Source organism: Marmota flaviventris, chromosome 4, assembly GCF_047511675.1.
Source record: "Marmota flaviventris isolate mMarFla1 chromosome 4, mMarFla1.hap1, whole genome shotgun sequence".
Taxonomy (NCBI): domain Eukaryota; kingdom Metazoa; phylum Chordata; class Mammalia; order Rodentia; family Sciuridae; genus Marmota; species Marmota flaviventris.
This window is the reverse complement of record NC_092501.1, coordinates 126,058,648-126,180,543: the sequence shown is the minus strand read 5'-3', so window position 1 is coordinate 126,180,543 and position 121,896 is coordinate 126,058,648. Positions and strand designations below refer to the sequence as shown.

Here is a 121,896-nt window from a genome sequence, read left to right as displayed (position 1 = left end):
ACGGTCAAATTACTATGTTCTGAATTCATATAAAGTTGTCCCCTGTGTGCATGTGCCACCAACTTAAAAAACAGTTGACTTGTTTTCTTTTGCTTTTGACTTTCGGGAATTCCTTCTTTTTTTTATAATTTTATAAAATAACTTAAATGTGTTGAAGTCAAACTAATCAAGCCAGATTCAGAAAATTTAGCTTCATTTCTTTATACTCTATACCCTTCTCTCCTCTAGGTTAACTTTTTAAAAAACTTTTTATGTATTCTTCCTTTTAAAAACAACTCCTTAAATAAATACATACTTCTAATTCTAAAGTATTTTCATGTTATTAATACTACCCTTCATGTTTCTTTTTTCAGACACCGATATACATGGAATTCATTTCAGTATTTGAAGTCCAGTATTCGTAGATAATGGTTATTTCTATGGCTAATGGTTACCATTATGTAAATGTATGTAGTTTATTAAACCAGTCCTCCATGCAGAGATAATCTGGTGGTTTCTACTCTTTAACTAATGATTTATTTATCCCTATTCTTTTATTTTAGTCTCTTACAAATAGTATTGCAACAAATAGTTTTATGCATGTGTCTTTCTGAATTTTTTTCCACATAATTTTATGGCTACAATTTACTCCATGTTGTGGATTGTTTAAAAATGAAAAGTATCAATTTGACAGAAAAAAGATATTATCTTGTTTGAATTTTTATTTCTTTGATTTCTAGTTCTATTGAGTATTTTTCACTTGCTTATTAATCTTTATTTTAAAACCTCTTTTTTGAAGTATGAGATACAAAAAGCTATACATATTTAATGTGTACAAGTGGATTCTGGAAAATTCCTAGAGGTATTTTCATCTGTGGATGGTTGTTAAATTGATGTTTCTATTGGATCAGAAGGTGAGGACTGGGACTTCTGATTCTGCCTTCTTGGTAACTTTGCATTCTGCTTGTTCATCTTTTTATTTCTTCCATGTGCTCTGTCTGTATCTTTTGTCAACTTTTTTCTATGTAACTTTAATTCTTTCAAGTGCAAAGAGAAGAGTTATTTATTAGGAATGGAAATTTTTGTCACTGTTCCTGTAAAATATCTCTAATTGTTTCTTTTCTTTTCAATTTTATTTGTTAGAAATCATTTTGACAAAGTTTAATGTTTTATATAATCAGGTTTTTCCCTTTATGATTACTTCAGTAGATTTAAAAAAATCTTTAGGAAGTACTTCACCATTTCAAAATTCATGACAAGTTCATCCACATGTTACTTTATTATTACCAAGGACATATATCTTTCATACAGACAACTCAGTCTGATAGATTTCCATGAATTGGACAAAGTTATTGCACTAGTTGGCTAGGGCTGCTATAACAAAGTGCCACAACCCAGGCAGCTGGAACAACAGAAAATTAGCCTCACACTTCTGGAGGCTAGAGGTCTAATATCCAAGCGTCAGCTGGACTAGTTCTCCCTGAGGGTTATGAGGGAGATTGTGTTCCATGCTTCTTTTTCTGATCATATTTGGCATTCCTTACTTATAGACATATCACCCCAATCTGTGCCTCAGGATGTGGAATATCAAGAAGTTATTTATTGCTGGTGGAAATACAAAATGGTGCAACTTTCTTGGAATACAGTTTGGTGGTTTCTTATAGAACTAAATATACTCTTACCATGCAATCCTGCAATGTGGCTCCCTGGTATATAACCAGAGGTGCTGGAAACATGTCCACACAAAGACCTGAACATGGATGTTTACAGCAGCTTAATTCATAATTACCAAAACTTGGAAGCAACCAGGATGTCCTTCAGTTGGAGAATGGATAAACTGTGGTACATCCAGAAAAAAAGAATATTAATCAACACTAAAAACAAATGAGCTATCAAGTCCTGAAAAGACACAGAGAGACCTGGATGCACATTATTAAGTGAAAAGACCACTCAAAAAGGTTATATAACACATAGTCCTAACTATGACATCTGGAAAAGGCAGAACTATGGGGATGGTAAAAAGGCCCATGGCTGTCAGGGATTTGAGGAGAAGGAGCAAAGAATAAAGGGCACAGAAGATTTTTAGAGCAGTGAAACCCTCCTGGGCGATTCTACAATGGTAGGTATTTGCCATTATAAGTCTGTGCATACCCATAGTATATCCAGCGTACTGTGCACCCTGATGTAAACTGTGGACTCTGGATTAGGATGATACCCAGTGGAAGTTTACCAATTACAACCAATGCACTGCAGTGCTGGGGGGAGGATGTTGACAGTGTGGGGAGCTATGCATGTGCTGGGGCAGGGGGCACACGGGAACTCACTGTGCCTTCCTCTCAATTTGAGAGAATCTAATATTTATCTGAAAATAATATTTAATAAAATTTTAAACATACAAGGAGCACTGATTTCTATATCTTAAACAAACATGAGATTATCAATCAAATAATAGACCTTTGATCTATTTGATGGTTTCCTTACTTTCCTTATAATCATTTTATTTAAAATAGATTTGAAAAGAAACAAAACTAGATGACAGCAAAAAAAGCTTCACCCTCAGGGGACTTATTCTAGAGGGTGACAAAAGCAATAAACAAATGAACAAAAAAAATTAAATGTAAACAAAACAAACAAACAAAATATCCATTCTATAAAGAATATAAAAGAGGAAGTTTGAACCTTTCTGAATTATGAAGTGTGTCTTTAAGGAATCCATGGGAGTCTGTGTTCACTTTTTTTTTTTTTTAAAGACAATAAAAACACACCAAAATGGTCTCCTGCTGAATTGCTGAAAGCTTTTTCCAGAAAATATAAACTTCAGAAAGCAAATTCTAATAGTGTAGACCAACAACCTTTATTTACAACCATGTAATAAATGGGTCCAGGAACTCATATTCTATAAAAACAGCACATTGAAAAGGGTCTAATCAATTTGAACACTGTCATCTAGTTTTATGCCAGAACAATTATTTTTAAAAGCACAATTTTTCAATTTTATTTGGTGTTGAGCTTGTCCCTTAAAATATGGGTTTGGTTTTAAATTTAGGTTAAAATTAACCTGGGCTCTATTCCCATGTCATTAAACATATGCATATTTTTCTTCCTATATTTTAATCTGTTTTAGTTTATTGCCTGACCAAGAAACACCCAGATATTTCAGCATATGCTTTTTTTTGGAGGGGGAGGGGATACTAGGGATTAAATTTAGGTGCGCTCAGCCACTGAGCCATGTCCCCAGCCCTTTTAAAAATATTTTATTTAGAGACAGGGTCTCGCTGAGTTGCTTAGTGCCTCGCTGTTGTGAGGTTGGCTTTGAACTCGTGGTTCTCTTACCTCAGCCTCCCGGATCAGCATATGCTGTTGATGCTTTGCAACCTGAGCACTGTAGTGGGGCAGAGTGAGAGTCATTCAGGAAGGAGTAATGAGCTTACACTCAATGGCTGCAATTCACTAATGAGACTGATTGTGCCCCAGGCAGCACTGGATTTGGTCTGACTGCTCCATAGAGAAATAGCCAAGAAGTGGGAAAATATAATACACCTGGCTTTAGTTACAAAGACCACATACACTATCAGAGCTCATCCCTAGAAACTCTAATGTACTCTCTATGTACTGCTTGGGAGACCTTCTTTAAGAACCACCTGGTGGCCTGGTCCCACCAGCCCATTTGGGGAGAGCAAGGTGAGTTTGTGTCACAGTGTGAGCACCCAAATGCTCTCTGCCTGCTCCAGCACAGAAACAGTGCTACTAGCATTCCCCAAGCAAGTAAGTGATGTGGTGTGTGTGTTCTTAATCTCCATTTTAATGTCTCCAACCAGCTAGTGGTTAATTAGCAATTTGCTGCCCACCAATATGCAAATGAATGACAAGCAAAGGGTCTCTGCCTCTGTAATTATTTTGCTGATTTACAAGCCACTTTCTTCTCTGTGTAGGTTTTTCTGTGTGTGCATTCATGCATCAGGGATTTCATTATTTTTAGAAGTGTACTCTGTGCATTTTTATGCTTTAATAAAAAAGATTTCAGTAATTACAGTGTTTTGAAAAAAATGTCTATATATACACATATTTTCCCCCCTCGGCTCCAAATGAGTTTGTCAGTTTTTTTTTTTTTTTTAAATATATAAAAAGTGGAGAGTTAGATTTATCAAGGGGCTGTAATCCAAATTGCAGAGAGTCAGAGGCGCAAGATTGAAAGATACACATCTCTGCTGCTGCCAAATCCTTATCTGAAATCGGAGTCTTGTAATATTTGATTTTCTCCCAAGCAGCTTTGGTGAGTAGAGCCACGATCTGCGTTATCCATCTGCCTACTTTGGAGCAGGGTGTTTTACTATTTGGCGGTTTAAACGCTTTACATTTTTTTTTTTTTTGGCCAGGGCATTAAGAAAGGCTCTCATGTTAAATTAAGTCAATTAATAAATGGAGACACATTAAGCAATCAATTTTGTCAGCCTATCTCCCCAGCATTATGTATGGTTGGCTGTAATCACAAGATAAATGCAATGTGCTGATCTATGGTAATGTTCAATAATACATTCTCCGCCAGGCTCAATTCATCAGGGAGTTTCGGTAGGGGAGGCATTTGTTATTGGCTGTCTCTGCACCTCAAGGATAACATTTCTGTCCTTTTGATTGGCTGCCCCACTGCTGCAAGATTCTAACCGTCTTATTTTGATGATGAATATGAAGGCACGCTAAGCCGGGCTGGAGCGGAGTGTCTCAGAGGCTGCGCTCCTTCCAGAGCCCAAGGACTCACAGCTCCCTCCTCTGCCTTCCTGTGCCAACAACCCCCCAAAAGTTGTGATGCTTTTCTTTACCCAGTGCTTTGGGGCTGTGTTAGATCTCATTCACCTCCGGTTTCAGCACTACAAAGCCAAACGGGTTTTCTCTGCTGCTGGGCAACTTGTCTGCGTTGTCAATCCCACGCACAACCTAAAGGTGAGTCGCTGTCTCGCAGCATTGTGCATGCATTCTGCTCGGGACTCGTCCCTCCTCTCGGCGGCCGCGGTGAGCCTCCAGCATGCCCGAGCCCCTTCCAAATACCGGTTCGCGGGTGCTGGGACCCTGTAGTCGTCGGAGGTGATTGCCTGGGCTCATTCTCGCTCTCTAGCTGGCTTGGTGCTCTTGCCGACGGTGTGCTGTTTCCCTAAAACACTGGAGCAATGATCTAGTGTCTTCCCCACGCCTGCAACAGGAGCAGGATTGGGGGGTGGGGGGGGGGGTGGATGAAGGTGGTGGAGAGAGTATGTGTGTGGAGCAGGGCGTGGGTGGGTGGGGGGTGTACCCACCACTCTTTCAAATGTTTGTGGGCAAGTGCTCAGAAGATAGGATTTGAAAAGTTACCCAGATCGCTGTCTGTCCCATGTGCTGGGAAAGGCAGTTAAGTACAGGGATTTTGGAAGCCCCTGCTGGCTAGGGGGCTACAGATCCATCAAAAAGTACCTGCAGGACTGAGCAGCCCCGAGACAGGGAATTGGTGAGGGGGCTCCTTCTGCAAAGTATTGGCCCTTGTCCTTGGACTTGGTGTGTTCTTGCCAGCTAGATGGACACCTTTCTCCTGAGTACAGGAGGAGGGGGAGGAGGGCTTTGCTTCAGTTGTGTAATAATGAAACCAGCTTGGAGCCTTGGCTGCCTGAAGCTCTGCTGGCAGCTGGGTGCTGAGCTGCTGGTGGCTGCCTGGCTACTCCTCTGACGTCCTTGCCTCTGCATGTGTGCCTTCTGTCAAGGCCCTTTAAGAGAGAGTCAAAACATGGGCTCTAGAAGGATCACTATAATCACAGCCAGGGCTGAGGGGGAAATGAATGAAGAGCCACTGGCCAGGGGTGATGGAGAGGAGGGGGGAAAAATGGGGTGAGGCATGGTGGGAGGACTCAGCTGAACTCCCCACATGAGAAACTCTGAGCCACTTTGGCTCTGTCCTGAAGTAAAAGGTGGGACTCTTTCTTTGAGAGTTGCTTTTGGGTGCTCCCCACTGTACTGGAGGATTGAGGGCAGGGGGAGGGGCCAGTCTGTAGCAGGAATGCTGGACAGTGTGCACAGGACAGATCTGTCCTTCTGACCACTGCTGCTGGGTAGAGTGTTGGATGTTGCCTGTCACTTTATGAACTCTCACCTGGCAGCTGTCCTTAGCTGCCACCCTACAAGCCTGTGCTGATCATCCCTCCAAACCCCATTCCTGGAAGTCCCTAGGAAGGACAGCTGCCTGGAGAGCCTGAGGCCACATGCCAAGGCCAGCCCCAAGTAAAGGAGCCATGGACTGCACTGGAACCAGCACACTTGATCCGACCTTAGGAACCGACTTCCTGGGACCTTAGCTGTGACTAATACCATCTCACTCAATGTTTCCTGCTCTCTCTCCCTCTCTCCCTCTGGGTCTGGCTCATGCGCGCTCTCTCTCTTTCCTCTCATTCCTTTCTTCCTTTATAGCTTAGTTTTATAAATGAGAACTCTTTACCAGTCATCCCTGACAAAGCAAGTGTATAGCATGCATATTAAAATATAATTCTGAATTCCATTTTATGGTCGCTTTTGAGACCACATTCGAACTCCCATTATTTTGTCACTTTACATTAGTTAGTTCCCTGTGGCAAGAAATTTTGTTTACTCCTGTTTTGCATTTTAATACCTTTAAAAATTGTTCACGAGACTTAGCATTTCTGAGGTTTGAATTTATATGGTTCATTGACCGCAGCTGATGATGGAGGAGAGAGGGGTGCGGAGGTCTTGGTGTGGGGTGAGGGGAAGCCATCTGTGGATATTTTGGGGTGATATCTGCTTGGATATTGACACTTATTCCTGCTGCAAAACCCAGGGGTTCAGAGTCAGGGCTGGAAACCTTGAGTTAACTCTAACCAGCTGTGTGACCTTGAATGACTGAACCTCTCTGAGACTCCCCTTCATCACCTTCAACAGGAGCATAGGAATAATGCTCCACAGCATTGTGAGGCTGCCAAGAGTTATGAGGGGCAAATGTGCTTTGTAATACTCTCCTTTAAGAAAAAATATGTTTTTGCATATAATTTGTAGGAACTTCAAAAGTTGTCACTTGGAGCCTTCAGGCAACTTGGAAATCCTATAAACAGGAACATAAAAATAGGTGACATATGCTTTGAGGGGCTATTTTGCATGGCTCACTTTTTCACATACACTCTCATTTGATTTTTCATTTCCCATTAAAAAAAAATCCACCTAGGGAGTTTGCTTATAAAAGAATCACCACTGGTTGGGGCGGGGGGAAGCATGTGGAGTGTAAGAATGCTGTCAGGCTTGGGGCACAGCATAGAGCTCAATGGGGTCTCCATAAGCACCCCATGCTCATCCAGGATCTGGGTGGCCCAGCAGTTAAGTTTACCTACTCCTCACAGCTGAGGCCTAACAGTCATTTGCAGAGTTTGTAAAGGAACAACCCTCTAGAAGTATCACCGCCCCACTGCTTAGATTAAAGAGTGCACAAAGGCTGACAAAAAGGTTCTCTTTGTAAACGTTAATTTCCATAAATAGACCACAGGAGTATGCCTTCAATGTAATAAGCTGTGATCTACCTAAATAAATAAATATCCCTCTTTCTTAAAGGTGGGGGGGAGAGAGAAGGAACAAACTGTGGCAATATAACCCAGAATAGCTATTGATCTGTGGTGCTTCCCCACACTTTGTATGACAGGCTGGAACATGAAATTGTGACCAAGGACAGAGAGACTGCAACCTTGTTTTCAATTTTGTATGTAGCTACAAAGAAGTCTGGGAAGCCTGCATTTTTCTTTGTGGAAGTACTTTTACACTCTTTATCTTTGTCTGGGTTTTCCTGGGAATTCTCACAACATCCAAGAACCTGAGGCAAATGCTGGGTTATCATCCAAATTCACTTACTGAGAAGAGTAACTTGTGTATTTACTATGCTTTTATAGGTCACCTTCATTCTCAATCATATTATGGTGATTACTCAGTAACCTGGGATTCCTTCAAGCCTCATGCCTCTTCTTTTAAGTGGAAGGCAGAGCCTTCCTGGGGCCTGCAGATACCATGGTTAGAGCCATTACACCACTAAGCCTACCCTAATTAAAAGGGTCCTTTGGAGTAAGTGGCATTGTGCTAGAGAGACTTCAGCTCTAAGAGAATGCCAGGCAATACAGCGAATAAGATTGTGTCCCTGTGTCTGTCTCTGTCTGTAGGGATGATTCTTGCAAAGATAAGGGTTTCAAATGATACCCCCACTTTTCCTTCCCGCTTCATGAGAGACGGCCCCCAAGGAGCCAGCTTTCTTGGCTCCATGCCCTCTGCTTCCCAGGTCACAGAGTTATTGCAATGCGGCGAAAAAGCTGCAGGCGGCGCTCTTGAGGCTGCCGCGCCTGGGTCTGATTCAGCATTCCTTCCTTCCGCGCGTCCTTTGCTTGTTTCCGACCCAAGAAGCCTTTCTCCCCTGGCTCCTCTCCCGTTGGCACTGGCTGCCCTGCGCAGCACTGCCTTCTGCCCCGCCTACAGACGGGTAGTACCCTTTGAGGGTGGGCGGGATGGCCAGTTCCTGCAGCCAGGTTTCCCCCAGGGAAGGGTCTGCAGCCGCAGCCAGAGCCCTTCTGCGGTCAGGCTTCAGCACTCCTCCAGCGGACAGTGACTGAGAAGAGAGGTCTGTGCGACTTCCTCCTTTTAACCACAGGCTTTGAAAACAAGTTCCTGAAAAAAAGAAATGCTTTCTGCAAAAATACCCAAAATGCAAAATGCTTTTTGGCAAACTTCCAAAAGGCCCTCTCTGATACCTCCACGCAGTGCCCTCCTCTGCGTCCTGACCTGGGAACATAAGTCTTCCCACCTCCCTGGGAGGGGAGGCTATTCCTGCCTCCAGCCAGCCAGATCCCTGCTGCTCTTGTCTGTGGTAACCCATTAACCTTGGGCTTACAGACAGAAACACGGAATGGGACAATGATGGGTTTAAGTGCCTGGCAGATTTGAGACCTCTAACTGGGGCATTTCAGTACCATTCCTGTGGTATCCCTGTGCCTTTCATTCTAAGACGAGCCTAGGGGGGAAAATGTATTCTGAGTGGTGGAGCCGGGGAGGGAAGAGGAGGTGATCCTCCAAGGGGAGAAACAGGAGAGATGTGAGATGTGTGGCAAAGCCAAACATCACCTCTAACTGTTTATTGGGGTAATCTTTGGAAATCCCTTGCTGCCCCGGGGCTTTGCTAACTGCCTGACACAGCACAGCAGGGAGCAGCAGGGATGTGAGCTGAAGACCTGAGTAAAACCTGAGCTTTGTTTTTAGAGATTTAGAAATGGCCTTTGGAGCGTGCAGTGTGAATACCTATTGTAAAGCAGTTAAGGGTTTCTGACAGGATTGTTTAAGAGCTGGGCTGTGGGTTACCCAGTTCTTATTTATTCACACAGCCACCTCTGAGGGCTCTGTTCCCAGTCCTCTGACCAATTTCCCCATCTTCTTTCTCTGCCTAGACTGGAGCCACCTCCTGCTCATTAGCACTTGACAGGGGTTGGGGAAAGGTAAGCGAGGGAGTGGGTAGAGGCTGGTGGTCTGCACTCTCTGAGCTTTATCCTAGAGGCTGTCTGCAGCCTCTTCCAGCCCCTTGGTATTGTATGACACTCTACTCGATGGGCACGGAGCAGTCGAGCAGCTTTTCTGGTTAATGGTGATTGCAAATGAGGCTCCCAAGTCACATAATAGGAGGCCCAGAGCCCTGAGCAGTAATTTGGTTAGCTGTGTGCTAGTGATTGAGTTGCAGGGAAGGCTGAAGCAGGTGACTTGCAGAGGGGAGCAGATTACCTCTGTACTGCGCTTACCCAGCAGCCCCCAAGCAAATTCTGTGGTATCCCTTAACCATGGTCCCTCCATCTATAGAGACTATTTGGGAAAATTAGAAAACTGAGACTGAGCTCTTTCTTTGAAATCCACAGAGAGGTCAGAGTTATTTGAATGGCATCCCTGGGATAAGACACAATATTTTTTGAGGAATTAACAATATGGAGAAAGGGCACAGGGGCGCACACCTATAATCTCAGTGACTCGGGAGCTGAGGCAGGAGGGTCATAAGTATAAGGCCAGCCTCAGCAACTTAGTGAGGCCCTAAGCAACTTAGGGAGAGCCTGTCTCAATAAATAAATAGGGCTGGGGTGTGGTTCAGTGGTTAAGCACCCCTGGGTTCAATCCTGGTATAAAAGAAATTATAAGGGAAAAATGTAACTCTCGGTAAAGGTATTTTACCCTTAAAAAGTCAGCTTCACTCGATCAGCTCTGCTCCCCAAGGGATCAGTGAACCTGTTTAGATGCGAAATTACTCAGAAGAGGGGTCAACCTGGAGAATGGAGACCCACCTTACCATGGGGTCTATGGCTCAGGAAATGTCAGTAGAATGTCAAAGCTGGGAGATTAAACCTTATTTTATAATCAAGGACGCTACTTATGTTGGTTTCCTGTGGCTGCTGTAACAAATTGCCACAAACTGGGCAGCTTAAAAACACAGTAAAGTACAGAAATTCATTGTCTGTCTCACAGTCCTGGAGACCAGGCACTGGCAGGGCCAGACTCCCTCAGAACTAGGGCAGAATCCCTTTGAAGGCTCCATGCACCCCTTGGCTTGTGGCTACATCCCTCCTATCTCTGCCTCCATGATCACACGCCTCCTTCTCTTCTCTGTGTTGTCTCCTCTGTGTGTTTATCTTTTGAGGACCCAGGTGACTGCACTTTGGGCCTGCCTGGATAACACCGGATGAGCTTCCCCTCCCAATCCTTAGTTTATTCATACCTTTGACAATATGATAGTCACTCTTTTGGTGTATAAGATAATATTCACAGGTTTGAGGAATTAGGATGTGGACATACCTTTGAAGACTACCATTTGACCTCCTGCATGACTTTTGCAAAGTTTGCCTATTTAGGGACAGAAATTAGGTCTCCTATTGCCAAATCTGTATCACTAAACTGCTTCAAACTGCCCAAATTACCCAAGCTAAATGTCCCAGGAACACACTGTAGGGGCAGAAACTTGCTAGGGCTTCTTACTGTACCTTATCACCCCACTTGGGGCCAGCAGCCTGGCCTCATGGGCTGCATCACACACCCTACCGTCCCCTTTCACCAAACCCACATTTCTTAGCAAATCACAGCCTCTACATCCTCCTCCTCCTTTATTCCTCCATCCTTCTTCAAATTTTCTGTCCTTTTCTATTTCAAATTCCTTTTTTTGCCGGGTGGGGGGGTGGGGGGATGGGGGAGTGGGCGGTGAGGGTGGGGATCAGTACTGAAGATTGAATCCAGGGCCTTGTGCATGCTAGGCCTTGTGCATCCTCAGCCTCCTGAGTAGCTGGAATTATAGGCGTGTGTCACTGCACCTTTCTTCTTTTTCAAATTCATTTACAAATAATATAATTCATACACATGCATACATACCATATTTGAAAAATCAGATGCTAATAAGGTATAAGTAAAAGGGTAGAGCTTTATATTTTATCCTTGGTGCCTATGTTATAAGTCCACAAGATCAATATGGGGAGAAGGAGCGAATTGGGGGGGGGAATCATGAGCGCTGGGCGAGTGAGTTCAAATCCCAAATGTGCCACTTGCTGACACCTGGCCTTGAACTTAGCCTCTTAGAGGCTCCAGGTCCTCATCTATAAAGAAGAGAAAACGGGGCTGGGGATGTGGCTCAAGCAGTAGCGCACTCGCCTGGCATGTGCGGGGCGCTGGGTTCGATTCTCAGCACCACATAAAAAATAAAATAAAATAAAGATTATGTCCACCGAAAACTAAAAATAAATATTAAAAAAAAAAAAGAAGAGAAAACAATGTTCCCCTTCTCTGATGGCTAGGAGAATCGAAGGAGCTCACATCCGGCAAATGCCCATTGTGGAGGAGAGTCCCAGCAGCAGCTTCTGTCAACATGCTTATTAGAGTAACTGTGGCTCCCCACACCCCCAACCTGGCAGTCGCCCTTGGCCTTCCCTCTCTCTCTGCCAGGCAGTACTCACGATTTCTTTCTAGTATTTATTTGTAAATTGCCTTTAGCCTTGAAGGGAATTTTAATAAGATAATTTCTTGCCATATACAGACTTAATGTTTAGCTTCAAAGTGCTGAGCCCTATTGGGTTCTGAGTCTAGAAGTCCAGAGGGAGAGGAGCTGGGTCTTGGCAGGACATATGTGCCCACCATGGGACAGGGGTTGAGTGAGCAGGGTGCCCTGTCATTCACAGAGCCAGGAGCCGTGCAGTGCAGATAAATCTCCTTCTCCACCCATCCTGAAAACTTGCCCCTTATGACTTATTCATGGCTTCTTTCCATTAGCAGCAGCTGGAGGAAGCACACGGGTAGGCGGCTCTGGGAGGGGCATCTGACTCCAACCCCCAAACATGCACACTCACATGCACACTCACACTCTCGCACACACAAATGATGGCCACCCTGAGATGTCCACGTGGGTGGACCCTGAGTGGCCTCTGAATAGCAGTGATATTCAGGTCACAGGTGCTGATCCCAGTAGGTGGGATCAGTGCAATAGAAGGAAAAATGGAGATGAACAGGATCCTCCCCCCACCCACCTGTGACTGATCACTCCAGGCTCGGGAGAGAGGAGAGGGGACAGAGTAGTGCTGAGAAAGAAAGAGTAATGTTTCAGCTAAGTACGGGTTTGGGAGTCAGACAGATCTGAGTTTAAACTGAATCCTGCTTTTCTTTTCTTTTTTATTTATATGTGACAGTAGAATGTATTTTGACATATCATATATACATGGAGTATAAACTCCCATTCTTGCGGTTGTACATGATGTGGAGTTACACTGGCCATATATTCATATATGAACATAGGAAAGGTATGTCCGATTCATTCTACTATCTTTCCTATGTCCAGCTCCCCTTTTGTTCCCCTTTGGCTAACCCCCATCATGTTATTTTTATTTTTAAATTTTATCTAATAATATCTTTTAAATAATACATTTTAAATTTTATCTAATAATATCTTTAAAATTCTTTATTTTTAATTGACACAGCAAATGTACAAATATACAGGGTACAATATGATAATTCAACACAAGTACATAATCAAATCAGGGTAATCCGCATTTCTGCATCATTGAGCATTTATCATTCCTATGTGTCCAGAACCTTTGACATCTTTGACCTCCTTGAGTCTTGCTTCCTCACCTGTAAAAGGGTTGGTGTAGAGAATACCAACGTGCTCAGGACCTGGCACATTATAATTACTCCATCCACAGTAGTTACATTATCATTGCTATTGAGTCCACGTCCTCAGACATATTACCTGGTGCACAGGGTGTGACTCAGTTTGCCTAACTTGAAAGGGTGAGCAAACTTCCACTACTGGATGTTGGGAATGACTGGGCAGAGACAGAGGTAGAAGGTCCTACCTGTTGAGGGACCAAGTTTCAAACTATTGTGTGTTCAAGCAAAGAAAACCAGAATGATATTCTATGCAAGGTTTGAGTCTCATAAATGAGGCTCAAAGGGATAAGGTGACATGTCCAAAGTCACAGCTGGATGGGCTGCAGTAGGGCCAGTCCAACCCTCATGCTCTTGCTCTGCATTCAGCCACTGCTCTGCCTCTGCCACCACCCCATGAGGGGTGGGCGGCTTGGTTAAGGTCACTGACTCTGTGATGTGTCCCCACAGTGGTGCTGGACATTTTTCCAGAGGGCCCTCATTCTCAGGACGTGGATAAGGTATGACTCTGCTGGGCAGCTGTGGGGCAATAAAACTGCAAATATTCCTTGTGTCTCTAATGCTGGGTTATAATGAGGGCTAGGGACAAGACTCCGTGGGATGTCACCAGAGCCACACAGCTATAACCCCCAGACATAGCCTGATGGATCAAGTTCTACCAGCAAAGGTTACATTTTCATCTTGACCATGGGCCCAGTATGAAAGGACCATCAGAAAACAGGTCGGAAAGCAGCCTAGTGTTTTCAGCCAAAGAACAGGGTCTTTGTGGGTAATTTAGAATTGTGGTCTAACTGGAAATGTCAGTTGTACTTGAACAACGCTGTATCTCTTAATAATTTCTTAGACCTTTAATGTATTTTTAATCACGAATCCACAATGAGGCGGGAGCTGTGTGCTGCAGGGCTGCCTGCAGCTGCCTGCAGCGTTGGACTCCACAAGGAGAGAATGGCCTGAGAAAGGAGGGGCTGGCCTGGCAGGAGAGGAGGGCCCTCTGCAGAAGAGCTCTGCAAACCACAGCTGAGGAGGGAGGATGGGGATAGGTTGGCCTCAGAGATGGAACCAAATTCAGATCAATAATTGCAGATTTTACAAGAGACTGGTGAGCAAGCCCGGCCACCTCTGGCTTTGTAGCCAGACTTCATGGCGACCTCAGATCTGACTCACAGAACTTGGCCAAGATGTGCCGAGAAGTCTAAGGTTAGTAGCCACTCAGAACCTCTTCTGCCAGTTAGGATTATATTGTGGTTTTAACCTAGGCTGGGCCGGCTACACATCCTCAACCCTTCAGATGATAGTTTTCTACTGTCTCAGTTATGCACAGGATAATAACAATAACAACAATAGCAATCAGAAGTAGCTGCCATATATTGAAAGCGTGCTACATCCAGGAACTCTGTTAAATCTTATGCATCTGCCTCTGGGAAATAGTATTTTGTAAATTCATATCCTGGGCTTTAAAGCACTTCTTGACATGTCATCCCTAAGAGTTCACTTTTCACAACAAACAATGGGGCCAACTAACTGGATCCTAGGACTAATATTGGATATACTATTTTTCATTTTAAAATACTTAGCAGGGACCCCATCTCACTCATCCTTATGTATAAAACAGGCACAGATGCTGCAGCTCTTGGTGGTGATCCTGGGCTGGTTCTCTGTATTTCTGTAGGCTGCCCCAAGGAATTGAGCCCCTGTGGCCTGTAGCAGTGACTCTGTGCTCTTCCTCTGCTTGCTGGAATCACCTTATCTCAGGCTCTGCTTTAACCCAGATTAAGACTCTGTGTGTGTGTGTGTGTGTGTGTGTTACTGCATAACATTTATTGAGCACTTACTAAATGCCAAGCACTTCAATAAGTGATTTATTTGAATTTCTTTTTATTAAGAAAAGTCTCAAGATAATGCCCCAAGTGTATGCCATGAGGAAGCTGAGGCCCAGGCACCGAGAGACAAAGTGACTTGCCCAAGGCCCCATCCCATGCATGAAAAAGTCTACTGCATGCTTTCAACCTCTGTGTTATCTCCTTCTCTCTCTTTCCTGATTTCAGAATAGATTGTCTCGAAGCTTCTGCAAACAGCACAGTATTCCAAATTCAAGCTCTCTAGAAATGATGATTTGCTTAAATACCTTTAGGGACATCTTTGCCACAGCTTTACCTAAATTCCCAACTCAAAATTATCCTGTAGCAAAGGAAGTTTATGCTCCAGGACCTTTTTTTTTTTAAATGGGTTACCTGGTTTGACAGGTGGACAGCATGTCTGAAACTAAGACTGACCCCTGATCCGGGAGGCGTGGTTGCCTTGTCAACATCTGACTTGCTGTTCAGTGACATGGGAGCCAGGGACACATTAGAAATGCACCTGCTCTCTAAGCATTGGGATAACATTACCAAGATAACATTTCTCTTTTCTCTGAGGAAGAAACAAAGAAATAAAGAGATCTTTTTATACAAAAAGAAAAAGGCCCCTTTAAGAGAACATGGCTCTTCCCATGCAGCACCTATTCTGTAAGAGCCACAGGCCTTTGAAACATCCTTTCTCATTAGCAGCCACATTCTATTACTGAATCTTTTTTTCCCTGAAATCAAAGAACAAAATTTTAATGACCAGCTCTTACCTAATTTAGCTCAGCTTTTACCTTGGTTTCTGGTAAGGCCTTCCCCTAATATTCTACAAACATTTTTTCTTTGCAAAAGTGCCAGGAGAAGAACTGAGCTAAGAGGCGCCAGGGTGGGAGTGGGGAGGCCGTCCCAGGGGCAAGGAATGGGGCTGGCAGGCTGCTGCAGGGCTGTGCTGGAGGAAGGATGGTCAGTGCTCCTGCTCCCGTTAGTGGCTGGAGGAAAATGCTCAGGCAAGAGCCAAGCAGGGGAATCACCAGAAGATCGGCAGGACACACGCAGAAGCTACCGAGGGCTGCAGAAGGTTCTCAGGTGACACAGAAGTGGGAAGAATGACCAGGACACCTGAGGAAGGCGGCTGAGACCTGAGTGATATGCCTTCACTCCCCTGCGGGTCCCCCAGGGTGCCTGTTTATGACAGTACCCTTCAGGGTGGTGGCATGGGGCGAGAGGGCTGGCTCTGGCACCGTAAGGGCCAGACTGTCCCCCACCAGGGTCTTGCACAAGGCCTCCTTGTAGGCAGACGGGCTGCTGAGCACATCAAGAAGTTGTCTCCCTAAGACAAAGTGATACATCTGTTTATGGTAATTAAATAAATGCCAGTTGGACCCTTCTCAGCATGCTTACTGAAGGAAGAGCCAGAAACACCCTGCTCTCCACGAATCCGAGAGGGATTGGAAACAGAGAGGCGAGCTCCCAGGCACTTCCGCCCACTCTCGAAAGTACTTGGCCAAGGAAGTCTACTTCGGATCCCCAGGCAGAGCCGCCTTTGTGTCCTGGCTTAGTCAGTCTCCTGTGTCAAGTCACTCAGCCTCAGCCTCTCCATCTGCCAGACCAGAGGGTGACACTTGCTCTCAACCCCCCTCTAAGATGACCTTGATGTGCAGAGATGGGTATTCACAATTAGATTTATTTACATGCAGCTTTTCAAAAGAAGCCTCTCTTCAAAAGAAGCTTGAGATGGTCAGGAGTGATGGCACACACCTATAATCCCAGTGACTCAGGAGGCTGAGGCAGGAGGATCACATGATGGAGGCCAGCCTTAGCAATTTAGCCAGACTAAAAAGTCCCAGGGTCATAGCTCAGTAATACAGTGACCCTGGGTTCAAATCCCCACAGCCACAAAAAGAGAAAAATAAGGAGGAGGAGGAGGTGGAGGAAGAGGTTTGAAGAAATTTGTGACGAGGTGAATGAATTGGGAACAAAAGGGAAGTAAGCTAATTGCACAAGCTTAGCCCATTCATGGTGGACGAAAGAAATTTAGTAGAAAAGTGAAAACACATGGATGTATTCCAAACACCTCCACGTACTAGAAAGAACATGGACCTTAGACTCAGATGTGGCCTCAGATTTAGTTCTAATATGCAAAACTGTATGACCCTTGGCAAGTTACTTAACCACCTTGAGCTTCATTTTTCTTGTCTGTAACAAAATATATAACATGAAGTGAATGAAGGATTAATGAGATAAATATATATATGAAAGCACCTAGGCCACCGGCTAGCACATGATAGTGCTTTCATAAATGTTCATTCATCCCTCCATCCTCCCATCCCTTCTTCTTTCTTCCCTTCATTCTGATTTCATGTGGATTAAGGTAATCTCCAGGAAAACGTCTCACAATATTTGACTAATGAGGTCAGGAAGAATCTCTGGAGGATTAGGGTGTAGCTCAGACACTTCAAAAAAGAAGCTCTAGGAAGGAGAACATTTGAAATTATGAAAGGAAGGAAACCTTGCACTGTAAGCAAGGGACACATTTTCATTATAGGTGTGACTCAGTGAACCGATCCAAAGCCACCAGATGAGTCTCTTAAATTCTGAGTCTCATTTTTGTCATCTGAGTGTAGAATTAATATGATGGGTCCCCTTGTATGTCCCCAGATCTCCCAAAGACATCTGGGAGTAGAAAAGAGAATTCTGGGAAAAATTTCCCCCCCAACACAAGAACCTGGGAAGACCAGGAACAGACCAGGGGACACAAGTTCAGAAGATGTGGGATTCACACTGGACTCTCCAGAGGATGCTAGAACCTGCTGTTCCCCACACCCAGAGCAGGCACCAGGCCAGCAGACATCTGCGCATTTACCACTCACCAATTACAAAATAAGGACGATAAATCCAATTCTTTTTATTCTCTGAGATCATGTGGGTATGTCCAGGCAGATGGAATGTGGTATTTGCAAAGAGTTCTTGGGACTTCCAAGGCAGTATCCAGCAGCAGGAAATGGGGCCATAGCCACCAGATTAGAGACCAGGGCCAGATTTTTCCAGGCTCAGCCCATGCCCTCTCCTCCTCCATGAAGCCTGTCTTGATAACCTCTGGTCCCAGGAAAATCAAATGCCTCTCTTCTGACTCATGGATCCCTGGATTGCTAAGCGTAGCGCTCAGACTCTGCCCGTTCATTAGTTTATTTGTGCATCTGTGTTCATCTCAGATGCAGACTTCCTCAAGGGCCCTGTATTCCCAGGCCTAGCATAAATTAATGACCTGCACATAGTAGGTGCTTGCTAAATAATAATTAATAAATGGAGGCTCAGGACTTCATGAACAAGGCAGGCAAATGGGAGCCCTGAGCAGGAAGCTCAGGAGCAGGAGCCTGTGCCCCAGGTGTGTTCTAAGGCAGGAATGTGGTACCAGGAGGGCCTCCAGGTGCAAGGCCAGAGCCAGATGAGCAGTGAGACTTACTCCCAAGCCCAGATCCCTCCTGCCTGAGCATAGAGTTCAGTCTCTGCACTCGGACAGGGTGTGAGGTTGTGGATGAATAAACAATAGTCAACAGCAGTGTGATCACGAAGGCTGGACTTTGGAGACACACTACCTGGGATCACTGTGTGGCTTTGAACTTACAACAGAGCTTTTCTAGGTATGTGTAAGATGGGCATAACAATAGTACCCACCCATTAGCATCGCAACTAGGATTGAATGAGTTCATGTAATAAAGTGCTTAGAACAGTTCTTGGCCAAGAGTCAGCTCTGTATGGGTTTATTATTATCTGTTATCATTGCTATTGTTATTATCTTGCCAGATGTGAGGAGGGTCTTCAGTTGCCGTGCTTGGTCAAATGATCTGAAGACTGGTTCTCTCTCTACATTCTGAAGTTCACTTTTTAATGGCCGGGGGAAGAGGCCCTGTCACCATGGTGCCAAAGGTGGTCGGCAGGTTCTCTAATAAATGAGGGGCATTTGGGGCTTTATGGGTGGGGGGGATCAGTTTTTTCTGCCCTTCTAATCTTTCTTGTGGGCTCTCAGATCTCATGAGGACAAGAGAACATTAAAAGGACCCTTCAATTGTGAAAGCAAAGTTCTTTTTCACTTAGTTTTAAACACACTCACTTATAAAGCACAAACTATGTGCCAGACACACTGTTCTAATTTTGCATATTGCCTCATTTAATCGTCAAAATAACCCTCTGAAGTAAAGCTATTATTACCACCACTTCATAAATGAGGAACCTAAGGTACAGAGAGGGAAAGCAATATGTCCAAGGCTACAGAGCAGCGAGTGATAGGGCCAGGATCATGATCATTTAGGAGCTGCCTGTGTCTTCTACCCCTCCATCCTTCAGAAGGCCTACATTTGAGTAAATGCATGAGGAGGTGAGTGAGCCTCATGTAGCCCAGGGTGGGTTGGGCTGCTGGCTGTTCCCTGAGTGCCCTGCTTGAAACCTCCTGCCTCTCTTGCTGGAAGGAAGGGTAATCTCCTGGACCAACCCAGATTTACAGGGATGATTCTGAGCCTCCCAGTTTTGGACCTGAGCTCACTAAAAGCTGTCCAATAACCCGAGAATCCTCTGATACATGCTCCCTTTGGTTTTGGTCTCAAAATATGCTAAATCCTGATTTTCAGTGGGATTTGAGGCCCAGGAGAGTTTTCTCTCTCCCAGCAAGCAGAGGAAGCCCAGGAGCAGGCTACTTGATTATGGGGCCTTCACAATTGAATGGCATTTTCTTTCCCCTGATAGAGATAGATGCTGATAACTCAATGATGACAAAAACACTGTAAAGTGTCAACCGCAGCATGTTTAGTTACAAAAGCTAGGAATAATTGCTTCAGCCTTGCTGCTAAGAAAACCAGTTGTTGAGTCCAGGATAATTCTAGTAAGAAATTGGCATTCGGGGATTAATTGTTTAGAATGTAATGACTGCTACAATCCAAACTAATGAGAACAGAAGGCTGTTTCCAATTTGAATTTTGGAAGTGAAACAGGCTTTTCCAGGCTGACTGATCCAGAATGGAAGGGTGGCTATTGCTGGTTTTTGTTGTTGTTGTTTGTTTGTTTGTTCTTTGTTTTTGATCTCAGTGTTGGTTGGACAAAAAAATAAGAAAGCATTTTGCAACAGCAGCTTCTGAGACCGCTAGGTAAAAGTTTGTGCAAGGACCTCAGGAACATTCTTGATTGATTGCTAAAAGTCAGGTTCTGAGCGGCTTGGGGCCAACAAAGCTGCAGGTAGTCACCTTGCTGGGGAAGGAGCTGGCGACTCTGAGCATCAGTCAGATCCATCCCTGCACTTACATCTCTGACCTTCAGCAGGTTACCACTTGCTGGATCTGTTCCCTCCTATAAAAGTGGGGTGGATAGCAGCATGTGCCTTGCCAACCTCCATGGCTCATCCTGAGGATCAAATGAGGAAGTATCTGACAAAGTGCTCAGCAGTCTTCATCTCACAATATGGTAGAGGGGAACATTTGGAGAAATTCCCCCCTTTCTGGTTCTTAGCCTTGATTATTCTAAAAAGGACTCCTCATTTCTTTTCTCCCCCCCCCCCCCCCTCTTTTTCCTTTCTTGTAACTTCTTGCAAAGCTATGAGAGCCATGTGAAATAACTGTCATGGCAAACAGCAGTAGCTCAGTACCCAAAAGGACTCAGGGTGGTTTGCTGAGTCCAGATGTACAATAGCCTGAGAGCCCTACAAGGGACTTGACCTGTTCCAAAGGAGGTAGGGAAGTGGGCCTGAAGCTCTGCCCTTGCCAGGTCTTCAGAGAGCTGAAAGTGCTATGGATTGTGAACCATGGAGGAGACGTGGAAGAATAAAGATGGAGTAGCTCACTAGTTTACTGAGCACCTGCTATGAACATATATTTATATGTTGGGCTCCTACTATGGGGTGGTGGTGCTATAATGGAGAGACACTAGAGTCCTTGGAAGATACCCACGGTATCAGCATTCTCATGGGAAAAGTCCTAAATTCTTCTTTGTTTTCCTAATTCTTAACCTCCCATCTCCATCTCTATTTTCTAGCTGTTCATTGGTAATTAGATTCCCCTGAATTTTTTCAACCAAACAGAAGGTACACTCATTAAAGTCCCACCAAGACTTGAGAACTCTTCTGACATATACATCTCTATCTCTATATATCTGTATCTCTCAATATAGATAGAGATATAGATGTACATATGCTACATCCCCAACTCTCTCTCTCTCTGTCTCTCTCTTTCTCTGTGTATAATATATGCATGTATGACATACACAAAAATCCATAAGAGATATTTTGTATATCTCATATATACATAACTATGTACATGAAATTTATTAGCAAGTATGAGAGAAAAACCACCTCTTAGTTTTCTTTGAGGAAAAAAGATTATAGAAAGGGAAACAAGCAAGACTGTTTTACTTCAAATGAATTGCTGGGGATAATGTCAGAAGTGGAGTGAGCACTGGTCGCGAGAACGTTCCAGGATGTAGCAAGTTCCTGACGCTGTGATCTGGCTGGCAGTTGCTGGGGTTCGTGTGTGTTAAAATTCACCAAGCTGCACACTCGAGATTCATGCACTTCACGCACAGGCAGTTTTGGTGTCAGTCAGCTTGGGCTTGCCAGCTACCTGCCCTTGAGCAAGTTACTGATCCTTGGAAACCTCAATTTACTCTATTGCAAAGCAAGTGAGACCAACACATCTACCTCGCGGCTCTGTGGAGGCGCTGAAGGAGTTAGTATCCATCATTGGGAGTTCCACATTAACTACTATCAAATTAGCTCTGTAAGCTATTGCTTATTAAAATGCTTTGAAGTGGAAAAGGGGGGGGGATATTTCTTTTTGTGCACTTTTTCTAAATATTAAAAAATGAGTTAGTTCTGTCCAAAACTCTCCTCCCTTCTAACCACTCTATCAATACCACTCATTTCACAGACTGATTCCTTTTAAGCCACACTTGAGGATGGATGATGCCTCTTCTGCCTGGTAAATGGGTTTCTGCTTCCCCTTGGACATCATAATGCAACCAGAATTCAGTCCTCAAGGAGGCTAGAATTGCTGCTGAAAGTGGCCCACTGAAAAAGACTTTTGTAGCCAGATGCCGTGGTGCACACCTGTAATCCCAGTGCTTCAAGAGGCTGAGGTAGGAGGATCACAAGTTCAAGGTCAGCCTAGGCAATTTAGCAAGACCCTCTTTCAAAATAAAACATTAAAAGGAACTGGGGTTATAGCTCAGGGATAGGGTGCCACCTTGTTCAAAACCCAGTACCCCAAATAAAAAAGAAAAGTCTTTGTTGCTCCCATCATGGACCTTGCCTTCTGCCCTGAAAAGGGGTGAATCCTGGCTGCATTCGATTCCTTATGGTAATGTTCTGGCTCTAATCTAATTCCATATGGAGGCTGAGATGAGAGGAAATTTTGACTGCTCTTCTATTGGTAAATAGGGGTAGCAATTTTTGAACTTCAAAATCCTGAATATACCTTTTTTATCATACTGCTGTTAAATTATGCTATTCCCCGATGGAGAATAGGGGAAGTGGGCTTTGATGCAGATTCTCAGGAACCATTACGGGCATCATGAGGGGAAGATGAGCACAACTCTCAAAGAGCTTGACTACCACTATTTTAGACCAGGCCTAAGGCCCATGGACTTTGGCTATGAAGATGGACTCCTAACCTCACACAGTATTAGTCCATCATGGACAGACAGACACTCCAGGGGAGAGGAGCAGGAGAAGGAAGCTGTTCAGAGCAGGCCAGGTGCAGTGGGGAATGCCATGCCTCTATCTCATTTAGTCCTCCCCTGAATAGCAAAGGAATTAGTTATTCTTATTTTACAGATGAGGAAACTGAGGTTTAGAGAGGCTAAGACATGGCCCAAAGTCACAAAACCTGTAAGTGGGAACTGCACTGACTACATACTTTTTGGAGTGCAGTACAAAAGGAAAACATGGGGCCTCTAGTTAAAAATTAACAATTTCACAGTGACAGTAGCACATTACATCAAGAAGAGGGTCCTTGTCAGCTCAGGGACCCATGGGACCACACAGGTCGGATGTCTATAAAGCCACATCAAGTGCAGACAGTACCAAGAGCTGTGGAAGTAGAGGGAGGGAAGGACTCACGCTGGTTGGAAATACTGATAAAATGAAAGCTTTATATAGAAGTAGCAATGAATTAGGAGGAAAACGTCACTCGTTTTCCTATAGTCTGATCACAAGGCCACCCCGGTAACTGTTTTTACTGACATAATCAGGGCAAGCTGTAACCAGGAGCTTAGAAGTCTCCTGAGCCTATGGGATTAATGAGTCTGTCCTGAGAGTGAGCCACCTAGACTGATGCTGGGAAGAAATCCAGTTCTGGGTTTATTCTCTGCCATCTAGAACTTTCCCAATCCCTCTGAGGAATGTGACCAACTGGCTCAGAATTGACCTGTCTGTATAGTTTCATAGTCATTAAGAGTAAGATCAACTGTAAATAACAACATCAAGCAATGGTGGCTTGAACAACTAAAGGTATATTTTTCTTGCAAGACAGGCCACGAGTAAATGCTTTCTACCGTTATTAGCTCAGGTGCTCAAAATGTCAGTATGGGTCCCTCTGAGATTCTCTTGCTCTTTCCCTCAAATTATTACCATATGGTTACAATATACTTGCTGCAGCTCTAACCATTGTGACTGCACTCAAGACAAATACAAGGGGAAAGGATGATATAGTTCCCTTTAATGAAGAAACAAAAGCTTTCTCAGAATTCCCTCTTCCAAAACATAGCCTCTCAGTTCACACACAGAACTAGGTCACATGGCCACCAGAGCTGCCAAGATCTTCTGAGAGAACAAAGAACAGTGATTGGCTCAAACGTGGGAGTGGCCACTAAATTGCCATCAACCAAACTAAAGCATTGTTAACCACAAATAAAGGGAGGACAATTTACGCTGTTGGTTACTCTATAGACTACTCTAGTTCTTGTGTTCATCCCCATGGATCCCAAGGTCGTGGCTTGTCTGGGTTCAATTTGAGGGCATCTGTTACCCAAGAATTGTAGGAAGCTGGCATCCTCTGCATCACGTGGCCTGCTGGCCCCATGCCACTTCTCCCCTTCCTTTTAGGGTATTTATAACTCAAAGAGTTTAGGTCTCTCTAAATATGCCTTATCTTTGCTTCAGTTCTATAAACTCCTAAAGAGCAAATTTGTATTCAACTTGAAAAAATATATATTTAACAATGTCCATTGTGCTAGGAGTTGTGATTATGTGACTGCCATTAAACATGGTAAAAGCAGCAACATGGACGAGAGGCAAGCTGGGAAGATCAAGAAGGACTTGCAGAGAAGGCTACTTATTCATCCATCCCATCCATCCTTCCATCCACCCACCCACCCATCCATCCATCCACCATCTACCTATCATCTATCCATTCATCCATCCAAATAGTTATTTAGTACCCAATGTGTGGCCAGCACTGTCCTGGGCTTTGGAGATAAATTTGTAAAAGACAGAAACAGGTTCCTGATCTCATAGCATTTATTGTCCAGTCCAAGAAGGAACTGAAATAAATAAATAAATAAATAAATTTAAATGTTTTACCAAGAGTGAAAACAAGTAAGGTTCTACAGACTGGCTCATCCAGGAAACCCTTCTCTAGAACAGTGACACATTAGCTTGAATCTAAATGAAAAGAATTATCCAGGGACGAACCTAGCTGAGGCCCAGTGGGAAACACCTTCTAGGCACAGTCTAAGGAGAAATTAAGAAACAAAGACATGGGGTGAGTGTTGGGACCAGGGAAGGAAGACAGAGTCCTCTAGATGCTGTGGGACCTGGGTGGAGTCTACCAAGTTCTGGAGGAAAGCTGGATCTTGGAGGATGCAGCCAGGAAACACAGGAGCAGGGAGTAGAGTTGTCCACGGGACAGGGCAGGGCCAGACACAAAGATCTTTGAGAAGGAACCTTGCCTTGGATGCTTCTCAACTCCCTGGTGGGGAAGTGAGCAGGGAGAAGAGCTCATAGCAGCCAGGACATCCTGGAGGGAAGGTGGCGGGAGACCTGTTAGAGGTTGCAACAACATCCAGAAAAGAAAGGATTTGGGCCTACACCATAGAGAAAGTGGGACACACAGCTGAGTGAAAGAGAAATGGGAAGCAGAAGTGTAATTGAATTGTCATCTCTGGGTGCTTCCTTCCTGGGACCCGACCTATGACAGGTGTGCACTGATGCTCAGAAAAGCAGCAGAGGACAGAGTTGCAGCAGAGAAAGTGCTGCCTCCTAAGTCACCTCTTACTTAGGAATGTTCCCTAAAATATACTGACTTGTTCATTTTTTCTACCTTTAGCAGGAGAGGGAGATGGGAGAGGTGGGTCCCTGGAGGATGATTGTACAGAGAAGTAGAAGGGTCAGCTCAAATGGCCCCCAGGCTGGACTGGGAGCTGTGCTCCTGGATGGGCTGAAATTGATTTCCTTCCCCTCTATGGAGAGGAGTGTGGGGTGAAGCTGTGGCGTCGTGGTCGCCAACGCGTCTGCCAATAGGTCCCTGCTTTGTCTCTATAATCCACATTCCCATTTATTAACATGATGCTCCCAGAGTCGAGATAATGATTTAAAAGCTCTAATTTTGTTACATTCTGAAGCCTGACTGCCATCAAGGCTGATTGTAATGAGATTTGGGAAGGAGCCTGGCTCTTAGCTGGGGTCAATTCATCTTTGGGAGAAAGTGCTACCATCAAAACGCCCAGGAATTATTAGCACTTAGAGGAAAGCTGCAGAGACCTATTAATGCAAGATGTCTAGGGAGTCCTGAAGTGTGAGGTGCAATTATATTTCTTATTTATTTCCCCCAGCTTCATATTTAAGGGTGAAGAAAAGATGGGTAGGTAAGACCTCGTGAAGATCAATAAATATTTATTAAGCACCTATAATACTGTCACACCGCCTTCCCTCTGCATAATGTGTCACTTCACGAGCATGGACGCGTGAGCACATCATGTTGGTCCCTGTCGATTCTTAGCACAGCCCTGGAGATAGTAGAGGACAAACATTTTGTTTTGTTTTTATTTTTTGATAAATGAGGGCTCTGAGGCTCAAAGAGATTAAGTCCCTTTCTCTAATAAGTGGTAAAGCTGGATTTTAACCTGGATTTTTTTTTCAACTCTGGTGCATCATTTTTCTAAGGATATTCTTTATGTGCCAGCCTGATTGAGTCTGGGGCTTCAAACATACATGGTCTCTTTCCAACATTGTTTTTCAATCTGTGTGAATAATAGACTCATCTAGGAAGCTTTAAACAAAGACAAAATGCTGAAGTCTGGATCCCACCCTCTAGAGGTTCTGCTTTAATTAGATGAGATCGGGTTCAGATGCTTTGAGCTCGTAGAATCTAGGAGAGGGAAAAATTTCATGATAGGTCATGGAGTGGAATGTATCCTACCCCACTTTGGTCATTCTTTGCTCTTATTTTTGCTATCAATAAAACAATGCTTTATTGATAGCCACAGCAGATAGGTCCCCTGCCTGCAACAGGGCCTCATCACAGTAAGTCTTTCCAACAGCCCTTTGATGCAGGGAACATGATTGACACTTATAGAAAGAACCTCATATGGCACAGAGGGACAAAGGGCTTGGAACAAACAGGAACTGACTTCAAACCAAGTTTGGCCAGTTACTACTCATGTGATTTTGAAACTTAAGTTCACTTAAACCTCTAAGTCTAAATTGTATGTAAAATGGGATGTAAAAATTCCCCTAAGTTATTAGCATTGTGAAGACCAAAGAGCTGAAACACATAGTTAAGCTTTGTAGAACTTACTATAGAGATTATTATGATTATTTATTTATTTATTTTTTCGTACCAAGAATTGATCCCAGTGGTGCTTAAACACTGAGCCATATCCTCAGTCTATTTTTGATTTTGAGACAGGGTCTTGCTAAGTTGCTTAGGGCCTCCCTAAAGTTGCTCAGTTTGGCCTTGAACTTGTGATCCTCCTGCCTCAGCCTCCAGAGCCACTGGGATTACAGGGTACACCACTACACCCAGCTACTATGGAGAGTACTAAAAATGTGATTTAAATGGTACCACAGAGGTGAGAGCTGGTAGGTAATTTGCCCAAGGTCACAGTCACAGCTCAGGCCTTTGATCCACACCCTCACGATTCCACTGGATTGAACAATTGGATTCATACTTTCACAAAGCATTTAATGCTGGCTCTAAAGAGGAAGGAAAGGCTTCCCAGTGTCTTGGGATAGCAAAAGTTGAGACCAAAATGCTTCCAGTGCTTGGGGAATCACAGAATAAATGGAGCTCTCAAGGGCTGAGAGTTTATGTTCGGGTACCTGGAGAATTTTCAAGCTGGAAGGCATATCCATTGTAGATTTCACGAAAGAAAAAGAAATTGGAAAAAAAACTCCAGAAGTGGAATGTGACTTAAGGTTTTAAAGTAGTAGCTATAAAAAGACCTGCCTGGGGAAATAGGGCAGACTTGCCTTGCCTATAGCAGTTCCAAGGATTAGCAGAAATAGTGGACAAGTGCTCTAAACACGAAGTGGCAGTTGTTGGCACCAGCTGCATATTAGAATCGCCTGGGGACTTCTCACAGGGCTCCGGCTGCAGGGGCTCTGATCCACACTCTGGGGTGTGCCAGGCAGTGGCTTTGGTAAAAGCTCCCCAGGCAGTTGAATTGAGCAACCAGAGTTAAGAGGCCACAATGGTTCAGCAACATGTAAATAATTATTTACTGTTCAAATCAACCCAGGACTATTGTGGAATGGGTGTCCTCCTTCTACTGAGGTATAAATAAGAGCCAGTAGCTTTAATCTCTAGCAGAAGGGACGGGTTTAACTGAAGGAGGAGCATTGTGTCCAACAGGGGATTAAGAGTCCCTAAATTGGTGGTGCATGCTTGTAATCCCAGCAACTCAGGAAGCAGAGGCAGGAAGATTGCAAGTTCAAAGCCAGCCTCAGCAAAAGTGAGGCTCTAAGCAACTCAGTGAGACACTGTCTCTAAACAACATACATAAAGTAGGGCTGGGGATGTGGCTCAGTGGTTGAGTGTCCCCAAGTTCAATCCCCAGTACCAAAAAATATAAAATAAAATTTAAAAAAAAATAGAAGAGTCCCCTAGTGTTTGTTTCTCTGTAGGGTGACCCAAGGAGAATAGACCTCTGTGGATGACTTGGTGGCCTCTGGACTTCATTTGCTCTTTAATAAAGGAAATAAAGAGAGCCTCATGGAGATATATCTAAGGCAGGGGCTGCAGGTTATGGGGGTTGGAGGAGGGGTACCAGAACACAGCAACTTTAAAATCTGCTTCAGAATGAGGATGAGGCTCTGACTGTGTACCCAGCTTCCATGCAGTAAACAGCTGTCATCTATACTGAGGATATCCACTGTTGGAAAAGGAACATCCCTGCCCTCCACATGTATATATGCACGTTTTCAAAATAAAAAATTAGAAATATAAACAATTAAAATCACCGAACATCCTACTGCCCAGAGGTGATCATTATTAATATCATTTTTTGCTTTTTTCCTACTCTGTATTGTTTATTTGATAATGAAAACTGTAGCTCACTTATTCAGAGTATTGATCACTCTTGAGTAATAATTTGGAGCTGAGATGAAATCAGAAAAGATTCAAATTCAAATGCAGTTTATTTAGCTGCAAAATAAGTACTCTTAGCTCAGTCTGTTTTCAAATGGTAATATGCTGCCTACTATACTTGGAAATGAATGATTACTGGGGAGATATGTTCACCTCTAAGAAAATTATATCAGAGCTGAAGAACAAGTCCCAAAATCACATACCAGAAAGACTGCGATTTTTGTGCTCATTATTCCTGAATTATGGAAGCAGGATATTATGCAGGTCTGAGTTGAGACCCGGTGTCTTTAGAAAAGTGTCAAATCTCAGCAACTGGTCAGATCTCAGGGCTAGTGCTGGGGAGCTGGGACCCATGACTCCAGAAGCCTAGTTTCTGGGTACACATGTCACTTGCAGCAGGGGACATGTGACATAAGAGCAAAGGCATGTAGTCCCAGCTAGGAACACACAGATGTGAGCAATACCCGTGCTGGCCGCAGATGACCCTCATAAATCATGCCCAGCTGGTATCCAGTCCCTCATTTGTGCTCCACAAAAGGTGGTTGTGAAAGATAAGAACCAGAAATCAATTCGGCATGAGAAAAAGAACCTCCGGATAGTTCTCAGTGAACACTGGTTCTCATTTCTCCCTACTCCATTGCTGGGCAACAAACCATCTCTTCACTGCCTTTCTGTCTCACACTCATTGATTATCAACTCGATAATTGAGAACAGTTATTAGTATTTTCCTGGGGGGGATGCACATCTATGTGATGATAATAATTAAGAGGAGCACAGAATCATTTGCATAATATTTGCTCATAATTAGCACCTTTTTGTAGTTAATTAGGACAATGTTTAAAATTCTTCCTGGTGATTTTCCACCTTGAAGTCTGATTCTTGTTATGGCATCAACATTTTTCAACTGTGTCAGATACTGTACTAGGTCTTGGGCCAATATGATCCAGGCCTTTAAGAAACTGATGATTTCATTGTGGGGACAAAGTTTCAGATAAATATAACATACTCTGATGCAGCTATTAGTACAGCCATGTGTCCCTTAACAAAATATAGAGCTATGTTCTGAAAGATGCATTGCTAGGTGATTTCATTATGTGACCATCATAGTATATGTTCACGCAGACCTAGATGGAACAGGTAAGTCACTCAGTGTGATCTCTTGATGCATCAAGAGACTTGGCAAACAAGAAATATGAGGCTGCTGCCAGCAGAACACAGCATGCAATTTACAGTAAACTTGTTTTTATAAGTAGAAGGAGAATACTTTAACAATAATAAATAGTATGGAAGTACATAAACCAGTAACACTGTCATCTATGATCATTGTTGGGTATTTTGTGCAGTACATAGTTAAATGTGCTGTATTTTCCTATGTTACCATAGCTACTGCATCACTAGGTGATAGCAAGTTTTCAGCTTCAGTATAACCCTGGGGGACCACTGTCCTGCAAACGTGTATGTAATGGGCCTTTGATTTAAATGCTACATGGGCAAAATGTACCTATACTAGTGGCCCTAGGGCTGATGTGTATCGAAGTGCTACAGATTGGGCTGGGGTTGTGGCTCAGTGGTAGAACGCTTGCCTAACATGTGTGAGGCACTGAATTTGATTCTCAGCACCCCATAAAAGTAAATAAATAAAGGTTCATCAACAACTAAAAAACATTTTTAAATACTACAAATTAAGACACTAAACAGAAATGTATTAGGGTTCTGGAGGCTAGTGGTCTGTAATCAAGGTGACAGCAGGGTTAGTTCCCTTTAAGGGCTGTGAGGGAAAGTCTGTCCATGCCGCTCTCCCAGCTTCTGGTGGCCTCAGAGTTCTCAGCTGATAGATGGCATTCTCCCTCTGTCCTCACATCACCTTCCTATGCATGTGTGTCTGTCCCTGTGTCTGAATTTTCCTATTCTGTAAGGTCACCAGTCCTATTGGATTTAGGCCCACCCAGTTGTCTTCATGTACAATGGATCATTGGCAAGGACCCTGTCTCCAAGTAGGGTTACAACCAGGGGGTTAGGACCTGAACACCTTTTGGGGGATATAATCCATCCCATAATGGCATGTATCGTATGTACAAAGTGCAGAGGGGAAAACAGAGAGCTTGGTAAGAAAGTCTGGGGAGGAGGGGAGGAGAGAACATTCTAGGAAGAGGAAACATTAAATGCAGAGGACCAGTGGAAGGATCAGCCTCCTAGACAAGGGGAAAGGCCGGGACTCAACAGAAACGGCCCAGCCGCCGACTGGCTCCCTGCTAGTCCAGTCCATTCTATGGGGTCAATATCAGAGTATCTCAGACTGGGTAAGTGATAAAGCAAAGAGGTTTGGGCCCATAGGTCCAAGGACTTCTCACTGGCAGAATTCCAGAGTGGCGCAGGGCATCACATATTAGAGACAAGGAGTCTGAGACCCAGCCAAACTACCTTTTATAGCAGATCCTTTCTCTAAATAACCCATCAAAAAAAAAAAAAAAAAAAAGCTATCAATCTACTAATCTCATGAATTGATCAATTCATTCAGAGAGCTGAGTGAGCTCCAATCACCATTTAAAAGCCCCACCTCTTCATATTTCACAAGGGGATTGTGTTTCAATGTGAGTTTTGGAGAGGACACACCATATTCGAACTGCAGCACCTGGTAAGGCTAACTAAGTTCCCTGGTAAAACTTGGAGCTCCGAGAGCCCCAGAACCTGAAGCAAAAGGGAGAGGGAAGCCCCAGGTAACCCAGAGATGCCTGCAGAAGCAGTTCAGGGCAGACAGGGGATGGATGTGGGAGCTTGGTAAAGGAGAGTGGGTGGTGGGAAGGGGGCTAGCACTCTGGAATTGCTGGCACTGCCACTCATTCCATTCCAGTCGTCTCACACTTCAGTTATAGATCAAGCTAAGAAACTCAAAACATACCCTCTTCTACCTTTTATAAGCACAGCCTTGTGACAACCTGGAAGACCAAGTTCAAATCACAATTCCTAGATTCTGAGTTGCTCCTCAGCAGATGTGGTTGTGTAAGGACAGCAAGACCCTTGCCCATAGCCCACCCTTCTCAGCCAACTCCTGGCTCCATACCACACCCTGGGAGACTCCCTAACATGGGGGTGAGCACCCCAGACCACATTTCAAATCTTCCTCCATCCCCTGAGTCAATACAGCCTCTTGACTGACTCCTGGTTCAGGGGCGGCACAGTGGGATATAACCCATCCTCAAGAGGTGCTATGGTTGAACGTGTCTTTCCAAATTCAAGTGTTGAAACTTAATGACCAATGGGATGGGATTAAGAGGCAGGACCTTTAAGAAGAAAATATGTGGTAAATGTCCCTCCTTTAGTGAAGGCCTTTATAAAAGAGGTTTCACCAATGACATGTGGCTCGCTTGCCCTTCTGTGGTGTGAGAATGTACCATGCACACCCCTCTGAGGGGTGCAGCCATCTCAGAAGCAGTGAGCAGCCCTCACCAGACCATTGAACCTGCAGGCACCATTATCTTGGACTTCTCAGCCTCTCGTGTTGAGATAAAATACATTTCTGTTCCTTATAGATTACTCAGTCTATGATATCACGATACGGCAGCACAAACGAACTAACACAGGAGGGTAGAGGCCCTGCCAGCTCTGGAAGTGGGTTTGGGGCTTTGGGAGCAAGGACTGGGTCTGTGGAGCAAGATCTAGAAGGTCACAGAGACCGTGCCCCTGAGGTGGACACAGTAAAGGCAGGCCAGAGCAGGTCCTCTGACGCGCAGGGTCTGTGACAACAGAGCAGCTGAAAAACTATTTCCATACTACATTGTTTCGTCACCCAGTTAATATGTTTCTCCTAAATCCCAGCTTTTTCTAATTCCTTTGTCTACTCCTCCAAAGTCTGACTTCCTCTTTGCAATAGATCTGTATATTTTTTAATGTGGAGTTACTGGTTTCTTGCAGAGGCCCTTGATGATCTTCTGAGTACCCCAGTGACCCCCGCTCTGCCTGCAGGCCATCTACCCCATCAGACCATCCACCCAGTCAGGCCCAACGGTGTGCAGCTCTCAGGCACACTGTGGCCTCCCACGTCTGTGAACTGGTGCACACTGTTCTTTTTTTCATACTCGAATGTTCTTCCCATCTTTTATTTGCTGGAAGTAAAGCCCAGTAGCAAATATGACCCAACAGAACCATCCAAGCAATGGCCTATGGGAGGTTTACTGGGCTGCCATGTTAAAACAACTGGTGCAAGCAGTCCCCGGAAAGTATGATGACCACAGAGGGCCACTGGGACCCATGGTCCTTTGACTTTCTACACTGGCCTTTCTAGCACAGGGATTCCTTGCTCCGTGTCTTTGAGGTCAAAAGCTGACCTGACAATGCAAATCATCGCGTCCTGATGCAGCAGGAGGAAGGAGGAAGGGCAAAGGCTAAAGGGCATGTGGCCTGAGGCTGCTGCCCATTAAAGAGCTTTCCAGAAATTTCACCCAGTGACCTCCACTCCATCTCCATGGCCACCCCCTCTGAATGGAAGACAGGGCCATGTAGTGTATAGCCCCACTCAGATCCCCAACTGACTCAGGCTGTCTTCTGGAGAAAGTGGGGAAAATGGATGCAGAGTGGTCACTGGCAGTGTCTGCTGTGTTGAATATTAACTTCTGGGTTCCCATCAGGGTTGGCATGAGGTCACTTCCTCCAAGAAGCCCTCCATGCCTTGCCCAGGCTCAGTCGTGTGCCCTTCAATTGCTCAGCGCCTTCCTCATGGTTCAGCCTTTAGCCAGCACCTTGTAGAGGTGGGGATTCTTGCCCATCTCTCCATTAGAGTATGAGCAGCTGGGGGACAAGGACTGTGTTTCATGAGCTCACATGTCCCTAGCACCCTAGTACATGTCCAGGATGCAAGATTGAAGCAATGAGGCCATAGGCCAAGGAATGCTGGCAGCCCCCAGAAGCTGGGAAAGGCCAGGAATGGAGTGTCCCCTAGAACCTCCAGAGGGAGTGCAGTCTGCCGGCACCTTGATTTTGGCCCAATGATACTGAAATCAGATTTCTGGCCTCCAGAAATGTGTGAGTATACATTTCTGTTGTTTTAAGCCACCAACCTTGTAAAAATTTGTTATAGTACCATAGGAAACAAATGCACTTAATTATCTCTTTAAGTCATTATCTAACCTAACTACATGCAAAAACATAGCAAATGCATATGTATGCGTGTCTTAATTTGGGTTCTCTCAGAAGTAGACCCTGAGATGAGGACATGAACGCAAATAGGTTACTTGGCAAGAGATTCCAGGAAATGTTGGTAGGGAAATGGGAACCTGAGACAGAGACATAAAGGAAGCCACATTAGGTACATGCACAAGAAGGTACCACTGTGAGCAACTGGGGTGAAGACACACACCTGAGACCCATGGGATGGACGTCAGGCATGCTTCAGAGTTGTCTCACCCCTGGGCATCCGGGGATTTCCCCAATTTCTGTCATCATTTGTCAGTACCTGTTCCTGGAGAGAGTTGTGGGAATTTGCTGAAGGAAGGCATTGGAGTGTTGGGGGATGGAGTCACCAGGGATACAGGTGGGAACCTGCAGCCTCCATTGAACATACCATCTCCTCACACATAGCAAACTGGAGCCCCTGGGTGAGTGGATGGGTGCCTAGCTCCAGCAGACCCAGATTCTATTCTCACTTCTAAAATGGGAGTAATGATGATATCCACTTCGTAGGACTATTGGGAGGAGCAAAAACACATATATAAATATAAACTTGTCACACATGTATACAATTGTCCATCAGTATCCCCCAAGAATTGGTTCCAAGACCCTCCTACAGATACCAAAATACCCATAAGCCCAAGTCTCTTACATAAAAATGATTTGTACTTTCATATAATCTATATATATTCTCCCATATACTTTAAATCATCTCTAGATTACGTAAAATACCTAATTCAATGTAAATGCTATGGAAATAGCCACAATATTGATTTTTGGAGAATAATGACAAGAATAAAAGTTCATATGTGTTTAGCATGACCAATTTTTTTTCAGTATTTTTGATTCATGATTGAATGTGGAAGCCACAGACATGGAGGGCCAACTACATACGTGTGCATGTGCTAACGTGCACTTACAAGGATCCAGATGCTCTTGTAAATGCTTTTGATAAATTAACTCACTTAATCCTTACCGTAATACTGAAAGGCCACTATTTTACTCATGAGGAAATTAAGTAGATAGTAGATAGTAAGTAGTAGCAATGGGATTCGGTGGCCTCCTTTGGATTCCTAGTCATTGCATAGTACTGCCCCTTTCCAATGAAATGACGTTGCCAGATCCAACAGAATAATTATCTGATTGGTAATAAGCACTCAGCATATTGTTGTTGCTGTCACCACTGTAACTGCTACTACCTGAAGGCACATGCGTTACAGTAGTACTCTCCCCCACAGCTGTTGCACTCTGAGCGTCACACTGGCTTGGCTGTCCCAGGGCAGGTGAGAAGCAGTTAAATGCTGCCTGTGTGAAGAGAAGCCCTCGCTGAACATCCCTGATGTCAGGGTGGGTGGAGCGCCGTGACATTCCACCTAGAGGAAGCATAATTATAGGCTGTGGCCTGCGAGGGCTGCTGTCGAGAGGGTTATGCTGACATTTACATTCGGATGAATGCCCTTCCTCAAGGGCTTTAAAACTCAGCTGTTCTAATTTATAACAGGATTTTTAAAAATAGATGCACATTATTTTCAGTCTACATGTTAGCCGAAATACACAGTGGGTTGTACGCACCTTTTCTTCTTTGGTTGGGATTTACCGTATTTCACCAAATAAATCATCCTTCATTGTCTTGATTTCAGTCCAATCCTTCTCGGTGGTCTTTGTGAACAGAGGAGAGGACCCCTAGAACAGGGTGACAGAGTGGCATGGGACAGAAACCCCAGTTAGACTGCTGTGGTGAATTCAGCTTGTCTGGTGTCCATCAAGGTGCAGGAGAGCCATGAAGCAGAGAAGGGCCTGACCTAGCTGCCCTGGTTTCAGTCCTGCCTCCAACTTCCAGTGTGAGCCAGGGAATGGCAGCTAAGCGTCCCTGTGCCTCAGTTCCCTCACCTCTAGAATGGGCTGATGATGCCTACCTAACTCATGGCTTTGCTGTGAGAATAAATGAGATTGTGCCTGAATGTGGGGTGTGGCTCCTGGCAAATACTGCATAAATGATATCTGTTCAGTTTTTTTTTTGTCTGTTTATTTGTCTGTTTATTTGTTTGTTTTGTCTTCCCACAAAGCCTTCTTGGCTCGTAGTGTGAACACTTGTCGTCATCAGGAAAAGCCAAACAGTGTGGCCTTTCCCGGGGGTGAGATGGAGCCATTTCAACCTGGAGTGCTTAGCCTTGTGCAGTGATTAGCCAGAGTTCTCCAGAGAACAGTCTGTAGGCAGGTGCAGTCAACTGCCCCTCTGCAGTTGAAGGCTGCAGTTCCAGAACCTCTGTGGATACTAAACTCCGAAGATGCCCAAGTCCCTCACTTAAAATGACATAGTATTTGCATAGAAACGACACACATCTTCCATGTACTTTAAATCATCTCCAAATTACTTACATACAATATGATGTTAATACTTAGTTGATATACTGTGGTATTGAGGAAATTAACGACAAGAAAATGTCTCTTTGTGTTCAATACAGTCACAAACATTGTTGTCCTGTAGTAACTACAGTTCTAGCCTATGGTTGGCTAGAGCCATGGATATGGAACTCACAGATATGGAGGACTGACTGGACATACGTACACATGTATACACACTCACGGTCATGGTCTGAATGCTGGTGTCCCCATAGATTCATATGTTGAGACCCAATTCACAGTGTGACAGTATTAAGATGTGGGTCTTGTAGAAAGTGATTAAGACAGGGGTGTTCTGCCCTCATGAATGGGATTCATGTTCTTAGGGATGGAAGGAAGTTGCCTGGCCCTAGTCTACTGATGTTTTGATCATGGAATTTCCAGACTACAGAATTATGAGAAAAGATGTCTGTGATTTATAAATTTCTTCATCTAAGATATTTTGTTATAGCAGCAGGAAGGAACTAAGACCCACACACATATACACATATATACTGTAAATATATATGAGGGAGAAGATTGATTGACTGACATTAAGAATTAGCTCATGCAGTTATGAAGGCTGGTCAGTTCAAATCTGTAAGGGGGCAGGGAGGGAGGGACACTGCAGACCCTGGAAAGAATTAATGCCACAGTTTGACTCTGAAGACAAGCTAGAGGTGGAATTCCCATTTCCTTGATGGACTTCAATCTGTCTGTCTTCTCTTGAGGTTTTCAACTGGCCCTCACCTTATAAAGGGTAATCTACTTCCGTCAAAGCCTACTGATTTAAATGCTTATCTCATCTAAGAATTATGTTCATAGCATCATTTAGATCAGTCTTTGAACAAATATCTGGTATGGTAGCCTAGCCAAGTTGACACATAAAATTCACCATCACTTCCAGGAAGTTGAAATGCCTCTTCCCAGAAAGAACCCACCATGATCAATTTTTTCATTTCTGCTGGATCTTTGGAGACAAACTTGTGACTCCCCCAGCATCCAAGGAGGCTCTGAACAGTGTGGGGTTGTGAGAAGGGACTGAGAATCTGGGTTAGAGAGAGATGAAGCCTATGCAGGTGGCATCACCTTTTTGCATGGGTTATCACTACTCCTTCAAGCCTGCTCCCCTTCCTTATCTTTGCTTATCCTCCTAGAAGTCTTCCTGATACCCCAAGATGGCATTGGTTTTTCTATTAAATGTCCCCTGGCACCCAGTGCCTGTCCCTTGATCTGGCACTTCTATATAATTGCCAGTTTACCTATCAATGAAGTGAACTATAGCTCCTTGGGGACTGTGCTCCAAAAACGCTTCTTGAACAGATGCATGAGAGTCATGGGTCACATGTCCGCATTTCTTCAAAATTCAGATATTGAAATCCTAACCTTCAGTGAGATGGGGCTTTGGGGGTGATAGGTAGGTAGGTTTGAATAAAAGCATGGGGATGGAGTCCTCATGGTGATATGGTGTCCTGAAAAGAAGAGAAACAGAGAAGATCTCTCTTTCCACCATGTGAAGATGCAGCAATGAGATGCCATCTGCAAACCAGGACGCAGGTCCTAACCAGACTCCATTCTGTCCACACCTTGATCTTAGAGTTCCAGTCACCAGAACTGTGTAAAATGAATGTCTGATGAGGACCCGACCCCAACAGCTCTGCCATCCTGACAGGAGCACAGAAGGCCCCCAGAGGCTTCCATGTGCTGGCTTCTTTCCCTTTCCTGGGAAGGGATGCCACCTCACATTTCCAGCCCAGGGGATACTCACAACCTCTATTTGCTATCTGCACTGGAGCCTGTAAAGACACCCCAGCCTTTCCCCAGCTGGGTTAATTCTTCCCGTGTGTGTCATCTGCAAGACTTTTGTGCCACAGGCACAGCAGAAAATCCTGGGAAATTTTCTGGTGGGAAAGAGGCTGTTTGGTTTCCACAGTCCAGGAAGCAAAATGAACGAGAAACCCAGGAAACAAATTTTCTGTTTGCTCCTCCTGGGTCTCAGGTCCCATCCTAACATTGAGTAAGAGTATCCTCCTCTGGTTGTCGTTGTTGTTGTTGGTGTGTGTGTGTGTGTGTGTGTGTACATATATATGAACCCCATATGCATCACAGGAAAGCACGGCATTAAGGCAGCTGTACCCCAGGCCCCTAGTGATTCCACGTCATGATGATGATCATTATAATCATTATAATGTTAGCCACCTGCTGCTCCCCAGTGAAAGTGAGGATTAATGGGATATCTTTAATATAGTGCCTCGAGTCTTTGGGAGAAAGCTCTTTAGCAGGCAGTATTTTTAGCCTCTTCCTGTTGGAAATTAAAAAAAAAAAAAAAGGATACACTAGGAATCGGGCCACATCTGTTCCCTGCCTGTCAAGTCCTAGCCTTGGGACCATGGGCCTGTCATGTAACCTCTCTGTTTCCTTGTCTAAATGGGCTCAGAGGGCTGTTCTGTCCTCTCTTGGGGTCTGGGTGAGAGCAAGATGAAATGTGAAAACCAGAAAGCTTGGTGTGTGCTCCCAAGCTTGGTCCTGCATTGCCAACCTCAGGCCAAGTGTCTGTATCGAAGAGCCTGGGGACCCCCTGGTAGCTCTTCCTCAGAATCCCTGGGTCTGCTCCCAGTGTGACTGGCTTGTTTCTTCCTCATGTTCATTGCTTCCTGGGGGTGCCCTTTTGGTGATGGCTTTAGGCTAGAAGGAATGTGTCAGGGAGAGTCCAGACAGCCCCTTCCCACCGGATTGCAGGACAGGGCCCCGCTCAGGCAGACCCCTTCTCATAACTGGAGCAGGCCAGAGGCTTTGTGGTTCCCCAGAGACAGAACGGCCTTCCCTTCACAAGACCGTTTCTCTAAATGACCTCAGATCCCTAGATCAACAGAGGTGATACATAGATGGAGTGGCCCTCAAAACCCAGAACAGCAAACTCCTAGCACTTGGAAAGAGAAATTGGAGGGATTAAGAGTGGAAGCCGTCACCTCCAGGCCTATGCCATGACTTCATTGCACCGGGATCCAAAAACGGCCTCCTGAGTTGCAAAGACATTGTCACCCTTTTTCATTTAGAAGTCGTTAAAAGTTCGTTTTCCGAACAGCCTATTCCCTATCAATGAAGCCTGATTACAGAGCTTTCAAAACCTAGTTAGGCTGAATACATTCATTTCTCTTGGGAAATGTTCTCTTTCCCCGCTGTGGCCTGAGTCCCAATTATCATCACCTTTCATCCCAACCAACCCGTCCTACCTTGTTAAGAAAAGAATCCTCATCACCACCAACAACAGCAACGCCAACCCTTGTGTCCCAGGTAGTGTCCTTGGGTTTTATATGAAGCTTTTTTAATTCTTGAAATCACCCTGTGACAGAAGTTCTACCTTTGTTCCAACTTTGCAGATGAAACCCAGAGAGGGTAAACACCTTTCCCCAGGTTGCACGGTGAATGAATGACTAACTAGGGACTCAAATCCAGCCTTCCATAACTCATTCTCTTAGCTTCTTCCTTATTTTGCCTCTCTCAGGTCTATTAGAACAATCTTTCAACCACATTTTCATGGAATCCAACAAATAGATGTGAGAATGCAAGCTGTATATGCTCTTTTTTTTCTATCTTGATTTCTGAAAAGTCCATACCAGGTCCTTTCTAGAAAGACACACTGTGAGCCAGAGGACCAGGGGAAGTTTACTTTTTTGTTTCTCCAGAGTTGTCAGTACCTGATTGGCAGCAACAAAAGAGCAAGATTTTATCTGTAGAATTTGTTCAAATTGATCATTTTTTGTAGAATATCAATTCTAGGCTCCCATTGGTTACATAGTATAGCAGCATATTATTTCTCTAAGGCTATGTCCCTGACTGCAAGCCCAGCAGTGGAAAAGCCAACCAGTCTCAGGCAAATGCACTGGGCTAAAATTCCAGTCCAAAATTGGTCCCTGTCTCAGCATTTTTTTTTTTTTTATCTCCCAGAGTGTGATTTGCTCTGATTCCAGGACACATCGATACCCCCATGCCTAAGTCACCCAACACCTGCTCTAGTTACAGAGTCTGAAAAATGCCTCCTGGATTTTAAGTATCCAGAGTGGTTTGCAGCGGCACTATATCAGCCAGTGGACACACACAAAAGTCAAGATATATGGAGGCTCCTGATACAAACAATTCCTCAGCCAGGCCTGGTGCTAAGCAGAAGCTCATCCATCCATTCAGCTGACTAGCCTGGTTGGAATGTCCAGGTAGGGCTGAGCATCCAGAGGAATCTCTCAGGGGACGGCAGAGAGCTCAGGGTCCAGGATCTTGGTTATGCTATTGTCTGAGCTCAGCTACCCTTGTTGAACTGTGCCTTTAGCTTTCTGCCCCAGCACTCTGGGATGGGGAGTGAGGGGTTCTGGGTCAGAGTTAACTTCAACAAGGAGCCCATGGCAAAGTGACAGTCCTCATCATGAACTGCTGAGGATTTTTTTTGTTTTCCTTTGTTTTACATCTACACTCAACTACATTATTTTAAACATAATGTTTTGGGTTTTTTTTTAAATTATTAAAGTAGTAATTGGTCTGTACAGACACTTGTGAAACATAGAAATACACTAAGAAAAAAATTGCCTAGAAGCGTTCCCAGAGTTAGTTACCGTTATCTGATGTTGTTGCATTCAATAATTTTTATTGCAATAAGTTTGATGATTTTTTATAAGTGTGTTCACATCATGCATGTACAGTTTTATCCTGATTTTTTTAAAAAGCAATTCATTATAAACATTTAGGGTCAGTGTAAAGGTAGGGCCTTGTTGGGTAAGCAGTTTGGGAATTTCAGCACAGTATTCCCTGATTTGAGTGATGGCCTCAGACTGGAAGATGGTCCAAATTACTGGTACCCTCAACTGAAACTTTCCTTATAGCAGCAAAGCAAGTGATTCTGCCTGTTATCAGGGGCCATCCCTCCATGAGACATAGCTTCTTGGTATCTAGTGGGCACACACAATTTATCTGGGGCATCTGTTGCAACGTCCAGATATTCTTATTTCATTATTCTGTGGACACAAAAAAGCACATCTAGTACTTGTAATGATTTCCAACCCATAGTCTATAAATTCTGGTGTAGCCATAAGTGTGGAGCAAAAATTATGGAGTCTATTTAAAGGTCTCAGTTCTATGGAGCCCCCAACATCCTCATTCCCCCCACCCTAACTCCCAGCAGCTCAGCCAATTACCTTAAGGCAGCAACTGCTAAAAGGTCAGAGGTTAGGCAAGGCAGCCCAGGATTTATGTCCACCTCAGGACTCATTGACCCACATCAGCTTCTTTTATGAGTTAGGACTGGGCAGGGATCATCAATATTGTTACAACAGGATTGGAAGCCCGCTCATTCCCATGTGAGTAATTGTGCCTAAAGCATAAACACTGGCCTCAGGGTCTCCTTACCCAATTCAGCTCTTTCAGATGTAAAATGGGTATAAATTCTAAACATATTCACAATTGAAGATGGGCAATAAAAGTAGCATTCTTTTCTCTAAAACAGAATTTAATATGTATTTTGAGTTCCCATTCCATCAAGAGTGGAAACAATCTTACCCAAATTGGAGATTCCCTACTTTTCCCAGAGTTGGATCCAAGTCTTGGAAGCCTATGAACAGATGATTGGCATATGCTTAGCAACTGGCTGTTTGAGAAAAAGGTATGCATGCATACATGTACATAAGTTATTATAAATTTTACTGATACAAAGGATGTGCAACACAATTTACTAATAATAATCAAATATATTATACTCTTTATTTTAAATTCCACATACCCACACTTCAATTAGGTTTGCTGAACTCTTGTATCCATAACCAACCTAGAGTTGCAATTCAATCATCATTTGACAAAATCAGACAGCAATGACTATCCAGGGCAGTAAAGAAGTCACCGATTGCCAATGAACACGTGTGACTTCAATATGTGTTGGTTGATATTCTCTTTTTAACAAAATGAAAGTGAAACATCAAAGATTCATGTCAACTTATCTTTATTACTGAAAAATATGATTTTTTTTACCGAATCAAATGACAGATTTAGAATATTTTCTCAAGTTTCTGTGCTATTCAACAACAACACATACAGCACACTTTTAAGTTTATTTTGCATTAATAACATTTTCCCTATCACTTTTTTTTTTCATTCTACTCAAGGTAATCAAAACAGAAAATCATGCCCTGATTTGTAGCAGTTGCCAATTTCCACGGTATAAATTCTCCTGCCATGGCTAACTCCAAGCTACCCATGTGACATCATTGAACATGAAATTGGGAGTCAATGCTTATTATTATTTAGTATTTCCACCATACAGATACAGATACAGGCTTACACATATGTAAAAAAATCTCAAGATCATATGTAATGGCAAAATGTAGCAAGCTGATTAAAAAGTGTAGCAAGCTGATTAAAAAGTAAAGAATATTGTGTATTTGCTGTATTCTTAACTTACAATTAATAAGTTATTTGACTAAATAAATTCATAATTTAATTGTAAGTCCACATCATTAATTTTAACGATTAATGGGTGTGTTTAGCAGTTGGACTCACAAAATCCCTGAACAATAGCTCTTATGAGCTGAAACAATACTGGGCATATGCATTGTCAATGGTTGGATTTGGTGGGCATTCTTTCTAGCTTTTGTCCATACTGACACCAACTCAGAGTGCCATCATCTCTAGTCATTGGTTCCCGCAGGTTAAGGATGTGTCCTGACTTAAACTTTATGCACTCTGAGTCTTCTCTAGGTCCCTAAGTTGTCTCCATTCACGTCTCTGTCACTCTCAATGCAGATTTTCAAGCTGGTGGGAGGGTAAGGAGATTCTCTTCTCTAATAATATTGATTGCTAATTCTACTCTGCTTCACCTACTGAATAGACTCATGCACATTTGCATCTATTTTTTGGACTCTGCTATTCTATCAATTTGCTTTTGTTTTTCATGTACCAGAACCATACTGTTTTAAATACTGTAGCTTTAGTCTATGTTTTACAGTTTGAATAGTCTCCTTCACTATTTTCCAATAACATTATGACTACATTTGTTTTTCATTTAACTTTTAAAATCTATTTAATTGAGTTTTTAAAATCTTTTGGTGTATTTATTATAATTTTATTAAATTTAGAGAATGTCAACATATTTATAGTGAACCATCCATTCTATTGAATAGGTTACACTTTTATTTACTCAATTTGTTCTTTGTGTTTATCAGTAGCATTTTAAACATTTTTTTTTCTTGTAGACTTCAGCTGTTTCCTATAAAATTTATCCCTAGGTATGTTTTTTTTTTAATTTGAATAACTAGTTTTTATTTAACTACATAAAATTATTGATTTATAGATATTAAATTTGTTCTCCATTGAATTCTTCCATATTTATAATAATTTTCTCAGGAGAGAATCTACTTGCTGAACAAATTCCTATGTCTTTCTTTTTCCTATCAGATTTCTTTGGTTACTTTTTGTAGAATGGTAAATTTAGTATAGTGAACATTCTTGATTTGTTCCAGATTTCAGTAATGCTTCCAGAATTTTCCCACTAAAAATGATGCCAGGCTACTTATTAAGGAAGTTTCTGTCTGATACTATCTTTTATAACACTTTTATAAGATATAATTCACATATCTTCTAAAGTGTGTAATTCAGTTTTTTTAGTGTATTCAGAGTTGTACAAACATCACCACTCTCTAATTGTGAAACATTTTCATCACTCCAGAAGAAACCCATATTCATTAGCAACTAATTTCATTCTTCCCTCATCCCAGCCCCTGTCAATCAATCTACTTTCTGTCTATATGGTTTTTTGTATTCTGGACATTTTATATACCATTGTAGGCTGTGTGACATTTTACTCAACAAACCACATTGTGCACATCAATGGTCCATAAAATCATGTAGCCTCATGATAGCATAGCATCTCAGTTAATCCAGGTGCCCTCTGTGATAATCTCACAATGGTAAAATTGCCTAGTGACGCATTTCTCAGAATATATCCGGTCATTAAGTGATTCAGGACAGTATATGGTCTTTTGTAACTGGCTTCTTTTACTTAGCATATTGTTTTTAAGGTTTATCCCTGTGGTTTCTAATAATACACTGCATTAATATTAATACTCAATGGTAATTCATCTCAATAATAAACTCACAAAATATAGAGCAGTTATATTTTAAAATGATATGTAAAATCATTCTATTTGTAAAATTTCCAACCACAGTTTACTGTTTAGGAACCATTCTGTTTTCAGTGTAGAGCCATCTGTATCTCTACAAAGGGGTTATAATGGGATAAAAGTATGCATTTTTTGCAACTGCTATTGCCTTAAATCTATCTTGTCTCACTCCACTTATTTGGCATTTTTTAATATATAAAAAAATCTGTTCATATCAAATTCCTCTCCACCCTCCTTAAAATCCTTGAGTGGCCCACCAAAGCCTTCATGTTAAGGCCTAAACTCCTGATCAGGACATACTTAGCTCAGTGGCCTGTTCTCTACCATTTCTTATCACTCCCTCCCACCTTGACCTTGAACTCATGGACCCAGGATTGGGAGCTATTTGTAGTTTTCAATAGTGCTGATTTGTATGGGTCCTTGCTTGATGTCTACCTGAATAACCTTTTCTTCCGCCTGCAACCTGCTCTTGGCCAAGACAATCCCATTCATCTTTGAAGGCCCAGCTCAGTTGGCACCTAATCTGTGAGATTTTTCTCTTTCTGCATCCACAGCCTGGCAGGCTTATGTCTACCATAGAACTGATCACATGTGTCTTATAGTTGTCTATTTTCCAGCCTACCCTCCCTTAGAAAGTATACTCCTTAGGGGACAGACATTGGGTCTTATTTATCATTTAATCACCAGGATCCCAGTTTCTGCCACATGGAAGGTGATGGATAAAGTGATGAATGAATGAATAAAATTAAATCCATACACTCCATCTTGAAGCATATCAGTAGATACTACTGGACAACTTGCTGTGTACCCACCAGTGACCTGAGAAAGACAATGTACAAAACGCAGCCCTCTCTTTTAAACTACTTAGAAGATAAGTCACTCTTTCTTTACACCCTACCAAGCAGGATTTATGGTCTTTGACTAATTCAATACAGACTCCTTGTTCTGCCTTCTTGAGCTTGTCTAATGCATATTAATTTGGGATGGCAACATGCTGAATGCAGATCTGGAAGTAGCGGAGGGGTTCATGAGCCACATCCTGGCCTCTGATCTTTTTTTTGGAATCCTGCATTACTGCACTGTACTGCGTTATCACTGTTTATCCCAAGACACAAGCTGTAGCTCTTAGACACAGCAAATGTGCTTCCCAGTCTGGTGCATGAATATCTGCGCTGGGAATTTGTTCCAATAAATCCAAAAGTTTTGCTCACTCTCTTTCTTCCCAGAGACCTTATCCCATAATCCAAAAGAAGGACTAACTCAATCGTTCCTTCTCTGCCTCAACCAACCTCACCCCATAATATCACCACCCTCAGCGTTAAGTCAGGGCCCCATAACTGGAAAAAAAAATTATTGTCATCCTGTCATTTTATTGAATTGTCTTACTCTGTTACAATTTTCTAGTCCATTCTTTTTTGTGGAATGTCACAATTTCTGTGAGAAACATTTGCCATGCCTGTTGCTTGTGTCTTCCCATGTGTGAGCATGGATTGGAGAGCCTCCATCCAAACTAAGTCTCCATCCAAACTAAGTATCTTCACCTGCGGCCTAGACCAGCGCCCTGACATAGGGAATGCCAGTTAGCAAAATTTCCCACCTGCTTGTATTTGAGATCACATAAGACCCTAGGTATGAAAACACTTTAAATTGGTGAAATGATGGTTTGAAGTAATAGTCTCTGACTAGAGAGGTGGCATAGAAGTAAATAATGTAATGAGTCATTAAATATAGGTTGAGCCTCAGCTCTGTACACGTTTCCATGGTGATTTTTAGTCACTAGGCCTATCGTCTTCAATGTATCCTGAGTATCACAGCCATGCATCTAGGATATGGAACCAATCAAAAGGGCCATAAAATCCCCCTCCAACCTTCCCCCCTTCCTATTGCTCCCAAAGTTCTCCGGGCAGATGGTACCCAACTTATGATTCCTTACCTGTACAGTGCTGTGAAAGCAAGACACGTTCAGTAGAACCTGTTCATTCAGTTTTGAAATCTGGTCTTTCTCTGGACTACCAACATGCAGGATGATGCTGGGCAGCAGCAGCAGCCACAGGTCCCAGGCAGCCCCAAGATCACGAGGGATTGAGTCCCCTACAGCGGACTCTGTGCTGAGCTATGATGTTTGGTAGGTGAGGTGTGTCAAATGAATTTTTTGACTTAGGATATTTTCAACTCATGATGGGTGTATCAGGGTGGAGTTCCATTGTGAATTAAGGAGCATCTATAACCTACCCACACCTTTTCTACTCTAAGAAAAACTTATTTCTCCTTGTTTTCCTGGGGTCTCCCCAGACCATGAAAGACCAGCTCCTTTCTGTGTTTGAGATGTTCTCCATCCATTGGAAGAGCTTTTCTCTCCTCCCAGATCTCTGCCATTGTTTCTGGCCCATTTCAAGAGTCAGGTTCTACAAGTCAAGCCATTTGATCCTGAAGAGAATGCAGGCTGCATTTCTCCATGCATTGGACATTACAGAAACAAATGGCATCACAGTCAGGAACAGGTGAGTTTCTGGTGGTCAAAATAACAATGTCAATAATAGTCTGTGTAGTGTCCAACATATTCCAGTCACTCTATAAGCATATGCTGATTGATAAGGACCTTGGGGGGAAATGACCCAGAACGTAACATCTAAATGGACCCAGGCAGTCTGTCCTTCCCTGGGGATAGTTGTCGAAGTGAGGCTCCATCCCTCTCTCCACCGTCAGTGTGGCTCCAGGAGAGGTCGCCCACAAAGACAGCAATGTTCTGTCTCATTACCGATTCTGTTCCCATGGAAGTCCTTGCCGGGGCCCTTAATTTCTTGTGTTAAAACAACAAACGAGGTGACCCCAGCACCATCTCTAATAGGTAGCACGGGTCAACAATTATTCATTTGTACTAGTGCTTTTCGCATGACGGGCTGAGATTAAAATTTGTCCTCTTCCTGGCAAGAGCTATAAATTAGTTTTATGCCACTGTTAAACCCAGAGGCAAAAAATAAAAAGGGGGAAGGGATTGGAAGTGGGGGAGGGCCAATGAGCACGGCCTGGCTGCCTCCAACAACAAAGCAAGCTCCTTTTTGGACCATGAGGACAAGGGAGGAGGGGGCAAAGGAGGTCAGTGAGATTGAGCCCAAGAGAAACTGACACAGTTCCTCTGAGACAAGACCATAGCTTCTTTGAGGATCTGAGTTAAATCTTATTCTTTTTTTAATCTTTATTTTGTTTATTTATTTTTATGTGGTGCTGAGGATGGAATCCAGGGCCTCGCACGCCCTAGGCGAGCGCTCTGCCACTGAGCCACAACCCCAGCCGCTTGGTTTTCTTTTTATGACTGATGTCTGGCAGGTTTTGCCAAATGAATGAAAAAATACACAATTGGATGCAAGCAGCAGTTGTGTTTCTGAGCCAGCTTTGAATAAAACCAATTATGCCACCTCCATATGAGTTCTCCGTGGCCAAAAGAGACACTGAAAGGAGAGCACTCATCTACATTTTTTGACATGTATTGTCCCACAAGCTATCAAGCAGGGGGAAAGTGGCTCATAAGGCTGTACATGCAACACTTAGGCATTTATGTCAACAAGGCACTAAAAAAAGTACACACTTAAATGTCAACCATGATACTGTCAGGATGGGGGCATCCAGAGGGTCTTCTATTCTCTTCTTTGCACAGTTCAGAATTTTCTAAAATTTTTGTGATGAGCATACATTATCTCCCGATCAGAAAAAAATTAAAATTAAATTTAAAAACCATCCACCCCGAGTTATCTGAGGTAGAAAAAGAGAAGGTTGATGTAGCTCATCAAGAGGATGCAGAAAATCACCCATGCTTGACTTTGGAATGTGTTACATACATTTTCTCCCTCAGAAGATTTATCTTCCTAATTATGCTTTGCTCTTTACTTAATATTAGGATTAGTTCTAAGTCCCTGAGCTCCCCTGCCAACTAATGAGCTAAGCTGAATGGGAGGAAGAATCAGCTCAGAAGGAAATGAAATATGAGCTGCAGATAATCCACACTGGGACAATTGAGTGTTGGTGACTGGCACAGAGAGGGACAGGAGGCACCCACACTCTGCCGTCAGACACTGCCACTAACCCCCAGGCCTTGGGAAGGACCCTTTTCTATTCTGTGCTCCAGTGTTCCTGTCTGCAAGCTGCTGTGGTAACAGTCTCCACTTCCTGGAGGGGTCAGCAGGCATCTGTGACCCTGGCCATCTATGACACTGGCCACGCGCTTAGCATGTAGGACTCAGCAGGGGTCAGCCTGGTCAGTGTGTGTTCCAGGCATGTCCTTCCGTGATTGGCATCATATGATTTTTTCCTCCCAACTGGATTGTACCCTTTAAAACCCATGTTAACATATTTGTCTTGTCATCCAGGAGGGAAGCAGGTATCAATCAAAGAAGCAACTGTCTAGGGAAATGAGAGGAGCCGCCCTTTTATTTACTAAGGAGTGAAGGAACCCATCACCCAGTTCTCCACGCATCCTTCTCACATGTGTCGCTGTCCCCCACCCCACTGGCCACTGCTGGATTCTCTTCTCCATGACTTCATTCCCTTTCTGAGTCAACACAGGGAAATTTAAGCTTCAACCTGAGGCCTACCCATACAGACCTGTGAAATTTAGACAGTGAATTACTGTTAAGTGCTTGGGCTCAGATCAAATGTCCTGGTAACACAGAGTTCCAGAAACGGGGACATTGTAGAGGCTTAGGTTCATCCTGACTCCTTGTCACGAGGCTGGTGCATTAGCAGAGCTGGACTGGAGACATGTCATTCCTGTTTTATGGAGGAAGGCTTGAGTGCCATTATCAACTTGCCCTCTGTCAGAAATAGTCTCCAATATGTGCATCATTGGAAGAATTTGGGGGCAGCAGTGGAATGGGGGGAGGGACAGAGGAGGAATAAAATCCTTCTGAATCCCTTCTCCTTTGTGCATAATTTATACACAGGTCAATTGTTTCTTTCAAGATGACTTAAGGCGGATCCTAGTCCCTTCTTCCTCTGCCATCTGGGGCAACCCAGCAAGGTTCTATCTTCTCCCCCTCCATTCCCACTGGGTCCAGCATTAAGAGAGGAGGGAGAAAGCAGAAAAGAGGAGACGGTCTGCACTCAGGATAAAAGATAAAGTTTGAACTATTCAATTTTGTTAAAGAGTTTATTTGACAGGACAGAGAATAAGACAGCTCCAAACCTAAAGTGGTTCAGGGCTCCTCTGGAGGTGGTAGAAGGATAAGCCTTTGCAGAGTAAATGCAGAAATGGAACAAAGAAATCCTGTGATGGGTTAAAGTTTGAACCATTGCCTTCTTTGAATGATTCCAGAGGGATGTCCAGGACTGTATTAAATAATGCCCAGGGGACCATCTGTGATTGGCTGAGCTTCAGTTTCATTTTGCTTATGTAGAAATCCAGGGTGTCAGAGCCACCTCGGTCTAAATGGCCTCCTATTTAATTATTATTATTTATTTATTTTATTTTATTGCTGCTAGAGATTGAACCCAGGGGTGCTTAACCACTGAGCCACATCCCCAGCCTCTTTTTTATTTATTTAGAGACAGGGTCTCACTGAGTTACTAAGTGCTTCACTGGCTTGCTGAGGCTGGCTTTGAACTCCTGATCCTCCTGCCCCAGCCTCCCGGTTGGTTGCTGAGATTATAGGCATGTGCCACTGTGCCCAGACTATTTAATTATTTTGACAGATCTCTACAAGAAACTGGGCAGGATACTACCCTAGCCATTCCACAAATATCTTCCTGACCTGAAAGCATTTTTTTCTCCCTCCTGGAAAAGTAAGCTCTCTGAGGAGAGGGACCATGTTGCTGTGTTCACACTTGCATCCCCTGTACCTCCCCCAGCATGTGCCAAATGCTCAATTCACGATTGATTGAATTCATTCATTCATTCATTCATTCATTCATTACATAACAGCAAAAGGGAGTGGAAATCAGTGGTCCCTGCAGAAAAGCATATGTGTATATACATTATTACTTAAAAGGAGGAGGCTGCTTCTAAATCCTGAATAAGAATACCCAATTAAACTAAATAGTAGGAAATTACAGGCAACCATAAAATATGGTGAATTTATTAATTAAAACTAAATTCTCTCCTAAAACATGACTCTAAATACTGTGTTAAGAACGATGACAAAGGAACTCCCCATTCTCTGCTTAAGAATTACAGCTGAGCTTCCCCTCCACCCCCCTGTGAAGTCTGCCTGCAGGACTGTGTGTGACTAACAAATCACAGTTATCTGCCCCAACAGGGCGGCCCTATTATCTCCATTGTGAAGGTAACAATGGAACCTGAGGGGACTTGGAGGTTGCTAAAGAATCAAAGACTTTGAGAGGAGGGTCTGAGGTCATTAAGAAGCTTCTATTTGATTCCCAAAGGAAACAGGGATGCCAGTCTGATGCTCAATGAACCAGCAAGAGTGAGTCCAGCCTCTAGCTCTTCAAAGTGTGGTCTGTGACCCCCGCAGCTTTGACATCCCTGGGAGCTGACCCAACCCTGCAGAACTAGAGTCTGCATGTTAATAAGATGCCCAGGTAATTCCTGTGCATGCAAACCCGGGGGAGATGGAAGACCCTTGGTTTAACTCACTCTCAGCAGAGTAGTGAAAGGAGAGTTTTGCTGTCTGTGAAACTGCTGGGAAAGTCACAGATGTATATAAGTGCAGGCCGCAAAGCCAGGGGCTTTGCATTGGTAGAACTTCCCATGTTCCCTCTCTTCTGTGACATTCCCTCGGATGGGGAGGAGCAGGGAGAGGAAGAGAGCCAGCCTCCCACGGTGGCCCAGGAGGTGACCCGAGCTGCAGGATTACACAGGCTGAAGCCACCCTTGCCTGCAGGAAGACTGAGCTAGAGACTGGAGACTTAATCTTCAATTCAGAGACTGGGTCAATTGGAGAGTTTTAGAGTGAGCACTCTCCAGTGGGGAAAATGTGACTAAAATTGAACCAATGCTGAAAGGTAGCCATGGTGAATTCTGGAAAGAAATACATTTATGGGGGCAATTGAATTGCCTTGAAGTAGAATAGGCTAATTATCTTAGCAACACTAATAAACTTGTTCCTTAGAGACACACGGTGACTGTAATAACTGAAAGATGAATATTAGATGAATGAATGGCTTGGCCGGTCTGTAACCTCCCAAGCCCAGGGGGCACCAATTCTCCCTTCTGCCTTCTCATGCCTCTCCCCCAAGCCTAAGAGTTTTTATTAAATATGTACCCAGCTACTGGCAAAGATTTAGAGTCAATAAAACACCTGCCCCCTCCTTGCTTATGGGGATTTACTTGGAGCCGACAGTGGGTTTTCGTGACTGTGCTGTCCCTCAGATTGGGGTGAGGGCGGTCACATCACAGAGAGGAATGGAGCCATTTGTTTGGAGAGGCATTTACTCAGTCAAGGGTGAGCCTGTCCCCCTGACAATCATGCTGAGGCCCTGGTTTCAGTGCTTAAGTCCTGTGTCTAAGAGTCTCAGAAACAAGTCTGCTGTCCCTAGGACCAAAGGCCAAGTTCTGTACCTCTCCAGGCATGCTGAGGACACCTTCAGTGCCTTTCCTCTGGGTTTCCAGGCCCTTTGTCTCCCTGGGACACAAAGGTCAGGAGCCTGCTTTTCTTACTCTCCCTTTTCCTATCTCTGGCATGATTCTTATCCTTATCCTCCAATCCCCTGAGCTGTTAGCATCAAGGGAAACCAGATGCAGCCTCCAGCAGACGGGCCAAAGGAGCGAATGAGAAGGTGAAAGAAAAGACCCTATAAGGTTCACAGCCCTGTGAGATGTGCCCAGTTATCAGTGACCTGGAGACAATGACCAGACACACCCATCCTCTTTCTCTCTCTCCTTCCATTACCATAGTCCTAAGGCCAGAGGCCTGGGGGTCCCCATAAATCAGGTCCAGCCACAACCCCAAAAGCCAAATGGAAAAACAATGGCAAAAGCAGGAAAGGAACTTTAATCCATATAGCTCTATTGGAAAGGCAAAGCGAGCTGGTATCTCAGCCTTACCTCTTGGGAACTGACATGAACCCTAGGTTTAAATGGAAGAAGATTTGGGGCAGGAGTGAGAGGTCTGTTTAATCAAGCAGTCTTAGTCAAAATGGTCTGGGTGATCAGTATCTGAGTTCTGGTTCTGGGAAGTCCTTATCACTAGAGGGGGCAATCTCCACTGCTCCTCAGGATGTTTATCCATCAGACCTGTGATCTTGGAAGGAGGCAACTTGGGTTCCCATGAGATGATCACTCTTGCTTAGAGCTGGTAGCTCATCATGGGGGTGATCTGCCTGCCAGGCTATGCTATTCCTGAAAGGTGCAGAGCAAAGACTAGAGACTTGTAGGTACCTGTCTATGGGATCTGAAACAGGATGTTATAAATGCTGGAAGTTAAATGTCTTTGAAAATACCTTAGTTACTCTTACAGTGGTGTCTTCCGTCTTGAAGCGGGCACATGGCCAGTTTTACACGAACATTCCTGAAATGATTAAAATGCCCCTGTGCAGAGTTGAACAAGAATCTGACCCAAAGTTTAAAGTAGAAAGGAGGCAGATACAAAATGAAGGCAGAGATGCTGAGCATTTATCCTGCTTTTAGTTACCCACTGGGCATCTGCAGAACCAAGAGTCAGTACTTTTAGCAAAGGCAGACTCCGTCCCCGCTATCCATTCTTCCTTCCTCCCTTCCTCCAGACCTTTCTCCTCCCTTCCTGCCTCTCTCCCATCTTTCATTTTCTGTTCTTTGATGTATAGCACACAGTGAAGTACACAGGTGTTGAGTGTATATTTTAATGGCTCTTCACATATGTCCCCCCATAAGATAACCACTGTTCAAACACTTATCACCACAGATTGGCTTTGTACATTTTTAAACTTCATACAAATGGAATTCTTAAATACATACTCTTCAGTGACTACTTTTTCATTCATCATGTCTTTGAAATCCACCCCTGTTGTTGCAGGTAGCAGCTGTTCATTCTTTTGTTGTAGTTGTGCGGTAGTGTGTCATGTGAGTATATCACAATTTATTCATTTAAAGGACATTTAGGTGTTTTGAGATTTGGGCTAGGATATATTAATGCTGCTATAAACATTCACGTGCATGGTTTTTGATCACATAACACTCATATCTATCAGGTATTGAATGCAACGGTGAGGGTCTCAGATTTTACACTACTTTCAGGCTCACAAGCTTGCAAGTCACAACTGGATGGATGTGGGTAGGAGACATGAGATTCCTGGGCCAGAGATGAAAGATAATCTCTGACTCACAGCAATTGCAGTGACCAGAGTATTCACAATTTTGTACCAGGTCCCTGAGACCCGGTTCCCATGAGGTAATACAATTATGGTCAAATGATGCCTGTACTTACAAATAGATTGCCTTACAAAAATTTAGAAAACATGATCTTCAACAGTGGACTGTGACCTTTCCTGCTCTTAGTTCCTAAGGCAGATACCATCTGTTTCTCCCAAGGCTGTAAGCAAACTTGTCCTTTGCTCCCAGAAGAGATGCTACTTTTTTAGGTTGTTCAGTATACAAATATCTTTGAAACAATAGTTTGGGATAAGAGACAATTAAGTTCTTATCGTGTAAGGGCAAAGGGAAATTTCCTATGCCCTATGCCCTTTGAAGTTTTACTGTAAAAACTTGACAAAGACAGATAGAAGTTATACAAGTGTATTAACATAAAAGGGGGGAGAATCACAGGATGAGCAAAGATAACACAAGGTGACTACCTACCAGCCCAGTATCATTCAGAAATTTAAACATATGAGAGAAGGAAATGTAGACAAACCTGAAGGGTTATAATTGAACCTGGGGGTGCTTAACCACTGAGCCCCATCCTCAGCCCACTTATTTTCTATTTTGAGACAGGATCTCTCTAAGTTGCTTAGCATCTTGCTGAGTAAGTTGCTTAGGGCCTTGCTAAGTTGCTGAAACTGGCTTTAAACTCAGATCCTCCTGCCTCAGCCTCCCAAGCCTATGGGCTTACAGGCATGAGCCACCGCATCTAACTTTTATAAGTGATTTTGAAGGGAGCTCAAGGGCTTGAAGAACATACGGTAGCCTCGGATAAAATCTGTCTGGTTGGCAAAGGAGACTGTGATTTGTAAAAGATTCCCTTTAGACTTGAAATAGAAGGCAATGGTGTGTGACAAAAGTCTGTCCAGGTGTGTTAACAGAGTTTTATCTCTTGCTGGCAACATAAGTTTAGTTAATGGAAACTTGGGGAAGGGATCAGAGGTAGTTTCTTCTTTATGGGTCCAGATGTTAGGCTGATAAGGAAACTTTGCAGAAAGCCTCTCCATGAGCTGGGAGGGGGAGAAATAGACAGTCAGAGGAAACTAGATTCTGGGGTGAATTCTAAGGTCTCTCCACATGTCAAAGTACCAGACGTGCAGAAATGCATGAGAATGGAGAACGGTCTCCCAACAAGTTCATGCCTGGGAGTGGAACTACTAGGTCTAAGGTCTGGCTTTTGTAGATATTGAGTTTCTTAAAGTGATTGTTCCATCAGCAGTGCCCAGGAGTTTCGAGTGTTCCACATCCTTGTCAACACTTGATACTGTCATTGGTTTCACTGTAGCCATCCTGCTGTGGCCATGCCTCCTTCCCACCTCAGGGTCTCTTCCACATAGAACTGCTTAGATGTCCTTTATAATTATGGTTCAAGTCAACATGAATATTATTTTCATTACATGGTCTCAGAAACACATTTCATGATACAGAAAGTAGGTGCTGCGTCCTCGGCAGTGATTACTGATCTTATATCTCAATCAGTTAGCTGTGATGATGATGATGATGTGATGATGATGATGATGAGAGCATCTACCACTTACTGCTTTCTTACTCTGGGCTAGAGGATATTAGATAGTGTTCTTTTTGTCTCATTCAATTCTTACTTCAACCCTAGGAGATATTATTATACTTGCTTTATAAATGAAGAAACTAAAGTATAAAGAGGTTAATTAATGAGTACAGGATTCATACCCAAGTGGGTCTGACTTCAAACTATAGTTTTTTCATTTTTTTCTACTGTGCAATTCAGTCTTTCTATCTCCCTTGGTTAAATGACACATGTCCTATTTTAAGGGCAGACTTACATGAAGGCCTAATTTTCTAAAGATGGTTCTGTGGTTGGAAGACAGCCATTTGTGTGAAATAGCATGTCTCCCTGCTGCTCCAGATTTGCATGTCTTTGATATTAGCACATGGGTATCTTTGATATTAGCACATGGGTGGGAAAGACCTATGGACTACATCTGCACTTGGATGTGAGCACTGTGTCTCCTGCCATCCAGAACATTCCTAGTCTGAGTTATTCAGGCAAGAGGCAAGTTTTAAGGAAAACAAAATTTTCAGTGGAGAGAGTGAACCCCTGCTTCTCCCACAGTCCTGCTGTCAGAGTCTGGAAGACTTGAGTACAGATGTGGAGGTATGAATCCATCCGAGTGGGAGATTTGGAGACAGTCTGGAGCCAGCAGGGAACCGGCCTGATATTATACTCTAGGAGGATACCCTTGACCCCAAGCACTGGCCCAGATTTAAAGCCTGGTGAGAACATGAGCATTGCCTCAGCTTCAGTTGAATCCACAAAGTACAATTCAAAGATACACCCAGGAATGGGCATGTATGTGAGCAAATGTTGGGCTCTGGTGACCCTCTAGGTGACAGGAACTTCCATGGTCTCAGAATCCACCAGGTCAGAGTTGCATGGAGCTGAGATTTTCTATCTTTAGAGATCCAGGAATGGGAGAAATCAGGAGCAGGAACACGTCCACCCTCCAGGGACATGTGCCCTTACTTGAGTCTTCTAAGATGGAAAAGGTTAAAAGATGCAAAGGAGTTTGTCCATTCATTTAAAAATACATTAAATTCCTTCAGTTTCCAAATAATCTTCCAGAGATACATCAATGAGTATAACCAGGTTGTTATTCCCAAGAAACTTAATGTTGCAGTAGGGAAGACAAACAGGACACAGATAAATAATGACCTACACTCTCTCTGTCCTCTAATATACCTTATCATGGTATTGATAAGTGAAGTGAAATAGGGGAATTCAAGTGGGTTTTTAACAGGTAAGAAAGGACAGCCTCAGAGTAGAAATAACTGTACAGGTGTGAATGAAGTGGAGGAGTGAGCCACATGGGTATCTGGTAGTGTTCCAGGCAGAGGGAATGGAGAGTACAAAGGCTCTGTGGCAGGCATGTGGCCAGCATGTCCAAACAACTGCAAGAGGCCAGTGTGCTTCAAGTAGAGGGAGTGAGGTAGGTATGGGAGAAAGGATTATGAGACCAGAGAGTTAGGTAGGTGGCAGAGTATGTTGGTTCTTGATGACCCTTCCTGGAAACCATTAGAATATTTAGTGAGAAAAGTTATAGTCAGTAAGGGGGAAAGAATGGATGCAGAAAGACTCATGTATCCATTTTCTAAGACTGCCATAACAAATTACTACAAACCTGGTGGCTTAAAACAATACAAACTTATTCTGTCACAGCCTGGACACCAGAAATCTGAAATCAAAGTGTCATCAGGGTCACACTCCTTCTAAGCTCTAAGGGAGAACCTACCCTTGCCTCTTCCAGTTCTGATGGCCCAGGCCTTCCTTGGCTTGTGGCCACATCACTCCATCTCTGCCTCCCTCTTCCCATGGCCATCTCCTCTACTTCTGTGTCTTCGATGTCTCTTCTAAGAATATTTATCCCTGGACTCTGGGCTCACTTGGATGATCCAAGAGGACCTCATCTCAAGTCTTAATCACATCTAAATCACATGTGCAAGGAGCCTTTTTTTGAAGAAGGTCTCTTTCACAGGTTCCAGGTCAGTGTGTGAGCACATCTTTGTGGGGAGAGTCTTCCAACTCACTCCAAGTAGGAGGCTACTGACAGGCAAAGTGGGTGACTTGCCTTTGAGTGGTGATGGGCAGATGGTGAATGTGGTTAGATGGTGATGGAGTCAGAGGGAGGAGTCATTCATCCTCTCCATTAAGAGTTCTGGGGCACCTCCCATTTCCCAGCACTGTGCTGGTCCTGGGCAAACAATGGGGAAGAAACAGACCATGTTCCCCACCTGGAGCTCACCTCATGGTCCAGCAGGAAGATCAGATGTTAAATAAGTTTGTTGCATCTTAGAAAGGAACACACAACAGCTAGACCTGACCTAATCAGAATAAGGAACCCCTTAAGGATGGATAAAAAAGTTAACTGAATAAAGCAGGTAGGGAATGGGGAGGGTGGAGAGCTTAGACAGAGTGAGCTGAATTTGTGGAGTTTCTGGACAAGATGGCTTTGAATAATTGAGAAAAACAACTTTGATATGTGGCCTAGGGACAACCTAGCCATCAAATTTTCTCAGATCACTCAGGACACGCCTCTGCCCACACATGCCTTAATAGATTTGCTTCCAAAATTTGCATTTGCTGTTTCTAGTTTCTAACCTCCTCTCTAAGGTTAGTACATTTGTCAGCTTTCCATGACTGTGACAAAATACCTGAGATAATCAACTTAAAGGATGAAAGATTTTTTTTAATGGTTTTTTTTTTTAGTTGTTGATGGACCTTTACTTTATTCATTTATTTATATGTGGTGCTTGTAAGGGTCCTGCGAAACGTCAGAGAAAGAGACCACCAAGTGACCACTCATGCAATTGGCAGAAGGGGATTTATTGAACCAGCATGCTGGGGCTCCGTGCCCACTCAAGAAGGGAAAGCAGCCCAGAGCCCCGAGCAGGGGCTGAGCGCTGCTTAAGTACACTTTTTGGGGAGGGCGGAGGGCTTTGTATACATCAGAACAAATCATCATGAGGCGCTGGAAAATTGAACAACAACTCCTAAACATGATTAGTTCATTCATTGGCGGGAACAGGTCAGGCTGGAGTGATAGGTCATTCCTAAGGAGAGTACACATTCAAACTGATTGGTTCAGGCCCTGCAAGGCCTACGTGCAACCACACAGACCCCTTCAGTTATTAAACAACCAGACAATCAGGGGAAATGTTTACTGGGCGGTTCTAAGCATTGTCTTAACAGCTACAGAAATTTCAGGTTTTGCAGGTAGCATGGAAACCTAACAATACCTCCTTTACATTTTAACTCAGACCTTGCAGCTTAGAAACTTTTACAACACCCGGTCTTTTACCCTTTAACTTTTACGCTTTAACTTCAATTTCTTTTACCCTTACAGTGCTGAGAATCAAACTCAGTGCCTTACACATGTGAGGCAAGTGCTCAACCTCTGAGCCACAACCCCAGCCATGAAAGAATTATTTTGACTGATGGCTTCAGAGGTTTTAGTCCATGGTTACTTTTGGTCTGTGGGGACACAGAACATTATGGAGACAGGAGTGTGGTGGTAGAGCTGCTCACCTCCTGGTGGATGGGAAGCAAAAAGAAAGAGAGAAGGAGTTGGGGGTCTCAATATCTCAGGACTTCCAGGGCACATTTCCAACAACCTAACTTCCTTCCACTGGGTCCCTCCTCCTGAAGATTCCACCATCTCCCAGTAGCACCATCAAGTGGGGACCAAAATTTGAACATATGGGCCTTTGGGAGACATTCCAGATCCAAACCATAATAGTTAGGAGACTAACTTGGGCCACAGCAACCTGTTATGTTGTGACTGTTGCCAACAAGCTAAGGGTAGGTTAGGACACTAAGGGTGTCCAGATGGGCGGAGGTTGTACTGTCAGCAAACCCATCACACCTCCCTTGTTACCTTGTGGTCCTGATGTCAATCTGCAGAGATGCTTCCAGTAAATGGAGCTTAAGGTATTTAAATTTTAACCTTTAAATTCCTCATGCAGCCTCAGGTTTCCCTTTCCAATTGCAGATATAAAAATCTGACTATGTAAAAAGGTGCTTTCAAGACAAAGTCTTTCATCAACAGGACTCATTAGCATGCTCCAAGCCTAACAGTTGAAAAGCAGAACCAAAGAATAAATGGAAAGGAAGCCGCCTTCCTCAACTATTTGCTTTGACTACAGACTTGCTCCAAATGTTTGCAGGCTCCAAGCAAAAGTACGAGTGAAGGCCCACACTCTGTAAATCTAAATACTTAAAAGTAAAAATCAAGGCATGAGATAGTTCAAACATGTTCTATCCTCTTGCCTTCATAATTACACTTTCGTAATGAGCTGTGTTCCCAGCCAGCCACCTATCTCACTTTCTCCCATTTCTGGCTTCCTCCTATCCTATGATGGGCCTCATGCAAAAGCAAATGGACACCCCAATTCACACATCCAAGCTCTGTGCATACCCCCTAGAATAGTCGCTCAATGGCCACACCTCCCATCCTATGATGATGATTCCCTGGGCCACTGGGAACTGATGTGGGCCATTGAGAGGAAATTCCCAGTTATCTGGATGGGGTGTAGAAGTGTGGACATTACCCAGCAGGAGGGGCAAGGATATTCTTTGGTTGGGTTGAAATTGCCTCCTGGTGACTGATATCAGAAAATGAGTAAGGAGATTGATTGGGAGGCCTCCAGGCTTTTGTTAAGGCCTCAGCCCTGCTGAGGCATGGGAGGGAGAGTGGTCTGGATCCATCCAGGAGGCAGACAGACTTCCTGGGTCAAGCCAGCAGACTATGCTTCCCAATCCAATGTGAGAAGCAATTCGTGATCCAAAAAGGAATGCCTGAGACTTTGAGTCAACTCTGTAAAAAGTAGAGGCAAAAAAAAAGTGCCTCTCTGACTTGAGAAGTTTCTTCTTTGAAGCTTTTATTGCACATGCATGCTGGCAGCTGGTCCGCCTCTCAGTCGGGTTCAAATGCAGCTTCTGGGTCCCATCCCTGTCAGTTTTAGGGTGAGGAACTGCCAGGACACCATCCTGATGAGCTCACAGCTGTGGACTCCTTGTACGCGCACACACACACACACACACACACATACACACATACACACACACTTGTCCAGCAGCTGAGAAACAAAGGTAGAGGATAGAGCCTTCACTGCAGGTGGTCCCCAGGGTTCTGTTTATGAATCATCCACTCATTCATACATTCAAGCAGAAATATACTTACCAAGAGTCTATCAGATGCCAGGTACTGTAAAGTGCTGGATTTGCCCATTACTGGACCAGACACTGTCCCCCTAAATGACTTCCAGCTGGAGGAGAGAAGCCACCAGCTACTGATTTTCAGTGCAGGTTGAAATGAGTAGTGAGTTGAATGTGAAGATCTTTTTTCTTTTCTTTTTCTTTTGGTTCCAGGGATCAAACTCAGGGGCACTCAACCACTGAGCCACCTCCCCTGACTTATTTTGTATTTTATTTAGAGACAGGGTCTCACTGAGCAGCTTAGCATCTCTCTGTTGCTGAGATTGGCTTTGAACTCAGATCCTCCTGCCTCAGCTTCCCGAGCTGCTGGGATTACAGGTGTGTGCCACCATGCCCAGTGTATGTGAAGATCTTAACTGCTGTACGACTACTCCAGAGGCCAGGGAGGGAGACAGCCTCGCCATCTTAGAGCAGTTGATTGTCTCAAATAGACAACCCCAGTTAGATCCATGCTGACACACTTGAATGATATAAAGGACAGAACCAGTGTGAGCCTCATAAAGGAAGCTATGATTAATGCATCCATGTGTGCTATAAAGAGGGGTCAAGCATCTGTCTGATGCATACTGGCACTGTGCTAGCCTGAGCAAAGAGTCCCTGTCCTGATGGCACCCAACAAACAGGAAATATTCTGGTCAGCCAAGAGCTGGGATCTAGAAAGACGGGCCCTGCAATTCTAGCTTAGGGATTCAGAGAAGTGGGTTTTGTTTTCATAGTAAAACCCACATTTTCCTTACCAGACCCTCATGTAGCCAGGACGGCATTAATAAGAGGGCTGGCATGGGAGGCTTTTGAGATCATAGACCAATGTTTGCAAGGACATCTGTATGGACCTCTTCTCTATTTTTCACCGGTGGGTCTTGGTTTTAAATAGATTTGTCCTCCAAGTTGTCATTTTCCTCTATTCAAAGTAATGTCCCATATCCCTCTTATCTAAAGAGTCAATGACTTAGAGGCTCCTGTGTGTGCTCATCAGTCTCCATAATTTTGGTCACTAGGAAAGAAATTTTGCATGTAATGATATTTCAGAGAGAGATCCCAATACTCCAATACTCCTGAGAGATGGCATCAGACCATCAGAAGCCCTGACCCAGTGGTTGGACATAGAACATTTAGGGAACAAGCTTTTAAAACCCATTTGTAAAGTAAGAAATCTCCCTGAACGATGTTACCCGGTCCTCACTCCCTTCCTCGCCATCCATTATGCTGATTGACAAACCACTAACGTCGCCAATGAAGACCCAGGCGGAAGTGTTAATTAGCAGCATCTGGTGTGAATCAGAAATATGGCTAGGAATTGAAGCAATTGTACTCATTATTTCTGGGGTGTGGGCTTTTCCAATAAAATGTTAGGTGATAACCTTGAAGTGAGAATTCCTGATCCAGGAATTGGCAGCCCCTGGAGTATGGTTTTTTAAAGATGGTATATCATATATACAAAGTATTATATGTCTATATAATATATCTTATCTATGTATATCTCATATTATTTATACTAAAGTATTCTGAAGAAAGGTGCGGACATGATATAACGTAGGCCCCAAATATAACTGAAATCTGACTCTGGTATGGGGGAAAGGAGCATGAGATACATTCATTAAGAAGTCCTACCCTGGGGCTGCATTTTCTAGCTCACTTTGTGTTATTCCTTCGCTGTTTTGAAGCATTCCAATGTCCTCCTGGGTTTTGTGTACACATACAGAGTTGCACTAGGTTCTGAGGGAGAGAATGGAGAGTCAGGAAAACCAAATGGACAACATTTAGCCTCCACCTCTGACTATCCTTCCCAGAAACAAAATACCATGTCATGTAGGCACGAGTACGCTCCCCTTCTTAGCGGACCTGACTTTGAACTTGGCTCAGGCCTTGACTTTATCCCCATACTCTAGTGCCTATTTTTTAAGTCAGCTTTGCATTGCTGAGACCCAAAGACCCAACCAGAACAACTTAGAGGAGGAAAAGTTTGTGTTGGCTCACAGATTCAGAGGTTCAGTCTGTGGTCGCTGTGACTCCATTGATCTGGGACTGGGGTGAGACAGAACATCCTGGTGGAAAGGTGTGACGGAGGGAGGAATAGTGTGATGAAGGAAGCTGACAGTCCATGACAGCCAGGAAGAGGAGAGAGAGGAAGAGAGAGAGAGAGAGAGAGAGAGAGTGTGTGTGTGTGTTTCACCCACCAGGGACAAAACGTAAACCTCGAAGCCACACCCCACCTGCCTACAGTCACCACCCAGTACAGTACTCTTTTCAAATTATTAATCCATCAAATGGATTAATATACTGATCATCTCACTTCTGAACATTCCTGCCTTGGCTCACACCTGAGCTTTGGGGAACATCTCATATCCAAACCCTAACCCTGCCCTGGTGTTATGTTACCCCATCCTCTCTCCACCTGCTCTTCCTTCCTCTGTGTGAAATGCATTCATAGAATCACTTCCTTTTCCCTCTTCACCCAGGTTGAAAAAGCCTCTGTTAATTAATACAAATAAGAGCACGGACAAACTCAAAGCAAGAGCCTGTCATTTAAAATTGGGTGCAGAATCCTCTTTCTGCCGAAATGCATTAGCATGGCCGTGTTCTGGAAGCAAGTGGAAAGGAAAATCAATCCTGTAAGTGAGCTTGCTGACCACAGGGAGTGCAGGCTGGAGAAAGGGTCATGTCATAATTCCAAGGGCAGGTTTTCCCTTTGAAAGCCAGGATTTGGAGGTATAGCCATTACCAACCATGGGAGTGTGGCTGATCAAATTAAAGAATGCGTTTTTAAATTCAATTACACCCTCAGTGGAAATAGCCTCACAAATGCTTGGGGGGAAAGAATTATACCCAGTCTATAAAGCCCAACATTTCTAAACCCAATTCTGCACATTATTCTAAAGGTTAATTCAAAATCTCTCTTCCAAATGGGAAGTTAAATACAGCCAATGGAAGGAAGGCATCCTCTGACTGACTGAGGGGTTTATCAGTCTGTAAGAGTTCATTAGTTTTAATTAGTGTAATCACTAATGTTGCATTAACAGTTTAGTGAAGGAAAGTAATTACTCACACATCCACTGTATTAGATGGGAAGATTAGAATTCATTTTCCAAAAACGATTAGCATTTTGCCAATTAAAAGAATCCCTTCTCCCTGCCAGCAGACCTGTGACCTCCCTCACCCAAAGATCGTTTAAATGAAACATATTTTGCATCAGAAGATGGAGTAGGAAGACATGAGGAATTAAGATTGCATTTATTCTTAGCGCCTTCTTGGAGCACAGCAAGTGCCCCGGTCTCCATGAGTTCATAATGTCCCACTCTATTTGCATAGTCATTCAATTCGGTCTCTTTGGATTATATCCTTGGCTGCTTTGTGATACAGCAGCAATTAAAAAACAAAACATAAAAAGGCTGGCAGATGAAGAAGCCCAAAGGAAGCAACAGGAGCGCTTAGGTGGAAGAGCACTGTTGGTTCTACTGGATGGACAGGGTGGGGACTGGCTGCTGGCCCCACTCTGAGTGCTAGTTTGGAGCAGGCCATCCTCAAGAACACTTTAAAGTGCACAGCTGAGTCCTAGGCCTTCCTGCTGGTTTCCCACTGGGCACTGAAGGCCATCTCAGCCTCCCCTTGATTTGGCAATAAGGCCCAACCCCTCTCCATCTCCACCAGATGGTCCATCTGCCAGTTCTGTTGGAAACTTCTTGTCGCTTCTTAAACATCTTGCCTTCTTTCGCATCTGGCTCTTTCAAACTTGTTGTTCTCCCTGTCAGCAAGACCTTTACCTATTTTGTTAGAGAACTCACCCTTCATGCTTCACACAGAATAAATGTCCCTCACGCTCGCTAGAATAGCCTCCCCTACTTTCTGCTATGAGAGCCCTTCATGCATGAAATCCTCCCTCAGTGTCTGCTGGGATTGGTTCCGGAAACTTCTGTGGTACTCAAATCCATGGATATTCAAGCCCCTCATGTAAAATGACCTAGTGTTTACATATAACTCATGGACATCTTTCCAAATCCTTTAAACCATCAGTAGATTATTTATAATACCTACTACGATGCAAATGCTGTACATTTTGTTTAGAACATAGTGTCAAGAAAAAATGTCTGTACATGTTCTATACAGATATGATTTTCGAAAATAGTTTCAATCTGTGGTTGACAGAAAGCACAGATACAGAGGACCTGCTACACTGCATTTTTGCATTATGTTATAACATACATGATCCTAGGGGCCAGTGAGCCAGGAACAAGGATGCTCTTCTGGATTCTCAACCCTTTGCACTGTTAGGTGACTACCTTGAGTTGTGGTCATGTTTCTCTCTCCTCCCCACCTGAAGCCTCATCAGAGCTCACCTACCACATCACATAGGAGGGAACAGAGATATTTGCATACAGATAGGCATCCTCTTCCTCCTCCGCCGCCTACCTGTCTCGCTCAGTACCATTTCCAAAGGGAGTCAACACTTGCTTGGTGCACTCGTGACTCCCTTTGCTGACAGGTTCCTGGTTGCATTGTCTGATGGGGGGCACTGGCAGACTGGAGAGAGGGAAAAGGGAGCTCAGGGTATCCCCCCTCCTTCCCTACTGTGACTTCACATGTCTGACATTGGCTGCACAGCACAACACAGAAGAAGGAGAGTGGGCTGGGGAAGGGCTTGTGGAGGTTAACTAGCCCAGAGGCCACTTCTGAGATGGGAATCCCAGGACATTCTGTCATCATGCGTTAGGCCAAGGGCAAAATCAGGTTCTGCAGGCTCTTGTGGTAGCCTGTGTTCAACCAAATTGCCACCCACGTGTGAAGGTCAAGTGACCAGGTTGGAGAGAGGAAGGCATGGACCAAGGCAGAAGGTCACCAAAGTCTTCACCCCCAACCCCATATAAATGGAAAGATCATCTTCGTATGAACACTTGACTTCATTTTTAATGCCATCTTAAGGCATTATTTTATTGCTTCTTAAACATCTTGCCTTCTTTCGCATCTGGCCCTTTCAAACTTGTTGTTCTCCCAGTCATCAAGACCTTTGGGGTTAATTATTTTTGCCAATAAGAAAACTTCCTTCATCACAGCTGCTGGACAAGTACACAGGGAAGTAGACAAAAGTCTTTTGAGATCCAGACTGTGTTCTTCCCAGACTATGATCCTTGTCCCCTTTAGCTATTCTGGGCTCCATTTCCAGCCTCATCTTTTATGTGCTGTGTAACTTTGAGCAAGTGACTCAGTCCCTCTGTGTCTTAGTTTCTTCATCAATAAGACAAGCATAACATATTTCTCTCATGATTATTATAAAGCCCATGTGAGAAAGGGGTCTTCTCAGAGACTGGGTAGGGGCAGCATTTGGGGCTTCCCATCAGAGCACAAGACTAGGCTTTCTTGAGCACAGCTGAAGAGGCAGACCACCTTTCAGGAAGGTGCAGACTTCTGGAAAGACCATGGAGCCTAGCTGGTATTGGGGACTGCATATCAAGTCAAGATGGTGCCTGGCAGTTTGCCAGGAGGAGTGGTTTTTAAGGTAACGCCACCAAGCCACTTAGATGGTAGGGATTCCTTATTGGCTGATTGCTGTAACTGGATGATGCTAATTGAGTCAAGCTGTGTGTAACCAGTTAGGTATATATACCTCTGCTGTTTTGCAATAAGACGGCTACTGCTACCTTGGGTGCCTGCTACCTTGAGTTCCCGCTCAGTTCCTGCTGAGTTTCCCCGCAATAAAGCAGTTCCCGCTTCAACCTTCAATGTTGAGAGCTACGACCAAGTCAAGATGGCGCCTGGCATTTTGCCAGAAGGAGTGGTTGAGGGGTAACGCCAGTGAGCCACTAAGATGATGATAATTAAGTTAAGCTGTGTATAATTATTAAGATAATGACTGATTGCTGTAACTGGATGATGCTGGATTGGGGCAGGCTGTGTATTCAGTTGTGTATATGGACCTCTGCTGTCCGGCAATAAGGTGGCTCCTGCTACCTCGGGTGCCTGCTACTTTTGAGTTCTCACGGAGTTCCCGTTGGTTCTCACGGAGTTGCCGTGGAGTTCGCGTGGGTTCTCGAATAAAGTTCGTTCCTGCTTGAATCTACAAGTGGCTCGTGACCTCCTAGTTATTGTGCCCAGCCAGACTGCGGCAAGCTGGAGCCTAGCTGATGGAGATACAGCCCTGGATTTCTTGGGAGGAACCCTCCCTTTACCCAGTGAGTAAATGGTCCAGGCTGCCGGCAGGCAGATGGCAACTCAACAAGGTTTAATTTATCTGTAAACAAACAAAAAACCCCAAACTGATCTTTACTGTGAGAGAATTAATGAAATAATTATTTTCTAAAATCTACTTTTCGTAGTGCCGAACACTTAGTAGATGCTACATACTAGGTAACTCCCTTCTCTGTGTTTAATACTAAAGGGTAACTGATCACTAGCAGAATTCTGGAACATAGTCTGTTGCCTCGCGGCTGAAGGCACGATGTCTCCCTTAGGGGTGAGGATGGGTGACAGCAGGCGGCCCAGTAGCTACCATCAGAGTCAGGAAGGCGCTGCTGGAGGGACTTCCATAGCTTACACTGCTTATGCAAGAACTCAGACCCCCGGAAGCTAGAGCTAACAACTCCAGAGCAGACCTCATCTATGCCCACCTGCCTCTAGGTCACCTCCACCACCAGGTGGCCGTCTCTGCATACCATGTGTATGAATGTGTGTGTGTGCTCATGCTCTAAAGAGGGGACGCCAGTCAGCCCCTGGCAGTTAGCCACAGTGAGCTAGAAGAGAGAAAAATTCTTGTAACCATGGTGGTGAGTGTAAAAGGCAGACTTTCACCCTATTTTCTATACTTTGGGAACAAACTGAAGCAAGGAGAAAAGACAGGTGCCCAAAGGCACTTCAAGTCTGGAAAGCATTTGGAGAACTAGGGCAGACGGGACTTTCGCGACCTGAGGGTAGCCTAGGAGACCACTACCAGGTGAGGGCCCCGTGCCTGGGGGGGCGCTATAAGGCTGCCTCCTCCACCGAATGGCCCAGATCCTTCAGTGGCTAATTAAAGACAGAGAAACTCGGGAGTGAGAGTGGGGAACTGAAGGCAGGCAGAACTGGGGTGGGGTATGTGCTCTGTGTTCTGAGTCAGGAGGTGTGGAAATGAATCCCTGTCTGCGGCTTTCCAGCTTGGTAACCTCAGGCACATTGCAACTGAAGCCTGTATCTTCAACTGAAAAATATGAATCATAGTCCTCATGTCACAAGGAGGACCCCTGTCAAATGTGTAATTAATTATAAGCATATTAATGTCTGTACCACCCACACCAAGAGACACGGTGTCTATTGCTAACGCCTTCAGGGCCTGGCCATAGCGGGTGCTCCATACATGCTTACAGATGCCTGATCAGAAGGTGCCATCACAGGTCTGACTGTTATTAAGGACATTTGTGGGCACACTGCCCTGAGGAACAAAGGGTCAGGAGACTGTCACAATGGAAGTGCCTGGAAGTGAGCCCCTGAGAAGTTGCTCTGGAGCAGAGAGCGAGGAATAGGGTAGAAGTGACCATGGTGGGGGACAGTGCCCGGAGTCAAGGGTGGGGCTTCCTCCCTGGTGACTGGGGTCTAACTGCACACAATTGCCTCTGTGTCCCAATGGTTGCCTTAGGACCTGGGAGAAGGATACACAAAACTGTATGACCCCTGATAACCCTGGAAGGACAAATAGATATTATTGAGTTTTTATTCTAAAAATAACAGCAATAATAAAATAGAAAAAAAAATCCATTGACTTCTATTGTCTGCACAAAAAATATCAACAGTATCAAGCAAGCAAAAACAAAAACAACCAGGGTGGGGGTGTTCTTCATGATTGATGACCATTACAGTACAATGTTATTTGAGGGGAAAATTGGCTATTTGCTATTTGCTTGGATATCTTATTAAAGAATCACAAAGACATAAATATTGCATTTTCTTGGCCCAAGTTTCCAGAATCTTAACCCCCCATCATCCCAGGTACCCACAATGTCCCTCATCTTTAAAAGAAATGAACCTTTCTCTGTTGGCACTAAATAATGTGCTTTAAATTTGTTTTAAATTGTAATTAATCCCTTATTTTATTTATTTAGTTTTATGTGGTGCTGAGGATCGAACCCAGTGACTCATACTTAGTAGGAACTACAACCCCAGCCCGACAATCAGCTTTTAACATTTTGGTCACCAGGGGAGTCGCAGCCAGGGACAGACACAGGTCTCATGCCCCACTAATACTACTCTCTTTCCTTCTAGTATGTGTCCAGTAGACGCGCCATCACTCAGAGCACTGCAGAGCAAGGCAGCTTCCACCCTCACCATCTCCCCCACCACCACCGTCACCACCGCCACCACCACCACCTGCGCCACCACGCCCACCCCCACCACCTCCACCACCAGGAGGCAGGGCTGCACGCTGCCCAGGTGACGCCCTGCCTGTGCCCCTTGTTCTCCTGCCAGTGGGAAGGCCACCTGGAGGTGGTTGTGCCCCATCTGCGTCAGACCCACAGGGTTGACATCCTTCAGGGAGCAGAAATAGTCTTCCTGGCCACAGACATGCACCTGCCGGCGCCGGCCGACTGGATCATCATGCACTCCTGCCTTGGCCACCACTTTCTGCTGGTGCTCAGGAAGCAGGAGAGGCACGAAGGGCACCCCCAGTTCTTTGCCACCATGATGCTGATCGGGACCCCCACCCAGGCCGACTGTTTCACCTATCGCCTGGAGCTCAACAGAAACCATCGGCGACTCAAATGGGAGGCCACCCCCCGGTCTGTCCTCGAGTGCGTGGACTCGGTCATCACAGATGGGGACTGCCTTGTCCTCAACACCTCCCTGGCCCAGCTCTTCTCTGACAATGGCAGCCTTGCCATCGGAATTGCTATCACTGCGACGGAAGTCCACTCCGCAGAAGCTGAGATGTGAGGCCAGGAGCCACCAGAAACCCACACACGACCTGTGAGCCCCGGACCTCTGGATGTCAGGACACTAGACTCCTTTGTATTCTTCTCCTTCTTTCCTTCTTTTTTTTTTTTTCTTTTAATTTTGTCTCAGGTATTTTGTGGTATTTAGTATTTGTCTGCCGCGGGCATTAATATCATGTAAACATCCTGTGATTCCAGATCTTGGTGTGATGTCTGTCCTGTTTTGTTGACATAGTTTTATAGAATGTTTGTAAGATTCGATCAGAGTAGATATTTCCTGCCACCCCCAGTTCCTTTCTCCACTATTTCCAAAAGGAAAAGACTATTGGAGTTGAAAGATGTACTGTCCAAATCGTTTCTTCTTTCTTTTTTCAGTCTGTTTTAAGAGGGAGTCCTGCCTCTTTAGGTTGAGTCTGCTTCTCCCCTCTGCCACACTTCAGGCACTGGGGAAGCATTACACCCAAACCCCAAGAAGTGCTCACTGGGACCCAGTGGGCCTTTCGCCAACCCATTCTGTCACCTCAGCTGGATCCTGGCAGGCCTCCAAGTGAGTACTTAGTTTCAGGCAGATTGCCCTGGCTGCCCATCAACAATCTTTTCTTCATCAAAAATAATTCATCCTAAAACACAACACCCTCCCCCTAAACAACCCGAGTAATTCTCCAGCCACTTTTGCTGCCACCTTACACCCCAAGAACCAGAAAGAGGTCCTTGGAAGATTTGACAGTGCAATCCTCTTGAGTCACACAATAATTGCCAGAGCCCTGGGGCTAGGGCTTCATTTTTTCAGAGCCCTGAGTGGGTGACAAACTTTAGGTTGCATCCTGCTTGCTCTCAGAGCTACGGGACATGCACCCCCGGGGCACTGGCACTAGTTTTCCACCTCCACCCACAAGAATGGTCCAGGAATGACTTGAGGCTGGTTGGTCAGTGCCAGAAAAAAATAGGCTTGTCTGACTCCCTACTTAGTCCCCGGTCCCTTTCTGTAATCCAAGACCTGCTTGGCTGTAAGTCTGATAACTGTAGAAGCCGCAGTTCCTCTCCTGACTTCTGATACTCAACCATTTTGAAAACATCCCAGGTGTCCCAGATAAACAAAGGAACCTCATGAAGAATACAACTAACATTCATAGGGCCTCGGGGCTCCTGAAGACATCACCTTTGCCTTCTTGTGCCAAGTCACCTACCTGAGCCAACCTGGGAATAACTTCTGGTCGTTGTTATTGCATACAAGACTGTGTTATGAGTAAGTGATCTTGGATAGGATCTTCTTGCATGTTGGTTTCTAGAAATCCTTAGAATAAGGAGGAGGACATGTGCTATTTTCTTCCATCTATGGTACTTCCAAGGAGACCTTTCTCTCCATATCCACATGTAAGGAATTAAAGAAAAAGGAGAAACTAACAACAAATAAGAAATAGAAAATAATATCCAAAAAGTGTGTTTGAGCTTTAGTGCTCTTCAAGGGCTCTCTCTCTCTCATTTGAGTCTCAGGTTAATCCTCATCAGTATCCTCAATATACTAAAAACAATAAAAATGCCCAGGCAGGACATTACCTTCTCCAGGTCACACATGGAGTGATCAGACCACAGGTAGAACTCAAATTAACCAACTTCACACTTAGGGTTCTCAAAATAAGAAGACTTCCCAAAATATTTAGCAATGTTCCCACATCAGCAGTGGATCAACTGGGTCTTTGCCCTAGAACAGTTGGGAGAACAGGAAGAGGAAGACTAGAGTGGAGTTGCTTTTAGGGGCATCTGGTCAACCTGGGAATAGGCCAGCCCCAGGGAGATGATGTGGGGACAGTTATGTGGAGGTCTCAATGCCCTTTCTTGTCTCTCTTCACCCACTGCCAGGCTTCTTAGATTCCCAAGAACCCCTGCACAGCCCTGGGTTCTGGTTGTCTCATTCACACTGAGGTGCTAGACTTACTGACATCCTCTGAGGAACATGTACATTCTAAGAAGACCTAGAGAGACAGCAGCACTTAATGGGAGAAAGGAGTTACCCATATTTGAATCACAGCTTTTTCTGTAGGTATGGAGAAAGAACCATCCCTCTCCTTGAGCCAACATGAATGATTATTGGTGAAATGGATGTCAGGCCATACAAGGAAGGTTGTTTTTAACAATCAGTATTCACATGAATCACTATCTTCAGATAGAAGTCATAATAGCACACATGGCTACCATTTATTGAGAGTTCACTACATGACCCAGTGGACTAAGTATTTGAATATACTATCTCATATAATCTCCCTAACAACTTTATGAAATGGATACTGTTTATTATACTCACTTTATAGGTGAGAAACACCTATATGTCTGCCTCCACAGTCCAGGCCTCTGACCAACATCAACCATGTCATTCCTATGAACTCACGACCCAAGGCTCAGAAGGACCTAGCCATGAAGTACGAATGGCTTAGGAACCTTTTAGTACTGTGGTACTAAATGTGCTCTTTCATTTCTCCTTTTTCTTCCTTTTTTTTGCCAACTTCAAACCCAGTGGTACCCTAGAGCTGCCATGTGTTCTGGTTGTTAAATTCTTAGCAATTTTGCAAGCTGATTATTAAGTACAGCCATTATTAAAAATTAAATTGTATAAATTTTCAATTAAATAAATTATATTTAATGCACAAGTAATAAGTACCCAACCTAATCACTTCTTAATTATTTCATCACTCTTTGCTTTCTGGGCTCCTGACATTATTTGTATCAGTCAGATCCAAAAGATGAACTTGCTACACAAGGATGTTCTACAGCTCATCTTCCAACTCCACATTTAGTGACTTCATGGTGATAACTCAAAATTGGCCATGGTGGGAGAATTTGCACCATGGAAATTAGCAAACACAAGCCAGGGGTTCCCCTTCTCTCCCTAAGAAATCAGTTGTTAAACATTTACCAGTAGAGCATTATCTTGACGTTGCTAATGCTCACAACAGGGTAGGACTCTTGCAGACAATGGACTTTGGGAGAAAGCAAGACCTCGGTGGCCATATTGATAGGGGTAGAGATGACAGTCAAAGAGCAAATTCTCAGAAAACCCAAACCATCCTGGAGAAGAGATTCTGAGGCTTGTAAGGAACTACAAGAGCATTTCCTGCCAGAGGGCACCCTCCTCCACCCCACCAGGATCTCTCTCTATCTCTGTGAGTACACAGAGCTGTATTTGCTGGCTTTCATGGAGAATCATGGCCCATAAAACTAGTCCATTAGCAATTCCAACCCAAAAGCAAAACTAAGCTCTATAAATAGAGCTTAAATCTCCTATCACTTAGGTGCCCCTCCCTAGTTCTAGATCCTTACATATAGGTCAAAACCTAATCTAAAGAAATGTTCTATTTTGAAATCAGAGATTTAAAATATCCAAAATCTGAGAAGACACAGTAAGCAGTAGTTTCAGACATCACATAAAATGAGTTCCCATGAAACTGGGGCCCTCGGCAGGAATCTGAGAGACAGAAAAGGTAGTCAGTCAAGAGATGTCACACGAAGAACAGAGCTTAGCATTTTCTTTTCCTGCTTTGGCTACTTCACTTCATTGCAACCCGACAAGGACCCTGCAAGGGTATACAGTTTCCCCTAGGGCAAAACTCATGGGACAGAACAGGCTAAGTCCCTGGAAAATGGCAGAATCTCCAAAGTCAACTGTGAATCAGTGACTCTGATCCCAGTGATTTCCATGTAAGGGATGGCAGAAGTGAGGCTCTCTGAGGTTCCACCTGGAGCCAGTTTCTGGTGGGAGGGGGGTATCACAACTGGGCATCAAAGAGTTAGGCTTTGATTGACATTCAGCTCCAAATTGCATCAAGTGGGGTCTCCCAGAAAGATTGTCAAATTTGTTCTGAAGATTTCCTTTAAGAGTTGGTTTGCTATCCATTGTGTTAACCTGGAGGATGGCCAGCTGAAGAAAACCCCCACTGAAGAAAGATCCCAGAGATCTATTGTAGATAAGCATTGATTTCCTCCAATATCAGGTCATCGTATGAGTTATCTACAGGGGTTAGAGTTTGTTTTTTCCAATACTGTGAAAAAATTTCACCTTGGTTATACTATAAACGTTCCTTATCCTTTTTTAACCTTGGTTTAAGGTATGAGATAAGAAAGAGAAAGGAAATTGAGAGGCATTTTACTTATCCTGAAACTGATGTGTATATAGAATTTTCTAGGCTTTCTAATGTTAAAGCAGCAGCAGCAAACGTAGAATGCTACTTTATCTATACCCTGTCTCCCATGGAAAATGTCATTAAATCACATTTGATATTGTTTCCTGGAACCCTTTGGAGTTGTTTTGTTGTTGGTGGTGGTCCCCCCCTACACACACACACACACACACACACACACTCACTCACACACTAGTAAGCAACATGAAGGAAGTGCTATTATCAGAGAGTCGCCAGCTGTCACATTTGACTTAGGTTTCATTATCTTCCCCTCTCATTTCATATTTAAAAGTCATAATTAGATGCACAGAATAAAGCACTACCAGAGGTAAATAGAAGCCCTGGCGACTAACTTGCCCCAGTCCTATTGCAGTCTAGTGCCGTCCTGAGAAGAGAGACCAAAGCCCTTCTCCCCGCATGGTAAAGACTTGCTTCACTCCCCTTCTCCGGTCTCCCAAGTCCCTTATCTTAGCTGTCCTCTGCCTCTGCCTAACAACACTGTCCCTGAAATTTACTTCTGGGCCTATCAGATCAGTTGTCAAAGAAGCCTTCATGGTTTAATTCTGTAATTTCAGGCCACTGTTAGTTACTCGCAAGATCAGAATTGAGCAAGAGTTCTAATCCTATTGCCTGTCAATTCATTTTAACCTCAATCTTCTTCCCTTCCTCCTTATTCCCTGAACCTGTTTCCTGCTCTCACAAAGGCTTAGAGAAAGTGCCTTGAATGGATCTGAGTGATCAAAACTGACCCCATGGCCATCATGAATATTCATAAGCCGGGGCACTTTTTAGGCCCTGTCCTCTCTGGGGACCACTCTGTACCCCACAGTGGCCGGGTTATTTGCCCTTTGCCTCACAATTCCACACTAACTCTGCTTACGTTAATGCTGGAGAAAGACTCCCCTGAGAGAGAACGTGGTCCCCCAGAAGCCCAGCAGAGGGAGGAAGCCCTAGCTTGATCCCGCCTTGACATCCAGAATTTTGGATCTCAAACTTCAGTGTGCTTAAGAGTTACCCGTAGAACCCATGGGATTCTGCTGAGGCTATTTGGCTGAACATCAGGTTCTCAAATCCAGAGCCAGAGATCTGGTGAGAAAACAGGTCACCGAAAACAAAGAAGCAGGTGAAGTCACCTGGGGAAGATAGCTGGGTAGTTCTTTATTTTTTTTTTTTAATTTTTTATTGTTGGTTGTTCAAAACATTACAAATTTCTTGATATATCAGATTTCACACTTTGATTCAAGTGGGTTATGAACTCTTATTTTTACCCCATATACAGATTGCAGAATTACATCAGTTACACATCCATTGATTTACATATTGCCATACTAGTGTCTGTTGTGTTCTGCTGCCTTTCCTATCCTCTACTATCCCCCCTCCTGGGTAGTTCTTTAAAAGAGGCAGGAAAGCAGGAAAGAGGTGACTGCAAACGGTCATACTTGCATTCAATGGAGAAGCAAGAAAAAACTAAACAGAGTCTAAAAAGAGCATAGAGGAGTATTAGGCAGGAGTCCTCTGCAACCCAGTGTGAGAGGGAACTCAGTTCTGTCATCTGGGGCTGCAATAGCAGGCAGAGAGGAGAGAGGAGCAAGAAAAGGGGGGTTGGCAGGCAGATGAGGATGTGGGAGCTCCTCAGCCATGACGGATGAACTAGCCCAGCGTGGTACAGTCCCCAGTGCCGTACAGTCCCCAGTGCCGAGTGCCACACAGTGAAAATCCCCACAGCCTGGTGCTGATAAAGGGACTACAACCCTATAAATCTTCCTTTGAGCACTGAAGTAAACCCCTGTCTGGTCCTAATTTATATTTAAATCTCTGCCCCCAGCCCTGACACAGAGTCACCTCGCAAATCCCTAGAGAGGCTTTTATTCATCATGCAGGTCTCCCCTGGCTGCCTGGGTAGGGGTCACCATTTCACGACCTTCCGACCTTCCTGGGGAATGTGAAATATCAGATCTCATTCTCCTGCAGCTCTGAACTCAGCCCCCTGTAAGCTTCGCCTGCCGGATGAGAAAGAAGGAAAGCGTTGAACTGGTTCCCTATTGGCTCGGGGTAGACAAGGCAGACTTTGCATTTGCTGTGTAAGGGCCAGCGGGAAAAGCATCTATTAAGTATCAAAGTTGGGGGCTTTGATTACCACCCAGCTAGAAGGTAATTGAATCTCCCATTCTGTCTCTTCCTCGGTTTCAATTCTATTTCCAGTAATACACAAGGGGTAGGCATGTCTTGATTTTTAGATCAGACTTTACAGTGTTAACTTTAAAAAAGATTGACACAGAGGTCAAAGGAAATAGCATTTATTTGAGAAACAAAGAATTGCAATTCTAGTACACAGAAGCAGGGTACTCAGAGCAGTGTCCCACGGGGCATGCACGGGGAGGTTTCTTTAACAATATTTCCACAAAAGTTGTTTTCAGAGGCAATTCATTAGCTGGACAGAAATTCTAAATCACAAACCTCTTCTGATTGGTTTGTTAATTAGGTTACTTCTGGCTGAGAGATGTTGAAGTCAGCGGCTGCCCGATTTCACCTATTGAAGTGTATTGGAGCAGGTTTGAGTACAATCTTCTTGAGGTCTCCCTATTCCATTTAAGAAAGACTCAGCCTCAGTGGGAATTAAAGATTTAAAAAATAAAACACAATCAAACCAGAAATCAAGTGCCTCCAAATGTCACAGAGTGTCCCAGTTACTCAAACGCAAACCACTGCCTACCTCAAGGTCCCCATGGTCCCGTTTCCTGCAAACAAAATCTAGGTTAATCAGGGAAACGCAATGGAATTCTCCTGAAAGGTGTGTGCATTCCTTAACATCCAGCTCCACAGCATCACCATCCCAGGAAGGGTGCTTTAAGGAAAGAAGAATAAAAAACCCATTTCTGGAGGGAATTTAGAGAGGCTGGAGCTCAGGTGGGAAATGGGCTTAGAGGAGAAAGGGCAAAGAATAGTCCTGCTTAAGAAGATACTGGACACCCAGTTAAATTTTAATTTCAAATGAGCAACCAAAACAAAATTTGGCATACATATATCCTTTGTAATCTTTGGGACTTATTTATACTAAAATAATATTTATATCTGATTCAAGTTTAACTGGGAATCCTGTGTTTTTTATTTGTTAAATCTGGCAAAAGTAGGAAGGAAGAATCCATCAAATGCATTCACTGTTCTGAGAGTACAGGTTGCTGTCTGAAGCAAGCACGCAGGAGGGAGAACTCCTCTGGGCAAACTCATTCTCTAGGGAGCCCGCTGTGTGGCCTCTTGCCTCTGGCCACAAGTCTATTAGGTCCTGGGCCTGTTCACTGGTTGAACAGTCCTGGGCTGGAGCTTGTCTCTGCATCTTAACAAGATCAGTGTGGCTGTGGACCCGAATCTCAGATAACATCAGCACTTGGGCAGAAGCCATCAATTTAGAAAATAATCCAAAGTTTTTGTGCTCCATGAAGAAAAGCATTAAAGAACAGAAGGTATGACTGAGTGACTAAACATTATTGAATGCCTATTGTATGTTGGGAAGGAAAGATCTAGTCTTACCCCTCAAGGAACTTCTCGGTGTGCTTGAAAACTAAACAAATGCACTTAGACCTGCATCAGGCAACTATGGAGTGGGCTAGACGTTCCCAGTATCAGCTATTGGTTTGGTTGTTTGCTTCTGCAGATTTGACCCATAAGCAGACAATAAGCCCAAATGTAATTGGCACTAACTATTTACAGCAATAGGAACATTTTTGTGCAGGTTCCCTGAGCCCCAATTCCAATAGGATAACAATGCACCAATTCCAATAGGATAACAATGCACCGATTGCTAGGTGTTGCCTGCACACACAGAAGATGTGTGTTAAAGGAAAAGAACCCTGGGATTAGGACAGGAACTCTCATTTTATATAAGACTACAAGCAAACATACCTATCCTCTCCTCTGGAGAGAGGGAAAATATTTCATTACCCTGAAATTTAAGCAAATCTCTCTGAGGAGGATCTATCTTCACCATCCAGCAATGTAGTTTGGTCCAGATGAGTCACTGTCGCCATGTTTATATACACATTTCAGAAGAGAATTCTGGAACAATTGGCCATTCATGCCTAGACATGTAGAAACACGAGTGATCTGTGTACATTTGTGTGCCAATAGCAAAATATGGCCCAACACAATGAAAGTTAATGGAAGACTTTAACCGGTATGGTTTCAAGGGGAGCTTGGTAGCAGCTCTTTTAGTTAAAGAATGATGTATCCACCACGAAGAATTTGAGGTGGTCCCTGAAGACCATGTAAATAATGTCCCCAGACTACCAGCCCATTTTACCCACTAGAGCAGGGGTCCACAAATTTTTTCTGTAAAGGGTCTGAAGATAAATGTTCCAGATTTTGCTGACTACCTGGCCTCAATCAAAACTCTTGGTTCTGCCATTGTGATATGAAAGCCACCTTTGACAATATGTAAATGAATAGTTGTGGCTGTGTTCCAATAAAACTTTATTTATAAAGAATAAGAAGTAGGCTGAACTTGTCCCATGAGATAAATTTTGTCAACTCCTGCTCTAGAACACGACAGCGAACATCCTAACAGATACAATAAGATGATCTTTTATTAGAAGTGGTAGAAGGAATTTATTCAAGTGAAAGAAACCTAGATGGAAAAACAGTGAGGGAAAAAAAAAGAGAGGAAATATTTTCATGAGGTAATGCTTGGGGTCTTTTACCACTCAACAATTTCATAATTGTTTAGGAACTTGGTAAAGTAACCATAAATTTTACAGGTATTCTGAGATTTCCCTCCTAAACGTAAGAATGAAGTCAGAATCCTACTGGAATCTTCATATTAGTCCGTGCATTCACCTCGAAGATTCTGTGGGAACAGAGCAGGCCACAGAGAGCCTTTACTGTGTGATAGGTCCTGAAATAAATGATGAATGGGACCTGGAGTCTGAGGGTCAGGGACCCGGCCCTAACACCAGGATGACACTATAACAGGGAAGGGGATGCATTCATGGGGAGTCCTGCATGTACATTCCTGAGGCAGAAGACATTTCAACTCCAGGGCTCTGTCTTGGGAAATCCAGCTCATTACAGGAGTTCGACTTTGGAACAAGACACTGTATGAAGCTGATCAACTCTTTTCTTTCCCAGTGTTTTAAGATGTGCCCAGGATTTGTTTGAATTGGGTTCAGTAAGACATCAAGCCTGGACACAACTGCCTTTAGAGAAAGGCTTATCCTGTAGTTCCCAAGAGGAGGGCACACACACACACACCATCCAAGACCACACATGGAAGTACCAGGGTCCCTCAGGAGGCAGAGAGATGGGGGAAAGCCTGGGCAAAAGCTTTCATTTTTACTTTCATGGAAGGACTCGGGGAGGCAGAGTAAGCAGCTGAGTCGGTGTAGGATTGGCTAGTTTGAACAGTTCTGGGGGGAATCTCTAAGTTATAGGACTGACCTCTAGTTGTACCTGGAGGGATTTAGGACAGAGGGTAATGGCTAGTCTATAAGAACTTAATTAAAGGGGTAAGGTATGGACTTAGGTTTGGTTAGATGGCATATCAAAGGTATGTCCTCATATAAGTTGTCTGGTATGTCTAGAAATTAGATAACTCTAGAAGGGACAGTATGTCCCCCAGGTCTGCAAAGCCCAAAGATGGCAAAACTTTATTATAATTTATTTTTTCATTTATGGAAAAATGAAAGCCATGACTAATATACCCCACCTGTGGAAAACTTTGTTATAAGTGCTTGGACCAAAGAAACTATAGCCTAAATAAAAGAGTTCTAATCTCTTGGAGAAGGCTCTGAAAGAATGGTAATCTTTGTAGAAGATTGCACCTTCACACTTGGCTGCCAGACAGCACAGGCTGTAGAGTGAGGCCCAAACTGTGGCAGTGGGAGCAGCAGAGCTTAGAGAAAACAACACAGCCGTTCACAAAGCAGGGCTGGTCAGCCTGTGTAAATGGTGTCCTCTGGGTTGTACAGTGTAGTAACGGCACAGCTGTACACAGAAGTCCAAATTGTAAGCCCCCAGGACACACAGGGAGAGGATGGCATACCAGTCAAGGTTTTTGGTTAAAGACAACAAAATCTATATTAGCTAGTTCAATCAGACCATAATTGGTCATCTCTAGGAAGGTTAGAGAGTCACACAGCTAGGAACAGAGCAAATAGAAAAAACACCCAGCTACCTCACAGAGCTCTTCTAACAAGAATTCCATTGCTATTGGCTTCTGTTGTACGGCACTGTGGTGCAAGGGACAGGACACTAGGGTCAGAAGCTCTGCCCCTGCTGCCCCAGAGAAGCCACTGATGCCTGCCATCATGCTTGACAGAAGGCCAAATTCCTAAATCGTTTGAGAAGTCCCAGATGCCAGGGAAACCTGGGAGTATAGGTCTTCACTTTCCAGTTGCATTGCTCAGAAAAGCAAACTCAAAGGGGATCAGAATCCAGGTAAAATGAGCCAATGTGCTCAGTACTCGGGGCCACAGTGAAGAGCCAGAGACGTGGAGCTCCAGAAGCAGTACCAGGGCTTAGAGGTGACTACCCTCCCAGATAAACCCTACTTTCTTCATTGTCCCCATGTCCCTGTGAGCAGGGGAACAACGATTGGCTAATCAGAAGACAGAAGCACCAAAGCCCTTTAACAGACACAGTCCCGGAACAACAAACTAAATCACACACTAAGTGCCACATATCATATTTATCACTTTAAGAATCCCACAATCCTTTTGCAAAGTGAATAACCATCCTTCTGTGTTTCTTTCATGTGAAACTGGATTTAATATATTGAACTTTCTTAAATGAAGGCACACTATCCCATAGGAGCCTTTTAAAGGAACCAAACGTCACAAATCTCATGAAAGGAGGCCATAAAAAAATCAGTTTTGATGTAACAGGGCATCACATGAGAGCGAATGGAAGCTGGCTCCTGCCCATGTCTCTACCTTCCAAAGTAAGAGCTGGAAACCATCTGTCTGGACATGGACGAAAGCAAGCCGAGTGATCCTCATACCTGGCTACGGCCACTTACTTAGTAGCTAATGCCCCTGGGGTATTGAGTGGACCACTGTAGCCCGTGGGCTCCGGCATCCACACGTGTGGCTGGATGGGAGGAACAGGTAATCAATGCTCTCATGAAAAGCAGCACAGATGGTAATTAACACCTCACACCATCCCCAACACGCAGAGCAGAACTGCTCAGGCCGCACAGAGTGGGTGTGGACTTCCTGTCCAAGCTTGGCCTCTTATTTCTTACTATTTAAAAAAAAAAAAATTTTGCCCAGAGAGCTGGAGACCAAAAGCTGAATATTATGAAAGATTTCTCTGCCGGCTCACTCAAATCTCAGCTCATAATGGAGATTGGTTCTCTTTAATAGATTCATGTACTCCTTCCCTGGTGCCTTGTCAAATAATAGCAGTCAAAGCAATAACAGAGGAGTCCACACTCCACATCTTCCACATCAAATAGGAGGAGGGGGCTTGTTTATTGCACTGTCTGGAGCAGAATCAAATTATTTATGGACCATTTAGATGCAAATATATCATTCATTTAGCAAACAGGCTGCATATGCGGGCAATTTAGCCAAACAATGGATCTATAAGGACATCCCCCCTAATCTCCAAGTATCAACTGTGTGTTTTCAGAGGGGATTTGGATTTTTCTCTGAATTGATCAAACTTGACAAGTAATTTCTACCTAATGTTTAGGCTAGCCTCTTCTCTATTCTCCATCTGTAGGTGAGAAATCCTATTTTCTGCTAGTGCGGAGATAATGCGAAAGGCTACAAATGGAGGTTCAGGAAGAAGAGGAGATATTACGCCCAAGACTACATTTGCCACAGAAAAATAAAACCATCTGAAGGATCTATTTTGTTGGGTTGCTCTGAAATTACAAAACATTTCCATTCGACACACACCCCACCCCCCAACTAACCCATTCATTTGTGCTTCCTGGGCTGTGGCTGAAGATACCTAACCTGTCTTTGCACAGAGAGCCTGAGCTTCCCCACCCACCCAGGAGAATGTTTAAATTTCTTCCAGGAATTGTAAAAGAGCCACCGGATGTTCCAGCCACTCTCAGAATCAATGAAAACTACATTAGGGAGAAAGACACCAAATTTGAAAACTCGGCTTCTCCACCTGGAGTTCATTATCAAAATGTCAGCTTGATTCAGTTGTTCTAAACAATTGGGTGAATGGGAGACAGGGAACTAATAAGCACAGCAGGTTGGAGAGGTAAAATGGAATTAGGTGGATTTTTCTGCTGTGGCCGGGAGGGAGCAGCTGAGGGGCTGTGGGGTAGTACTGCTTCTGAGATCCCCCTGTGAGCACGTACTCTGCTCTCAACACTGAAGCCTAGTGGGTTTTTGTCCTGGTGCCAGGCAGGAGGTAACTTTTAAAGAAAAAAAAAAGTTAACATTGTCCTTTGTCCCTATCCAGATGAAGAAGGGATAACCTGGCATCCGCCCATGGCCTCCTCTAAGAGTCTCAGCCCAATAGAAGCTTCCAGACACTGACCTGGTCATCGGGAAGCACTTATTGTATCCCAAAACTGTATCCCAAGTTGCCTGCTGTTTTACTGGAATGCCAACCAACATCTGGTTTCAACTCATAGTAATCGAGTTCCAGGACTAGTTTCCAAGAACAATAGGCTACTAGGCTACTAGGCGCCTTTTAAATTTCTCAAGGAAAAAAAAAATTCTTAATAGTGTCATCCAAAGAAGTTCAGGTGACCTGTGATGCAAAAATTAAAAAAAAAATTTAAAAAAAGGAAAAAGCATTTATTTGGGGGTCTTAGAATTGCTTCTTGGGGATCACAGACTTCAAATAGAAACTAGAATGAATCCTGTTAGGCAAGAGTTTACAGGGTCATTTTAAGGTGGGTAAGAAAAATAAGGCTGTTTAAGTGGGGCCTAATTCTCAGAATGACCAGTGGCTAAATTTACTTCTGTAGCTCCTGGATCCGGCACAGCTCAGCGCAGACCAGCTCCTTGTTCTTGGAAAGTTGAATATGATCCTCTGGACGTTCCTTCTCTGCAAGTAACTTTCCTCTGGCCTGTCAGTTCACAGAACGGTCACCACAGCCCAAGGTGGAGTCATTGTTGTAGACTCTCTTAGTCACAGCTGCTTTTTCTTAGTTCAACAAACTTTGTAAACGGAACTCATGTCAAATGAATAGCAATTCATCGTCATCTACCTCAGCACTAACCCAGCCACCTACACACACACACACACACACACACACACATATATACACACACACTATTCAGTTTCCCACTCTGCTCTTTCCAACTGTTAGGAAAAAAAAAAACAACAACAGAGCCTAACACCAGTTAAAATGGTTAAAAGCGGGTTTTACTGGGGAACTATTGTAATAGGGGAAAGGAGACCTCAGTAGAGAGCTGAACTCAATTCAGAATACAAGGGAAGGAGCGAGTTGGGGAGGGGGCCAGTGGGTGGAAATTTACTAAAAAAAAGAGACGTGAAGGGTAGGGGGTTCTTGCTAAGCTGACCTGACAGGATTCTTGCTCACAGCTGGCCAGCTTGATCAGGTTATCAGCTGGAGGACGAGAAATTGGACTGGATACTGAGAGTGATCAGATGTCAAGGACAAGGAATTCTCTCTACATTGACTTGGTTTTAGCAGGACTCTTGCTAAGGTTGGGTAGTGCAGACCCGACAAGGACAGCACGAAAGCCCCAGGCAGGAGCCTCTTGAGAAGACCCCTAGCGAGGTCCAGGAAAGGGTGGACCTTTAAGCAATCCAGATACCAGAACCCTTTGAGAAACCAGCCTCTACCTCAGAGCAAAGCCTGTCCAAGAAGGGGGGCGTGACCCTTGTCCTTAGAAAGACCCACAGAGCACTCCTAGGCACATACCCACCCTGCTGAGTTATTTATCTACAAATAACAGGAGAGATCTGCAGCACCAGGTGTCCCTGACTCAGTCAGGCTAGGTGAGGACCCATAGCAACCCCCTAACAACCACCAATCAGCATGAGACAGGAAAAATACCTGGGATGCCAGATGACCCTCCCAGTAGTTTATGGTGGTTGATAACATGTTGGGCAACCATGAGTTCAGCACGTACGCCCCTCGTGGCCTAAACCAATCAGTTCAAAGAAATCCCCCTCTTGTACTAACCAATCACCCCTACCCAACTTGTTCCCTCCAGTGAATGTGCTAATCATGTTTTAGAGTTGTTTTATGATTTTCCCACGGTGTGTGATGATTTGCTAAGAGATGCTATGATGTATGTGAAGTCCCTGCCTTTCCCAAAGAGTGTATAAAACTGCTGCAAACCCTGGGCTGGGGGCCTCTCAGAGTCCCCAGTTGCTGTGTGCGCGTGGAGGACCGAGCTAGCTCTCAATAAACACCTCTTTGCTACTTACATCGATATTGGTCTCTGGTGGTCTTTTGGGGGTCCCGAATTCGAGCATAACACCTTCTGCTTCATTAGCCTCTAATGTCCCTGCTTTCTGAGTTCCAGCTTCATCCCTCGAAACTCCACTGCCTCAGCCCTTTCAAGGTCACAGCGGGACTGAGGGTGAAGCTCAGTGTAAGAGCACATGCTTAGTGTGCACGAGGGCCTAGGTTCGATCCCCAGCCCGTTGGAGTAAGGAGGAATAAAAAGATCACGAGCTACTGCCTTATCCTACATTCGGTGGCTCAGTGTTCATTTTACTCAGTCTTTGCCACACCTGATGTTGCAGATGCTCACGGATTTCCAGGGAAGCCTGAGCACTACACAGAGATGCCCACTGGGCTCACAAACTCAAGAGACCTGAAGTTGACATTTGCATCTGGCATCCCCAGGGACTCTCCCATCTTGAGCTCCCCGCCTCTGGTAAGGCAGCACTTTCCTCTCTGTGGGGAGCTAGAACCCCAGAGGCATCCTAATCCCTTCCTTTTCCCCACCTCTCCTTTCCAGACACCTGGGCATCCCCTTGATTCTTCCTCCTCATCTCTGCTCCTCCAAGATGCGTCCCACTATTTAGAAGAAATCACATCACACATGGAAGAATGTCTCCAGGTCCTCGAGTGGCCACCTGAGACCCCCCTGCAGTCCTCCCCTTCATGATGATTTTCGTGTGGGTGACAATACCTGGCCGCCTCAGTGCATTGTAATTTCTGGAACCATGAGAGTACATTTGTTGTTATGATCATTTTTTATTTTTTGTAAACCTCATTTCAGATGGGGTTGATAAGCGTTGCCCTCTCTTTTAAGTCGCATTTAATCTTTTCTTCCAGGCCTGCTGTTCCCTTACACATTCTTACCAAATCATCTCTGCTCCCTGACACTAATCCCTGTATCCTCGACTTCTTGCCTGTCAGTCCTCCCTTTGTACAGTTGAGAGATTATCTTTATACAGCACACAACACACCAGTCACTCCCTTCCCACAGAAATCTTCAGTGGCTCCCCACCGCCTCATGAGGCAACTCTTGAGTGTGATGTGTGAAGCCACTGCAATGGTCCCCTATTGTCCCCCAAGCCTCTATGGGTCTACCACACACTCTGTGCTTCCATAGGAAGCCAGAATACGCTTCCCCAAATAGGAAGGATGGCTGAGCTGAAGGCCATTATGAGGAAGCAGAGGCAGGAATGCTCGCTGCCCTCCAGCCAGTTTGCCTAAAAGCAGGGCATTGATTTATAAAGACAAAGCCACCCCCCTCCCCCATTTCTATTGCTGAAGATGACCTTGGACCCTTATTGGCCTTGAGATGGTGCAGAGGAATCTACTTTAACAAGTTCTACCAACTAGCCTTTATCTGCCCACACCTTGCCACTCCTGTATAATCAAGTCCTTTTCCTGTCTTGTGGCGCCTCTAAAAATGTACTACTCTCTTGTTGAAGGTGCTACATTAGGTGGAATTCAAACCACCTCTTTAAGAACTGCTCATCTCTGGGTGTCTCCTGCGTATATATATGAAATGCATGTGTTAATAAGCTCATTCGTTTCTCTCTTGTTGATCTGTCTTTTGTTACAGAGGTTCCTTCCAGCCAAGAAATTACGAAGGCTGAAGAAAAGACGGTTTTTCTTCCCCTACCCTTCAGTAACTGGGACTCACTGCTCTGGACTTTGGCTTGCATTGTTCCCTGAACTTGGGCTCCTTTTCTCTCCTAGCAGATTGATACTAGCCTTCAAGTCTCTGTTTGTAGGGGCCAGTTCACAGAGAAAGCTTCCTGACCCCAGTTTCTTCCCTGCATGCCCCCTGAGTGCCTTTCTGAGCCCCATTAGAGTGCCAATCCTTCCTCCTTGCACAGGAACACTGCTGTCTGTCTACATACCTCTGTCCCTATCAGGTGCCAGTCCCCCAAGCTGGGACTATCTGGCCTTTCTTTGCATCCCTCTTACTAGCTAGCCCTTTGATATGGTGGGTGCTCAAGAACTGCTTACTTCATTAAGAAGCTAAGAGTCAACATATTTCTGGAGAAAGGCGAGGGAAGACAATGGAGGGCAGACAAAGCTTCTGTCTCGACAGCCCTCTTAATGGAACTAAATTCAGGGATTAGGGCTCCCCCAGGAAAGGTCTCAGACATTTCCATCCCATTATTTTAATTGAAATTAAAAACACACATCAATAAAGCAATGAGAAGTAAATGCAGTGCTTTCTTAAAAGGCTATAGTACAATGCCCACTTGTGGAGACTTCTGGAACTCTGCCCCAAGTGGCCCCTCCACCCCCCTCTCCACCCTGGGAGTTCTTCCCACTGGCACCGATACAGGTAGGGAACACTACTGCCAGAGTCCTTCCAGCTGCTTACTCAGTGGAGGCTTGCAGCCTGTGTCAGCCCTAGCCACCATGACACTAGAGCTCTGCACTGCCATCAGCCCCTTTGGGGGCCTCTTTGGTCCCTTGGATCCTGCCCTGTGCACATCCCAGCCTCCTCTCTCCTCCGTGTTCATCGCGCTGTCTGCCTGGCCCACTCCACTCCTCCCTTCCCCTCACCCTCTGTTCTTTTTCAACTCTGACCATCCTGCAGGCCTGGGACTTGCCTAGCATCCTCTCTCTTCAGGATTTCATGCTCTTCCTCTGCTTGCAATGCTCTTTCTCTAAGTCAGCCCACTGGCTGCCATTGATCTGGATAATTCCCTCTCCTCTTCCTGCCTCAGGGAGGCCTTTCCTGACACAGCAGAGTCTAAGGCTCCTGCTCAGTTAATCCTTCTGTGAGCTGCCTGCATCCTTGGCCATGCCGAGTAGCTTTGTTTTGGTGGTTGTTGCTTGTTTGTTTGGGGTGCTTGTTTGGCTATACCATAATTTCATTGGTTATATTTGTTTGGTGCAATGATTTTGAGACAGGAGAGAAGAAATAAAAGATAGGTTAGAAAAGAGGTAAGAGGAATGCTTTGGTCAGCTCTTACACTGCTGTGACTAAAAGCACCCGACCAGCGCAACTGTAGAGGAGGAAGAGTTTATTTGAGGGCTCTCGGTTTCCAAGGTCTCAATCCACAGAAGGCTGGCTCCATTCTTCGGAGCTCAAGGTGAGTCCGGACATCAAGGCGGAAGAGTGTGGCAGAGGGAAGCAACTCACATGATGATTAGAAAACACACACACACACACACATACAGAGAGAGAGAGAGAGAGAGAGAGAGTCCACATTCCAGGTATAAAATATGCACCCCAAAGGCACTCCCCAATTCCCACCTCCTCCAGCCACACCCCACCACTTCAGTTACCACTCAGTTAATCCCTATAAGGGGATTAATCACTGATTGGGTTAAGACTCTCAGAGCCCAATCATTTCTCCTCTGAACCTTCTTGCACTGTCTCACATTTGAGCTTTTGGGGGACACCTCACATCCAAACCATGGCAAGGAAACTAGAACTTCAACCTAAAGGGCTTCTGTTAAAATTCTGCATACCTTCCCTCCCCAGGACAGTTCTCTCTCCCAGGCCTTTCACTCCTAACTTTCTGGGAAATCTATAAATCTTCACTCATAATCTTAAAGTTACTGGAAATTCACTCACTGGTGGAAATTGCTCTGTGCACTGTTAGCACACACACTTGTGTTGTTGTAACAAAACACTTGAGCTGTGCATGCAGCTGGCTCTCTTTCCATTTTTCTGCCATTGTGAAGCAGTCAGGAGGCCCTTGTCGGCATGTCAGCCCCATGCTGCTCAGACCCTCTAGTCACTGAACCTGAGACAAATAAACCTCTGGATTTTATAAAGTACTTCTATGGTTTGGATATGAAGCATCCCTCAAAAGCTCATGTGTTAAAGATTTGGTCCCTCCTACAGCTACATGCAGAGGTGACACTTTGGGAAAGTAATTGGATCATGAGGGCTTTAACCTTCTCAGTGGATTAATCCACTGATGGATTCATAGTGTGGTAGCATTATTGGGAGATGGTAGAAGTTTTAGGGGGTAGAGCCTAGTTGGAGGAAGTGGGCATGACCTTGGGGACTATGTCTTGTCCCTAGCACTTTCCCCCCTCCCCTGCTTCCTAGCTACCATGAGCTGAGCTGCTTTCTTCTACCACACCCTCCTGCCATGATGTTCTGCCTCACCTCAGGCCCAGTGCAAAGGAGACAGTTGAGCATGGACTGAAACTTCTGAAATCATGAACCAAAATAAATCTTTTCTCCTTTAAATTGCTTTACTCAGGTATTTTGTCACAGCAATGAAAAACTGACTAATATAAGCACCCAGCTTCAAGTATTTTGTTAAAACCACTCAAGATAGACTAAGACTGGACTATAATTACTTAAATGAAAATGACTAAAAGTAATTATAATCCATGAGGTCCAGATTACAAATTTCTGTAGCTTCACTACTGTGTGAATAAATTATATATTCCTTTAAAAAACAGCTGTACCACAGAATGGCAAAGATTTTTATTGTCAAACAAGCTATCTGTGTTAGTTTCTTGACTTTCGTCATTTTCTTGGTATTGGTCAGTTTTCTGTCAATGTGACCAACATACCTGACAAAAACAACTTAGAAGAGGAAAAGTTTATGGCAGCTCATGGTTTCAGAAATGTAGTCCATAGTTGGCCAACTCCATTGCTCTGAGCCCAAGGTGAGGCAGGACATCATGGCAGAAGGGTGTGGCAGAGGAAGCTGCTCAGCTCATGGTAGCTAGGAATCAGGGGAGGGAGGAAGGTGCTGGGGACAAGATACTGTCACCAAAGTCATGCCCACTTCCTTCAACTAGGTGGCCAAGAAACACAGAGAGGAGGGAAGGGGCCACAGGGAAGGTGACTACTTTTAGGGTACACCCCCAGTGACCCATCCCCTCCAGCCATGCCCCCACCTGCCTATAGTCACCACCCAATTAATCCATTAAAACTGGAATGGATTTATTAGGTTACAACTCTTGTAATCTAACTGCTCCGCTTCTGAGCATTCCTGAATTGACAAAGGAGATTTTGAGGGACACCTCATATCTAGACCATAATATTCCTTAATAATGTTTATAGCAGAAAAGGCAGAAGTTTTACTTTCTGTTCAACTTTGCATTTTTGCTATTTAACTTGCTGTGGTAGTGAATTTTGAGAGGATGATAAAATTTAAATCAGATCGATTTTATTGACATCAAATTTTATCAGTTTGTTGTTCAAATAAAAAGACACTGGGAAAAAAAATGATTAAAAGATATTTACAACTTGGTTTTGAAAGATCAGTTTTAGTGCCAGTGGAAATTCAGTGATCTCCATATAAATTCTCTAGATATTGCTACTGGCAATATCTACTCCAACAAGCTTTTAAATTTTTAATATTCTAGGTCTTAAACATATCGAAAAACATTTTTATGAATCATATAAAATGTGGAAATTTATTTGGAAATAAATGCATTTCTGAAAAGTAATCAGTCCTTGAAAAAATATACCTTTTTAATGTTATTAAAGTAACCATACCGGTAATAAGCATCCAGGGAACTCAGGATCAGTCAGACGGAAGACCCACGGGGCAAGGCATGAGGAGTACGCGGAGGGCACCCTCTCTCTGCACATTACCTTTCTGACACCTTGATGTGCTCAACAACCCTGAAGCTCCTGTGGTAACTTGTTTCGTGTTTGTCATCCCGAATCTGTATCACTGTACCATAGGGTCCTCAGGGCCCAGCACTGGGTCTGGCATGCCACGGAAAATCAATAACTATTTGCTGGATCTAAATGAGTGGCCTGGTTGGTCTGCATATTTCATGTGAGAGTCTACTACATGTCAGACATTGTCCCCAAAGGGTTGGGGGAACAGCCTGACCAAGGTGGACAGAATCCCGGCTGTCAAGGATCTTAGAGGCCAATGGGAAGAGACACATTTCTAAAAGACATGAATATATATATATATAGGAATAGTGATGTTGAAATCTTTCCTTCTTCCTTAACCAGTTCAGGTTGCCAAAGTTATACAAGATCCAACTCCCTCGAAGCCCTGATCAAAGTGAGGATGATTTTGGTGGGGAAGAAGGGACAGTAATAATGGGCTTTGGGTTGACATGTGATATCTGCCACTTCTTCTATCTTCTATCCATTCCTGTGTCTACACCACATTTCCATCTCAGGTTCTCTCAGATTAGAGTTATTCACAAATGGCTCACTTTCCTTTGGGGAACAGGAAGGCAGGAACCCTGAGCACAGCTCAGCACACAGAAGGAGCTCAATAAACACTTACCACTTTCAATAAAGGTGAATTTTAAGGTGAACTACAGAGAAATAGAGCAAAGAGCAACTTGACTTCTGCATGCTCTGGAAACAGACAATTCCACGTGATTCAGCTCTGGGTCTTTCCATTAGTATCCATTAGTATCCTAAATCTGGGTCCCTGTCAGCAGATTTAGGGACTAGCTACAGTGACACCAGTCTAAAGCCCATTCTGTTATCACTCATCTATCCTACCTCTTTGGTTCACTGAACATCCTTTCCATGCCTAACCCCACACCCATTGTCAATATTGGTAACAGCCTCTTCTGGGCATCACCAGGAGCATGGCCCCTCCTCTAGCAGAATTTGGCTCCCACAAGCCATCACCATTTCTATCCATGTCAGAGCTAAGCCAGGTGAACTGGGGGTGCACAGAATATCAGTCAAGGCAGGAACATCTTGAAAGCCTGGGTTAAAAGTAGGACGTTTCAAAGGTGTGGCATCAAGGGGTCCTATTCCTCTGCCTCAGGAAGTGCCAGAGAGAAAGAGAGAGAGAGAAAAGAGTGAAAATTGCAGTACTGTAGGTGGTTGGGGGAAGATGGGAGAGGAGGAGGAGGGCGGATTAAGGAGGAGCAGAATCAGGCCCGCAGAGAATAAGGCCAGATCTTTGCTTCTCCAGCTTCAGGGTGCCCAGAATCATCTGGGATCTTATTTAAATGCAGGTTCTGATTCTGTGGGGATGGTTAAGGCCTCATATCCTGCACTTCTGACAATCCCCCAGGTGATGCCTGTGCCTCTGGGCCTCAGACTACACACTGTGCAATAAAGAAAGAGATGCCAAGGTCGCCTCTGTTCTGGGATGGGAAGTAGGTAGTCACACTGACTTGCAGGTGCAGGAAAAGGAAATCTTGATTTGGGTTAGCCATTTGCCTGGATAAAATGGAAGATCTTAGTACTATGTAATACAGAACAAATGACCACACCAACACCACCACACTAACACTGAATCCTCGTTTGCTACTGCTGAGCACCAAGTTGCTATTTTATTTGCAAAGCACTATCTGTGAGTGCTGTCACTACTCCCACTTTACAGCTAAGAAAACTGAAGAGAAGGGAGGCCTCTGTGTTTTGCCCAAAGTCCCTTAACCTGAAATGGCCAAATTAGATTTTGAATGCAATAGGCCCAACCAAGGACTGTGGTTTTGTTGTCATTCTGTCGTGGCCAGGTGACTTGAGTTTTAATGAAAACCATATCACTTCCTGGCTGTGTTCTCTTGAGTCTGCAAGTGAGCACTCAGAAATAGTGTCTGTGATTATTATTATCATAATTAGTATCACTAAATGAAAATTTCAAGCATTGAGACCATGAGGGAGGATGCCTGTACGGTTTAGAAAGAGGAAGGAGGAAAGGTCAATGGGATGCTTCTGATCTCCTGGCCAGAATTTAACCTTTGCCCACTCGAAGTCCTGAACCAAGAAGCATCATCCCATTCTTGCCCTCCATCAGTTCACCCCTCCACCCAAAGCATCGGATACTCAATAGGGAAGGAGCATGAGGGCAAAAGTTGAACTAGACCTTGGAGTCATCATTTCTGTCACCAGCAACTGCAAGACGGGACACATTTCTGTTGTAGAAAGAGGACCAGAGATGCATGGTCAGCAACTTGGTTGCTGCTCAGATCACCCAGGAAAACACGGGCAAGATTCTGGATCTCAGGTGGCAGGGGACTAGGAAGGACCTTGAAGCTGCCACAGGACTAGGAAAAGGGTGAGGAGAGTGAGGCTTTGGGTACAAATGCAAGGTGGTACTGAAAACTCAGTAATCAAGATGAGTAATATTTTGGTGCAAAATTTCACTAAGTTCCCTCTAAAATTAATTGATTGAAATCCTAATCCTCGGGGTGATGGTATCAGGAGGTGGGAATTTAAGAGATGAAATCATGAAGGTGGTGCCCTCATGAGTAGTATGAGTGACCTTACAAAAGAGACAAAGAGTCCTCCTTTGCCCCCATCTGCCACATGTAGACCAAGTGAGAAGACGGCAGTCAATGAGAAATGGGCTCTCAGCAAACATCAAATTCACCATCACCTTGACCTTAGACTTCTTGGCCTTCAGAACCATGAGAAATAAGTTTTTGTTGTTTATAAACCACCAGTCTAAGATATTTTGTTATAGCTGCCCAAACACACTGGCATAATATATTTTAAAAATGAAAATTGATGCAAAATCTTAAAAACCAACAATGAATAAAGTATCAAAACTTTATATTTTAAAGAACACACCTGACCTAGCACTTTTCACAACCCTGGGTGCAAGTTCTTCATTCATTTTACCTGGTCCCAACCTTGATTAGCCAAGAATGAACAAGAGATTTTGTCCCCAATGTGCATGTGCAGGGACAAAAAGAGGAAGTACAGTTTCAACCCTTCAGGAACTTGAAGGTTTACCCTAGGGAGAGGTCACAAGAATATAATTGCTTGCTGAGCCATGGGGCATCAGAACAGTATTTATGGAAATTAAAATGGAAGTATGAATCAAAAACCTTTCAAAACATGCATGCACTTTAATTCAGCAATTCAGTGACTGAATGCAATGGGTTTGTGAGTGCAGGAGCTAAAGGAGCAGAGAGAAGTTTATTACTTGCAGCAAATAAGGTGAGCACTGGAGTTAATTTGCAAAGCAAAGTTCTCCCCAAAGAAAGCAAGCTTTCACTGGGAAGATTTATATAAATAAAGAAATATAAGTATAAAAATCATTTTATTTATATGAATGTACATAATTTATTAAAAATATTATTTTATTTATATAATTTTTTACATAAAAATACATATGCGTCTCCATCTGTACAGGGAAGATCATCACATGTAGAGGTCAGCACATTTCTGAGCATGGTCAGTTAGGGGTCTTAAACACTTGTTCAAAAAAATGGATGACAGATGCTGCTGTTGACATCTTGGAAGGAAGCTACTTAAAGTAGGCCTGTGAGTGTGAGGAGAATTTGAGCTGTGGTAGCATTTAGGTAAGAGAAAAAAAAAATGGATGACAGAAACATAGCTGGGCAGAAAATTCAGTGTGATCTTGAGCAAAATATAATACAGGGCACCTAAAAATAGCGAATTAGAGTGACTTGGTGATTTTGCCTGGTTCTTGTAAGTTTTTCCAAAGAACCTTTTTCCAAAGAACAATTGCTTAAAAGGATAGCAGCTTTCCCTCCATAAGTATAAAGTGCTAACCTTTAAAAGTGCCTGTCTTGCCCAGCGGTGGACAATTCCACTTCCAAGAATTTATCTTAAGGAAATAATAATAGATACGTGCAAAGGTATTTAATATTGCATAGTTCATATGAGAGGAATATTGGAAGCCACTTAAATGACTAAAAGTAATTGCTTTTTTAAACAATAACAAAATACCCTTGTGTGTTAGTCAGCTTTGTGTCCCAGTGACCAAAATACCTATAAGAACTTAGAGGTAGGGAAAGTTTATTTGGAGTTCATGGTTTCAGAAGTCTCAGTCCATACAGACCCTTGCTGTGAGCCCAAGGTAAGTGAGAACGCCATGGCCAAAGGAGAGTGTTGAGGAAAGCAGTCTACCTGGTGGTGGCCACGAAGCAGAAAGAGGAAGAGAGGGAGAAGGGGCCACAGGGGAGATGCACCCTTCCAGGGCAAGCCCACAGTGACCCACCTTCTCCAGCCATCTCCTACAGTCACCACCCAGCCAGTCCACTCAAACTAGGATGGACTGGTTACGTGCAACTCTCGCCATCCAGCCATCTCACCTCCGAACATTTCTGCATTAGCACAGGAGCTTTCAGGGGACTCCCCACATTCAAACCATGACACCATGTGTAACGTTCTGTTCTGTCATTCAAAACTGTGCTGTCGAAAAATTGTTAATAACATGAGAAAAAGCTCATGACACATTGTAAAGTGAAGAGAGTAACAATATCTATCTGGAACTATGGCTGAAGGGTGAAAAACGATTATCTTGGGGTCAATGGCATTATTATGGGGGTTTTATGTCATATTGTACCACCGACATTTTCTAAAATCAATGGCTTGTGAAATCAGATGTTAGCAGGCTGTAATGTTTAAGAAACAAGGGAAGGTCCTATTTACAGACCTCTTGTGTTCTGAGAGGACGGAGGTGTAGCAAGGGTGGCCCTAGAAGAGGGACAGAAGAACAGCCTGCCGGGAAAGGCAAGGGGCACGAACAGTGGGGGTGGCCAGGGTGGCTGGAGCTGAAGGACAGAGGGTCCCAGGGGCAGAGAAAAGGTTCTTGGAGCTCAAAGTGAGAAACAGCTGATCATGCAACTGCCAATTCCAGAAAACCCTGATAATCCTGAATCCTGTGAGAAGGATCCGGTGACCTGTTCCTTCAGGGGGTGGAAGGAGCAACAGGCATAATTTAGAGGCCATGATGAAAGTTCCAGCAGCTCCTCTGATTAAAACCGCAAATCCACAGCTCTCTACCTAATCCCTTGGTGAAAAGGGAAGATTAGCACAAGTCGCAGCCCTGATAACTCCTTCCATCTCTTTAAGTTGCCTGTAAAATTTCAGGCATCTCCCTGGAGACTCCACGCTGGGCTATCGCCATTGCTCTCCCACTAATTGGAAAACTATAATAAGAAAGTAAACATCGCTGATTCTGTAATAACCTGAATAATGGAGCAGCCTGCCTTGTGCTCCTGATTACTCTATCCGTTTACTAAATATACTTGCAGGATTTGAAAGGATGAATGATGGGGGCTATTGTAAGCCCTTGATGTCACTGCATTTTTCATTATATTAAAACAATAACATCTGCATTGAGAGAGATCATTTGTCCTGAAAAACCTTTGGACTCCTGTGGGCTGGGATAGAGGCTTTGCAAATTTGAATGACTCCCTTTGGGGACATAAAGACATCCAGCTTGCTTTGCCCACAATGGAATCATTAAACCACAGCAGGAGAAAGAGGCTGCAGGAACACAGGTGCCTGGGTAAGGCTATTGCTTCTTCCTCGCTTTTGTTCCACACCATTTCACATCTGGCATCCGCTGGATCTTAGGAGGCCATCGCTGTGTGAGGCAGAGGAGGCCAGGCAGAGTTCACGGGGGAGGGAAGGCCTGGAGCCCTTCTATGCAGAATGAACGAAGTGGAGCCCAGCTCTGCTCTGCCCAGCCACTGCCTCCCTGGCTTCCAAACTGGCCCTGGGGTCTGGAGAACAGTGCTGCTGGCCGCAGACTGCCCTGCAGCATCTGGGGAAGACTCAGCCACTCACCACCAAGCCACAGAAGAACTTGCAGAGAAGATGAAATAAAAGAGATGTCATATATGCCCAGCCCTGGGTGGCCCTTATCAGTCAAATCACAGTGGGATCCAAAGACTTCTAATACAGAATCCATTGATTTCCTAACTGATGCTTTCCCAGGATTTTTTTTTTTTCCTAAGCCTCTCTGGTTTTTATTGCTGGTTTCTGTAGTGTTAGTGAGGCATGGGTATGAGACAGGCGTGTGCAAAATACTTTATCGGGATGTGTCCCCAGTTCCATCATTATATCTTGTTTTTATTTTTTTTCTTGCATTAACTGAAAAAGTATTAAAACATTCTAGGGTATTAAAAGAGTGGACAGCATTAGTGGAAATATAAGAGGGTGATATGTTTTTTAACGGATCAGATATAACATACTCAGGGAAGGCATTAATGAAATTTTAATGAGAAGTCAGCTTGCAATAATTTTATAAGTAATGATTCCCTTCATTCCAAAAACTGTCCAAACAAGTGTCACCACAGTGACGCACATGGTTAGCAGAGGCATGTATTACTAGGAAAAGCAGTCCACAAATAGACCCAGATGGCTATTTTTGCACGAGAGTATCAGGAATACTAACTGGTGAAGCTGTCTACACTTTACACAAAGGAATTAAATTTTTCTTAATGGGCTTCTAGTTTGGGACAAAATTACAGGTGAAGCAAAAAAGAACACTTCTGATAAATGCAGAGCAACTTTCCTTGGCATGGCACAGGATTCTGTGGATGGCACCTTTACCTGGAGTAAGCCCTGGGCAACACTTGACAGCAGAGAATCTTCAGGCCCTGGGGTTAACTAGGTGCCACCTGGGAAGAAAGGCGGGGGAGGGTATTGCAAGGCACAAGAGAGGGAGTGCTGAAGGACAAAGCATAACAGGGAGGGAAGAAAAGGAGGCACTGGATACACTGTATGGTGGCCCTTGACATTATTTTTCCTTTGGCTTAATCTCCATGACCATACTGTTTTGTAAAACCCTGTACACAAAATTTCTAGGAAGATATTTTCCAAATGTATCTCAATTCTCTTTTATATCATAAGAATATCCCAGACTTATTAGAATAGTCTCTCTCAATTTTTAATACAAGTGAATTACGTGGGAATCTTTTTAGAATTCTGATTTGGTCCTCTTGGGTTGGGGCCTGAAATTCCTGCATCTTTTTTTTTTCTTTCTTTCTCTTCATATTTTATATATATATATTAGATGTTGATGGACCTTTATTTTATTCATTTATTTTTATGTGGTGCTGAGAACCAAACCCAATGCCTCACACATACTAGGCAGGTACTCTACCACTAAGCCAAAACCCCGGCCCCATCCTGCATCTCTTAACAAGTTCATCTATCAGTGTTGTAATCCCCTGGCCCACGGACAGCACTTTGAAGAGCAATGTTGCACAGGGTGAGTTTTTATAGGTGCATGGTGTGTAGTGCTTACCCCTCATTACAAACTGCTCAGGTAGTGTTACTTTCTCCCCTTTAGTAGGAAAGGAGACACAGGGGTTCTGTAATTAGCTTAGTATCATAGCCAATAAGGGATAGATAGAGCCAGGATTTGATCTCAGGCAGTTGGCTGCCAGAGTGTGGGTCTCTTTGATAGCTAACTTTAAAAATTCAGGTTTAATTCTTACAAATACAATTGGTCATGCGCCCCCCTATCCCACTATGAAGTCATGTACACAGGTTCAACTTTCTGCTCACAGACATTTCTTAGCAAAATTTACCAAGCAACTATATTCAAAGAACAGACCCTATTGGAAATGTCACCGAAAGCTGGGTCCTTATCTCTGATGCCAATTTAATAAGGAGGACTCGGTTGTGAGAAAAAAGAAAGGAAAAAGAAGCTTTATTGCTTTGCTAGCAAAGGAGAAGCACAGGGGACTCCTGTCCCAGCGGCTGTGATTCTCCTCATCCTGGGAGAACCCAGGGCTTTTCAAGAAGCTATTCAAAGGCTACAGCCCAGGTGCTCCCTGTGCTGGGGGTTGTGATTCACTTGTTAATTTGGGAGCCAGGAATACTTTAGATCTTCTGATGGCATCCCCTTCCTGTGATGGGTGTGTGCTCAAGGACAGAGAACTGGCCTAAAATGGGGAAAAACATTAATCTTGTCTCCCTAAACCTGTTAGGGAGGGGGAGAGGGAGAAGAGAGAGAAAAAAACATGTCCCTTTTAAAATAAGCCTCAGAGCAGAGCCACAAGGGCTATGTACTCAAAGCACCAGGCAGATCACTGTTAGAGAAGGAGCTCACAGGTCTGGGGAGAGGGGTGCAGAAGAATAGAAACACAGGTAAACCAACAGTTCTACTGAAATGCGTCCCACTCTGGGACCACAGAATGCATTAGATACACTTGCATTTCAAACACAGATAGGGTTAGGTAAATCTTCCTTAAGTGGAAGGAAAGGGAAGACAAGAAGAGCTAAGCCTCCCCCACCCCATCGCCCACTACATGTTTGACTTTGGACACATGTGGCCTCATTGAATCCTCAAGTCAACCTGAAGTGCAGTAACATTATCCCTGCTTTAAAGCTAGATCAGACTCTGTCCAAGGTCGCAGAGCTAGCCAGGTAGAAGTTGGCCTTTCTCCAAGGCTGGTTTTTTTCTCCTACATCACTGTTGCAGCAATTGATTGCTTCAAAACTACCCCCAAAACCTAGCAGCATAAGATGACACCCATTTATACTCAAGATTCTTAGGTCAGGAATTCAGGCCACAGTGGGGTATGTTTCTGCTTCATGATGTCTAGGGCGTTGGCTAGGATGACTCGAAGATGGATAGGGGACGCTTGGCTGAGGGATGGGGACATGAGAGTTGAGGTAGGAGGATCCACTCCTCAGGGGGCTTCCTCACTCAGTCTGGTGACTGGGTTGGGAAGGTTTAAGGATGAATTAGTTCAACTAGGTCTGTCACTTGGAGTGCCTTCATGTGGCCTCTCTAGCAGGGAGTCTCAGGTAGCCAGACTTTACATATAGAGTCCTAGGAACTACACAAGTGAGATGAAGATGACTGACACATAGCTTCATTTCACCTCACTCTACTGATATATTGCTGGTCACAGAGCACCCTCAGATTCAAGGTTGGAACATAAACCCTATCTGTCGATGAGATACGTGCCAAAGAACTTGTGACCATGTTTTAAAGCACAAGCACCTTCGCCCAGATGAACCAACCTCATTGGTAGCCCTTGCCTCTTGGAGCCACACAGAAGCCTTTGAGTAACTCAGCCCAGGGTAATGAGGACATCAAATAGCACAGCATGTGTCTCCTTGGACCTCATCCAAGAGAGAGTTACGGAGTGACTGGGAGATGAGCTCACCTCTAATCCCCCCTGTGGGAGGACATGTTCACAACAAATCACAAAACTGACACTGACTGATTCTCCCATTAACACCCAGCACTCCATTGGAATGCTAATGCAGGAGATATTGCCAATGATCAAAGATTGCTTCTGACCCATTCACCTCCGTTTGTTGTTTGGTACTAGAGACTGAACCCAGGATCCCACACTTGCTAAGCACACACCATCCCTGAGCTACATCCCAGACCCTTTCCACATCTCTCTTGGATCTAACCCCACACTACAGGCAGCAGCTGAACCTAGATCAGGAAGTGTGGAAGGCCGCCATGTCATGTGACCAGTGTTTTCCCTCTCCCGATCTGTTGAGGCTCCGTTGGTCATCTCCCTGATGATCTGGCTACTCTTAAGTTGCTGAAGACAGTAGCCCCAATCTTGAGGGTAGAAATAATGCAACCAAATGTGTCTTCATGCATAGGGGTGCCTTCCTGCAGCCCCATGGGTGGAGCTATGCTCACCTGTTCCTTTGTGATACTACCCCTTGCCCTGTTTGGGATAGAATGTTCCATGGAAATGCCCTTTGAGTGTCCCCTTCTCTTACTCTGCCCTTGAATGTGGCCTTCCTAGATGTCAGTCAACCTGCTGACAGCAGACATCATGAAGCTAGACTCAGCCCCTTGAAACCTGACCCCTTGCCTCATTTGAATGGCTTTTCCTCAATAAAAGGGGTCAACATGTGCCGCAGTCTGGCTGGGCACAAATCACTAGCCACTGAAGCAGGAACAAACTTTATTTTTAAACTGCAGGAAAACACTTCACACAGCTCCCGGGGAATCGTCCTGAAGGCCACGAGGCTTATCCAGGAACCCCCAGCCGGAAATATCTCTCCCGGAAAATCCCTCCTCCTGCACTTCCCCAACCAATGGGAACTCTCGGGGAATCCCCGGAAATCCCCACGAGAACTCCAAAATAGTGCGAGAACTCAAAAGTTGCGGCAGAGGCGGATAGTAATGCCTCGCCTGTCAATCAATACTGTTGGCAAAATGCCAGGGGCCATACAGACTCAGCCGTGGCTCTCAGCAAACATGCGCTTGCTCTCTCTCTCTTTCTGTGGACTCTTAAGGTCAGAGGAACCGTCACAGCACCCCCAAAGAAAAAGGTATTTCTGTCTCTGTGTGGTTATTTCTCGAAGACCAGTTCCCCTGAAGTGACCCCTGAGTGTTTTAGTCACATGCAATGCAACAAGGAAGGATGGAATGGTAGCTTCCAAAATCAGGCTCACTTAAGCCAGTATCCCAAAGAAGGCCTTGTTTTCCAGGGCACACCTTCTGTGGGGACCTGGCCTCCAATAAGGAGGCTCTCTCAACCTGCACTTAGGTTAGAGTCTCTTTCCACCCTACCTCAGGACTTCATGTCACAAACCTCTTACCTTCCAGAGCCTGACAAGGAACCAGAGGAAACCATTCACCATTCAATGTGGCTGACAGGTGAGAACGCAGATAATAACTGATGGAGAATTGATTAGGCAGGAAACCATTTAATCAATGTGAGCAGGCGCTGCAGACCACTCATATTGAGCTCAATCAGAAACAATCAGTGTGTGAGAAATGCCTCCTGTACTAGTTCTCAAAAATTTGCAGCTTCCCCCAACCCCCGCCACTCAGCATGGATTTATTTGGGTTTCAATTTAACAATGTCTCCTCTAATGTTCAGGGCTTCCAACCCACGGACTGACGGACTGACTTCTTTCCTTCCTTTCTTACCTGCCAATATTTACTTGACAATCTAGGTTCTAGGGAAATATCAGTGAACAAAACAGACAAGAAACCCCTGTCCAGCTTTCATTCCAGTTGGGCAAAGACAAGACCAGTAAGTAGAATAAACGAGTAATTTTCACAGTAGTTAAATGTGGCAAATGTTTTGGGAAAAACTAGGACTGGGTAAGATTACAAGCGTTGGTGGGATGGTGAAGTTTTAAATTGAGTGGTGAGGGAGGAAATCACTGTGAAGATGGTATTTGAGCAAAGAAGTGAAGCAAGTGAGGGGGTTACCTGTGGTGCTGTTTAAGAAAAATGCATGGTGGGCAGAGACAGCACAGCCTTCTTCTGGGAGGAGGTACCCAGCAGGATGGTTGAATAGCAAGGAGACCAGTGTCACCAGGCAGATGGAGCCAGGAGAAGAGTCAAAGATGAGGTCACATGAAGGACCTCATTATGGATTTTGACTTTTATCCTAGGATAAATGGTGTGTGTGTGTGTGTGTGTGTGTGTGTGTGTGTTGGGGGGGTGTGGATTTATACTTTTCAGCAATGTAGTGACATAATCTAACTTAAATTCTTAGAGGATAACCTTGGCTGACATAGTGAGAACAGACTACAGAAGAAGGGACAGAAGATAGAATAAAGGAGACCACTTATGGGGTCAGAGACAGGAGAGAGAAAATAATGGACAACACAGTGCTATCTCAGAGCAGGTGCAGAGGTGCAGTCAGATTCTGGGTATGTTTTAGAGACTGAGTGACCAGAATTGACTATAGGAGTTTACAGGAAGAAGAATGGCATCAAATGTTACCCCCAAATTTTGGACCTGAGCATCTGGAAGCCTGGAATTCTGCTGTCCCAGAATGGACCAGGGAAGACAAGGAGTTCTGTTTGGGACAGTTGAGTCAGAGTCATCTCCAGACAAGCCTGGCATGGTAGCACATGCCTATAATCCCAGTACTTCGGGAGGCTGAGGCAGGCAAGAAGATTGCAAGCTCAGGGCAGCTTTGGCAACTCAGTGAAACCCTGTCTCAAAATAAAAGTAAAAAGTACTGGGAATGCAGCTCAGTGGTAAGAGCACTCCTGTAGTATGAGAGAGAGAGAGAGTGAGACAGAGAGACAAAGAAAGACAGAGAGAGATCCCCCAGATGTTCCAGAGGAGATGTCAAGTAGGCAACTCAATGGCAGCGGCATTACATCCCAGAAAAACCACCTGGTTTTACCTAAAGATATGAAGACTTTTAATAAAATACGATAGCGAATCAGAGGACAACTGATGTACCAGCATGTGACTTCTGGCACCTGCTCTGTGACTACAGTAGGGGCATGTGAGAGACGAAAGAGAAGGCTGTGGTGTGGCTAACTGCTTCAAGGCACCTTTGAGTCCCCAGCTGAACTGGCTGACCACACCAGACACTAGATGAAACAAAAAGAAGTGCCAAGACACAGCCCAGGGGTATCTACATTTAGGGAGAAAGACAGAAGCCAAAGAAAGTTCAAAGGTAATTGGTGAAAAGTTATAAGAAAAATAAAAGTAGGGAAAAACCCAGAAAATGACCTCTTGTCAGGTTGCTTACTGGGGATTGGAGTACGAAGTCAGGGGGAGTGGACACCTGCTTGGGTTTTAGGCAGTTCTCTGTCTACAGTCCAGGTCTAGAACATTCACCACTGGTTTTCATAAGCCTTCCAAGAGGTGAGGATTCTCTTTGCTGATAATGGACCTTAGAAATTATTTCAAACATGAACACTCCTGGGCTATTTGGACATATCAATTAATGGTTTCCAAACCTTAGTGTATTTAGGAACTTGTAAAAACTCAGAATCCTGGACCACATCTCCAGGGGTTTTGATTTTGCTGAGTGATTTTTCGGTCAGGAGATCCTAGGACTATACATTCTGAGCAATCTTTCTCTAGACATGATAGCCATCACTTTCATGGTGGTAAACAAACAAACAAAAAAATCCTACAGAATGCAGGCTCCATGGAAAATAACTTAGCTTCCAGGGTGAGGAGTGTAACTCTAATAACCCATGGCTGCAGCCATGGATTGGAATGAGCCGGCTGCCAGGTCCCTAAGGATTAGACTATGTGGGGAGAAAACAGCGAACAGAATTTAAGGGGCCTTTTGCTTTGGTATCAATCTGATTCTTGCTCATTTACTGATTTTCTCAGAACTCATAAGTCTACTTCAACTGAATATCGTTGTCATACTTAATGAAACAGAAAATGAGAAATATGGTTAAAGTCCATTTTTTGGGGAAATGCAGCAGAGTGTATTTACCCCACACTGATGTGTATTTCTCTTCAATAACAGAAGAGTAATAAGGGTCCCAGTTGGGTCCGCCCAGTTCCCTTCCTGCTTTTGATGCATTTATGTGTTGTAATTTTTTTAATCAAGGGCTAAGGAATGTAGCTCAATGGCAGAGCATTTGCTAAGCATGCATGAGGCTTTGGATTTGATCCCCAGCTCCACAAAAAATAAAAAAGTAAAACAAAGCCATTTACAATTCAATAGCATAACAATATCATTTCTAATCCCGGGCTATTTGGACATTTCTTTCCTTGAAAGTTCTTTGTTCTAGTGACCTCTATTTGTTTATTGATCCCCCTAAACTTGAACACATCAACATGTGTTTGATAAGTTAAGTATGGTTCTTTGAAAGAGGAAGTGACAAATCCGTGTAAACATGTGTCTCCTGTGCTCGGTTATTTGACCTAAGCAGAATGTTGTGTTGGATAAGGGGTGCCCCCTGCCCCCAGCAAAGCTCATGGGTTAGGCAGAACGAGAATGTTCAGAAGTGAAATGGTTAGATTATTAGAGCTATATCCTCATCAGTGGATTAATCCATTTGATGGATTAATAATTTGAAAGGACTATTCTACTGGGTGGTAACTATTGGCAGATGGGAAGTGGCTGGAATTAGGTCACTGGGTGTGTGCCCTTTGGGATTGTATTTTGTCCCTGGCCATCTTCATGCATTTTCTTCTCTCTCTCTCTCTCTCTCTCTCTCTCTCTCTCTCTCTCTCTCTCCTCCCTGGCCTTCCTGGTTGCCATGAGCTGACATGAGCTGAGCAGCTGAGCAGCTTCCCTCCACCATGCCCTTATGCCATGATGCTCTGTCTCACTTCAAGTCCAGAGGAAAGGAGTCATGTGGTTGACCATGGACTGAACCTCGGAAACTATGAGCCAAAGCAAACCTTTCCTTCTCTAAGGTGTTCTTGTCAGGTGTTTTGGTCACAGCAATAAAAAGCTGACTGACACACAGAGTCTCCAGTTCATTGCCATAACATGCTGGATTCTATAGTCCATGACATGTCAGAATCAAAGAAAAGGTCATGACAGACTGGTACTTTTCTTATTTTAGGCCGATTTAAAGAGATCAACTTCTTGAGCATTTGTTGACATCAAAGATAAAGAAATGGATCTGCTCAAGACTCCAAGTTAAAAAGTTGTGCCTTTAGAATTTGAACTCAGATCTATATGACTCCATAATCAATTGCTTTTCCTCTTTCCCTATGGAAAACAGCAAGATCAACCAGGTTGGGGCCTTTTCCACCCAGTTAGTGGCATGGAGAAGTGACAGTCTCTTACCTCTGCTGTGCTAGGTCAGTTCAGAATCACCCTTGATGGAGAGTCCCTATTTGGTGAGAGCAGCATCTTGTACACACCAAAAGCAGTACAGACAAAATTAAAAAATTGCTTGAGGGGTAGGGAAGGAGCCCCATGGAGCCTCCTTTTGTAAAAGCAAATCCAGAGGGTGCATCACACATGAAATGTTTATAAATATATTCTTGTTCTTCATTCCTTGTAACCATGGCTTCACTCAACCCTTTAAATCACTGCAAATAAAAACTGCCCTGAAGACTCACCTTGTGCCAACGTAACAGCATCACTATTATAATCCCCGGACCTGGCAGGTGGATGGAGGGTGTGGGAGGGAGGGAAGCACAGGAAACTGGATGGAGCAGCCACTGAAATCAGGAAAACATCAGCCAAATTGAGTGATTTCTAATCTAATGCATTAAAGTCTGACTCAATAAAGCTTGGCCTGTTTACTGTGTGACCGGGATCTCAGCAGATTCTGATTAATACTTTGGGTGCTTTCTGAAACCCTCTTTCTCAAGCTTAGCAATGTAGAGATTTTTAATGCTATATACAAACTCCTGCTTCCTTTTCCCTACTCTGGGATCATGCTAAGGTTGCACTTACTGCCTTCCTGTGATTGGGTGGTCTCTGCAGCCAGTTGAGGCCCATGAATTATTCGCTTCTTCCAGGTGGAACCTTAACTGCAGGTACAAGAACTTCCTGGGCATTCTTTTCTTTTGGAATGGCCACTTGGAGTTGATGGCTGCTCTGTCATTCTGGGTCCTTGAATTATTACTATAAGTCAAGACCCCTTGGCCCATGGTGAGGTGCCCCATGGTGCAGTATCACACCAAAGTCTGAGTGGGTAGTGCTTCAGCCTGGAAAAGTCAAGTGTAGTTGGCATCCATAAGAAAGTGGCCGAAACCACTGGCATCTCTGTGGACCCAAGGAGGCAGAATGTCTACCAGGTCCCTGCAGGTCAACATGCAGGGATCACTCCAAGCTCCTCCTCCTCCTCCCCAGGAAGCCCTAGGCCCCAACAGGGGAGACTCTTCTGCTAAAGAACAAGACCAGTGATGCCCATTCGGAACGTCTACAAGAAGGAGAAAGCCAGAGTCATCAACAATGAGAAGAACTTCAAGCCATTGGCTGGAGGCACTAGGGAAGAATAGCGTTAACTTAGATTAGGTAGAGGGAAGTGATGGGAGGGGAGGGGAGGGGATGTGGGGATAGGAAAGATAGTAGAATGAAACAGATATTATTACTATATGTATACAGGTATATATGTGACTACATGACCAATATGATTCTCCAACAGGTATACTCAGAAAAATGAGAAATTATATCCCATCTATATATGATATATCAAGGTGCATAAATGCATTCTACTATCTCGTATAACTAATTAAAATACATTTTAAAAATTTAAAAAAGCATATTGAGAAAATTTAAGAGGAAAAAACATAAATAAATAAAAGTGGAGGGTGCTGTGGGTAACTCAGTAGTAGAACACCTGCTTGGCACATGCAAGGCCCTGGATGCAATCCTTAACACTGCAAAACAACAACAACAAAAATCCATGTAACATGTGAGTGTCTATCTATTTGTCATGACTAATAGGCTTATAACGTGCATGTAAAATAAAACTTTGAGTTTAAAATCACTGAGATTAGGGAGTTTTTCTTATTGCAGCATACCTGGGCTTGTCCTGATAGATTCAACAACCAAGCTTTTGAACCTGGAATAAACAAGGAAACCAGGAGCTTTGAGATTGCAGGAAGCCTTTGCCAGTATCCCCTCTGAGGAATTACAGATCCCTAAGTCTTCTGGTGTTCCATGAGGACCTCTGGTTCTGGAGAACTGCAGTATAAAGATTCTAAAGCCTTCTGAATTTAAGGGTCATCTGTGATTCTGGAGGGTATGAATTTTGTACTTGATATGCCACAACTCTCTGCAGAGAGAGTAGATGTCAATACAGACTAAGAAATAAGTAACTAGCTTGTTCAGGGAAAGTGTTGCCCTTCCAGCTGGGTTCCCTGCTTTCTCATGGTTGGAATTATGAACATGCACCTGAAGCTAGACTGATTAGGTTCAAATCCCAACTCTATCATTTACCAGTTCCATGACCTCTGGGCAAATTGTTTACTATCAATTGTTTTCATCTGTGCAGAGGAAATAAAACTGTTACCTATGTTGGAGGATTGTTATAGGAATAAACAAATCAGAAGTCGTAAAGGGCTTAGATCCATGCCTGGCACACATTAAGCATCATATAAATAGTTATTAGTATTATTGACTTGTTAATATTATCATAATCCTCTTTCCCCTTTATCAGTGAATATCTTTTTTTTCTCTTTTTTTTCCTTCTTTCCTTCCTTCCTTCCTTCCTTCCTTCCTTTCTATACCAGGAATTGAACACAAGGTTGCTTAACCACTGAGCCATATCCCCATCCCTTTTTATTTTTTTAAAAATATTTATATTTTAGTTGTAGGCGGACACCAAATATCTTTATTTCATTTTTATGTGGTGCTGAGATTCTAACCCAGTGCCTCACACATGCTAGGCAACGCGCTCTACCACTGAGCCACAACCCCAGCCTTTACTTTTTATTTTGAGTTGAGGTCTTACTAAATTACTGAGGCTGGTTTTCAATCTGCAATCCTCGTGCCTTGGCCTCCCAAGCTGCTGAGATTACAGGCATGCACCATGATGCCTGGCTTGAATATATTTTTCTTATTAGACTGGTAAATCTACATAGGCACAGAAAGGATTTTTATTGACAGTAAAAAAAATATTTTCAAGTGGAAATGCAGATTTTAGGTATGTTATTTCTAGTCCTAAAGACTTGAGCCATCCTGCTGCAGGGACGCAGATGACCTTGCCTTGGCTGCACTTTGTTGTTTCCAGTGCCACATACACATCAGCCCAGTGCTCTAGGACTCAAGTGATGTTGTTGTTGGCTCTGGATGTCATTATTTTAGAATTCTGTTTGCTGTGTAATATTCACAACCCTCGGCTCTATAGGACATATTGAGACCTTTTGAGCTAGAGACCTAATTTTCAACTTCTGGCTGAACCCCATGCTCCATTTTATTGAAAATCCACATGTTGAAATATTATATTAGAAATACAGTATTAGAAATATTATAGTTTAGGTGAAAGTTAATATAAATTCGTTCATTTGGATATTTATTTGTAGAAAAGAAAAGGGACAATCAGGTTGTACATCAGCATTTTTTCATCATGAATCCTATCATTTGGGTCTGGAGTGTCCCCCAAAAGTTCATGTGTTGAAGGCTTGCTCCTCAGGCTGTGGGGCTATGGAGAGGTGTAAGACCTTTAAGAGGCGGGGTCTACTGGGAGGTCTTAGGTCACAGGCAGCATGCCTCAAAGAGGACTGTGAGGCCCTCATCTCTTCCTCTCTTTCCTTCATCTCCAGCCATGGGGTAAATGGTTCCTTGCTCTTCAATGTGCTCCCTGTCATGATACCCTTCCTCTCCACAGCCCCAAAGTAATGGGGCCCACAGAACATGGACTGAAACCTCCAAAACAGTAAGCCAAAATAAATCTTTTTTATATATAAGTTGATTTATCACAGGCATTTGTCATAGTAACAGAAAGCTGATTAACACAACTAGGTCCCACTTGACTTTCAGAGTATCTGTCACCAAGGAATCTAATATCCTTTGGAGGGATTCCTGGAGCTCAGTGAACTCACAAACACTATATGCTTCAAAAATATCAAGCCTCCCTTGCTAGCTATGCTCCGAGGTGCTAGGGACCTGTCACATGGTACTTAAAATGTGAAGCACTGACAGCTGACTTGTGGTAGGATGTCCAGGCATTTGTCCACCCCTGCATCTTTGTTCCCACCCAAATCCCCCTTGCTTCATCTATCACCCAAATGTGAGTCTGCTGTATGGGTTCCTGTAAAAAGAAAGGAAGAAAATATCAGCCTTGGAAAGTTTGGGACATCTCTGTGTACTTATTTATTTTTAAATCCAATTTATAGAGATCAAATGTATGTACAATAACTCTGCTTGCAGTGCCAAGTTCTCTAAGCTTTGACAAAGTACACGATTATATATTGCCGCAGCTGTGCTATTCACAGTGAAAAGATTCAGAAACTTCTTGTGGGGTTCTCACACAGATGTCAGGATATCTGCTTAGGGTCACAAATGCATCTCAGGTTTCTGACTTACGGGTTTGCATTCTCACCCTTCAACCCCCCAAACAAATGATAAAAAATACTTTGAACACTTACAAGTGAAGGGCCTGTAAGCCCCACTTTTCTATTAGACCCTGAGAGACTGAATTGGTTCCTTTTAGCCCAGCAGTCATTTACTCATGGCTCAATCATGCTTTTATACTGCCTGCCTGTTTTATTTTCTGTATTTCTGATAATTGGACATCTGGGGCCTCATTGACCCTGGTGAGACATCCACTCCCAGAGCCAACCGATTCCTAGAGATAGCAAAGGTCACCTGCAAGCGTACCTTCCATCTGCAAACCAGCACCAAGCCCACATCTCCTTACCTCCTCTATCTGATTTTGACAGGGCTTTCACACTCTTAAGTCATGCATTCCCTGACCTAATGACCCCAGGGTGAAGTACCAGATAACTAGATAGAGCCTCTGGAAATTATTCATAGTCCAATCCTAAGCCTCCCTAGCCTATCCCATGGAAACCACAATCATAAATGGATGGCATTAGAGCAGATTATGCTAAGTGAAGCTAGCCAATCCCTAAAAAACAAATGCCAAATGTCTTCTTTGATATAAGGAGAGTAACTATGATCAGAGTAGGGACGAAGAGCAGGAGAAGAAGATTAACATTTAACAGGGATGAGAGGTGGGAGGGAAAGGGAGAGAGAAGGGAAATTGCATGGAAATGGAAGGAGACCCTCAGGGTTATACAGTGGAGGGGGTAGAGAGAGAGGAGGGGAAGGGAGGGGAGAGGTGGGGAGGGGGGAGGGTGGAGGATGGGAAAGGCAGCGGAGCACAACAGACACTAGTATGGCAATATGTAAATCAATGGATGTGTAACTGATGTGATTCTGCAATCTGTGTATGGGGTGAAGGTGGGAGTTCATAACCCACTTGAATCAAAGTGTGGAATATGATATGTCAAGAAATTTGTAATGTTTTGAACAACCAACAATAAAAAATTAAAAAAAAAAAAAAAAGAAACCACAATCAAGGCTCAGTCCCATCTTCTAGGTCTCACTTGACTGTTGTCCACTGTTGCTCAGTCCCTCCTGCTCCTTCTGACTCCTACCTGACCCTTGTGTCTCCCCATGTGACCCTGTATAGCATGGGTGCACCTCCTCTTGGGAACTGTGAGTAATAAACTATTTGAATGGCAGACATCTCCCCTCTGATGGCCCCACCACAACTGGTTAATAACAAATTTACAGTTTGAAACAATGGACATCCACATGTTCTGGAAACTTTATAAAGTATAAGTCAGACTAACTATGTGGAGAGCTCTCACCAAGAGGCATGTCAGTGTCACCTCCATGCTCTTCAACAGCAGCTGCACGTCTGGCAGGTGGGTTAATTCTGACTCTCACTCAAAGCATCATTAGAAATATTACTGTTTAGGTGAAAGTTAATGTAAATTCATTCATTTGTGCCGCAGTCTGGCTGGGCACAATTCAGGAGCCACTTGTCAAAAGAAACGAACTTTATTTTTAGAACACACACACCAAACCACACAGCTCCTCAGGAAAAACCTTCAGAGCCCAACTGCCACCACCAGCTTCCCACAAGCCTCTCAACCTCCCCCACTCCTCCTGCTCTTGAGGCTGATTGGCTGGGTCTCATGGGCAAAGCCAAAAAAAGTCCCCCAATGAGCAGCTCCGTGGTCTGAAAGGGCGGGGAAACAGCCCAGTAAGCATCACCCAGAGGAGCCAATCAGTTGGCAGCTAGAAGTTTGCTGGGGCCGCTGTGAGCCAATCAGCTGGCAGCTGGAAGTTTGCAGGCAGCTGAAGTTTTTGCTGGCAGCTGGAAGTTTGCTGGGGCCCCTTCCGCTGTGGCTCTCAACAATTTGGATATTTGCTGAGTATCTGTAATGTAGCAGGTAGTGCCTATTGTTCATAGGTATTCAAGGAAGAATAAGTCATGGCCCAGATCACCAATACAAGTGAGTTCAGTACAAAAAATATACACATTTATAGTAACTGTACCACTTATGGCCTATAAAATGTAAAAGTAGTAATTTTTCCTCTTGCTTCTTAATTAGGGTTTCATAAATGGTAGGGTAGGAGCCCAGAAGTTTCCAGCCACAAGACAGCCAGAAAGAATGCTAAAGGCATTAACAATCATAAAAACTTAATGAATGAAAAATCCTTCTTCTCCATGAATACCTCCCCTTGCTTCCTGAGTCCCCAGCCTTTGGCTGACCCAGTTACCTCTATTTGTTAATATTTACCTCACACTTGCAGAGAATTTTTGTTTCTGTTTTTCTAAAAAAGACTATGGCACTAATGTCTTCTGGGTCATCTACTACAAGATCTGGCGTATGTGCCACCCACTCCTAATGACCAAGCGGGAATGAGTCCAGTCAGAACAGACTGCTGGCCCAGAAGATTTTCATGCCCATGAAGGGACCATCCAGTGGGATGTCCCAGTGAAGGGCAGTGTGGGCCAAGGAAGTCCTGTTGGTTGTGACTGTTGTCCACTGACTCTTCTCACCTCTCTGTCAAGAAACAAGGAAGAAGTACTCTTGCTGGTTCCCTAGGTTTGGATAGAGCCTTGTGACCAATTTTATCCAATAAGTTGTAAGCACAGAGATATATTAGTCATTTCTAGGTTGGGGACATAATTGGATAGAATACCCTGGAGCTGCAGTGTCTGGTATAGCAGCCACTAACCACATGTGACTGTTGAGCCCTTGACAAGTGGCTAGTCCAAATTGAGATGCACTCTAAATATTAACTACACTGAACTGCAAAGACTTAGTTCTGAAAATATGTGCATATGTATAAAATCATTAATATTTTAATTGATTATATGTTAAAATTATATTAGGTAAAATAAAAAACATTATTAAAATTATTTCATCTTTTACATTTTACCTTTCTATTGTAGCTAGAAAATTTACACTTGCATATACTTTTGTGGCTCACATAATATTTTCATTACGCAGGAGGCTTTTTTCCCCTCTGCTACAGTGACTAGGTAATGTGCCAGAAAAGGTCACCTATGACAGCCAGGGTCTTGGGTAAAGATAATAATGAGATAGAGAGAGTCTCCCAGTCATCCTCAAAGGATTTGTAGCATAGGCAAGAAGCAACTCTCATTAGTCTAAGCAACTGAGAGTTGGGTTTGTCTACTACCCAGTCTATTCTAACTGGATGAAGGATGAGGAGCCAGTCTGGATAAAGATGGAGCAAGACACACAGCAGAAAAGGAACAGAAGAGAAAACATTATCTAAATCATAATCTTGCCTATGATCATTCAATCTGCATGTATGTGTACACACACACACATACACACACGCACAGACTGCTGTTTATTTCATCTAGAAGAGAATCCAAGACATGAAATACTGTTTCTCTCCTGTGACACTTCAGAATACCAATGTCGCTGAGCATTCACAGGTCTCATAAAGAACTCAGTTTGCAGGCATGGTAGATGGGGGTTTTAGCTTGGCTGTGTAAAATAATTATTGTGCACGCTGTCGTGTTTTTGACTCATTTCTTCCTGTATGACCATTTCTGATATTTGACTTCTAGGGCTGACAGTCATGATCATGCCTCATTAAACCCAGATCCTTAATGCACTCAGACTCATGATGATGGTGCAGAAAAAACAATCCTGGAAATGGATAGCTGAAGAAAATTTTGTAAAAGTACAAAATACCAGGTCATTTGGTCTTCAGTGAACATTGAGAAAGGTGGATCATGAAGTCCAACGGTGTGAGGGAGGTGTGAGCAGTGACTCTGAAGATGAGCTGGACAAGAACCAGAAATCCAGACTCCATCACCAGTCGTCTGTCCTGGAGCTACTTCCTCCATTCCCTGTTTCAGTTGGGGCTATTTGGCCTGTCAGTAATAGAACTCTTAAAATAGGAATTTATTTTTCCCATATAACAAGAAGTTCAGGAATGGTCCAGTCCAGGGTAGCTGTATTGCTGTACAGGACTGACTACCCCAGGTTCTACCCAGCTTTCTTTCCACCTCTCAAGCAGGTTCGGGTGCTTCTTCTTGGTGATAAGATGGCAGGTTTGTCTCCAGGCATTATACCCATCTTTAAGACAGGAAGAAAAGGGAAAGGGGCCCTATCCCTGCTTTAGGAACAGTGGGACAGATGCCCAGGCATCAAACTTGGAGAAATAACATATTGTACAGAAAAAGGTATCGGGGGACTGATGTACCTTCTTCTTTAGAATACCTGGGCCTTGATTCAGGGCTCCATCAGCTTGGAAGATGGAGTAGCTTTCTGAGATTTTTTTTTCTGCCCAAAGGGATCTCCTTTTTTTGCCACAAACATGAAAGCATTTTTCATACTCGTGGTATGGACCTAGTTAACCATGGGTGAAGGTAGCTTCCTACTCTTCCAGGGATATCCTCAGCCAAATGTAATGATCACTTTTACCAGGTAAAGTGATTGAGAGTTTGGAAAACAGTGTCTTAAGGGCTAGAGCATATGGCTCATAGTGGATCTCCCGATCTGTCTCCAGTCCCATGCTAATCCCACTCCTCATCTCTCCCCTACTCCCTCACCACCAGCAGCAGCAACACCCAGAAACACAACAAGCTCACACCTATGCTGTGGCAGCTAACTGACATTCAGCCTTATCAAAAACTGGGCAGATAATGACAAAGCATTCTGCTCCTGGAAGCACCTGCTATTATTAATAGGCTATATGGAAATCTCCTATATTTTCCTAGAGCTTGCAGGCCAGCAGTAGTTATAGGCTTGAAACTGAGAGAGGGCAGCTGTGGAGGAAGCCCATCTCACTCCTGGTTACTCCACTTCCAGTTCTAGAGGCCAGTGGGATTTTCCACCACCCTCTACTCGGAGAGGGAAGCTGTGCCCGCCCATTCAGCAAAGACGACTCTCACAAGTGGCATTTCTGGCTGGGTAAATTGCCCGGCAGCAAAAAGAACTGGTGTTAATTTAGTGTTCAGTTCTCATCAGTTGAAATGTTTTTATTTTTGGAGGGAATTGGTGAGCTATAATTATTATTGATCTCTGTGACAGCAATCAGAGAAAGCCTTCGTGTGTCCTCCAACAAGCAGAGCCAGAAATAGATGCAGTGTCTTTCTTGGCCTATCATAGCTCGTTCTTGCTCTAAATTGATTTTATAGCTGACATGCCATTTAAAGAAAAAAAAATTAAGTTCTATATAGTGAATTTGGGTGTCCTAACCCTTCCCCTGTCAGTATTTATGAAGCATTCGCTGGGGCCCTAGCCATATAGTCTTAGAGAATGCCTTACCTGACTTTCAACAGATGGATGTTAATGGGATATTTATTTACAGAGTAAAATTAAATCGGAGCTGCATCTTAATGCACAATTTACATAATCAGCTTTGTTCTGAACTGATGAGCTGTTTTCAATGGCACTTGGGACCTTTCTGTCACAGCTGCCTCAAAGCAGCAGCCACTGAGAATGGAGATTAAACAATTTCCTAAAGCTAGAAGTCTTGATGAGAATCCATTATCCCATCCTGGAGACCTCAAAATTTCTCCAGACACTGGCACGGGATCAAAGATTCATGTTAGTTTCTTGCCATGGTTCAGGATCAAAAGAAAGATGTTCCCTTTGCATGTGGAAACCATTGCAGTCCTGGGTAATCTCCATGCTGATCCTTACTTCTGTAAAGTACACAGCATTTCTGTTTTTATAATGCCCCCACACGACACACACACTTACCAACCAGCCACACTATGTGCATGGGGACCCTGGAGGGAATCTTTCATTTCATACCTGTGTACCTAGCACTGGTCTGCAGGGAGGGCAGATCCTAGGTGAGGTTAATCCAGAGGCTGCAGAGAGACAGATAGCTAATGCTCAAGGGAAGAGCAGAGTTAGCAAAACTGGCTTCTTAATCTTAAAAAAAAAAAAAAAAAAAAGTTACCTTTTTATTTCTGCCCCAGTTAGAGGGCAGTGCATTGACCAAATGCTGTTTGTTTCTCTGATCCCTCTGATTTTGACCAACTCACTGGTGAACAGCTGTTCTCCTGGGAGCGGACCTAACAAGAAACACTTGTTCTGTGCCTATGCTTTGTTTCATCCTCCCTACAGTCTTAAGAGACAGTCACCATTATTATTTCCCCTCTTTTTTTTAATTAGTGGCTCTCCCTCTTTTACAGATAAGAAAACTGAGTCTTAGACAAGTTGAATATTTTTGTCCCAAATCTCCTAGTTAATTAAATGGAAATAACCAGGACTTGAACCTGGTTCCAGAATGCAAAGTGCTTGCCCTCCAAGACACATGCAATCTCACGGAGCAAACAGCATATGCAGTTCTGTTAATCGACCTGAGGTTCCCATTTATTAAAAGAAAAGGGAAAAAAAAAAGGATGTTTAGAATCAGACTTCTATTCCTCAGGGCTATATTTGCTAACCTTGAGCACTGGGCAAACACATAAAATCCTTAAAAGGAAAGCTGATCTAAATTATTTATGTATTCATTCCTTCATTCGTTTATTCATTACAAAATGGCTTATCCCAAAGTCAGCTATAGTTAAAATATAATAGAGAGGTCAAATCCATACCCCCTGGGGAGGAAGCTATGTATATAATTGGGATCTCAACAAATTTGGGATTTTGTGATATCAACTGATTGTTTAAATAAATCCAAATTCTAACACAGTTGTTTCTATATATAAGCACCATGTTTCCAAAATCCACTGAGATCACAAGAGACAACCAAATGCAGTAGGAGAAACCTTCACCTAGTAAAGTTTAAGTGGCCTAATGACTCTATTGTTCATTAAACACGTGGCCCTCAGCTTGTAGGTCTATTTTGTGATGGGCTAAAGGCCATTGACATCCTGTTCAGGCTTAAAAGCTCAGCTGTTTCATCATGACTCCTCTTGCTCTGGGAGATCCACAGACTAATAGATAAGGGCAAAAAAAAAGATAGGGATCACTCTTCCCTATGGGCTTCAAGAAGGTGAGACTTACATAAAAAATATGAGGCAAAATTAAGAAGAGTCGCTCTACCTTTTGACATCCTCACATCTCACTCAGACTGCCTTTCCATGGGTTCAGGCAGCTATAGGCCCAAAGTCTTCAACTAAGATCACCTAGTCCCTTACCTAGTAGAGCCTTTTTGCTCTACTAAAATTGTCCTCATCTGTTTAATTCCCCCAGGAGCCTCTTCTCTGCCCACTGTCAGAGATATTTTGCTTTTTCTTGGGGCCCTCTAGAGGTACAATGCTTGCATTTCAGTTGTGGTTCTAAATAGTCACAAAGATATGTCCATATTCTAACCTTTAGAATCTGTGAAGGTGACTCTATTCGAAAAAGTTTCTTTGTTGATATAATTAACTTAGAATTTCAAAATAAGATCATCCTCGATCAAGCAGGAATGCCCTAAATCCAATGACAAATATCCTTAAAATAACAGAAGAGAAGACACAGACTCATGGGCCATGTAAAGATGGAGAGCCTGCAGTGACACAGCCACAAGCCAAGGAACGCCTGAAGCCACCAGGAGCTGGGAAAGGAAGGAGGGAAGAAATCTCCCTTTGGATTTGTAGAGGGAGACAGCCCTGGGACAGTATGATTTCAGACTTCTGGACCCTAAAATGTGAGAGAATAAATTACCATTGTTTTAAGCCACCAAGTTTGTGGTAATTAATTAGAGTAGTCATGGGATACTAATAAAACCACCTTTAGGAGAAGCCTTCTGTAACCATGCCCATGTCTTCTTGCCTCTTTTAATCAACTTTTGTGTCTCTGTGGCCAAAATACCTGACAAGAATAATTTAGAGGAGGGAAAGTTTATTTGGGGCCCACATTTTAGAGGTTCAGTCCATAGATGGCAGAGTTCATTGCTCTGGGCCCAAGATGAGGCAGGACGTCATGGCCAATGGGTGTGGTGGAGGAAAGCTGATTACCTCATGGTGGTCAGAAAGCAGAGGCAGGGAGGTGGCCTTAGAGAAGATGAACCGCTTCCAGGGCATGCCCCACCCTGTGACCCACCTCCTCCAACCATGCCTCACCTGCCCACAGTTAACACCCAGTCAGGCCATTCAAGCTAGGATGGAGGAGTCAGGTTACCACTCTCATAATCCAATCATTCCACCTCTGTATATTTCTGCAGAAACACAGGAGCTTCACGGGGGACACTTCATATTCAAACCATAACACTGCCTTCTGCACTAACAGGAAGAAGCAGTCTGAACCAGTCCCCTGCCTTCTGACCACCACCTCATCATGGCTTTTCGGAAAAAGGACTCATTGTCCTGTGAAGCCCTGGTCCTGTTGTGTGCCTGAGAGCTGACTGTCTCTCGGGTGGCATCCCTGTATTCTGCATGGCAGTTCCCTACCAGCCCCATATGCCTACCTGGGAAATAAGGTGGAGAACAAACACTGGAGATCCTCAAAATGGGAGAGCAGGTCATGAGAAAAAACAAAAGAATAAAATCTATGGCATCAGGACATGCTTGAGAGACAGTTGCCTAAAGTATTAGAAAGAGGTTTAACCTAGCAAAGGGAGGTGATAGAATAAAATATGGTGGAATTAAAATGAGAAAAGAGATGCTTAGACACATATGGGACTGCAAGAGCTAAAAGAGCAGTCTGCAAGATGGTTTCTATAGGTAGATGATGAGAGACATCACTCAGGACGGTCAAGCTAAATTGGTCTGCAAGGATGCACACAGGAGAAGCAAAACACATCATCAGGGCCATTAATTAGTGAAATAACTCAGAAAGAGGGAAAAAAATCTAGTCTTTAGGAGTAAAACAATTCTCTCATCTAAACTAAACAAAACAAAAAAGATCTTTGTGTGGGTGGAGTTTACCTGGCATTGCTTAATTGTCTATCAGATTTTTAAATGCATTCAATTTTCCTAGGGATACCTAGTCAGGGTTAGGAAAACATCCTCTGCAAGCAGGACAAATTACCCTAGAGAGGATATTTTAGTCAGCTTTTCCATCACTGTGACCTAAAGACCTGCTAAGAAAAACGTGGAGGAGGAAAAGTTTATTTTGGCTCACAGTTTCAGCGGTTTGGTCCATGGTCGGCCAACTCCATAGCTCTAGGCCCAGCTGAAACAGAACTTCAAGATGGAAGGGCATGCAGAGGTAAAGCGGCTCAGGACATAACAGCCAGGAAGCAGAGAGAGAGAGCTCCACTCACCAAGGACAAAATACAAACTCCAAAGGCACACCCCCAGTGACCTATCTCCCCAGCCACACCCCACCTGCCCACAGTTACTGCCCAGTTAATTCATACCAGTGGATTAATCCATTGATTAGGTTATAGCTGTCATAATCTGATCATTTCACCTCTGAAAATTCTTTCATCGCCTCACATATGAGCTTTTGGGGACTACCTCATGTCTAAACCATTACAGTTGATTTCAGTAGACTCCAGTGACTAATTCCTGGAGCTCAGAGTCCCTCCCTCTAGGTGGTTCTGAAGGCCATATACAAATGGAGTTTGGTGCCACCCTTATCCCTAGCCCTCAGCTTCATTTCCCTCTCCCCACCATGCCCCCCAGCAGGGCAACATGTTCTGAGGGCCACCAGGAGTCACCTGGATAAGCCCACCTCTGTGGAGCCGCCTGTCAATCTCCTCAGGGTCCACTGTGCCTGTGCTCCTCTCTAAATAGGGAGGCAGGTAAGGCCTTCTGTCCCTCCGGCACCCAGTGAAGGCTTTGCCAGCGCATGTGCTTCACTCTCCTCAGGAATCAGGCTGTCCCCAGGTTTGCTCAGGTTCCTTTACTGGGATGAGCAGACTGGGTCCTCTTCTGTTCTGCTTGCCCATGCCATCTGGGTTGGTAGTGTGATAGGAGGCTTCCAAAAAGGAAATAACAGGCGACAGTCAACATAATAATGTTTCTCCCTCTTTAATAAAATGTAGAGGTAATCAGGAGGGTGCTTTTTAATCTTTTTTTGCTTTTATCTTCAGAATGAGTAAATTGTTTCATGCAGAGGATGAAACTTCCAGTCTTCCCACTGGGGCCTTGAGAGCCACCTGAAGGATGTGGAAAACAGCAACCCCCAGGGAAAAGGGGAGCAGAACAACAACCCCCAGGGAGAAAGGAGGACAATGGGTCCCAGGGAGAGAGGGAAAACAATGGGCCCTGACTTTCACCAGTTCCCAGCAACTGTGAGCTTTGAACTTTCACTCTGCTTCCCCTGACTTGGGCTTTGAACTTATACAACTAACTATTCCCATTCTGACACATTCTGCTATGAATAAATGTATCTAACTAATTCTCTCTACACATTCTGCTGTCATTCAAAATCTCACTTGTTATGATTCAAATCTCACTTAAACCCTATAAAAATCAGACCCTGGTTGTAACCAGTTACCATTTTCTCTCTTGAAAATGTGACCCTTGATGCTTAACTCCGTTGTTTGATAACAAAAGGCATCATTGATCTGTCAAGGTCTGTATCCATTTGGTTATTTTTGCTTTCACTACCCTCATCTCATCCCAAAATCATCTCCTCTTACCCTGTCCTCACCAATTGGCTCTGCCACCCAGGGTCTTCAAATGTGCCACTCTCCTACCTAGAAAGATCGTGCCCCACTCCTTACATGACAGCTCTTCCTCTCCATTTAAATCTCAGCTCTAACGTCTCGTGGTGGTCTTGGGACTTCCTGTTTCCAGTCCAGCATGTGAGGAAGTTGGAAATCATCATTCACACACACACAGACACACACACACACACACACACACACACACACACTCACAGGCTTTAAAACTGAAAATGAACAATGTTTAGATTCATCAGAGAATTGAAATCACAGGACAAACTTCTGCTTCAATATTGGGAGCAACAGGCAGATACAGGGGATGGCAAGGTCCTACATGCCATGGGAACAAAAACGTCCTCTAGAGCTAGTACCTGGCTAGGAAAATCAGAATCAAGATTAATGAGTTAGTGGAGGCTCCATGTGGACAACTCGGAAAGTTAACGACTCCGGGGCAACCCAGTCATAAGGGAGCCCCATGCTACTGTGAGAATTACTTCCAAGAATCTCACTGGGTCTCACAAAGAAAATCAGAGAAAAATTCCTTTGTGCTTCTGGCACAAGGAAGGGGAAAAGGAACCTTTTTAAAATACTTATTCCAGGGTATTCTGTTCTTTTCAACAATGCTTGCCCTCAGGAGAAAATCGTTTTCTGATCCATAACCTGCTGGGGTTTTATCAGAGCCTAACCTACCTGGAAGAAGGAAAATACTGTACCCAGCTCTAGCCACCTCCAGCCACCCTTCCTACCCAGGAGTAGGAGCACTGAGAAACACTTGGGAAGGGGTATGTGCTCACTAAAAGACTGAGACTAGGACTGGGGTTGTGGCTCAGCGGAGAGCGCTCACCTAGCACGTGCGAGGCCCTGGGTTCAATCCTCAGCACCAAATAAAAATAAATAAATAAAATAAAGGTATTAAAAATAAAATAAAAGACTGAGGCTACAGGACAATGGAACACTTTGTCTCTACCACACTTCTCATCATATCAATAGGGAACCTGCATAATCAAGAGGAATACAGCTACAGGACTCATGTCAGCTAAGGTCTGAACATTAGTGTCCCCTCCAAATTCACATGTTGGAATCTAATACCCAGTGGTGAGGGCAGTGTCCCTTTGGGGAAGTGATAAAGTCATGTTTAAGGGATTAGTGCCCTTATAAAAGAGGTTAAAGGGAGCCATCTTGTCCTTTCCACCAAGAAGGTGTGCTCTTCAAAGGAGAAAGCAAGACCTCTACCAGATGCCAACTCTGCTCCTGCCTTGGTCTTGAACTTCCCCACCTCCAGAACTGTGAGCAATAAATGTCTGTTGTTTACAAATTGCCCAGTCTTGGGCTAAGGGTATGACTCACTGGTAGAACACTTGTCCAGCATTCATGAAGCCCTGGGTTGAATCCCCAGCAATACACACACACACACACACACACACACACACACACACCAATTATTCTTTATATAAACTACTCAATCTAAAGAATTTCTATCACACCCTGGATAGACTAAGACAACATCTCAGACTCAGGAAGCCTCTCCTGGCAATCTTGTCTGAAATTGTCAAGTGCCTCCTGGCAGCTCGTTTCCTACCACTTTCTTCATAGCCTTTAGCACTACATAAGATGACTTGCTTATGTGATTACTTGTTTATCTGTTGTCTTCTTGTCAGAATGTAAACTCCATGTCTGCCTTGCTCCTTGATGACTCATTACCCAGAATGAAACCTGGAACACAGTTCAGTGTTTAGTAAATGTTTGATAAATTACTGAATGACTAAATAAATTCAAGCTCACTGAATTTATTTATTTATTTATTTGCATGCCTTTCTCATGACACATAATTTGACCTGTTCATCTTCTCTGTTTTGAATCTTCTTGAGAAAATATTTTTCATTTTCTTGTGTGTGTGTATGTATGTGTATGTATGTGTGTGTTATCCGTACATAACACTGTGTGTGTGTGTGTATGTAATCCAAGTGTGCTCTAGCTCTTAGTACAACTATTCACATACATATGATCAAAATAATTTCCATATTTAAAATATCAGTCAAATTCACTGGGCCGTCTCTATCAGGTACATAGTCACGGAGAAAGCAAAACTTTGGTAGCTTGGCATAGTATTTAGGGTTAGAATAGAATTTGGGGTTATTTGCCCACTTATGTTCATAATAATATTCTTTATCATAGTGTCACATTCTACTTCTATTGAAGAGTTCTATTTGTAATACTAGGAGAATATTATTTTGGATAATTTATAGATAATGACATTAGTTAGTGTTGGAGAATAATTAGCAAGTTTGAACATCAATAAGTCCCTAGAGCCTCTGAAATCAGACAAAGGAGTCAGACTGTAATGATCATATCTTCCCTTGCTATGGTGGGATGGTTAATTTTATTTCAACTTGATGGGGCCATGGGATTCCCCAGAAAGCTGGCAAAACAAAATTTCTGGACATGTCTGTGAGAGTGTTTCTGTAAGACATTAGCATTTGAATGAGTGGGCTGAGTGAAAAGACTGCCCTCACCACTCTAGGCAAGTATTATGCAATCCAAAGAAGACCTGAACGAACAAAAAGAGGGAGGGCAGAGGAAGGGTGAGTTTGCTCCTGTGTGATCTTGGACATTCATCTTCTCCTGCACCCCCACCTCCTGTCCAGCTCTCAGGCTTTTGGCTGGGGACTGAACTACACTACCAGCTTTCCTGGTTCTCCAGCTTGCAGATGGCAGATCATGGGGCTTTCCAACATCCACACTCACATACACCAGTTCCTGTTCCCAGTGGCTTTGTTTTTCTGGGTAATTCTACTACACACTATAAGGATCTACTGTACCTAATTTATGGCATACAGACACACTCTCTGATTTTACCTTCCTGTGGTGTATTATACACATCAAGTCAAAGCTAATTCCTTCCTACCAAGAGTGACCCTTTCTTAAAAAAAAAAAAAAAAATCACTGCTACAGTTTATCTGTCTTCTTTTTCATTCAAATATGTGAAGGATCACTGCCTTCCTCCCTGGCCATTGTTCCCCCAGGATGCAGTGAAGTGAAGAGGCCACTGTGTCCTAAGCATGAAGTGCCATTTAGGATGCCTGTGGAGGTCATCTCTGCAGACCTTTGAACACAAAACCCTGCCAGAAAGCTTTTTCCGCCTTAAGCTCCAACAAATTCAATTCCTACAAAGACCATGTATTCCAGCTTCTAGTGTGTCTATGTGTGTGTGTGTTCAAGATTACCATGAAAATGGTTATTTTCACTAATTAATAGTCTACGAACTCTAACAACTAAAATAACACTAGACCTCAGGCCTACCCAAGCGGCAATGGAAGCTACCATGCGTCCCAGCATCAGACATGTTTTTCTAACACAGCAATTCT

At 43.9% G+C, this 121,896-nt stretch overlaps 1 protein-coding gene across 1 annotated transcript; it reads left to right on the top strand.

The window, feature by feature from the left end:
• Window positions 1-4,767: 4,767 nt before the first annotated feature.
• On the top strand, window positions 4,768-69,227 carry Siah3 (siah E3 ubiquitin protein ligase family member 3). The gene is made up of 2 exons (XM_027928739.2): window positions 4,768-4,917; window positions 68,520-69,227. Exons 1-2 carry the CDS (start codon window positions 4,783-4,785, stop codon window positions 69,186-69,188), a joined length of 804 nt encoding a protein of 267 aa, XP_027784540.1. The 5' UTR covers window positions 4,768-4,782; the 3' UTR covers window positions 69,189-69,227.
• The last annotated feature ends 52,669 nt before the right edge of the window (window positions 69,228-121,896 follow it).

Bases quoted from the DNA above. Each gene is read 5' to 3' on its own strand.
- Siah3 (XM_027928739.2), top strand. From the start codon at position 4,783: ATGCTTTTCTTTACCCAGTGCTTTGGGGCTGTGTTAGATCTCATTCAC. The intron at 4,918-68,519 runs GTGAGTCGCTGT...CTTTCCTTCTAG, and splicing joins ATCCCACGCACAACCTAAAG to TATGTGTCCAGTAGACGCGC.